The sequence below is a fragment of the Syngnathus scovelli genome, chromosome 2 (genome assembly GCF_024217435.2).
Source record: "Syngnathus scovelli strain Florida chromosome 2, RoL_Ssco_1.2, whole genome shotgun sequence".
NCBI lineage: Eukaryota > Metazoa > Chordata > Actinopteri > Syngnathiformes > Syngnathidae > Syngnathus > Syngnathus scovelli.
Genome location: NC_090848.1, coordinates 7,817,761 through 7,942,500, shown reverse-complemented (window position 1 = coordinate 7,942,500; position 124,740 = coordinate 7,817,761). Strand labels below are relative to the sequence as shown.

General features: G+C 40.7%; 1 protein-coding gene and 1 long non-coding RNA gene across 3 annotated transcripts; one reads left to right on the top strand and one right to left on the bottom strand.

Annotated features, from left to right (window-relative positions):
* Window positions 1–4,199: 4,199 nt before the first annotated feature.
* grm7 (glutamate metabotropic receptor 7) lies at window positions 4,200–101,288 on the bottom strand. Its single transcript, XM_049753105.2, has 10 exons — window positions 99,981–101,288; window positions 58,602–58,818; window positions 48,213–48,348; window positions 47,392–47,546; window positions 44,228–44,365; window positions 38,545–38,745; window positions 29,598–29,737; window positions 21,211–22,146; window positions 11,020–11,272; window positions 4,200–5,250 (listed from the first exon to the last, which is right to left on the bottom strand). The coding sequence occupies exons 1-10, from the start codon at window positions 100,482–100,484 to the stop codon at window positions 5,201–5,203; spliced, it is 2,730 nt and encodes a 909-aa protein (XP_049609062.1). The 5' UTR covers window positions 100,485–101,288; the 3' UTR covers window positions 4,200–5,200.
* On the top strand, window positions 72,200–73,993 carry LOC125988216 (uncharacterized). 2 transcript variants are annotated; one of them, XR_007488257.2, is made up of 2 exons: window positions 72,200–72,574; window positions 73,287–73,993. It is a non-coding gene; the product is annotated as an uncharacterized lncRNA (long non-coding RNA). The 2 variants fall into 2 exon arrangements; XR_011086202.1 differs by having other exon boundaries at window positions 72,200–72,758.
* Window positions 101,289–124,740: the final 23,452 nt, after the last annotated feature.

The window sequence follows — 124,740 nt, the reverse complement described above, 5'->3', positions numbered from 1 at the left end:
GGGTACATGCTTACACCGGGGATCGAACCAGGCTCTTCCCAATCCACAGCCCACGTCACTAACCAGTCAGCTATTACGACATGGTACACCATGGGTGTCTGCACTCTTTTGTACTAGTCTTGTGCATTCTAGTTCATTGCAGTGAACTGAATCTTTAGAATCGGTTCACTCAAAAGATTTAAAAGCACCTTTAGTTATATGCTCACACCTGAGATCGAACCAGGCTCTTACCAATCAATAGCCTGTGTCACTAACCAGTCGGCTATTTCTACCTGGCAACTCTTGGCCGTCTGCACTCCTTTGTACTAGTCATGTGCATTCCAGTTAAGAACTGATTCTTTAGAATCGGTTGACTCAAAAGATCTAAACGCACATTTAGGTATATGTTCACACCTGGGATCGAACCAGGTTCTTACTGATGAAGAGCTCGTGTCACTAACCAGGCGGCTATTTCGACCTTGCAGCCCTTGGCCGTCTGCACTCTTTTGTACTAGTCATGTGCATTCCAGTTCTTTCATTTGAACCAAATCTTTAGAATCGGTTTACTCAAAAGATCTAAAACCACATGTAGGTATATACTCACAACTGGGAGCGAACTAAGTTCTTACGGATACAGAGCCCATGTCACTAACCAGTCAGCTATTTCGACCTGGCATCACCTGGCCGTCTGTACTCTTTTGTACTAGTCATGTGCATTCCAGTTCTCTTAAGAACTGAATCTTTAGAATCGGTTCACTCAAAAAATCTAAAGGCACATTTAGGTATATGCTCACACCTGGGATCAAACCAAGTTCTTACCGATCAAGAGCCCGTGTCACTAACCAGTAGACTATTTTGACCTCGCAGTCCCTAGCCGTCTTCACTCTTTTGTAGAAACGCAAAAGTTTTGCGATAAAATTAGAGCACCCCCTTTGCTTCAAAAATGTTTAGTTAGGAACAAACCTTAGTAAATTGTTACATTTAATCCTTCCCACCACTCACAATACTCGTTTTGAGTCTACTGCCACCATACACTACCAGTGTTTGTATCTCAAGGCACCACTGTATCTTTAACAAATTGAAATTTGCCTCTCACATCAAGCTATCTGGACCAATCTTCTGATTGGTTTGTTAGCGCAAGCCTAGTTTGACCAACAAATCTCAATTCCAAGTCGATAAAAGATTCCTCACAATTTCAAGAGTTTCTTTGTAGTTGAAGAACATGAATAAATCGTTCTTTCCCCCCTATCTATATAGTGGAGTTTGAAGTTCACAAGGCCAGTGATGTCTTCATAAGGACTGTGGTTACACTTGCAGTTTGCTCCAGTGTTCACAGTTTAGCCTGGACGGGAAAGTGAAAGCGAGAATATAAGATACAGTGTGGCGGGGAAAAAAAAACTCACAGGAGCGTCTTTATCCACTCTGAGACATATCAGGCTTCAGCTGGTCACTGATGGAAAGCAGATAAGGTTTCACTCTGGCTGGAGATGGGTAATTGGACAGTTTTGGAGCGATAGGAGAGCGCAGAGCCCAAGAGCCATGAAACAGGGCTAATCAAGACTCGGCATCAGTAAATTGTCTGTGAAGGAGCACATCAGGAGTTCTGACAAGATAAGTGAGGCCTTGCTCAAAGGCGGAGCTCTAACAAAGACACCAACGAACTTAGATGTTATAAGAGCCTGAGCCAGTTGTCTTAACGTATGCAAGCTGAGCCATGAAGTGGTGCTAACTTCTTACCCTCTCCATTTTGATCAAACTACATTGTATCGTTTAGGTTCGACTATCTCTTGTTCAACAATCAATGCTAATTATTTGCATGGACCATTATTACAGAAAATTTGTTTTTTTTTTTTTGAAGTATTTAGATTCAAGAAATTCTTTGCAAGCATTTTAACACCACCACATAAATGCTTAATTAGACAGTCAATAGCATTGTGTTAGCATTAAGCTGGTGAATTTCAAGGCTTTCAAGGAAACTTTTATGGTTCTATGGTGTAATTCTCGGCAGCACTGTGGCGCACTGCTCAGCATGTCTGCCTCACAGTTCACGGGTGCAGGGTTCGATTCCAGCTATGGCCTTTCTGTGTGGAGTTTGCAAGATCTCCCTGTGCTCGCGTTGGTTTTCTCCAGGTACTCCGGTTTCCTCCCACATTCCACAATCATCCACCATAGGGCAATTAACCACTCCATATTGTTCGGTGTGTTGCTCCAGGGAGACATAAAACATGAAGGACACGGGACCTCGAGGACTGGCATTGGTGATCCCTGTCCTATATCATGTTTGACAACTTTATAAGTGTCTAGACAGCTTTCAGTCTGTGGCGATGCCATGTAGAAACTAAACTTCAAATAACTTCTGTGAGTAATCAGCTTCCACTAGCACTTCTGAAAGTTTGCACCATTTACCATGAATCTTGCTGCTGCTAAAAAGAGCTTTTCTTTTAGTCCACCATGATTAGGTTTCCAACTTTGTTGTCCCCCTGCAGCGATTTCCCTGGAAAACAGCATCCTGCGGAACAGGAGCAGGTGGGCTCTTACGTAGATGAGATGGAGTTTGGAGCAAGAATAAAAACACGGGTGTACTGCTATGTTCATAGAAACTACACTGGTGAAGCCTCGTTCAGAACATACTTTGCATTTCAAAAACGGTGTCTCCGTTGTCTTTTAAAAACATCCAAAACGCTGCGAGATAGTGAGCTTAGCTTAGTTCATCCCCCACTGACTACTTGCGAAGACACTGACACAGGCAATTAATTTTGTGTGGGAGACACTTGTTCTAATTGGGCATACAGTAAGTGGGACTTTTCTTGGCTGCGTAAGGCAAAGTGACAGAGAAGTAAAGACCATCTGGTCCCACAGGAGTGAAAAGACATGCTGTACAAATAGAAACAGAAGAATATTAGACAGCACCTCATTTCTTATTGGGGAAGGGGTGTTGTTTTATTAAAGCATGTGACACACTTGGCTGCTAGCTTAGGCAGTGTGGATACCAGGACACAGTCAACGTTATTTATTGAGCACGCTCCACACCAAACTGCAATCTGTCTGGAGTCCCACTTGCCATTCCTTTTTTGCAGTCTTTTTTATTGGTCTTGGCTGTGATTTTTATTCATGTCCAATTTTTGCTTATCAGAGATTGAGGTCTCGATTTTTGTAGACGGCACATTTGCAGTATATCCTAATTGATGTGCAAACATAAGGCTCACTGTGGAGAGTGGTCAGTTTGATTGGTGGCAGGAAGTTGGTCTAAAGCAGCGTTTATTTCATGGCTATTTTTTAATATTTGTGAATTTATTCTCAATGTGTCGTTTTTATTTGTTAATATTTTATCATCTTCTGTCTTATCTACACACTCTGCTTCAGTCATGCCTGTCAGGCTTTCGTGGCAACTTTTTCCCTTACAATGCTATGTCGGTTTCTGAGGGTAAGTCACGAATGAAGAAGCTGCCTCTTAGTTCCATTAATCCCTAAAGTGTTGAGACATTTTTGTTATTGGGTAAACATTATGATACGTTGTTGTGATTAAGGTATTTTGTGTTATTCTCGACAGAGGAAACCCACGCAGGCGAAATCCACACAGGAAGTAACCAGAATCGAACACACAACCTCCAGACAGTGAGGCACACGTGTTCGACTGAACACCGTGCTACCACGACTTGCCCTGGTCTGTGAAAAACATCTGCACCTCCACAGGTTCATGCCAGATTTACGTCAGCCACAAAAATATAGGCCTGAGCATCCATTTTAATTTTTATTGTTGGGTTCTTTTGGGTCGCTGGTTTTATCTTGGATACCTGGTACTTCATATTCTAATTCCAATTGCCCCAAAATAAAAAATAAAAAATCAGAGTGAGAGGAACTTGGCTGCTCAAGATTGAACTCGGCAGGGACAAACTGATCTGACACGGCTGCTGGAACTTGGAAGGAGTCTCAGCAGTGGGGATGAACGCGGGGTGAGACAGAAAAGAGCATAGGCGGGAGCCAAGGAGCACGAGAGTGGATTTTCCCTCCTCTCGCCGGGTCTCATCTCGTCCGCATGACAGCGCCGCTCGCTCGGCTTTCTAGTGTGACCTCTTTGGCGCGGGGACGAGACGGTGACATTTGCGACAGTTTACATAAACGCTACAGTGATTAATAGCACTTATTCATACGTCAGTCCGACAGAGCAGCTCACTGAAAACTCACACGTGCACCAAAAGAACTGGGATATGCTGTGGCACTTGGGTTGTATAAAAGATAACAAACTCATTTATTACATGTTCATAAATTGACAGACATCACAACATACTTGCACGGTCGCTGTGAGTGCTTGTCACACAGTTGCTAGGTACCACAAGGAAAGGCTACAAAAAACAAACATGCTTTCACATACAAGAGGGGTCAATGCAGCAACAGATTAAAGCCATATTCTGTCGTTTGAATGATTTCCAGGGAAGAGAAAACAAAGCGCAGGAGAGTGCCGAAGCTCATTATCATTATCTTTTATTTCTTTGATTTTTTTTTTCATTTTTTTGAATGTTTTGCTTACATCAAATAGAACAGACATACATTGGCACATGCAAAGTCAACACTTTGTGGTGCTTCTCATTACCATCCAAATGCCATTGAACACAGACCGCTTATCTATTTTAGTACTCCAAACATGAAAATAGTCTCAAATATTTACAAAAAATATAGTACAATGCCCATCACTCAAATATAATCATCATGTGGGTTAGACTTTTTTTTCTTTTTAAAATTTCATTTGTGTAAAACAAAATACTGTGTGTGGCAGAGCTCGCTGTTCAAGGTTCAATTTGATGTACTTGGAGCAAATAGAGGCACAGAAGAAAATCACTTAGAAACAATACAGAAGAAAAATCAGATAATGGCAACCCCAAGAGAATATGGCTTTAATGATATTGTAAAACAAAGTATCTCAAAAGCACATCCTCTGTTCTTTATGCCCTCGTCTGCGGCGACCCCTTTTAGCGGTCAGCTTCTTCTCTGCTCGAGGCCGCCGGGTTAAAACCTCCACAAGATGCAGTCGCAGCAGCCCGCAGCACTACTAGTCTCACTCAAGTCCGGATGGAGGTTGGATGCGCTCCGCCATCCTCTGTGTGAGCGCTCGGGTGCTGCAGGACGTGCTGGGATGCTCGCAAGCCTCTCCTGGTTCCTCTGGAGCTTCCCTTTTTCTTTTCAATCACAAATGACACACGAGCAGCATTCATTCTCCAGCACATCAGATCCTGAGGTTGTTATAATTCACGTACGTCTTCTTGGTGGCTTGACCTAAAGAAGGAGAGAAAGAAGCTGATTTTGGAAAAGTCGAAAATAAATTAGGGCTTCGTGATTTTGAAACATAATTTACTTGCATTTTTTTTCCCCACCTTTGAATTTGATAGCTCGTTCAGCCCTGGTTTAAAATATTTCTATGGCTGTCCATTAAATATGTCTACTTGATATTGGTCTCAAAAAAGTACTGCTCAGATGCGCTGGAAAAATATCAATGAAGTCTATTTTAATTGATTTTCACTTGACTTTCATGTTTAACTACAAAAAATCTTCAGTCTTTACCGGGGGGTTAACAAGGGGGAAAATCAGTTGTGCTATTCACTCGCCCGTTATGCCACCCAAAACAAAACCAGCCTTCAAATTTGCAAGAAAATATACTTCTGCTTTGGTAGCTAGCTATTCTTCTCACCAGCTGTGAGCAATGACAAGCAATGTGCTCTGGGCCCGCATATCATTTGCACTCACAATGCCACAGTGCAAGCTCACCTTCTATTTTCACGTTAACCAGCAATAAAGAAAAACAAACACTCCACAAGTGGGCACCGAGCAAACGCTATGTGCTTCGAGTGCAGATCGCCATGGAAACGAGCAGAGCGCTTGCCTCACCGTCGCAGCGTGCGCTCGTGTGTCCTTCTGTGATGCGGTTTCAGTCGTTCAAGGTGCGCGGCTTCCATTTGAGATCACGCCGACTCGTCACGACTTGTGTGAGGTTTTCGAGGAAAGGTTTTAAGTTTGGCGGGTCAAAGGTGGTGTGGGGGATTCTATTTTTCTTGCTGTGGAATACACTCAGTGAGCCAGTCAGTCAGTCAGTCAGTCAACAAGACTCACGTCTGTCATCCTCCTCGCACGATACAGAAGGTCGAAGTATTCTGCCCTAATTAGATAGATTCTCATTCTACTGCTTTAATGTTGCTATGGCAACAAACTCCCCTGGGCTATGCAATTAAAGTCGCACCATTTCTTTGCAGCGTTTTGTAGTCTCGCGCTGCAACTATGATGAATAAAACATCACATGTACTACAGAGTTTTGCTAGTTACTATAAGCAGCATTCAGAAACACCAGCCAGCCAATCTAAGAGCAAGTGTATGTCAATTTGTGTGTATTCTATGCTTTTAATATTTATAATCATACATATACTGGATGCATAACAACCCATGTTTTCTATCCCTCTGGTTTGTCAGTAATTGATGAGATGAACATGACCTGAAAATCATCAAGAATGTTTGTCTATGCTTGCCTGGCTCATTTACCTGCAGTAGTGCCTTGAGATATGAATCTAGTTTGTTCCATGACAACACTGTAGCTCAAAATAATATTTCCCAATTGGAATGAATGGAAATAACATTAACCAGTTCCCACCGCACAACCACCCCCAAAAAAGTTTTTCTTTTAACAAGAAAAACAAGCAATCTATGCATTCTATAATTTTGGACTTTGTACTAGAAAAACACAGGTTAAAAAGAATTAGATAGCATGCGAAGCATTTAAACAGCTTGTGCATGATGATTTAATGCAACAATCCAAATCAATGTGCTGCTCCCTCTGTAGTACCCACCTTGGCCACTGGTAGGCACTACTGAGAAATAGACTTTTACTACTGTCCACAGCACATTTTTGTCATACTAGTTGTTTTTCGGAGAAGAGAAAGAATGTATCTATGTGAGTATTGTTATATTATCTGTCGACAACTGTTATTTCACCATTCGTGTTCAAATATATTCATGTGTTCAAACAACTATCAAGGCTAACATGAGCATTGTTTTCATTTTATGTTACCGCTGATTTTGCAGGGGGCGTTCTTAAGGCAAGATACTTGTTTTAAAGAAAGAAAAAAAAAGGTAATTGTCTTTGTTTTAAATTTAGTTTGACAGTAAACATTTTGTACAGCGCTTTTCTGGACACTCAAAGACACTTTACAGTGTCACTCATGCACTCACACACACGCTGGTGGCGGTAAACTATGTATGTATGTAGCCACAGCTGCCCTGGGGTAGCCTGACAAAAGCGTGGCTGCCAGTGTGCGCCTAAGGGCCCTCGGACGACCCCCAAAGATTTGCACTCAGTGTGAGTGGCAAGGTGTGTGAAGTGTCTTGCCCAAGGACACAAGACTCAAAGCAGGATTGGAATAGCTGAACCTCTGGTCACTGAACAACCCGCTCTACTAGGCCATGGCTGCCACAAAACAGCCAGTAACAAACCCAAGGTCATTTTACTTTGAAAAATTGTTCAGAAATCAAATTGTTGAGCTTCCACTGTGTGTATGTGTGTGTGTGTGTGTGATATTGATTGTTCTCATTATAAATAACTTTTGGGGGGTGGACTGGGATGGAGAAATGACATTTCCATTCCTTTCAATGGGGAAAGATAATTTAAGAGTATGCATGATTTGCATTAAGAGCATGGTTTGGGAGCAAATCTCACTCGTATCTCAAAGCATAACTGTATGGCAATTGCAGTTTAAATTGAAGACATTGAAGGATGACCATTTCAAATGAGACCAATTGTGCATTTTTTTTTGCAAAGCCATTAGTCCCCATCAATACTAGTGCAAATGTGCAGAAGTTCTCATCATAATCCTATAAATCACTCCGAGTCGTCTCCTCCAGGGCTGACAGGCCCTGAAAGCGAGGTATTTGGCGCTCTGATGGTTACAGGCAGTGACGGACAGTCTCTGGGGACGGCGGAGCCACAGTTCAGGTTTCAGGGCGGTCATGCACATAAATTCGCCATTAATAAATGTCACTTCCACTGCTGCAAAAAAAAGGGGGCACAAGGGGGGAAAGGGTACGGGATGGAGAGATAAGGCGAGAAGACATTCGTGGAGGTGAAAGGCCCACAGAGCAGATGACATGATGCACTCATGGGATGGCATCCTGTAGACCAAATGACCCACTTTTGATGTTGTGCTGTGACAGATGCTGAGGTTTGGAACACCCCACCCCTGTGTAGCATGTATTGCCCCATCGGCCTCATGCGTAATTCCTACACTATCTCTTGATGCACCGACTCCCCGACTGACCGCGATCATGCGCAAATTCAGGAAAAGCACATGAGCTCATGACAGATGAGTATGACAACTGTTGGCTGTTTGGAGACGTTCCAGGGAATAGCTGTCATCCCATAGACATCATTCAGGGCTTGTGAGGGGCTGGTGCACCTGTGGGCGCCGTGATACTGCCGTGTGATTAGAAGCGTTGCGGGAGAGGAGGCGTTTGGCCCATGTGATGTATGATTTGCATGAGCCGTCAATCATCTCCATCTTCCTTCCCAACAAGGAGCGATGCATTTGGCGTGCCTCAAATTACTGTGTTTTTTTTCAAGGCGTAAATTTTGGGACACCTGCAGCTTGACTATGTGAGGGTAACGGGTTTGCTGAAGCCTTTGACCTGCTCGGTAATCAATAGCAGAGCAGATTTGGACAAACAAGCATTCAAATCAATGGGCAATTTAGAGCAGAGGTATCAATTTCATTGTCGTCGCCAGTCGTATCGTAGTTATGGTTTCCCCGGGCTGTGGTGGCTGAGAAAATTATATACAGTAAATGTATAATCACCTATATATTGTTGCTATCGGGTGGAATACCTGGTCTGTTATTTTGACCAGTGTGAAGTGTTGAAAATAGCCTGAGCGCAAATCTATGAGCACTCTTGGACACTTGAACTGTCTGAAAAGTGTAGAATGATTTAACCTCTTCTTGACTCCATGGAAACCTCGTGGCATTAGGGCACTTTAAAAAAAAAAAAATGAGTCAAAATAGTTGGCCGGATACGTTTATACATTTAGTTTTGGCTGGATACGTTTATATTTGAAAAGTGTCAAATACTCTTCTCTTGTTGTTGATTTGTCCATATTATTTTAATCAATGACAGCATTTTTTTTTTTGCAATTTAAATGAGTAATGCTCGTAATATCTGTAAAGGATTTACATTCAGGTACTAATATGCCAGAATTAAAATGACAAATTGATTAAGCAAAAAACATGAAGTGGAGACATTTTACTAGTAGGCAACAGAATGATGTGGCAGGTCAATTTGGAGTTTTAACACTTGCGATTTTGAGTCTTTGACAAAACCCCACACAACCACGCAGTAAGCCCAGAGCCAAGATTTAAACACAAACCTCAGAACTGCAAGGCAGAGGTACAGAATATTGAGTCACTAAGTTACCAGTGTGCTTTTATATATAAAAAAGAAAAAAAATAACAATAAATTCTTGGACCTCAAGACACCATATAGAAATTACAGTTCTCTCGCCTACTGCATGACTTGCTTTTGTGGATAGACAAAGCAGCAAGCACAGGTTCGCACACAAACATCTATACGTACAAAGAATGTCATTTATATAAGTAAAAAACCACAGAGTTTGTGGACGATGACTTTTTTCCCAACACTTAATTGAATATACAATATCAGAAAAAAAATGCCCTGGTACTGCAAAGTCAGAGCAACTGTAAATAAAACAGATGTCCCTCCTTCCCTTCCTCGTCAGCTCTGTCTATTTCCGCTTCCATTTTATTGGTGTCGGACAGAATCCTTACTATAGTAGTCTCAAAAATGACCAATTTCCCTCCAAAAATGTCATCCAGCCTTTGTTAAATTTTAGTTTATTGCCCAGCCTTACGATGAGCTCACTAAGCGCAGCAATAGGCAAATATTAATCTGTACTCAAATTTACCTTTGCGGCGGACCACCAACATCATGCCACAAGGCTTTCACGGAGAAAGGAATAGCCAGAGTTTTACAACACTTCTTAGGCACTTCAAGTGGCCAAGAGACTTAAAACATTTGCCCTTAAGGTATATTCAGATCTTTCCATTTGTTAATATTGTGTAATAACAGATGACGTGGGAATATACCAACTACGGCGATTTGTGAAAATGTTTGAAATTGATTTTATTCGGATATGGAGGGTTTTTACCTGACCTGGGAGATCAAAGAGCCTGGCTCACAATCCTGGTTTTAGTTCCGGTTATTAGTCCCAGAGGTTTGCTCATAAGTGTTCCACACAAAACACATCCAGGCACCCCTTTATGGACCTTACTTTGTGCACTGCGGCCCAATCATGCTGGAACAGCTTCCTCAAATTTCCCACAACGTTGGCTACAATACAGTCCAACTCATTGACCAATGTGTCTGAGACAGTTAGCAAATTAATAATTAACAAATCCATTCATTAAATATGTCCCTGTAGTGTATTTCAACCGCACACAAACCCACAAGCTGACAAGCCGACACCCGAACCTAACTAATCATTGTGATAATGTCGAGTCAGAGCATGGTGGTCTGAGTAATGCTTCTCTGCTCTATAGACGGATTACCCCCTTCCATTCCATTGATAGAACTCTCAATTCTTCTCCTTCTTCAGATCTCTCTGTCCCTCCACTTCTTCCAGCGCACTCGGGTTAAAGGTCTCGGAGATAACTGATACCATGCTCTATAGGCATTAGACGTGCTTTTTACCCCGCCACACAACCAATTAAATTGGCCAAATGGGATTTCTAAGTTCAAGAAAGGAAGTCTAAGAAAAAAAGGGGAAGTGGCAGAAAGACATATCACTTTAGCCTCTAGGAGAAGCCATTTAAAAAAAACTCAATAGCACAGATATAAACGTAGATCCTATGACATTTCCTAGAAGTTCAGCAAAATAAGCTTTGTCAATAAAAGGAAGATATATCTGTCAGGTGTATGGTAGTGCTTAGCTTATGTATGAACTGACACTTTCGCTGTGGTTTTGTGTGTCGTTGACATGACGTAAAGGTTACTCACTCATAGGGTCAGCAGCAGGGTTCTCACATAGCTCAGTCTTAGCTTCTCCGTTGGGTCTCTCACTGGGCTTCTGGGACAAGCGTGACGACATGGTCGCGGCTGTCACCACCGCCTTGAAGCTACGTTTCCTCTTCTGTACGTTGAGCTCGGGATGGAAGATAATGATGTACACCTTGGGCATGTAGAGCATGCCCAGTGCTACCGAGGCACTGAGATTCATGGAAATGGTCAGGGTCGTCGTCTGGATGTAGAGCTAGGAGGAAGCAAAAAAGAAAAAAAAAAGTTTAATTCAGGACAACGAGGAGGTAATGGGTCTGAATAGTTTTTTTTGTGTGAGATTCAGATCTTGGAATTGATGCAAATGAAGTTCAGTAATAGCTTAACATCACTGAATATCACTCCCATGGCAAAAACCTAACAAGAACCGCTTTAGCCGCTAAACGGTTTTGGAATATTATAATTGAGGGTTTTTTCTCAATATTGTGATAACAATTCGATGTTTGATTAATATTCCAAGGCCTCTTATCATGTATTTATTTATTTATTTATGTATTTATTTATTTAAACAAAATAAATAAATTAATATGTGCAGCATAAAATAAATAATATCCAAATTACTACATCTTTTCCCTGTTATATGTTTATTTCAAATAAGATAGATGCAATATCATGGGAAAGAATATTAAACATGCTATAAATTAAAACACAGCATTAACTTTGTCAAGTTAGACTTTTATGCTATTCTTGATGGTACCTAATGTTGCAGCCGTGTTTGTCAAACCTAAAATTATGTCCGTAATATCAGATGTGTTTAAAGAGCAATTAATCACGGCGGAACATCATCAAATCCAATCTGTGTGCAAGCCTGATACAAGCACACAAATTTCGACCGCTGGAGAGTCACAAGGCATCATCTGAAAACACTCGCACAGTCTCCTTCCCACCAGCGCGCCCACTCCTACTCTTGTCGAGATTGGCAGACCCGGGCCCAGTCCTTCCATCTCAAGTTTCCCTTCATGTCAGGCGTCTCATACGGCCTCTGCAGCGTGTCTGGGCAATAGCAAAACACTTGCATGTAGATGCGCCTGCAATAAATGACTGGCAATGGTCTCTGTATTTTTGACAGCGCCTTCATTTGTCTTCCTGCAGCGCCGCATGCAGTCGTCTGTGAAGGCTTTCAGTGCGCTTTTGTGTTAAGATCATTCAGGGGACGGCTATTGATGTGCGGCGCGCACTTACATTCCAACCGTGACGTGCCGCCACACTTACATAACACCTTTCACATTCTCCTCTCACAATTGTGATCTTATGTAACCCGCATCACGCAGTTGTTTAACTGTGGATTATTTATGTTCCTAAAGGGACGGATGGAGCCTTTGGTTTCATTTGAGGGTCGCTAGAGGAGGACACATAGCTGTTACAGGAGCACATCATTAATCCAGTGTTTCCCAACCTTTATCGAGCCAAGGCACCCATTTTACAGAAGTTAAAATCACCCAGCGCAACACCAAGCAGATATACTGGAATGGTAATCTCATTTTAAATTTCAAATGTAATTTATTCAGTGTGATGCATGGACTTGTTTGATTGAACACAAAGACGATATACTTGAAGGAAGTCATTCAAGTTATTATGATGAACTTGATAAATGGCAACAGATGGGAACACAAGTTTAGTGAACATAAGTCAAATCAGAGGTTTTGTAGATAGTGAGCAATTTTTCTAAAAAAAGAACCGTCAAGCTGGTTAATGCCACTCCTAGTTAAATTTACTGTCAAACTAGACATGACACAAAGACACTTACATATTGTGTGTTTTAAAAGAGTCACGCAATGTTGCCTTACACTTGCTTAATGCCATAGTCGCGGTGTTAAAATCCTTTCAATCAGGGTTGCCTAACCACCATTTCGCATCGAAAGAGACACAATAAAGATTTCTGTGTGCTGAGCTGTAAAGAAGAACGAAATCCCGATTGGCCTAAGCAAGTAAAAAAAAAAAAAAATGACAGCATTCCCCCACTAGCGACAAGGGAAATCTAACGATGGATGGAATACAGATAGAAATTATATTTCTGCGTCTCTTTTCAAATTGATTAATTAAAAAAAAATCCACAAAATCTAGGAAATGATTGTCGGGTGGATGCGTTTCAGTAGTTGTGAAAGTCTTCTTAATTTAATCATGATGCAAACTGTTCAATTCTTTACATTCTAATTGATTATACTATTATATTATTTTATAAAGTAATTATAGAGTGCTGTTTACCTTGCTATAAACAAATTACAACATTTATTATTTTTGGGTGAAAGACTGGAATGTATTCATGGCATTTCCATTTATTTCAGTGGGAAGGGTGATTTGAGAGACTGTTCATCACTAGCAAAGATTCCCAAAGATATATTCGTAATTACTAGATAATCATTTTCTGGCAAATCAAGCAAAATTGGATCATTCCCCACAGTGCTCCCTGATGATTTCTTCCAATACACTAGCTGGGAATCACGGCACTAATTTACCTCATTTAAAAGCATCACACGTCACTTGTACTGCCGTCTGTCTGTTGCTGGTAGGCGGACGACACTGTAATAAACACATTAGCTACCACACTGAATCTGCAGGGGAGGCGGCGGCGAGACGGAATCACTAAGGGAAGGAAATGAAGCGGTGCCATTATTTGCATACACTTTCTGTAAACAGCATGACTAATGCTAATTTCTTGAGCAGGACGTCGGCTCATATATATCCAGGATACTTTTGTCTTCTGATCTACATCAATGCAAGATCGTCATGCACACATAGTACGTGCACAGACTTTCCATCCCTTCCCGCTTCTCTGCGGGGGAAGGCATGGAGCCTGCACACCATGCATTAGTAACCACATGAGTATCGCCATGATCTCCAAGCATGCTGTTTCTACAGAGCTGTACCAATGTGTCATTTTTATGTGAACTTCTTTTGAGATATTAGGGCAACCAATAAAAGCAGTGTGCGCCCATGGCGTAGGATATAATCACCAGAGATTCCCCACCTTGTGTTTCTATGTTTAGTTGTAGCCGGTATCCATAGCAACACTACCCGGTTTGGAGTGCAGCACAATGTGACTGCAAGAATCTTTTTTAATGAGATTTTGATGCCTTCAACGCTGCAACAATGACCCTTTTACAGCTGATTTATTGACCGTACAGAGGTTTGCTGGCAAGCATTAGACGCTCTCTCACATTCATCACACCCGAGTGAAACACCAAAGTGTTGCAATGCGGGTTGTCATTCCCTCACATACAGCGCACACACGCACCAAAACGCATACAAACGCGGCCGAGCCATTCTCTAATCACCACCGTTTGAGCTTGACCCAATTTCCTCGCCCTCTCACCCACCCCTTAAATGTCACAAAACATCCATAATTAATTTGTGTTGCTTTAACATAAATAAATACATGAAGTCATTTGGAACAGCTGCTCGGGAACTCTCTATTTATAGGCTCCGTAATGATTTATTAACGCCCTCATCAGAAATCGAGCGCCCGCTTTTGAACGTTACATCTCATTGACAAGGCCCAACGCAACATCCAGCCACAACAAATGACACGTCTTCACTTTAGACAAAAAGCTGTTGAGCGTAATTCACATAATTATAGCCACCAGGGATACACTTAGTGCGAAGGCAATTTAGAAGGCTATGGTTGAGTAGCACGGATGCGCACGGTGATGAGGACTTGATTCAGTAAGTGACAATCAGGATGGCCGCACAATAATGGATCTGGGGAATTTGGGTTTCCTCTCAACTACCTGCATGTCTTTTGTTGTCGGGGCTGGCCTACTTTCTAGCCTGGCCTGTGCCATGAATAACTCTGTCTGGCTATGTGCTGCAAACCCCAAAACCACTCTGGCATTACTTCAGGAGATCTCGCCAATGAAGGTCTGAATGTGTTTTTTTTTTTTTTACCCGGAGAATAACACAAGGGAGAGGATGCATTTTTTCATGACTGGGTCAAGATATAGTGCTCATTTGTTGGAAATATGTATTTCAGGGAAGGCGATTACTACAAAGCTTTGAGGAACGTTTAATCAATTTCTTTCACATGTGAAATAATTCATATCTTGATCCTGAGCAATGGCTGCAGGTTGTGTCCTGACCTGTTAAGCAAGGTCCCGGAACAACTTATGGGAAACAGGAGGTATGATGCTTTGTTGAATTCAGAGTCGCGTTTTGAACATTGTAAAGAAAGAACATCCCCAGGATGACACTAAAGGGTTCAACTTTAATGTGAATACAAATATGGAACATCTTCCTTCTTTCAAGGTTTGAGTTAATAAAACCTTCCTGCAGGATGTGAGAAAACATTGAAAACTGCACTTCTGAAAAGTTTCACGATGCTGGGATGCATTTATTTCACTAACAATGTAGTTGTGGCTAGTTATGAAGCCAACAATAACCACATTGCACTTAAGCTTCTTTTTGTATGTGTGAAATGATCCCAGAATTGGCACATTCACTGTCTTTTACGTGCTCTTTCCTTCTGGTTCCACTTACAGCTTTGCTGTAATAGTTAGTGTGGAAAAATAATCACAGTAAATTCACCCGATAAAGTGACAAATCTGTGGTATATAAAATTAGGTGTGTATGATAAAAAAATCTGAATTACAGGGAAGGTGCAAAAAGTAAAGCGCAATACGGTGAATGAAAACTGTCCTCACAGAGGTATATTCTTTATCTTAAGCGAAGAACGACAAATATTACTGTGGCTTACGGATGTTTTTCAATTGAGGCCATGTTTATATCCGAACGTGTTCATTATGCTGGCCCAAATCGTCAAGTGGCATACACCAAAGTGAGCAGCACAATGTCCATTGAAGTGAAACATAGAATGTGGCAGATACTCTTCATTTTTTTCACATTCTATTTAATTGTCTTTTTTGTATGTTTTTTAAAAGTACATAAAAAAAAAAAATTGTCACCTGAAAAGTGATAATTTTTGAGACACGAGCATTCTGAGTGTTTTAAGCCATGAAGATGGTAATGGAACAAATCAAACACACCTCTCAAGGGACCATCTATTTAGTAATTATTTTATGGAGCGGGAAGATGAAGGGCAAAACTAAGTTGCTGAGGGAGAGACAAGCGCTTCAAGAAAAAGGTTAAAGAAGGGTCTCTCTATTTTATTTATGGGAGTTGAGTTCATATCATATGTCAGCAACAATATTAGACGAGATAGTCAATGTCATGATGTTTTCGTCTCGAGACTTGAGTGACGAAGACAAACAAGCAAAAGCGTCAATTTTTCCAACATGCGCACATCCCCAGTCCTGTCAAACAACTTGATTGGATGGCGCTATTATTTCCAAGCTCCATTCTGCTCTCATTTGTATAGAATTGCTTATTAGATGTGACACCACTGTCAGTGACTTGAGGGTGCAAACTTGCTTTTAAGCCAGATGAGTGTCTTGTCAGTGATTAGAGTGCCGCATGTTTCAACACTTGCATGGCAGCGCTTGACGATACAAAAGGATGCTTCGTGATTATCCGCTCAAATTTCACTTTGCTCGTATTAAAGCTGACTTGAGATTTTCACATCTGGGTTGAAGGCTGCAGGCTATTCTCACAGAACAATGGGCCACATTAATTTAAGAAGAAAACGGCCTGCGCTAATTAATATTTTACCCCAGAAACACTTGTAAGCGACATGAACAAATGGAACAAAACTAAACTCCACAATTGTTCTGCTGATTAGTGAGTGAGGAGTAAGAAGAGACCTAAATTTATAACAATTATATTGTCATTTATATTGTCAATCAATGACATCATTGATCCTCTACGCTACCCAGCAGGCTTTTGTCACGTTCACAGCAAACTTGGTTTTCCTTCTGTTGCCTTTAGTGTCAGTTTAGGCTTGGAGACACCGCTCCATGTTGTGCAAAGCGAACTCGCCATGAGTGTGGCAGGGCTCCCCCGGCGCTAAGAGCGTAACTCCGTTAACCCTGTTCATTAATTAACTGCTAAATATGACAAGAGGGAGCAGCACGACAGAGCACGCCTTGCGTTGTAAACAATAGTGCGGTAGGATGTTCCGTTTGGTGACATGAGGCACGTTGCCTTTGGCCACAATTAAACAGTTTTAAAGACTTGACTTCATCGTGCTGTCAATGCTCTCATGCCCAAGTCCCATGTACATCAATATATTGTACAATGTCTGCATCGCACTTCAATCTGCCATGAAGGAGATACAATTTTAAAAAGGATCAAACTAAAGTTTTTAGTCGCTTCATTGTTACTAAAAATCAGCTCATTTGTTAATGAGGAAATGTTTTATATTCAAGTCATATTTCTTGCTTATTTTTTCCCTCTACACTCCTTCCTTGGGGCATTGCAAAGAACGTTAAGCACTGGGAAAACTACTTGAATATTTCTGTTGATGCTCAGTAAACAGTACACAGGTGCACTTAAAATGTTACAAGCTGCCAAGGGAAAATGGATGGCAGGCGCAGCGCCAGGATTTTTCTCTAGAGACTAAAAGGGGGCTTGACTGATACATGGGGGACTGAGAAATAATTTAAAAATATGTTTTAGAATATCAAATAAAATGCTGGAGGGCCTTACCTGGGGCAACATAGATTTTTGGCAGGGCTTTAGCACCACCTAGCCTCAGAGTAGTGCCATCAGACACGAGACAATGGCTATAATTCTAGATAAGATAATATTGAGATATATCTAGATAATAAATAAATAATAAAACATCTATATTATATATAGTATATATGTACATATATTTGTGTACGCACGCACGCACGCACGCACGCACGCACACGCACACATACAGACAATAATTTACTGTACTAGGTGATCCATGGAAAAAAGTGCTCCAAATTAACGCACAACTGGCTTCAACAGACACTCCTTCCCCCTCATTAGTCTGTTAAATTGAGATTCCACTGCATACCTTAACTTGAAGCTTTTCATTAATTTTACATTCATAAATTCACTTGCTTAAAAAGAAGCATTCTATTCTAACCATATTCTATATCCTCATCTAAAAGCCAAATGAAAAATAGAGCCATCATCCTCATGAGTATTGCCATCTTGGGGGATGTTAACCTAATTTCTAAATAAAAGGCAGACACTTGAGTTCCATTTTGCTTGAAAGGTTTAACAGACTGCATGAAAATGACTGAACAACGAATGGGATTATTAGCTGGAACGTGACCACAATTGTGCCCCAGCGGGGAAAAATGTGTTTTTTTTCCCAACGACAGGAGTACTACTAACATTTCCTAATGATCCTCAGCCACCGTGACTGTCTTTGAGTCACGTGGGGTACATGAACATGTTACATGCACCTAAGAGGTTTTTCTAACATGTTTCCAAGAATGTTGTTTCATGACACGAGCCTCTCGCTCTCCCTTTTCTTTCGTGACCGACTCTAGTGGGAGTTACACTCGGAGGACCGGGGAGTGCCTGGGGGTGGGAACGTATCATCACGCTGCAGAGGAGTGCGGCTGTGTTCTGTGGTCAAAGATGAAGAGCACGACGAAGACGCTACAGCATTTTACGTCTATCTAAACAGGACTTTTTCCCACTCGGTATGCCATTTGAACATTTTTGTAGTGTTTCCCCCTCCATTTACCAGGATTCTAGATTTTTAGTTTGCCTATGTTTCTGACATTTAGGCCTGTAGTTTTATTTCTGCCGAAAGTCATGAGTCAGCTGATTTGGAATGCTGGTGATTCTCAGCATCATTACCTGAATGTGCTGAGTAGCAGGTGCACAACTGGGGGAAGAGAGACGTGTCCTGATCATTTGTTGCTGTATTCACATGACTTCCCTCGACATGAGTTTCAAATGAGCCAACCAGGCGGAGAGAAAAAAACGAAGGGGGACAAAAGGGGTCGCAGGTGTGGAAAATAAGGACGTCTGACCGTAACAGAAAAAGCACTGTGAATAATACCAATGTACACAGAACAGGGACATCATATTAAAGTGGTTCCTTTTGATCCAAGTGACTTGACATACAAGATTGTTAAAACTGATATCTTGCTTTAACTTGCGAATGCAGACTTGAGATACAAATGCCGCATGATGGCAGTGAACTACTATTAAATAATAAAGAATTCGACACCTGCCTGCGCAAAAAAAAAGCTCCAGTTTGTTTAATTCCACTTCTGGCTGCGTTACAATCAAACTAAACATATAACAAACAGAATTTTATTTTAGGTATTTCCAAAAAAGTCAGCCTAATACTAATGCTGAATAGTATTTATGTTGTAACAGTATTCACACTCACATATTTTTTATCCTCTGCGTACAACAACCCATTGTAGTGCCGGAAAGGAGTTGAGACATTGCAATGAAGTGTTATTATGAGCCGCACTAGAATATTTGGTAAGACACATCAAAATGATTGCCTGCTTCATCCAGTTAGGATGGGCTAGAACTACAGTGGGATTCATAATCAATGCCTTAAGGAAGGGTATATCCAGCTGTGTGTCTTATACTGCCCCTAGATGGCCAAGGCAGTTACAACAGACGAAGCAGCATTCAATTGATGCAGCGTGACAAATTATATTCAATTCTTCTTATCCATCCATCCGTCCGTTCTTAGCAGGCACGCATGGACAAACAACTATTCACACGTTTTAATTCTATGTAATTGTTACTGTATGTTTTTATAAGGTAAATGTTGCAGAGTGCTATTCGATCTCTTCAAAATACAAATTGCAAATTTTTTTGGGAAAAGGTGATTTGAGATATGCATGTTAAACTTATCTCACCAATGCACCACTGAATTATTTTTTGAATCAGCTCACATATTTGGCTTGAATTTATTTTTTCTAGACAATTTCATATCTTAGCTAGACAAAATAAAAAAAAGTTCACAAAATGTTTTGATTCCATGTCCGAAGCTTGGCACATGCATGATGTTTTCCCCTCCCAGTCTGGATTTTATTAATTTAAGATAAGACCTACAGTTTTTAAAAAGCAAATGCTTGCTCATGCTGAAAACATGGGCATGAGTTGAAATATGAATAAGATCTCCTTAACTACAGTGCTGCCGCTGCTGCTGCTACTGCGGCAGTGGCTTCTTACAGGACATGCAAAGGCACTTCTCACTATCTGCGGCAAGGGAGCAAGTAGACATGCAGCCACAGAGGCCATTAAACCAGGACTCTGTGGTGTGAACTGACAGGCAAAGGAGGAGTTAACTGCATAAGAGGAAAGGAAAACACATTAGTGCCTCGCTACTCTCTGTGAGTAACATAATGAACTCCTAATCGCTGCTGAGGGTGTAATTCGTCTATGAAATCAGCGCCAAATTGAGATGAGGAAAATCACTTTCTGATCCATCTCAAGCAGTTGCTTAGCAGGACGGATATCGAGTGCCGGAGTTCTCTAAAGGTTCGCCATAAGTAACGCTTTCCTGTCAGCATCGATATTCTGTCAAGGGAAAACTTCCCTTGCATTCTGTTTTCTGCACAAATGTCAGCGGGCAACACGCACGTCTCGTGAGTGGGCCTGATGAATGCATCTGTATTCCGGCGGCTGCCGGCCAGATAAGCAGTCACTCGTACAGAAGGTCAGAATGTCATATTCTCAATCAACTCCGGGAGCACCCGATGTCAAATGCTTTCTTTGGGGAGAGCAAAGCTGTCAAGAGATGGAATGTGTCGAATCCAGCATCATTCCCTCAGTTCCTCGCCGCCTTCCTCCTCCACTTGGCCCTCATCCTCCTCTTCCTGCACCTGTTTGTCTGCCTTCCCAGAATGCCGCATAATGGTGTAAACGCAGCCCTCGGCGTGAGAGCCCAGATAATGGCATCTGGAGCAGCCCACACCCCCGTTCGCATGGCTCCTCGGGCATTTCGGGATTCTGGTCGCTAACGGCGCACCCCTCCCCTCTCCTTTTCCGTGTGCTTATTTCTGTCTGTTTGGACAAGTGCGGGTTCCCATGCAAAACGGCGCGATGAGAGATCAAAACGCAAATGAGCCCATAAGTTATACAGTCGTGAAATGAGTGTGAGAGGAGGTGCTCTGCGTGTGCTGTTTATCATATTGTGTCTCACAAATATGTACGTGTGTGTGTGTGTGTGTTTGGACAAGATAAAAGGAGGGCTGAAGGGCTGACTGAGAATATATGATTTGAAGGAGACACCGAGACAAAGCAAAGGGCGGAGACACAGACGGCGGGGAGTCAATGACTCACCTTCTCAGCAGACTGGGCCGTGCCAAAGAAAATGGGGATGAAAGCCAGCCACACGATGCAGGTGGTGTACATGGTGAAGCCGATGGGCTTGGCTTCGTTGAAGTCTTCGGGGACATCTCTCGTCTTGATGGCGTAGATGGTGCACGTCACCATCAACAGGATGCTGTAACCCAGCGAGCAGATGATCTGCAAGTCTGTGATATCGCACTTGAGTACGCCACGAGCCAGCATGGGGTTAATTGTTTTTTGCTCATCATAGTCGATAATGGTGTTGGGGGGGTCCACGGCGAACCACACCAGCACGCCCAGCAGCTGCACGCAGATCAGACTGGACGTTATAGCGATCTGGGAGGTGGGGCTGATGAAGCGTGGGGCCGTGACAGTCTGCTTGCCTTGCTCGAAGATCCGGTAGATGCGGTTTGTCTTGGTGAGCAGCGCCGCGTAGCTGATGCACATGCCCAGACCCAGGAAGATCCTCCTGAAGGCGCACACGCCCACGTCGGGCTTGGCGATCATCAGGAAGGTGATGATGTAGCACAGAAAGATGCCAGTCAGCAGCACGTAGCTCAGCTCTCGGCCCGACGCGCGAACGATGGGCGTGTCGTTGTAGCGAACGAACGTGGCCATGACGAAAATGGTGGCGATGATGCCGAGCATGGCCAAGAAGACAGGGATGACTGCCCAAGGGGAGTGCCACTCCAGTTTGGTAATCGGGATGGGCTGGCAGGCGGTCCTGTTGGGGTTGGGCCTCATGTTGTACGCGCACAGGCGGCAAGAGGTTTCGTCAGACTGGTACTGGTATCCGTCGCAGAGCTCGCAGTGCCAGCAGCACGGTATCCCTTTGACCCTCTTCTTTCTCTCCCCGGTCTTACAAGGCAGACTGCACACAGAGATGGGCAGCTCCTGCTCCCCGTCGGGCCACTGAAGCTCCTCTAGCTGCAAGGGGGAACATGAACAGGATAAGACAGTTAGACACAAACAAACAACATATCGAGACCTGGCCAATACACCCGCTGAGAGTACAAATGTAAGAACCGGGAGTCACGCAAGCAGAGGGAGAGTGAGCACACTCGACCGTGAAAGGCCAGAGTGAAGACTCGAACCCACAACCTTTCTGTCAGGCGGCGGAACGGATTCATCATCACTTACATAATTCCTCAGCGGGACAGTGCAACGGTAGCATCTGTTTATATCTTGCCAAGAGACTTGTCTTATTCTCAAAGGTAAAAACGATTACCATGGCAACAGACTTATGTTCATTCGATTAAAAATAATGAGAAATGCCATAAACCTGTTCTAATGAAGGAGCAAGTGAGGTGTAAAATATGAACACGTAATGGATTTTAGGTTGCAAATGTCTACTTTAGTCTCTGCAGGGCTGTTTGTACTTATTAAACTAATCTTGTCCGTGTACAAATATGGTGCCGAGCTACCACCTTCAATTCCACCCCGAGAGGCTCCATGTTTGACTGTCCATTATCCAGACTCTAAATCTAAAAGATAATGAAAAAGGGTTATTATATTTGGTCAAAGCCCACGATGGTAAATTTACTTTGATGATGCCTTTGGATGAGTTTCTCATTTATTGTGAAATTCTACTTGTTTTCATGGTTGTTACATGGGTTAAAAATAAAGTAGAGCTGTAGTGTGGGAGTAAATCTAAACATCCATCCATCCATTAGCTGTACCGCTTATCCCCACGGGGGTCGCGGGCGTGCAGGAGCCTATCCCAGCAATCATGAGGCAATGGTTGGGGGACACCCTGAACTGGTTGCCAGCCAATCACAGTCTATGGACCTGAATTGTCGTATTGGATAATCTGTGTGTGTGTATGTTAAACGAATATGTTTTATTAAGGCGGCATTTGACAACCAGGGTAAGCTCTATGCCAGCAGGGGATACATGGAAACATTTAATCATTTATTTCCAAGGTGTTACAAAAATCTTCTCAGTCATTTCATAAGCCCATCAATAAAGTGGCACATGCACTACAAGCTTTTTCCTCTGCGAGACAACTCGTGTCACTGCCACACCAAAATAAAAAAAAACAGCCGCATATCAGTCAAGTGTCTCATTAAAGCTCAAACTAATGAAAGGAAAGTAAAACTGCTGAAGTGTGTCTGACTGCTGCGTAGATGTCTTGGTTTATGACGTTTTAAGTTTAAATGCCTCTTTAAGTCACACTCATTCAAAGTAGCTCCAGTTGTTTTTGTGGTAAATGTTAGAAGATGTATATGTAACACAGGTTTATTAGTTAAACTTACTACTTTTAAATGACAAATTACAAACATACCTGAGAATTAGTAAATGTTCACATTTAAGGGACACAGTAAAATGGTTTCTTTTAATAATCACTTGCATTATGTTCTACTTTTGACGAATCACCAACACATATGTATACGTGAAGGCGTACTCAAAGTATGTGAAAAGGTTTTGGGTGCACAAGACAAAAAAGGGAACCAATGAAATTGAAATTTGAAAAACAAACAGTTCAGCAACTCATGTAGACTGACAATATGACAATACGCACAGGGAAATATTATTTAATTTCTGTGAAAATAAATCAATATTACTCATAGTGACATTTTACGAGACGGTTGTGAAAGTATTCTTCGTGTGTTTGTCAATGTCTGAAATTATACTGCCCTTTGTTGACCAAGGCACACACACACCAGAAGCAGCACAAGGGCTAAAATATGCATTTATTGGCATTCCCATTTATTCCAAGGGGGAAAGACAGCTTGTTTTGAGTTTCAAGTCTGGTCACGGACGGAAATGAACAATAAGCCAAAGCACCACTCTACTGCAGTGCACTGTATCATATTGTAAATTTAGTCACCTGCTGGTAGCTGTTTGCTATATATGCATCTGAGATACAGAAAATTTGTCTCATGCAGTTTCATGTAGCCCATTCAAAGGTTGGATCGTAGATTATTTAAATGGTCAACAGAGGAGCAGATACCTTATCCTGCTGTGAAACATAGCTCTGTTGAAGATCAGATTCCAAAAATGTGCCAAAAGGCAATACATTGTTGACACGAGGTAGCACCCTTCCACGACACCCCACTGCAGTACACACATGTGCAGTGTTTGCTAGTGCACCTGCATGACAAATGTGTCACTTCTTTGGTGTCTGGCTAGATTATCATCTGCCATTTATCCGAGGGCACTGACGTGCCATTTGTTATTTGGACAATGAAGGGTGCTCGCTGGAAAACCTCCCGATTACACACTGTGTGGAAACAGTAATGAGCCCAACAGCTCAGTTGCTATGGGAACCACAAGCAAGAATGTTGACACCTTGGACTCTCGTGGCTGTTAGTGTTTTTGCTGTAGTGCTTAATTTGACAGTTCGTATGAGCTCTCGTCAGATGGAAAAGCGTGGAAAAGTGGATCAGTTTTTATCGCGCTGAAATATAATTGCACTGCGACATTTGGTTTGTAATCATTGCAGAACAACCACAAATATCCATCCACCGGAAGTTATTCCACCTGTGCTCTGAAATGCATCGCGTTAAGTTTAATTCTTGTGACCCAGACAGCAATTATGCAAATGCTATCTCATCTGGATGGAAATGCCGTGTTGTTTGTAATCTTAGTCACGTGGCGATACGACAACATTTTAGTGTCGATATTTTCAAACCATGTTTGCTATGAAAAAAAAAAAAATGAAAGAAAAACACGGATCAGGTTCCAGATGAATCACTGACGTCAATTCTCGTGCTCTGTCAGTGAGCAGCAATGAACAGTTTGCACGGCAGCTGTCTCTGCACCACTGCATTCAAATCTGACCACAGATGCCTTTTGGGTGAAGAGAAAATATTTGAAGTTACTATAAAATGATATTTTCTTCACAGTTACAAATCTTTCATATACAAAGAAAATAATCATATTATATAAAATCTCATATCACGATATCTTATAAAGCTGTGAAAGCTTACAAGTTATATTTGGTTGATTCGTTTGAGGAGTATATTCAATTCCATCTGATGCGTGATCATACATTTCGGGTGTCACCGTGTTCAGAAAAATCAGCATCAAAAAAACATTAGGGACTAACACAGAGAGTGCATATTTAGGACTCAGTTCTCAACATCGGAGACCCTCAAACGCCTAAATGATAAAAGACTGACACTTGACTTGAAAGCTCGCTTTTTCCAAAGCATCCGCCAATCTACGGCTGAAATACAGTCATGGCTGCCATGTAAAAGGAAGAGAAAAAATTATCGCAGCAGTAAGACATCTTGCAGTTGTCAGTCGACTTGTAAAAAAGATTTGCTTTAAATTTATAGTTATGGCGTAACATACAGGTAGACAGAAGGGGTTGAACGACTTCAGATTTGATGGAGTCAATACTAAGGTTGTTCACTCACTTTTCCTGCTGTCCTTAGTTGCGGTGGTCAGTCACTAGGCGCTGTCGAACATTGCACACTAGTGTTAATTTCCCCTTTCCATTAACGTTTTCATAGTGGTACTTTGTCAATTTTGCACATCCCTGTCATGCTGCCGCGACTGTATTTGTTGTCGGAGCTCCATCGTTCTGCATCATTTGCATAACTGTTTGATCAGTATTACGACTCTACTGAACACTTTATGTTACTTTGCGACTCTGCATCTTCTTTTGAGAAGATAAGTTATTCCTTTATGTGTCTCACATGAAAAAATTCCAATTTTATATTAATTTTACTGCACTGCACATTACATTGCCTAATGACTCTCTGTACGTTTGTGTTTATGTCCAAAACATGCATTTTGTTATTGTGGCTTCTTTTCTACGACAGATAAAAATGTTGGAGACAAATTCCCTGTGTGTTTTAAAGGACTAGGCCTATACAAACTGTAATGATTGTGATTCTTAAACACAGTTTATCAGCACACAAATGTGCCATGCACATCATCTGGAGCCGTTTAGAATCAATATTTATCGACTAACATGACCAAAAACCATAAGCGTAAAAAAAAAACAACCCAAACACATCAGCAAAAATACTGACATTATTGTGGAATCACCAAATTGGCCCTGTGAGGCAAATCTGACAATTGTTTGCTTAATGAAAATCTTGTTTCAACTACAACAGTGCATTGAGATACGAGTTAAGATTGTACTATGACTATGCTCGTACCTCAAAACATGTGACCAGCATCTTACATTATCTTTCTCCAAGAACACGAAGGAAAATAAAGGTCATATATAAAATTAGGAAATAAAGACTATATGGCAAGAGTATTGTTCGGTCTTGGCAGAGGTCTGTACTGTATTGACTGCTTCATACATGTATTTACTCATTTACTTCCGAAACCACATTACCACCTTATTTCCGGTATGTCAGTGAAAGTCGGCGTCAGTAGTGTCCTCATATGAGATAGAGAAACAGAAGTGTGTGTGTGTGTGTGTGTGTGTGTGTGTGTGTGTGTGTGTGTGTGTGTGCGCTCATGCGCGTGTGAGACATCTGTCTTATCTGCTGCCAGCTCGAGAAACTTCCCTTTTGTGTTTGTAATAGGAAAACACGGTATTTCTGCACATCGATTAGTAAAACATGTTTGCACCTGAGCTCACGCTGTATTTAAGATGCAAACAATGTCCTTCCATCTCACAAAAAAACATTCTTCACTTTCCCAAAAGATAAAACATTCGCACTCGAGCCTATCTCCAACATGCAGCAGTAAAGGAATAATATTCTTCAGAAATGTACAGTGGTGTATTGACTTGCCAGTTCAATTCTTTCTGTGACCATACTTCAATATACTCTTTTCCCAATTATGTTTAACGATGGCAAAGAATGGAAATTCATTTAATCTACCGTAATTTCCGGACTATAAGTCGCGGTTTTTTTCATAGTTTGGGTGGGGGGGCGACTTATACTCAGGAGCGACTTATATATGTTTTTTTTTTCACAAATTTTTACTTGATCATTAAGACATCACTTACAAGTATAGTTGACCACTTCCCATGTTATTTTTAGTATAGTTGATCACTTCACATGCTTTTATTTCTTTATCTTGAACATATTCAAAACATAAAAAATAGAGAAAACATCAAATAAAGCAATTAACACTTTAAAGCACCATATCCAAGTCCACTGTCTGCTGTATGTACACTTGCTCCATTTTTGCTCCTCTTATATTTATTATTATTATTTATTATTATTTGTTTATTTATCATTTATTCAATACTCTTATTTATTCATTGTTAGTGCCTTCTTGGTTTTTTTTGTGTTGCTTGTATGCATATGTGTACTATCTCACCGAGGGATAGTGGAAATGTAATTTCTATCTCTTTGTGTGTCTTAGTATATAAAAAAATATATCGACGATAAAGCAGACTTTGAATTTGATAAAACAACCAAAAAAAATTATATTTTCAGACGAAACTGGATGAGGGCGCTCTAAATTTTACCGTTGGCCGTGACTCATCAACTGGGTGGGCTTAAGAAAAATGGCACCAAAAAGAAACTCATATTTTGCAGGTTACAAACTTCAAGTTGTAAAATATGCAGCTGAAAACAGTAATCGAGCAGCAGAAAGAAAGTTTGGAGAACCGTGATGTACCAATGGATTACTATTTCAAGTGACGTCAGTAGCGCGGCGCGCCGGTTGTTTACATACAAACGTGCCCACACAAGGACTACCATCATTAGCGGTGATCATTTCTAAGTGACACGGAGGACAAAGAGTTTGAAGGAATTAAGGATTTGGAGTGACATAGAAGGTTTGAAAAACTATTATGGCTTTTACGCACGCCCGGTCTCTACTGAGTCGGGGGCCGACGCTCGGCCGAGTGGCTGTCCGCGAACGGTGCGCGGGGCTCGGACATGGCCATTACGCACGCCCGGTCTGTCTGGAAGTCCACGCCGCCACACGCTTGGAAGTTTGTTTTGTTTAATAAAGAGCCGTTTACCAAACCTACGTCTATCCTTGTACTTTGTTAACGCTACAATATAGTTATATAGTAGATCTGTGGAATAAAGACGAGGCTGACGTCAGGGCGCACGCGCGGCGATGTTGACAAAGGACGAGGAATTTGATCGATGGATTTAATGGAATTAAAGTGCACGGATGGTTTGATAATATTATTGGCTTGTATTATAGTTATTTAAAATATAGTTTATCTATCGTTATATGAGCCTGTGGAATATTTTGAAGCGCAAGCGCCCTCAGCCGTGCGCACCCATTGTTGACAAAGAACGATCGATGGATTTAATGAATTGGAGTGACACCGATGGTTTTATAAACATGTTATTCATGTAATAGTTGTCCTTAATTACTCTATATGTTACGTCAGGCCCGTTCTCAGCTCTTTGTTTGTGTTTGTCACGTTAGCATACCTATCGTTTAGCCTGTTGTTGCTATTTAATGAATTGGAGTGACACCGATGGTTTTATAAACATGTTATTCATGTAATAGTTGTCCTTAATCACTCTATATGTTATGTCAGGCCCGTTCTCAGCTCTTTGAGTTTGTCACGTTAGCATACCTATCGTTTAGCCTGTTGTTGCTATTTAATGAATTGGAGTGACACTGATGGTTTTATAAACATGTTATTCATGTAATAGGTGTCCTTAATCACTCTATATGTTACGTCAGGCCCGTTCTCAGCTCTTTGTTTGTGTTTGTCACGTTAGCATACCTATCGTTTAGCCTGTTGTTGCTATCGTTTAGTCTGTTGTTGCTCGTTCATGACTGTTTTTGGTGTGGGATTTTGTCGAATAAATTGCCCCCAAAATGCGACTTATACTCCGGAGCGACTTATATATGTTTTTTTTCACTTTTTGGGGCATTTTATGGCTGGTGCGACTTATACTCCGGAGCGACTTATAGTCCGGAAAATACGGGATTTCAGTCATTCTGGTGTGCGCGTCTTGACCACTTAGAGGCAGTAAAATAGAGACATAAACGAAGTTTCACAAATAACTCATGAAGCGTCAATGCTTTCCTTGCATTTTGCATTTTGTGCTAGCATTCAGCTTACAGACTTTAAGGAATAGTTATGTCACTGTTTTAAATATACGACATATACTTTTCTTTGTTTTATGTTTAGTTTGGCAGTAAACTACAACTGAAAGTGGCAATAAACAGCTTCAAGCTTCTTTTGGAAGAATTGTTCACTATCTGTCAAACTGGTGCTTATTGTGAAGTGAGCCGGGTTGACTGCCGCCATCTGCGACCTAAAATTTTTGCATGCAAGTCAAACCAAAATTCGTCTGAAGAATGAACAATAAATAATAGTCAAGTTATCTTAATTGAACATTTACGAATTCTGAAAATGTACACAGAAAAAAGAAAAACGCAATCTATAACGATAAGCAAGCAAATAGCTATGTGATGTTTTCTTGAGTAGTTACACTAAAAGCTTAAGCATTCGTAATGTTACCAGGAAATAGTCATACCCTGAGCTGGAGGCTCTCCGCCCATTGTCCGACCGCCTTATACTCCGGGATGGAGGAGTTGGTCATCTGGAACTGGAACAAATCATAACGTCCTGGAGCATCACCATTCTTATTAAAGACAACCGGGGTGGCAGCACTGCCTGTACACACAGAGAAAAGGTGGCCATTGGTGAGACAGGGTGTCGCATTTGATTCGGAAAAAACAAACAAAATTGTGAATCTGTAACCCCTTTTGTCTTGCTGTGTGGTAGTGTACAAGGACATACTACGGTGCCCGAGTTTCTTCAACCTCTAAAAACTGTCATGACCTACATCCTGCACTTGACCATAACTGGAAGCAAGAACGTCATCTCCCTACTGACTGCTACTGCAGCACCTCACCTGTTTCCTATTCATCATCGAGCCTGTGCGGTGGCCACAGGAGAAATAGAATTCCACCTGCAATTCGTGGTTACATTTGCTGGCTCTCAAGTGCTGTCAGTGAAAACTAACCATTGCTGACGGATAGTCAGGTCGATAAATATTTGGTTGTGCAGACTGCAGACTTTTGCATGCTCATCGATGTGACTGCTGACAAAAACAGCAGGATGACTTTTGAATTATTTCAAGCAATTTGATTATCTGCTCAAATTTAGCAAAACACTTCAGGACTCCTCGATCAGCACGTCACAGTGCAGATGGACTATGACCCCACGCATACTGAGAAAGCATTTTGTAGGCCAAAAAGGTGGAATGTCAAAATCAATCACCCGACCTGAAGCCGATTGAGCATGTATTTCACTCACTGAAGAGAAAACTGACAGGAAAGTGTGAAGACAGTTGTAGTAGCATCAGCAGGAATAAAATCCATCATCCGCTGATGTCTTTGACACATTCCACTTTAGGCTGCAATTGAGTGCAAATCATTTGCAACTACTATGTATTGAAAAGTTTGATTTATGATTGCTCATTCGGTCCATTACTTTTGGTACTTTAAAAAATGGAGGCAAAAAAAAAAAAACATGACTATTGCAATTCCTCCACTTTTCCCTTGCAAGTAACTTCAAAATAAAGCCAAAAAATCTGCAGTGAAACACATTTAATTTTTTTCAAATCATTGCGGTGGTGTTACAATGCAAAAAGATGCCAATTGTGTCCATGTCCAATATTTGGACCTGACTAAGTGTGCACCCCGGGTTAGAGGCGATGCATGGCATTCACACAGCAGACAACAACAGGATATGGAGGCAGAATAAGCAGGTCAGCCAAAGCGTCATATGGCCTCCATCTGCTCTCAGTGCGTAACAGCCTGTTTTAAGCAGAATCCTGAAGATTGCACTAATTAACGTCACGAGGACAACGCAACCTTGTTTTTTATTTTTTTTAATTGTATTTATTTTTTATATCGTGGAGAGTACTGTACATGTTTACGCATGTCCTCAAAGGACATCCTCGCTGCAGAAATGAATATAGAACAGCACTCAGATGAAAAGGCTCATGCTTCATTTGAAACATAAGGGCTAAATTGTTGACCGGGCATTTTAAGATCTCAGTCTAAGGCGGGAGGATAAAAAAAATAAAAAAGATTTACGTGTGGACAGGATCAGCCACCTTGCCACTGTGTTCAGTGGGCCATAAGCACAAATGGAGATAGTATTTTTTAACTAGGACAGCGGGAGCCTGATGACACTTGGCTTGGGAATTAAGAATCTTCATAGCTCTGGCTATAAAAAGTACAGCAAAAGGACCAAAAGCATATGTCCCAAAACTGGTTTTTTTTTTTGGTTTTGTTTAATCTACAATAGAGCTTGTGGCACTGAGAGGCCACAGCACCTTTTTCATCGTTTTAAGCAAGAGGGGAATTTCATCTTCCTCCAGTTTTCTTTCCAAGGGCATTTGTCATTGAACACTCTACAAAAGTTTCTGCCAAAAAGACTCTTGTAAAACAAAACCAGACAAGAGTAGTGAGGAAAAGTCAGTTTCCGGTGAAAGAACAAGCCAGTTATGTTCCTAAAAGGCTGGGAAGAAAAGAATTTTTTTTTTTTTTGGCTTGGCTTTTTAACAGTGTTGTGTGTTGCAAATGTCTTTCTAATTTGCATACAGGCAGACTTGCAATGTGACAATTGCTGTTTCAAAATGTGCCATTCTTACAATGATGATACAACAGGACCATAAACAGAGCTATCAACCTATTAAAATTCACTTCCAGAATAATTTGTCAGAATTTCTAATTTTCCACACTTTTAATCTTGTTATTTTTTTTTAAATCTTTTATCATGGACCATGTTACAGCAGAATATTTTGCAAATTTTATATATAACATTTTTTTTGTTTAAAGCAACCCAACATTTATTTTTTCCCAAAACCCAAATTGATCAAATAAATGAAATATTAATGAAAAATCCAGCCATCTCATCTTCCAATTTTTTTTTTTTTCAACAATGGGAATAGCTTGAAAAGGGCTTTTTTTTTTTTTTTTTAAATGTGCGCTATGGGACCTTTAAGAGTTGCTTTATAATGTTTTATGTAACATTAAGATCAGCGTTTTGTCTTTCTTTGTTGGAGTCTGAAATTCATTACAGAGTAAATATTTACACTCCTGTTTTGTAATTACCATCATTTTATCTGTATGGACGGACTTAATTTAGTTCAACATATCCACTCTGTCGTAGTGGGACATTAATTGACATAAAAAGCTTGGAAACATCTGAAATATTCAGAAATAAGTGAAGGTCCTTCGTGTGCTCATTAATTAAAATTATCCACAAATGTTCACCTTGTTCTTGTTCACCCTATGAGCACTCTCCAATCTTACTGTTTGCATATAAATTTTCTGATTGCAATTAATTTCCAACAGCACGGATGTTGGAGCTTGACCAATATCCATTTAAATCAGCATATCTCAATACATGTCTTTGGAGTTCAATGAAAAATGTCAACTTTTTGGGTTTAAAAAGAGACGATGGGGTTCAATCTCTTCACAGTCCAGTATGTAGAAACGGACATTTATTTGACCAAATACGGTGAAGTAAATGAGGGAAACGTGTCCAAGCCAACCAAAAAACAAACAACTACAATAAATTCCGTGGGAGCCAGACACTTTGATGTCTCCTCTCCTTCACCAAAATAGACCTGTTGAAAGAGCGTGTAAAGATGTAGGCAAGACACGGACTACTGTGAGCAAATGTGTGACAGGAGTTACATCGGTATTGCACGCACAAATGCACAAACACACAAACACACAAAGTCAGTCAAGAATGTGACACGAGGAACTTGGCACGCCACAGCTTTACAGCAAAAATAATTAAGTGGCATTTCTGTGCGCGCTGATAAAAGACGTATTAAAAATTCCTTACAATTGGCAGTTGCCTGATATTTCAGAGTAACCAAATGTTCTTATTCGACTCCTAAGCAAGGGTGTCGTCTAAGATGAAAGATTTATGCATTTGAATCAGGCTCTGAATGAACCTAGACTTAGAAAAAGTGCGCAGCTGCCGTGCTGTGCTGAGCGGTGTGGGTGGACTGGGGATCCACTGCTGTGTTTTTCTCACATCATTATTCTCGCCTTTTTTTTTTCTATTCCTGCCTCTCACTCCTTACCACTGTGACTCGGGATATAAACAGAAGGAGGTTTGCAGTCCTACACTCTAAAATATACATCAGCCCGAGCACGTACACAAGATAATGCGCCGGGTTATGGGCTAAATACACTAAACCGCAACATAACCACTTGCCTTTACTTGTGGAAAGGCTTGCAACTGCCGTAAGGCCACAGAGAACGTCGGAGCGGGAACAAGGAGGCAGATGGGAGAAACGGCCTCCTGTTTGCTGGGCTGAAATCAGCCTCCCGTCTTTGTCACTCCAAGTTGAATGATTTTGGCTGAGCTCAAATCCATAAAATGTGCCCAGATGGTTACTGAGATTGGACAACGGATTTTCAATCAATCTAACGTATCTTCGCTTTGATAATGCCCTCTGAAACGCTGCACACAGACAGTCGCTCCCTCATCCTGCACTGCTTCCATAGCGACAGTGTTGAAGCCTTTGTAGCCTTTATCTCCCTGACAGAAGTTTGTCTTCACACAATTGAAGAAAAAAAAAATTGCCCTGTTAAGACCGGTTGCCGTGTTGCTTGAATGATAATGAATGACGGAGTTCATTTCAAAATAACCTTTTAAATAAGATAAATGAATCTCACGGTGCACCACCAAATAAAAATGCAATCCATCTGTTTCAGCTTCCGAAAAAAGTACAATGTTTTTTAAAGGAAATAAAGTACTCTATATTTGGCAATAACAGAATAAAATGAATTGCATCAACCCAATATCCACAATCATGTGTTTTAACCTGGAAAATTAGCAACATGCATGACAATGGGTTGATTGATGACATGACGGTCAGATTATGAAAAAGAAAAAAAAAGAATTATGGCTGGTGTACTTAGACAAAAGTTAAATACATGCACATCATTTATTTCTACAATGGGAATATGTTACATGTAAACACAAAGACTTAACATCGGCTCTGTGACATCTCGTGTGAAATAAAAACCCTCTTGGCAATTCACTCGTGCGAAGAGGAAATGCTTGTGCATTTTCACATGTTTTATTGTCCCATTGGAACCCTGACGAATGTTCTGTATTGCAGTGAACCGACACCATTGCTAGCCCGTGGACAGGGAATCGAAAAGATGTGCAGCAACACTTTGGCCAATGTTACCCAACCATTTTTGGCCGCACACGGAATGTCTGAAAGCTAATGGCTACTACGTTCAGCACTTCCTAAAGTTGCAGTGGCCAACAGATTTTACCTTTTGCAGACTAGCTGTTTCATGTATTCTTTGTGTCAGTGTATCGTGCTTTTGTATATATTTATTTATTTTACAGCTTATAAATGGAAAAAGGGCAAATGTGCTTTTATCGACACCATGGTTTTCAAAGTGCTTTACAAATTCTCACACACAACCGAATGGCACCTTTGAAATACGTTCTTTTGGGGAATTCAGAATGTTATTCAAATGTGCCTTTGAGTCAATCATGATCTGGCTGAACTTCACCGCGGGATTCTAGTTATGCCATTTTTGGACAAAAATAAAAATTGAACATAACATTACGTACTACTGGTCTGCTGCTGAGGAAGAGGAGGCGGGGGGAGGTGAGCAAGCAGCCCACAGCTTGTATTTATTCTTCATTTTACATTTTAAAAGTAACATTTATTAAGTGTAACAATTATTTAGAAGGAATGTAACTGTTTGGGAGTCACAGGGGGGGCTCGTAACATTCCAATAGAGGCGTAAATCCACCGAAAAATAAATCAAGGCAACACTGTACACAATGCTTTCGCTGACTCCGTTTATGCGTTTCCCATTGTGTGGTAGCATTAGCATGAAGTTAGCAAACTAAAGACTATGGGAGACCTGGACAAAACACGGCATGGGGTCACATCTGTCTCTATCCACGGTTTCTGTGGGTAATACCAGTTTTCGGTTTTAATTCAGTTTGTGCTCATTGCTAATCATGTGGTCCAGCAATTGGCCCAGAATCAATTTAAACTTAATGCCCCCATTCACAATGTCTCTGTAATTGACAGGTGACCAGTCCAAGGTCATCTGGGTAATCTCTCTCTGATGCTCCTCACAAAATAAAGGGATTCTAATGGTTTGTCATTATGCCATTTATAGTGCATTTATTTAGTCAGTATTCATCTGGATAAACAGAAAGCACATCAGGAGTTTAGAACATCCTGTTTTGTATTTAGTTCATGCGGGGAACATTATTCTCACCACACATATTCCACATAACATTTGTCATAGGGGAGAGTTATTTTAATGCCAGCACCTCTGAAAGTAGGCCAGTTTGAGGAAAATAATTCACATACCTACTTCTTTTTCTTTCTTTTTTTTTATTTTTAAAGAGCTCAGTCTGATCTCAACCAATTTCTAAGGACACGGTGTTCCTCAGACGAGCTTCTAATGATCACCGGCTGACATGCCAGCACATCGGTAAAAACACTCGTTTCTCTGGTCTCAAAGTCGCCTTGCATTTGGTTCTCTTCTTCCGCTCACTGTTGCCCTGCAGTGCAGATGTCATTAATAGCCACTGACATTAATTGTTAAGTACAGCACTTGCTGTAGTAGCGGCCTAAATATTGCAGAAGATCAAGAGCGGAGAAACAGACAGAGAGACAGACAGACAGACCGACAGATATCGCACAGGGCTGGAGCTGTTGACATTCTTGTCTGAAACAAATTTCCCAAGACTGGCCTGCATTATTACATTTACTTTTTTTTAACCATTAGTGTTCATTCTAGGGATGCAGCAACAGCGACACAGTGCCAGTATTTTTGCTGTACGTCTGTAGTTACTATAAAAATGTCAGCTGTGTGGCAGTGTGTGAAAGACACGGATAACACTTTTAGGTGACTGCAAGTTATACTTTGCAAAACAGATGATGCACTCTACTTGGACAGCGAAGGAGGTGGCTGCCTATCACAGTTGTCCTATCACAGCTTTATTTCATAAGCTGTGGCATTCTCAAGAATCACTCTTGTACGTTCTTTTTACTCCATTTGGTAGTTGACATCAATATTCGTATTCATTTATTTATAAATTTGGTATGAGAAAAAGTGGTTATCGACCACCCCTATTTTATTGCAATTAAAACATACATGTTGAATCACACGTTGGATTTTGCCAATACGACTGATGAACTATTCATAAGAGTGAAAGGCATGAGGAATAGATAATTAGGAAGTGATTGTGAATGTTCAAAGACCATTTCTGAACCTCAAAAATAATACGCGTTACAATTAGTGCTGAAAATGGTTTTACAGAAAAAATTCCTCCCCCATGAAAATTAAAACGGATCTCCGCCTCCACTTTCGTTAAAAGTGTGAATCTATTATGATGCAAATGAGGTTCACTCCTTCCAAACAAGTTCAATTTTCTGTGTTTACGGACTGAAGACTTCAGCCAGCACGTTTAATTTGTGAACGAACCCAATTTGTTTATCCGTTAGTTTGTTTTTGGATTATTTGTGTTAATTCATTAGTTTTGCTGTTTATCAAAACCACACAATCCAAAACATTGAAACCAGCTAATATTACATAATATGCATATGGAAACAATACAATATATATTCATACGTATAATACAGTAGGGTATCGCAATCAAGGTACAAGATCAAGCGCAGTAAATGCATCCAGATATGAGGGACGCAAACGCAAGTCCAAAGAGACTGAGCCGACCGCAGAAGAAAAATCAAAAGCAAGATCGGAATGTTTGACAATGAATAAGTGGAGATGATTTAATGATATCCAAAGAGGTGATCTCTAGATGCGAGTGAAGCAGCTTATGTCAGTCTGATTGTTGGAGTAAAGAAAAATAACTGATCAGTGTGCCTTTAGCTAAATTGTAAACTGTTATTATTAAAAATCAATATACCGTATTTGCCGCACTATAAGGTGCACTTAAGAGCCTTTCATTTTCTCAAAAACCGAAGGCACGCCTTTTAATAAGGTGCGCCTTTTATGTGGACCAAATTCCAAAATTTGTGAATGCTGTTGTGTGGCTGCCGTGTTTAGTGTGTAGTGTGAGTGCGAGTCCAATATGTAGACGTAATATGTAGACCCAATGAACCAATCAGAGGACATTACGTTGTACGTAAAATACGTCGACCAGGGCGGTAAACCAATCAGAGAACTGCACGTAATACTTTTTTTTAATATTGGAATAGGTATAATATAAAAAATATATATGTTCAATTAGATATTCAACAGAAAAAACAAATGGAAGAAAACCACAGCACAAGACAGTCAAGCCGACAGAGACTTTGGGGCGCATCCCATTTCTTTTTCAGCAGGGTGGCTGTCAGTCTTGATGGAAAAAAAACAAGGTAGGAAAAGAACAGAGTTCCATCCTCTGTCTCACGGCTCAGCTTCCGTCATCAAACCAGTCGGCTACTTTTAATGAATGGCTGAGCTTTGACCACTGTTTCTGCGGCGATCCAAACATTTTGTTAAAGGCCAAGAATTTGATCCAGTGCAAAACATCATGAAAGTGTTGTCATGATAATACAAGTCATTTACACCTTGAATTGGGAGATGAACTCAGCTAAATCCCGCTACGGCGGGTGAATGTGAACAACTACACAAACATTATTTGGTATGCTGATGCCTCATGTTTGAACATGGAGTGGAGGCACACTTAAAGTGGAGGGGGATCTTAACGTGATTAGCAATTAATGAGTCGTTACCAATTTTGAGCAGCTCGGTGTCTTTGCTGAGGAGTAATCAGGAACAAGTCAAGAAGAAAGTGGTCAAAGTTGGTTCATGAATAACCATGAGCTGATCACTCAGTATGGATCCATTAATTAGCTATGCTCTTGTCTTTTTATACAAGATGCAATAACATATACGTATATATTTATATATATATATATAATGATTATATTAAATTATTTCTCCTTTTAGTTCTTTGGCCCGTACTTTATATTATTATTTTTATTTTTTTACATATTGTCATGACACAATGACAGTTTGAAGTTGTTGTTTCTCAAAAAGTCTTGGTGGCTATCTTGGTAACGCCTCCAAGCTCCTTAATGAAGAGACTCTTTACAAGGACACATTTCTTTTTAATTAACAAAATAGCGTGATGACCCCTTTTACTGTGCTGCTAATATCCAGGCTGATGGGTGTTTTTCCCCCATTAACCCATCCATATTAACCCATTCATTAACCCGTGTATTTTCTAATGCATATAATGGGGCATACTTAGTGTTTAGTACATAATTATAGAGTGAAAGTCAAGATCATGTATTTTTCACGGCAGTTTGTCATCAAATATTCAGCAGCTTAATAAAGGTCAAAGCAGTGGGATCTTTGTATATTAATCAACAAATGCTTGCTTGACTTGAACCTGTTTGCGGCGCTTACGCCTCCATCAATAATGTCCTTGAAAGTCTTACTCACCGTTGAAGCTGGAATTGCGGATGTACTTGAGCAAAGTTTTTCCTTCGGCGGACTCCATCTGAGGACAGACGCCAGGATGGTCGGGACATAAGTCCCTCTGCATGTTGTGCAGCGCGTGGGCCATGGCGTACACCGCATCGATCACAAACTGCACCTTCCCTTCCTGCTCATACTTGGAGTCAATCCCGATGCGTTCTTGGCCTGTGGGAAGAGCACTCAGAGCTAGTAAATACACCACAAACCATTAGATGTTAGGTCAGCTCCCACTATCGTCTCCACTCCCAAGCCCTTCCTCGATTTATAATTTGCTGACAGTACATTAAAGTCTGATTTGGAGGGAATTACACTGAAAAGAGACAATGTGGCGTGGTGCATGAAAAAGACGGGTTTAGTTTCCAAAAGCAGAAGTTGCCAAATATCAGGCTGTGATGTTTGTGAGCAAGCCAGCAGATTGCATTAATGTGCTGTCCTACATTGTAATGGCTTGCTAACAATGGGTCTCATCGGTGCCATCTACAAGGTGATAAAAATCCCAATGAACTTTAGAGACTGCTCTGGCTTCATGCTCTTTTACGTTCGCCTCACAGTGCATTGCCCTTTCACTATGGCTTGCTGTAAAGGTTTTGCCACCTGCCGTGCATACATGACATGAATATTTAAATGCACAAGCTGCTTCAGGATTTTTCTTGTTTCCAAAGATGCCATTTTTGACCCTCAGTGTTGAAGAGCTGATGACGCCATTGGCGGACAAGCATCAACACAAAGCTCCTGGTTTACTAAGATCCCAAATAGCGGGCGCTCGATGAATCTAATAGTGTGTGATGTTGGTGATTGTTGGTGTGATTAAGGTTACGTTCACACCTCAGGATATGAGGCCCAATTTGGATATATTGTCACCGTATTTTCCGCACTATAAGGCGCAACGGATTATAAGGCGCACCTTCAATGAATGGCCCATTTTAAAACTTTGTCCATATATAAGATTTATACATTTGGCCCGCGGGCCGGACTTCGGACACGCCTGCTGTAGTGGCTCAATATTGGTCCATATATAAGGCGCACCTAATTATAAGGCGCACTGTCGGCTTTTGAGAAAATTGGAGGTTATTAGGTGCGCCTTATAGTGCGGAAAATACGATAAATATGATCTTTTCATGGAGTAGTTCACATTCCAAAATTCAAATACTACATCTAAAGTATGCAGAACACCTTGCGACTGGCTCCACAGACCATTGATTCTCAAAGTGCCATTAGTGGCATGTGGACTTCCTTTTGTGGTATGTGAAAGAATCAGTGCCTAGGTACATTTCCGTTATACCAAGTTTACTACATCATGTTTACCTTTAATATTTTAGAATTTGTTTTTAAACCTTTATTTTTTATAACGTGCGAGTGACATTCATTGAATTTCGAAAGCATGCACGGTGAACTGTGCAGCAATATTGCCATTCCCGGGTGCGCCAGATTAGTAGATCATCTTCTACATCAGTTTAGGTGCCCTGTTTTTGAATACACAGACCTTTCCTAAATCAGGCACAATGACTATTAGTGCCACAACTCGTTACACAATTTAATTTGACTGCAGATGCTAACAGGGCACAGCAGACTTGCTTGAGAAAAGGAGGTCAAAAACAATCAATGTTGACATTTCAGTCCATTACACCGAACTTAACATATTACCGCCAACAAGAATCAAAGAAATAAGCATAGAGTGACCTATATGCATGCACTTGAGCCACACAAGCTTCCCGTTTTGGTTTTGACGTTCGCAAATAAGACTTGAGATATAAAGAAAGAAGCTATCAAAACAGTTACACGGCCTTCACGGTTACACTATGCATTCCTAGCTAGATCGAGAGAAGAATAAAAGTCATTTACAATCATTTCACGGGTGGTGCATAGCGTGGACGTGCATCTTTTATCTTTGACACATGATGAAATACGCCGCACAATACAAAAAAAGAAAAGCAAATTCTTGGGCAAACAGTCATTTTTGAAACACTAACATAAGCGTCGACGTGCATGGGGGTAAGATTAATACAGCGTCCCACATTACCAGCATCACCCACGTAGATAATGAATGCACCATGGACCGTGCTTGTCAAACTGTTGGCACCCTGAGTTTAAGTAATATGAGCATGCATCACAACACTACCATTATAGCTACCACAAAGATGATAATACAACAAATACGGGGGCATAATAAGTACTCATTCCGCTTGCTGTCATTTCCACTGTAATTTCAAACCCAAATAAAAAGGACTCCCACAGAACAGAGCTGACTCCATCATGAAGGGATGTGGGGAATATAATGCGCTGCTAAAAAACTTCAAGACGGATGTTTAGGAAGCAGGTCCTCGGGCTTGAACCAAAATATTAATGAAAGTGAGGACAGCCACACACTGGGAATTTCAACAGGAATATCTGAAAATGAAGAAACAGAATGCTGCTGCCGGCTGGCCTGCATACAGAACACAGCTTGGAGGGGGCATTCCGTATGTTTTCATTGAAGCAACTATAAGAAGTCATTTTATTTCATCACTAACTAGCAACTTCAAAATAATTTATGAATAATAAATGGTGGATTGCCTAACAGTGAGGGGATCCGCATCTCTGTCACTGCCATGGCAACACTAAATCGACATTAGTGCTGTGGGCCATTCAGGACACCTCCTACGTTGTGCATGTTTTTGATGCATTCATTGGCCCGTCTTTTGGAATCCTCTGTCTTTGTTCTTGGCTTCTCATCACCAACTTTTTAATAGAGCGACTTCAAAGGAAATTACTCCTCAGCCACAAGGCGTTCCTTGCTTCTCCTTCATTAGGATATACATACAGTAATGTGCAAAAGTCACTAGGGTCATTCTTTTTCTCCACATTTTTTTTTACACAATATAAGGGACATAATTTAGGATCCAATTAAATTCAGGTTTTAGTGAGGGAAGTCCGTGCAAGTTTACATTTTGTCCTTTTTTTGCCTTAATTATACCGTATTTAATAGAGCTGTCTCAATCATGGCTGATGGTGTCATTTTCAGTTGAGGGGCATTTCCTCCACAAGTTTTTGCTGCAGCTCATTAAAGAAAAACAGGCACGGAGAGAGATGTGGAAACATTTTGCTTGCACAAATGACAGTCAGAGCAAGCTGGAAGACATTACAAAGTATATTGAGGCCGTACTAGTTAACAAATGATCTGACATAGTACCTTTAAATAGATGACTGAATTATATTTGGACATGCAAACCAGGGACCCACTGGTTGCAATGGATCAGGCAATTAATCAATAGTGTAGATGATAGGAATCAACCAACTATCCCAACTATACTATACTAATATACTAATGTCCAAAATAAGGATGGGACGAGATCTGATATGACGAGATCTCGCAAGACTAGAACTATTTTGGCTTGCAGACTAGCCCACTTTAAGAGAATATGTAGCAGACGTACCTAAAGGGAGCTGTCACAGATTTGAAACTTTCTAGACCAAATCAAGGTGTCGCTATTGTGACCGACAACGCCTCTTTGGGACATGTCGAGAGTAGCAGGCTGTTGTATTTGCAGCCCAGAACTAGGACAAAATCTTGACGCTTTGGATTGCAGTGACATTGCTGTTGTTGAAGATTGAGTCAGAATCAAAACTGCTATCACAAGAAAAATGACCCACTTTATCACCTAAAGCACAGGTGTCAACCTCAAGGCCTGGGGGTCAGATCGGGCCCACCACATTGTTTTATGCCGCCTGCAAAGGCAAATCATGTGTATCAATTCAATGTTTCTTATTAAAAATATCAAAACTGTAAATTGCCTTCCTTTTAAATACAGTGAGGTATTGCAATAATTTTTGTCACAATCCTACTTTCAAAATAAATTAGAAAATTGTTGAATTTTTTTATCACTGGATTCTGTTGTGTGTATGTGATAGTATGAGGGGCCATCCATTTCTATTTAGGTCATTAATGGCCCAATGAGGGAACCCATAAATACGCTGTGGCCCACAACAACATTTATTTTGACACCCCTGACCTACAGAGTAGGAAGATGCCCATAGATGGCTTAATATGGGTTCCAGAAGGAAGGTCTGTATCTTAATTATTATTTGCAGCAATGTTTAATTTATTTGTTTGATGTTTGGCACTTTAAAAAGAAAGTATTTTTACTTTTGTCAAATTATTTCAGTAAGAGGGAAGATCTCAGCTAAAAACTGCTATTAAAAGAAGCATTTGAAAATTAGCACTTTAAAAATAGTATTTTTCGTTCAACTGTTCAATAAGAGGAATGATCTCAGCTGCTTTAAAAAGAAAGTCTTCTTTTGTGTTGGAGTATTCAGTAAGAGGGCAGATCTCAGCTGTTATTGAAGCAGCATTTGAAAAATGAGCCTGTAACAAAAGTGACCCTCTTGTTTATGTTTACATTTTCACTTTAGAGCTCAATCGTTCATGTTCTTGGAATCCTGTCAAGAAAAAGAAAACATTTTGAAAACTGGAAAATGTATTTTATGCATTATTTTATCTTCGAGATTTTGCAAAAAGCTCATCTTTGTTATTAACTCATACTCAATATCAAGTGATTGGATTGACTTGAGTGGCAAGAAAATGTCAAGACAAATCTCTACTATTTAATATAATAATAATAATTATTATTATTATTATTATTAACGTTGTCTTAAACAGCCTAAAAAATGGTTCCAAGGTACATTTCACTGGATGTTAAACATTTACAACTAGTATCTACAAACCTCACATTCTTCAAACCCCGGCCAAATCCCGAGTTAAAAAGAAATTGTGTGATAAATATAAATTTAAAATATCTTTGCTGTCTTGATGACATTAAAGTCAATGTTCTAGATTATTGAAGAAATGCTCAGTATCACTTCAAATAATGTTTTCCCCAAGATCTGGCATATGAATCAGTAAAAAAAAAAAAAACTGTTGAGTAGATTTTGGAAACTTTGAAATAATGGTCCATTATAATAACAAATACAAAGATGGATACATGCATAGTGGCACACTGACTAAATTTAAATGAATATGTATGCCATCTACAATGAGAGCGCCCGATATGATGTACATCTTCCTGTCCTCTGTGACACACACGCACACGCAGAAAAGACACACTGCGCAATAACTTCTTAAACAAATCAACCCTGCAATTCCAAGTGAAATATTGAAATGAACCTGACAGATATCAATTATTCAAGGCACCAAATGATGATAATGTGGATAAACAGCCTGGTGCTGTCACAGGGGAACATAAAGAAAATGGCTAAAAGAGTTGCAGGATATTTGTCACTGGGGCAGACAGTGTAACTATAGAATGACCTAGACACGTGATGTGATGCGTTGTTATTATTCCAATAATAACTCTGCGTCAACCCGCTGGGCACAAACACCCGCTGCTGGAGTTTTTGGCTGCAATGAGAGGGAGCGAACACAATGTTTATCTGCAGCTTCTGATGCAAAGCAGGGCTGCACCATTACGGTGCAAATGATAATCACGATTAATTCTTATCAGTTGTGTGATCACAGTCATGATTCACAGTTATTTGTCACGCCAGGGAAAACATCTGTCTTTTTAACCGCACTACTTTTTGACAAACAATAGTTTTCAGTGCAACATGAGACTTGTAAAGAATTTAAAATTGACCAAGGCTGATTGCATGTTACAGAAACAAAAGTAGGTACCTGTGCATTTCCGACTAGTGTCTTCTTTCTTGGATGCACTGAGAAGCCTGCAGTCAAAGTTCTCCTCCCAGAATTCAGCAAACCAAACGTTCCTACGATTGTTCTCCAGGGTGAGTGCGGTAAAGTATTCATCAAACCCTGGGAAGAAGGAAGGAAAGAACAGCAAGCCTCAGTTCCGGCCCAATTATGCTCCAATTCAAACCTGCAGGAAATGAAGCGGAGCACTGTGGTGGTGGTGATGGTGCAGTTCAAGCCACCAGGTGCTGGAAGCTAACCAGCAAGCGCTGCCTCATCAAACTTTGACCATGGCTTGTCTATTTTTCTTTGTACGTGCTAAGAAACTCAAATTACTTTCCTCTCCTTGGAAATGGCACTAATCAAAAAAGTACACGATGCATAATGAATAGCACAGAAATATGCCATACACTTTCTCTTGAAGCTGTAAATTCCCACCGTTCCGAACTGTTTTCTCCACATCGTTGAAGCCACCGGGCATTGTTTGAAAGCGTGCAGCGGATTAAAAGGTCATTTTAATGTGCCTTTGTATGAAGCAATTGTATGACAGGAGCACTGCTAAATCCAATGAATTTTACTAAAATGACAGAATCCACAATTGATTGATGAAAACATATTTCTGTATTCAATTTCAAATATTAAAGTCTCTGTTGACCTCCTTGTTATTGTGTCATATATCATCTGAGTCGTGCGTGGGTGGGAACGATTAATGGCACCCGGGTGATCCATATCAATTTCTTGTCAGAAGACCTCTGACTGATGATGTCAAGTGGATTGATCATAACCTTATGGCATTCCATAGAGCCCATTTGTTTAGGCCAGGCTCACCTAATTAACGGAACGAAAATCAAAAGGACACTCAATTCCGATTATTAGTGGCTCATAGGATGCAATACATAATGCCAATATCTGAGAATGTTCCCTTTCAGTGGCAGGTGGCAGGAAAATGTCATTTTTCCTTATTTGGAAATGATATTCATTACAGGCAGAGGCGAGTAATGTGACACAACTGACAAAATTAAAATTTCTTGAAATAATTACCAACAGAATCCCAACATAGCCACACTGAGTGTCAAAGAAAGAATTATAAATTGTGAATATGCAAAAAGGGATTATTTAAGTTAAGAATTCAATATGAGTAAATGTATCCACCTCTGACTACAAGAAACAATGAAAGGTCATTTGACAACATTTAAGATACAAATATCAACTGAAAATGGTGTGAAAGAAAATTAGTCAAACCTCAAGCTCAGCCTTGATATTCATTTTAACTTGATATTCCTTTTATTTTAGGTTTGGGGGGAAAAAATGACTCAGATGAGTTTCCATGCATCATAAAATCTACAGAGAAGCCCCAGTGAGCAATGTGACCTTGGTCCCTTCCACCTTGCCAAACATACAGTGCATATGCATCAAGGACATCTTTATTCTCTGAAGACTGTGAAACGTCATTGGACAAAATTGCCAACCGAAGCAGAAATAGACGGGACCTGTTTGGCAATCAGGGTGTCGAGGAGGAAAATCAACATATTGTATTTTACGACAAAGTCTGCCTTAAAATGCATGAAATGTCTGGCAATCAATTCTAGCAGTGTAGAGTAATCATATGCTAATGTTTGAGTTTGTGGCGCATGAGGGAGATGATGATCCAGATATGCGAAGTGAAGTTGTGCTTTTAAAGCTGCACTAGACATGCGATCATATTTTCTGAGGAAACAGAACATCTTATATAAAGCTGACACCACCAGTAAAATTCTCACCATCTTTCAATGGCTTTCACTGTTTTTACAAGCATGCAATAAAAAAAAGCCTGCATGTGCAGTACCAAACATACACACCTATTGTCGTTACCAACTGGCGAGTGGGGTTGCAACATTAGTAACGGCCACCAGTCGCCACAGGATTAAGTGCAAATGCCAAATCAAGTAAGATCTAATAAAATGGCTGTGACTGATATTCGGTCTTTACAAAGATCTCCAGGATTGGGGCGCCAATTGAGCTATATTACTGAGGTACGTAGTACGGTCAGTGGTGAATTCACGAGTTCTTGCAAGCCGGCTTGTTTATCAACGCAAGAACCGCTAAGGAAACTTTGGCTGTGTCAGGTTGATGGTGACATAATCGCTGGCTCAGTCCAGGACCGGCACTAAGCGTCCCTCTTGTCAATCCCAACTTTATCATAGCATTATTTCCCAAGTCATAGTTTAGTATTTTTGGAAAACAAGAAAAAACACTATTAACTTCAACCAGATGGGTGAACAAGAAAGCAAAAGGAAAAAGACCCGGTTAAAAAATACTAATGTGTTCTACAAAGTTGTGTTGTTTTTTTCACAACACTACCATTATTATTCCACAGCTGGAATAGGCTCCAGATTACACTTGTTAATACTTACTGAAGCTAAGTTAATAAGTGACGGCTGACTATTTCCACACTTACGTTTGAATGAGCCAGGAAATACGTTGCATCAATAAGTAAAAGGGGCAAAGCGGCAAAGTTAATCTTAGCCTCACTATTTGGCAAACAGTAGGTCATGACTTCTCACGCTTTTAATAGGTCTTGATATATGGTGTACACAAACTAATTATGGCCAATTTATAAATCCTTCATAAAGGTACTCAGGCTGCAAAGTAGTACCTCTACAACTATAATTACACCCCAATAATAAACCTGACGTTAAATGAATACTTAATTTCTGATATAGCACATTGAATATTGTTAGTCTTAATATGGTATTTTGCCAATAAAAAAAATACTTTACAATAAATTAGAAGCCAGGTTAGGATGTATGAATGCAGAAAGTTCAAAAGAAAACTATCTGTGCAATACTTTACATAGATTTCAGGTGAGAGTAGGCTCCAGGGCTTATTTGTCAAAGGATAAGAAACAGACATAAGGACTTTAATTCTTGCGATCGTTCAAACCTCATCACATATGATCATGTGAATTGGAGTATCAACAAACTCATCGTTCTAAACTTTATTTGACGATTTCAAATCTCTTGTAATCCCTCAACATGGCACAAATGTTAAGAAATTAAATAGAAAACAAATAGCGGCAGCTGAAGCGCTGGTCCTGTCGAGAAAGCTGACTTGAAAGCTTGTGACAATAACGACACGTGTGATGCATGTAGGGCGGCACGTGTGAATACCTTTAATAGAGGAGCGTTTAGGCAGTATGGTGATGGCGCCCACTGCTACATCCTCCAGGTGGTGGATGGGACTGCTTTTGGCCCCCCAGCTGTCAGATCCAATCCATAGAAAATGACCCACATGATTGGCCCTCTTAGTGGCATTGAGGACTCCCCTGCAAGGACATTTTGCTTAGAATGTGTGCGTGTGTGTGTAATCCATCCATCCATCCATCCATCCATCCATCCATCCATCCATCCATCCATCCATCCATCCATCCATCCATCCATCCATCCATCCATCCATCCATCCATCCATCCATCCATCCATCCATCCATCCATCCATCCATCCATCCATCCATCCCTTCCTCCCTTCCTCCCTCCCTCCCTCCCTCCCTCCCTCCCTCCCTCCCTCCCTCCATCCATCCATCCATCCATCCATCTTTTCATACGCGGAGCGCATGCAAACTCAGCGCGGGAAGGCTCGAGCCCGGACTGGTGGCTGTAGTCAATTGTCGAGACCCTTGTCACTTAATCAAGAATTTCTGTGTTCTTCACTTTCAAGAAAAAACAAGCACTGTAGTAAATATTTGACTGTGTGTTTCTTTGTGCTGACATTTCCCTGCGGGGAAGTGTATTTGACACAAGTTATGATCTGTATTCCCTGTGTAGGTCTTTTTGTGTTTGTAAAAGCATCTTTGTGTAACAGACATGCCGTGCCGCATGCATGGGAAATCTTGTCTTCGGGATCTGCCATTCAGAGATTAAAGAAGTGGAACACGGCAAGTCATCAGCACGCCCGAGCAGCACGGAGGACACCATCAAGCTCAGCGCCGCTCACCGTATGTCTTCTTCATTGGCGAAGATGACGACTGCCCTGGAGTGCTGAGTTTCCAGCAGTTGTTGGATGGCTTTGTCATAATCCTCCATCTTGGGGTTGTGCGGGATTTTCCAAGACTGGGCCACGCAGATCCCACCTAATAAATGGAGAGAGTTTAAAAAACGATAAGGCATCTGGTAGAATCTCTGCTATTCTGTCCTACAAATATATATGAACACGCAGAAAAGCCCTTGGCTACAATAGCTTCTGATGCAGAAATTCTACCCAGATAAAAGGAAAGGAAAGCACAAAACAATAATGTCGCAAGCGATTGAAGATGTTATCAGACTTCATGATGATTAAACAACACAGGCACAAACACACACGCACACACACACACTCGATAGTCACATTAGGTACACCGTCACCATCTCGTGCAAAGGATTCGCTGAAAGGCCACTTTTGATTTTTAACACAAGCCTGGTCATTTGGAGGTGAGATTAAAAAGAAAAACGTGGTAAAATACGTAAAATGTCACTGATGTCAGGTAGAATCCTCGTCTCTTCAAAGTCAGCACTTTTCAGGAGACCCAAAAACATGTCAGACTTGTTCACACAATGAAGATCGCATCGTCAATTTGATGTATTAAAATAATAAATGATGGACTCAATTCAGCTTTACATATGTAGCACTTTCACAATAGCCGCATGTGTAAAATGGGAAATGTTAATCAGACCTAATCCAATAAATCAAAATAGCCTTTATTCCTGTTAAAATACATGAGGAAGACGTGAAATGGTGCAGTAAGCAGCCGAGCTAATCTCTGATTCCGCAATCCCTCACAGACTGGATAGTGGAGGCTCGCAAGTTCCTGTTTCAATGTCTCCAAACTAGGTTAATTTATTTAGCCTTGCTGAGGTGAGGCAAGCACTAATCTGCCTCTACCTCACAAACAAGAGCACACAGGTTCTTCTAGTGGAACTAAAATCTAATCAGCGATAAAGGACGACCAACAGCAGATCTTAAAGAACGTCTTTAGACGTCAGAAGCAATTTGTGCTTTTCCAAATGAGTGGTACACATGTAAGGATCAGCGACTTCAAATACATTCCTTTTTTTCCCACCAGTTTGTAATGTCAGCCTACCCCCCCGACTCTGATTTGTAAAGCTGACGCTTATGTCAGCACCTCACAGCACGAGGCACTGCTTTGGCCCGCCTTGATCTTGTGACATCCAAGAGCTGCTGCGCAAATGCTTCCATTTGATAATTTTCATTGATGAAACCGCGTACACACAAACTGTCAACACGGTATTTCTTCGAACAACATGTTTCTGTGTTCAGTGTCACACACACAAGTGCACTTCATCATACTGGAATCCGCTTGTTGTGAGTTGTCCCTGAAAAGCTTATAAATCAGGCACACACCTCACAATCTGATGCGAAGCAGGATAATACCATTGCAAATCACAACAATAATACTGTAATAAACATCACTAAACTAATTAACATTGATGAGACATAATTGTTCTTATAGCTCGTGTCTTGTTTGTGCAGGTGTGTGCAGTAAATTGTCATATGATTTTTCTTTCTTTCGTTCCTTTAATCACAGTTTGGCACTGACCGACAAAACGGAGCGACAAGCAGTAAATCACACGCTAGATCTGAGTCAATGCCAGGATTTTTTTGTTTTTGCAGGAGTGAGAGGGATAAACAATATCGGTGACAACAAATCCAATAATCCTCACCAACAGAGACATAAAGTCACAGATTTTATGTTATGGATTTGGCATTGCCTTTTTATTGAAAGACATTATCTGAATTCGGGGGCCTTCATCAGATCACGCGCAGCAATCACAAAGAGAATATTAATACTGACAATAAATCATTTTTTGACAGGTCGCTGCTAATGCGTTTGCACGTGATCAAGGGTATCGGTCACGTACAGTATGTGCTTTGCAAGCGGGCAGCCACACTTGTGCGAGCACACATTGTCACAAACTCCCATTTGTTCCTCACTAAAGAACAATAACGACTTTATAAAGACTTTTAAAGAAATAACACAACCGCCTGCGGGATTGTAAGACCATGGCTGCTTTTGGTCAGCAGCTCTCCTTCCGAATCAACAGTGAGCATTACCGAAACCAATTAAAATTTCTCTCACTCAAATAACTTAATAGCCTAGCCGACATCTCCGTTTGCATTTCTCTGAGTAGACAGATAAATGGAAGTAAACTCCTAATTGCCAGTCTCCTCTGGCTCATTACTTTGATACAAACAGATTTTGGCTGGCAAAGCGTGCATCTCCAGTCCTGGTGGCTTTTTTTTTTTTTTCCGCAGCGCAATAACAAAATGACAATTTCTGAACTCTTTTCCAATTGCCTCTTTCAAGAATCAGCAGGCATGTTTTATTTTTCCCCCCCCCTTTAAAGAACAGATTCTGTAACTGCCTGGAGACCTGTGGGATGACTGCTGTTATCCCCCTAAGTGGACTAAACCTAAACATAGGGAGCCCGCCAATGGGTTTGGCTCTTGCTTAAGGGCTCGCAGCATCCTGTTAAATGGAAACAAGCTCGGTGTCATTTGCGCAGTGAAGTCGGTGCTGTAGGTCTCCCAGGGATAACGCGAAAGCTCGGCTCCCGCAAAGAGATTACAGCCGGAAAGCTTATATTATGACACCAAACGCACTCTACATCTGATCCCGGCCAATTTGCTGCACCTTTCTTGCACAGGCCAATTTCTCTGCAGGTTGTTATCGCACCAATTCACTCCAAAGGGTAAAAAAACAAAACAAAAAAAAAGTCATATTACACTGAGAGCTCAGTTCTCATGAAAAAGCATTACGTCCATAATGACAAGCCCCGACTAGCCCGCAGTGCAGAGTTATGGTGCTATAACAGCCGTGAACCAAAATATATTACAGCTCGCATTGGTCAATAATGCAAAATGAGAGAGAGCGCTGGAAGGACTGATGAAGTTAAGAAGCAGATCTCGTCTTTTGAGTCGACTTTGTGGACCAGCTGTTGCGAGAAGGTGTCTAAATTATTGAATGACTCCAGAACACCTCATCCGTCTGTCCGTCAGTCAAGTAGTCAGAGAGGCTGGCCTGATGAAAATTCAAGTGCCGTATCTGTACTTGCAGAGTACTGGGGCGTGTGTCGGACTGCCTTTGTCTGTCACTGCAAGGCGAAAGAGGAAAAGAGAGTCCTGGGCCCCGACAGACAGCTGGAAAAAAGACCTTTGTCTTCACTGAGCAGGCTGATGTAAGAAATGTCAGCCTCAGCAGACTCTCGCCATCGTCCATGTTTTCCACAACATGATACTATTTCCACTCAGTGGCATATGGCAAAGCTCAGTTACAAATAAACAATTTGCAAATTTTATAATAAGTATCCCATGTAGGCTCCAGAGTAACATTTTTTTTCTTTTTTTACTAGGACACAGTTGCCCCTAACTTAAATTTTCTAGTACTCACATTGTAAATCAAATTGCAAATTAAATATTCACAATCCCTCGAACTAATTTGCTGTATTACTGTTAATATGCAGAACCTCATTTCTAAAGAGAATTTCATGCCTTTTTTTTTTTCCCCATCATGATCATTTCCTCAAAAAACTATTTGGACTCATTATGAGGATTTGTCTCATCTGGCACACTGCTATTAAGTTTATTGTGAAGAAATAAAGCCCTCTTAGCCGCTGGTCTTTGTTTACTGGCGTTACGTGAAATCTATAGATTGGTACGATAACCCCAAGTGGTCCCCTCTTTGCACACATCAGCCAAGCATTGGGTGATATGGCCTTAAAATAAAATCCCTCGAAAATCCAATTTATGATTTCTGCAACCACCATCAAAGCAGGTCAGCGTTATCTACTTATCTTTTTCAATATTTAGTTGATTACTGATAAGTATATATGAAATAATTCTGTTCACGTTTCTTAGGTGGAGTTTTTCACTGCCATGTCTCAACATTTGCTGTTGCGTGTCTATTTTACAGGCTGAAATAATTTTGTCGTGCGGCTCGCTTTGGTTTCAACAACCTCTAAATGTACTTGACAGAAGATTGTTGCTCATTGTCTCGTCAAATCTGAACAGTTACCAAATGATTTTCAAAACACTGCCTCTTTAGTGAACTAGCTCATCTCTCTCCGCCGCCATGTCATCAGTGCCTACAGTGGCTCGTAACCATCGCTGTCGCTTAGCTCCAGGTCCATCGATTGGCTTTTCTTTTGGGTAGGCGTCAAATTGCTTTTTTTGTAAAAATACTCAGGAGTCAAAAGAACCTTTTTCCGCTCCTTCCCCTGACAAGCAGCAGGAATACAATGATGCTTATGTAGGGATATTGTATGAGCAGGTAAGCACAGAAGGCACAAACGCTAAAACAAAGGTGTCAAACTCAAGGCAGATAGAGATTTTGAAAAAAAAGATTCACAATAACGTGAAAAATAATTGAAGAAACTGCTATAGTTGACATCTGATTTCAAACTTCGGAACCTATTAATTTTTGGAGTAATATGTGATAAATTGATGGGACGATGAATCATTTATTTGGTTTCACCATCATATCAGGCCTCCATGGGAAGCCGCGTTTACAAAGTGGCTCTCGACAAAACTGATTGTGACACCCCGGTGCTAAAAAGATATGACGGGAAAACACAAAAGTCTTTTGAGGCAATGAAAACATTTGAAATATCGCTTTCTGAGTTGATTTCCAACTGAGCTCTGCCATTGCTTTTCTTTAGATAACGTCACACTTTCGGGTTTGTCACTTGCCAGATCCCCCTTTGGAAAAATGACTATTTTACAAAATATCATTTATTTATTTTTTATTGTATAATATGAAATAACTTGACTTGTGACCTAACTCGATTCCATTTCACACATGGTCTTTAAAGAATCTCAAAGGGCTTCAAAAGCAGAATTTTCCCTTTTGTCCAAACTCTCCGTGCCATCAAGGGAAAAAAAAAAACCTTTGGGGAAGTTGCTCTTCTCAGGACCTGTCCCAGTTAATAGATGCCGAATCCTCTGCAGCAAAGCACTTTGTGCTTGTTGTTGTCAGTACACAAAAGAGTACGGTGCCACGTTTCACTTTTTTGTTGACGTCTGATGTCTGATGACACACACCATAAACACAAGCCCGGCTCAGATTTACCTCTCTAAAACTCTACCATGGAGAGATGATTTGAACTGGGCTCTTTGGTAGAAAGGATATTTTTAGCAGCATCTTAATCTTGTACCTATGATCATCCAACACCCTGACATCAGCACTCCGTGTATTGGTGTTCCCAAACCCCTGCTCCCCATTAGATGACTATAGATGCAGAAGTTTAATGATCATGATGGCTAAACTCTTGGAAGTTCTCAGTTGATCTTTCGGCTCTCTAGTGCATTATACTCCATTATTCATTCTCATCCTCTGTGCTCACGGATATGAAAATGCTTACCCGGGCCAAATAATCAACTTTGACCATTTTCTGAAATACAAATCCCTTAAAATTGAAGGCTCTCAATGGATTTAACCTCCCACTTGCCTATTCAAGTCCCTGCAAAGCAAAACCTCTGTGGGTGCTGAAATTATATTTATCACCTTGACATTGGAGAAAAGGCCAGCTTTTTCCTCACAGTCTCACATCCTGAATAAATGGGAGCATATCAAATGAGGTGTCATGCAGATGGCATCCATGTTGCTCTGCCAGCGTGAGACTTGGCTCTGCCACGGAGTCATGCAAAAAATATTGTGCTCTAAATTTTAAACTATTTTCAGATACATCTGGCTTGCTCCCCAGATTACTGCTAATGCTAGCTAACATCCTGCCTCTTTCTCCTCCAGCAAATAGGCCTGTGTGTTGGGAACTTGCAACAATCAATTCAAGCCCAATGCTCTGAGGGAGGTTTTCTTCACTTGTAGCCCAGGCAGACGGTAGAAAATACAAAATAAAGAGAAAACATGCACACAAACAAGATCCATCCCTGCAAGATTCACTTGAAGCCAGGGTGGGTGTCCACAATAAAACAGTGCCCGAACCAGGCACAGAATAGAAAAAAGGAGAATCAGATAAAAACAGAGATCAATACACTCTGACCATCACTCTCAACTTGGCTGGGGGAAATGGCCAGCCGTATTGCATTAGTCCGCAAGATGGTTCCCCTTGAAGTGGTGAAGCGAGAATCCTACTAATGCCTTTGACATTTACGAACAGGGTGGCCACAGAAAACATTTCAAGGTCTCATACCTTAACGTGCACAGACACTACAATAATATCACTACTTTCTAAGAACTCTCCCGTCATTGGCAACGATTTGTACTTATTGTATACTGCAAAATCCATAAAGTCACTCTTTATAAGCTGTGAGAATCATACTGTATTATTCTGAATCTATTGCCACTGATCGTATGACAAGAGCAAAGATACGTGCTGGAGGAAATGAAACCGACAATGCTACGTGGCAGAAAATACAAAAAGTTTTGCATAAGGCATACAATTCTAATAATGAATTTATAGTCTGGTGATAAGCTAATATGGTTAATTAATTGTTTGCAATTATTTGCTTGTCATACCCATTGTGATGCCCAAAAAAATATAGTGAGAAAGAGTTTTTGATGGCATTATAATCATGGAGATAGATAGATAGATAGATAGATAGATAGATAGATAGACAGATAGATAGATAGATAGATAGATAGATAGATAGATAGATAGATAGATAGATAGATAGATAGATAGATAGATAGATAGATAGATAGATAGATAGATAGATAGATAGATAGATAGATAGATAGATAGATAGATAGATAGATAGATAGATAGATAGATAGATAGATAGATAGATAGATAGATAGATAGATAGATAGATAGATAGATAGATATTTTATTGATCCCCCGGGGGGCAAATTCAGGAGCCAACAGTTAGATACAGAAACACACAGAGATTGTGTTTGTTAGTTTAGAAAAGCAGAACATGGAGGAACAATACAAGATTCATATCACATTCAAAGGTCAGCAACATCAAAAAGCATGCAACAGCATGTACAGGGTTCCCATCGGATAGTACTCCCACATTGATCACATTTTAGACCACCCCCACAGTACTGTAGACTAAATCTGCACAGCAACAAAGTATTTACACTATTGTTTATACACACAAATAGCTGTAGATTTTGAGAATTTAACTTTTAAATTTAACATGGGCAAGCTGAAGAGCTAAGGCGTGTTGCCATTCCGGACATTTTTGTGTACCAAAGGTTCAAAATCTTGTGGTCAAAGGTAATCATAAAACCATTTGTAGATTCGCTGCCGTTGTCGGTCCCCAGCCGAGATAAAAAGGGTCACCAGTGTCACCACAGCTACACTGGTCCCTCATGCCTTGGTATGGATAATATATGGATGGCATTGTGTGTAGTTTTGACCCTTTGTTGGATCTTGACCTGCATCCACTGCGTATAAAAAAGCCAGCATTGAATTGCTCCCTTTTGAACCCAGTGCTGGGTTAGCTATTTCACCTGATGTGAATTACTTTTGACCCAGATGTATATTTTAAAGTTTCAAACATACACCTCAACAATCAATAGAGTATATCCATGTGAAAAGCAGGTTATTATTTTTGCCCACTTGAGTTCAGCGGCCACAAATTTGACACCATAGTGACTCTGGATGTGTCTATGCATTTAAAACGCGGGTTTGCTCTGTTGAATGAGCATATGATGACATACTACTGGCTGACTATACAATATTGATAAGCAAGGAATGTATCGCTACTGTGACATGAGTCAACAATATGATGTGTGACAAGTTTTGATGAGCGCTGCTACTTTTAATATACAGCGTTAGTGTTAAATTTTAACACTTCAATGTTTACTTCTGTTATGACTGATTTTAAGGAGCTTTGGTGCAAAAGTGTGTGAATGAATCATGAGAAATGCTTTTGCATAATTAATGTGTTTATTAAAGATAAGATGCGAGGGGGACTCTAAAGGGTTTCTTTAAAGCAAATAATTCCCATTTGTGTTTGAATACAAAGTACGTTAAAATGACTGCTGCTTAGCGGCAAAAGGATGAGTCAACAACGTCTTTCCATGGCTGTTAAAAGTTAAAAGAAATAATTGTTTACTCCTCTGTGCAATGTATTTAAACAAAATCCATAAGAAATGTCTTTGAGAAAGCACGCTGGGTGAAGCTATGTTTATCAGGATCTAGGGGGAGGGGATCTTTCAAAATAAGTCTTAAATCAGGAGATTTTCTCCAGATCGAATCGCTCTCTTACTCTGTTCGGCTCTAAGACTGTCGACGTATATTACACATCCGCAAACAGCTTCTTCAAGTTTTAATGAGTGATCACACGAGATGTGAATGCACACAACTAAAATATTTATGCATGGTGGACTTCTGATCAGTGCCTGCAAGGTTTTATTACTCCTTTTTTTTCATGTTTGAGGTTTGTGCGCATTAGTGTGCAGTAGAAGATGTGATCCCTCCCTATAGGGTTACAAAATGGATTGGGATGCGCAGAGGTGGAGGTGGGGAGCAATGCAGAGCAAGCGCTTGTTGCTGTGCCTGCAAAGCAGCTCTTTCACTAGATGGACAATGGTAGATTATTCAAACCATCCACCCATTAATGTTCTGCGCCACTTATCCACAGCATCATCAAGGGAGGGTTCAGCAGACTTTGGGCGAGAGGTGCAGTACACGCAGACAATCATCCAATAGCAATGGAGAAAAATGGTCCAGTAAGTTACGCATCCCTAGTGCAGACTCGACTGCCAAAGCTTCTGTCTAATCACAGCCATCTATCCTTCCATTTTTACACTACAGTATATACTTGGCGGGGTCGGAGGGAGTGACCATCAATCAATCAATCGCAGCAGTGAAGCATACAGTCGGCAGATACCGACTTAACTCTAAACTCGGATCCCCTTCCATCACATCGTCATGTGGATGAATCTTTATAATGAAAATAATATATGCAAAGCCATGCATGTCAGTGTTCAGACACCCGATCTGCTATCGTTGTCAAAAAAAAAAATCCATTACTGGTGCCTTGAGTTATGAGTTTAATTCATTCTGTGACCATGCACGTGACTCACATTACACATATCTCATCTTCCCTCAGTGAACATTATGAAAAATATTTTTTTAATGAAAAATATGGATGGATGCAAAAAATAATTAGCACTTTATAATCCATCCATCCATTTTTAACACTGCTTATCCTGTTCAGGGGTGCTGGTGCCTATCCCAGCTGACATCAGGCAAAAGGCAGACTACACCCTGAACTGGTTGCCAGAAATAAAATGAAATGCAGCATTATATGTACAATATTATCGATACATGGATGAAACTTTAATTTAAATTAGTTTTTTATTGTCACACTTTGCAAATTGAAAAACCATTGTGTCCTTTGCCACCCGCGGAAAGTTTAAGCTAGACCGATATATTACACAGCTAAAATCAGGCCAGGGGGCCAAGTGCAGCCTGTGTTCAAATTGACATCGGCCCGCAGCCTCTGCCGTAAAATTAATCATGCGTGGCCCGTCAGCACTGTTGACCACAGTAGAAAAGAAAAGCTACCATGAATGTTTTGGGGGGTCGGAGGGAAACTAAGATACTCATAAGAAACCCATAATAATATTAATTCTTATTGTTATTATTAATGTTGTTCTCTATTTGTCAAAGTGCTGTTTACTGTGACATGGGTTGAGTTGAGTTCACTGCCTCCATAAAACAAAACAGTTGTTTCCTCCTAAAGAATGTATAGCTTCCAGATTATGGGGGAAATGCACAATCAATGTGGGCTTGGACTAATTTGATTCCGATGGCGTCGTCAAGAAATGAGACTCTCACTAAAGGGGAAAAGGACAAATCGAAAAGCCTGCTGCTTCATACAAGCTACTGGAGTGGTTTGTGCTGGCTGAGCGCCAAGATCACTGACCAACATTACCATTCTCGGAGCTGAGCACGCTCAGTAGCTGGGATACACACAAGACCCGAAACAAAAAGAGGATGAGAGTGATCAGAACAAAAAGCAGACAGTGTAACCCCAAAAGTCGTTCTCTCTTGTCCAAAGAAAAATAAATCTGACATTTTCACACAATTCCTCATGTGCTTTGCAGCTAAACAGCAACACTGATTACATAAAGAAATTAAATGAAACAAAAAAAGCAATGCTGACTATTGTAATGTGATATTTCTCTACAAGTCTCTTCTCTGTCTACATCTGCAGTAACACTTTGCAACTCATTGGGGAGCTGAGGCACACGTTGCCAAACATCAATAATTCATCTTCACAAAAACAAGGAACGTTAAGATAAATTGCATATGCAAAAGAGCATTTTCAGATGAGTGGAAAGGGCATGAGTACGTTTTAAATCACACAAATGGGTATAAGGAAGAAAATTAACGTGACAGAAACGCTAACCTGCTTCTTTGGAGAGTTGTGTGAAGGCCTCCACTCCTTTTTCTCCATAGCTGCCCTCGGAGGCGACTGTGGAGACGTAACTCCATCCCATTGCTCGAATTATGTCCACCATGGCCTGGGCCTGGAAGGAATCAGGAGGAACCACCCTTGAGAAGAAGTCGTAGCGCCTGTCATCACTCAACTCCGGAGCGGTTGATGCATAGCTGATCTGCGGGATCTTAAAGAGGAGAAAAGGAGAACGTTGACTCGAGCAAGGGTCATTTCAGGTTTGAGCTTGACATGCTGAGAAAAAATTAACTTAGCTATGCATTGAAATGTTTCCAAGAGGGCACTTTGAGTCTTTCCTGGTTGCCTGGCAACTGCACCCAGGGTGGTAATAGTGGGTGGACCTATATTAGGCAACATTCTTAAGATAATGGTATCATTCCTTACAGCCATGCTGTATCATTTACTGCAATTTAAAGGGTTGACTGCTGCCGTTTTTTGGAGTCAACGCTAATGTAATGAGCCGATGACGTGAATGCCTTTTATTTATTCATTTTTTTTTATTACAGCTGTCCTAACACAAGCTGGCCCACTCATTGTAAGATATTTAATACAAATTTACATCACACAACTGCAAGGTTGCTACTCGTTCCCGTACTTAATAGTATATCACTTTAAAAATTATAAGATGAAGGAATGTTTTGCAATTATGTATTCTACCAACCCAGCAGTTGTGCTAAGTGGATTGTTTCAAGCGTTGTATTGGATCAAGCTGCCTGTGAGAATATAAAAGTGTTGCTGATTTGTATGGATGTAATGAGTCCCTAAGTAATTTGGGCGCCTTGATTAAAAAAAAAAAAAAAAAATGTGCAAGGTATTTTTCCTGCCTCAAGTACCCACTTACTCACATGTCCATTACTAAAAAGTCAAGCTAAGCACAGGAACGATTCTTAATGCTATAGGAAAACATTGCCATCGTAGTCAGAACGCCATCTTCAAAAAGAACACTTAATAATTAACATCATTAACATGATTTAATAAATCACTTTTATTCTGAAGTTGTTCTCAGCAGTCTGCTAATTTGACTCATGTTCCAGACTAATTAAAACTCGTAGGTCTCACGGACCAACATTTATGGAGGAACGTTTTTAGAAGAGAAAAATGCAATGTGGAGTTTAAAGTATAAAATGTTGGTTATCTAAAAATGAAAACCTGTTGGCCAACTTACTTATAGCCAAGAAAAAAAAAATCAGCACAACCAATTATTACATAATGGAAGTTAAGTGAGGAATAAACATCATCTTTAGGAGCACTGACACTTTAAGCTTGTCACCATTAGAAACGGCAAGAGTATTGGGTGTGCTCTGCCAAAGTATTCCTTGGCCAAGAGTTGCAATACTTCACTCTGACATCTCATCTCTGAATGTAAAAAGAATGTCCCCTCGGCGATCAGTGAAGTATAATAAATTATTACGAGTTTAAATGCCGAACAGGCAGAAGGCAGTTGATCATCGCGTTTGACAACTTAAGTGTGGGTCTTACACATGTATATCATTTGAACATCAATTAATTGCATGTTTTGCTGTTCCCACTGGCACAACCAGAGGACGTGTTGACAAACCGGCCTGTCAATCACATGTTCAATTCATCTTTTGCTCAATCAATCATACGAGTTTGTCGAGAATATTCCTGATGTACAGTAAGGACTCTGTTCCTGAGGCACATGTGATGATTGTCAAATGTTTGTCAGGAACTGAGGCAGCACAGTTGCATAAGGACTCATCGAAAGCAAGGTCGTACTTTATGTCTTCAGCATCACATACAGCATCACATTAAGAAGTCAAAGGACTAATGTAACGGCTAGAGCAATTTTCAGAATTGAATTTTCATGCATTATTATGCTTTGAAAGGCATTTCTTTCTCACTTGTCCATAGAAGCCTTACAGCGGGATAGCAATGTCAATGAAAAGCTATAATTTTCAATTTGAATCCAACAGAATGTCTTCTTCTATGGACAAAGGCTCATTATAAAACATATCAGCAGGATATGCAGACATTTTTGTTTGCTGACTCAGTAGGATCTCCAAGGTTAAAAAAAAAAAAATCTTTAAAATTTGACACTCCACCTAACCTACCTAAGCCTCAATTATTCCACTCAATTCCTTCATGTTAAAGGGGCGCTCGCCATAAATAGCTCACGAGCTAACCACAGCAAATAGCTCACGAGCTAACCACAGCACCTATCGATAACCGATAAATATTTTTGATCATCAATTTATGTCAATTTAAAACTCAACAGTTATATTGGGCGATTTCTGTCATCTTTCACAAAAGCAGATTGATTATCGTAGTGTTGAATTTAAAATAAAACATTTGCTTTTACTTTGTAAAACAATAATCAAAATGTACAATAAGTCTGAAATAAAAACGTGGTGAAGTCTAAATGTGAAAGATTTTGATGTTGATCATTTCAGAATTGCAATTTCTGGAAAAATACAAAAGAAAACCACACTTGGCAACTTTAAACGTTTCACCGCCAAGTTGCACAACATCACGCTCAGAGTGTGTTTTGCTTCAATCATGTGGTTTTTCCTTTTTCTAAGGGGATGAGTGACACTTGAACAAAAAAAAATTAAGGGTTTTATGATGGCAAAAAATGAATGCAGCTGTACTTAACTGTACTAAGAGAACTTTTAGTCAAGATGTATTCCTAACAAGGACTTTGATGTTCACTTCTGAGGCCAAGAAAGGACGTTTCCTCTCACCTGCTTATGTGAGCATTTTGTGAAAGGATGTGTTAACAGTAGCTGTCCTCCTTAACAACAGCTTTTTAATCACTCTCATTTATCATGCTCAACCAACTGCTCATACTGTCAATTCAGCAGTGTGCATGTAAATCGAACAAATGATCTCATTGCGCAAACAGCTAGATCAATCAAGTTGCGAGAAATATGCAATATAATATAAACGTTGAAAATGTATTTTTTTGTGGCTTTATTTTTTGTTTTTATTTCTGTACATGCTGGCCTGTTGTGGTTTTCAGTTAGGTTTCCCAATGCCTTAAAATGTAATATTTGAGATTTTACAATGAAAGCTCGTTTTCTTCCCCGTACTGTGAATCATCGCTGAGTCAAAACACAGCCAAGCGTAGGCGAAAGGACTGATGTCGGCTTTCTCCCGCAGAGACGGCATCTGGCCACATTTCTGATTAGAATCAATCAGGAGTTCACATTTGATTAGGATGAAGACCACCTCCAACCGTCTAGTTTAAGACTGTTGCAAGTCAAGATGATTGTAAACGGTAACATTTAAAGAATGCTAATGAGAATTTAATGCAGATGCTACGCAATCTGTGTTGATATGTAGGGACTCCTGTTTTGAATCAGTGAATATATTTCCTCAACAGGTGAGAGAAGAAACCAGTTTTACAAAGAAGATGAAGCAGGTTGGGTTGTTAAGACATTAAATTAAAAAAAAAATTAAAAATAAAAAGGAGGAAAATAGCATCAACCTTGAGGAACATACTATACATTTTGGAAAACCGCAGATAGCATGTTTTCATATTTCCAGAAGTTGCTATTGAATTCTGCAGGATATTTCATCACATGCTGACAATTTTTCAATCAAGGCTGCCAGCCAAAGACTTTCATCCATCTCTCTTACGTCTACTAGCAGTGACGGCTAAATATGGCGGTGGACGCACAAACCGTGATTTATGAGAGAGGACCGTAGCACATCTGGGATCAAAATGCCCACCTCCCCGAAGACGTGCGGATGCGCAAACATCAATTTCTCTTCAAGCACGTGTAGTAACTCATCATGCGCTCTCATCAAAGCACTGTATGAAAGCCATCCATTTGTGTTAGTGTGATCAAAAGCAGCCGGACACTGCAGAAACGCAGGAATGAGGACACAGCAACTAGCTAATGGGATCACTTCAACTTGCAGAGTGTGAGTTATAGCTTTGACCCACAACGCAAAGCGGGTCAAGCGCACAAAGCTGACAAATTGAGAAGCAGACGATCTCAAGCTCAAGATTACTCAATGTCTTTCAAGCAACGCACCCCTCGAAAGGTCACATGCATATGTGCAGGGGTTTTTGGTGCGTGTAGGGTGGACTGATTCAAAAAGGGAGCACTGTAGCAACAAGGGTAATTTGCATTTAAAAGGACTCACCTTTTTGAACTGGGAAACATTTATTTTATCCTTTTGGTAGGAATACTATGGAGGATTCAGTATCGTAGAATCTACTATGGCCCAGGTTTAAATTGTGTGAATATTTGTCTTTCTGGAATCACTTGAGATGTCTGTTCGCTTTGTTCCGGCAATGTACCCCCATTGATAAAATTCTCATCTTCTCCCTCCTTATCCCCTGGGAATCGACACCTCCACTCAGCACAAACATTCATGCTATCAGTGCGTTCTTTGAAATTACTGCTTTGACCTCAGGCTAATAAAATTTGGTGCTTTGATTGTGGAAGGACTGATATGTGAGAATTAAAACTCTTCAGGTGGACTCATAAGTGATGTGATTAGAATCAAACACTTTTGTACGTGTCTGGCACCTAATGTGCAACAGGTACAAGCACTAATCCTTTTAAGCCGAATGGGATTGAAAGCAAATTTCTTACATATATTTTTCTCATTACTATGATTATCTCTTGAGATAATTAACTCCCAAGTTATCAACAGAACACCTGTTAAAATGAACCAATGGTGATTGAAAAGCCTGTAGAAAGAGAATAAAATACTGGCAAGACTCAATATCAGTTTAGTGTGTATGCAGTCGGGGTTATAAATATTGGGACATGGAAATGACTGTCGTTTGTCAATTATTATTATTATCCATCCATTATCTGTACCGCTTGTTCCCAAGGGGGTCGCGGGCGCTTGAGCCTATCCCAGCCATCATCGGGCAGTAAGTGGGGGACACCCTGAACTGGTTGCTAGCCAATCACAGGGCACACAGAGACAACCATCCGCACTCGCACTCACGCCTAGGGGCAATTTGGAGTGCTCAATCGGCCTACCAATCATGTTTTTGAAATGTGGGAGGAAACTGGAGTGTCCAGAGAAAACCAACGCAGGCACGGGGAGAACATGCAAACTCCACACAGGGAGGGTCAGAGGTGGAATAGAACCCGCACCCTCCGAACTGTGAGACGGACATGCTAACCAATGCCCCACCGTGCCCCCCAATTATTACTATTATTATTATTATTATTATTATTATTAGCAGCTGTCTTCAGTAACTACTTGTTTTTGAGGCGTTTTAAACGTGTTGTATTTTAAACAAGTCAAATCATGCTCAATTAGATTCATGTCATGCAATTGACTTGGCCATTGCATAACATTGAACTTCCCTGCCTTCAAAAAGTTTTTTGCTTTGGCATAATGCCTGGCGTCAATGTCCATCTGCACTGTGAAGTGCTGTCTCATCGGGTCTGAATACTATTAGATAATGTTGCCCTAAACCATTTCAGAGTTCATCCTGCTATTTTTGTCAGCATTGACATCAATTTGTAAGAACAAATTGCCAGCCTTTCATGCTCACCTGGCCATGGAGAACCTGAGCAGTCAATTGCCCCATTGCTTTAGGTTGAGCTTAAAAAGTGAGATACAAAGTCTGCATTTAAGGCATATCTTGTTGGTTTCCCTTCATATCAATTGCAGTGGTACTTACAGCCAAAAAGATAAGAATTATGCCATAGGACCTGACTCTAATACCGGAAGTTCTGCATTCATGGTCAGAAAGTGTAATGTCAGAGAGAAGCAAGCTTTTTGACAAAGAAAAACAAGATTATGGTATTTTATTTAAAATGTTCAACTACACACCAGGTAGTTGTTGCACTCTTTGGGTTTTGGAACAAAAGGAATTACCTTTACTTTCTTTTTGCGATTAAGATCCAGAATTATAACCCTATACTCATTGACTTCACTGGTGACAAATGTTTAAGCCTTAGGGGAGGTCTGCGTCTGTTGTTTTTCATTAATGGAATAGAAAATGTTGCAAAAACAAACCTAAATGCTAACAGAACATACCAGAATAAACAATCTGCATTGTAAAGTGTTCTGTAATGTTACTGCAGGGCTTTTGCTGTGCACAGGTAGCTTGCATGATGATCATGTTAACAGCCCATTAAAATGTAATAAGGAGAAGCAGACATGACGTGGGGAGTTGGGGGAGGAGGGGAAGGGGGGGGGGGGCAAACTATTACTGCAAACTAGATAGAACGTGTGGAAGTGTTCTTCTCCAATGACCGGCACCAAGGTGAAAGGGTGACCGCGGTGCCTGAAGACAGCCCACACGCACGGACACTTCACTTTCCACAACCCAATCACGGGCATACGAGCGGACGTCAAGACAGAAAGATTAACAATTCCCCCTTTTAGCATCGCAATTACCCACAGCTGATGTCTGGAACCTGTCATCGGCTGTATAGATCAAAGTTTGGATTGCTGAGGGTAATCGGCTGCCTTGCTCTTCTATGTATCTGCCCTGACAGGATCGATGGAAGAAAAACACAAAGGTCTCTTATAGGGGACACTGTTTCATTGATTTACCAGCGCAAAGGGCTGCAGCTGCCCAGAATAAAAATTTGTTAGTAAAGCCTATAGTGGGGGGGGGGGAACAGAAGATTGAGGTGAGCTGAGCGGCGTAGTTTGTAATATGCTTGGTGACATTAAATGACAATTTTAACCTGGGCATTTGCAGAGAGGTGATGAAGCGAGGTTGTGTAAAGGTTACGCATTTCAATGAGTATGAATGCTGAGTGAAGTTAATTAGTACGCCTTGGCCTTTCTGTTGCATTTCAACATAAGGGCTCCCGCAAGCACCACAGGCTGTTTGCTCCAAAGGAAGGTGAGACACAGTAAATGCTTGCGTTGTAACTTCTCTACACTGCTAATATGGTGGTGATGATTGTACACAGCCCACATGTACATTTGGAGATGCATCTGGCGGCACCTCTTTTTCGCTCAGATGCCTCATACAGAAAAAAAAAACAATGTTATTTGAAGAGAAATAGGGAACATATGGGATAACATGAAGTCTTGTTGGTGGTGGTGGTGGTGGGTGGAGGGAGAACGGAAAATCCACTCGCCATCTGAGAGCCGGGAAATGTGCAGATATGACAGGACAGGCTGTCTCCATGGGAAAAAAAGAGCACTATAACAATGCAGACACGAAAAACAGCATCTTTCAAAGAGTGTTCTTGCCAACAATAAGGGCGTCGTTGGATTCTGATTATTGCCTGTAGTATTTTCCTCTCCTTTCCTACCTGCGTGAATGTGCCTCAACGCAACCTTTAACCTGTCTTTAGCATTGATTAGTCCATCCTGACCAACCTTACAAAAGGAAGAGCGATCTAGATCAGTAACCCATAAGCAGCGATTTTTAAAACAGGCCACCGATGAAGTCAGAAGCAAAAAACAATAGTTACTTTGATGTCACAAAACATTAACTTGTGTTAGAGAACATCATAACGGCTATTTTCGTATCCCGTGATAAACGCAACAAGAACATTAAATGCCAACTTCACATTTGAGAAAGATGACTGGGGGCAGCAAACTTCCACATTGACATTTAGCCTCTTATTGGAATAGATTCTCACGCGGTATATTCCATTTTCAGGAAAGAGTTTCTCGCTGGAGATGTATGTCAGCAATACTCGCCCTCGCATTGTTCCAGAAAAATAAAGTCCAATTCATTTGATACAGTGTTGATTTGGTTGAGGAGCTAGAATATTTAAGGTTAGGACATCTGAGTTTCTGAAAAGGCCCCATGTCAAGAATTCAGTCCAGAAAAGCAGACTCTCATTCAGCATGGATCCGCAGAAACATTGAAAAACACAGTTCCAACAGAACTGTCGGGGGCGGAACTGAGACGTTTCCCATGAGCGCCTCGAGCTGGAGCAGCTCCACGATGCAGCCAGCGGTGCGGGGCTCTTTTTGCCTTTATTTGCTGCATGATTAGCCTCTGAGTGTATCGTGTCCCCAGTCAGCTTTTCTTCTCGGATTCTTTTCGCAGTTGGGCAAAATGACAGCATGGGGTTCTCTCAGAACCCCGTGCTGCCTGTGCACAAATACATCCTCATGACACTCACACAATGACACATACACGCTGTAAGTAGGATCCTTACAATGTTGCCAACCAGCCATCTTGTGAACGCATTTTATAAGCGTTCACATCCTGCCCATCATGGAATATATTGCATCTTTGCGGGGGAAGATTTATTTGTGTCGGTGTTGTAAAGTCGTACAAGTCAATATTGTGTACTATAAAAGCGTTCGATAATAAATATACCGGACAGTAAGCAGCATGTTCGAGCTTCACTGAAGAATCAAAACGGCATCCATGAGGGAGTTGGAGTCAGTCTCCGGTTATTTGTCAGATGGTCAGAGGGAATGGCTGTGTCCATACAGGCAACCTCCGGCTGAGTTTTGGTAATCTCTTTGCACTGGAGCACGGCGCTGCCAACACACTGGAAGGAGGGAGGGTGTTGGAACCTGACAGCTTTCCCTCCTCCATCTCCGTCACTCTCGCCCCCTCCTTTCTTGCCCATCTGTGTCTCTCGATACAAATATACCTTTTTCTAGATTTCATCACCCTCACCCAACCTGTGACTTCCGCAGTCACTCCTGCCTTCCTTACTGCCTCCCTCAGTAGTGTTTGCAACTGAACAGTGTTACAATAACTGTGCTTGTTTAATGCTGACTTTTACACGCATGACACCTATTTGATTTTTATTGTTTGTGCATCAAAGTCGCCCAAATGCGATGTCATTTTGTTTTAAAAATGTACCCATACCTTGAAATAAGGCTGGTATCAGTACCAATACCAATACAAACATGAAGCTGTTCTAGTAGGCTTTCCCTGAAATTTTGTAATCACATCCTACCATGTTCCACAGAGAGCTCAGAAGGATCTCAGAGGTATCCATTGGGAGAAGAGTACAAAAGAATTCCCAAGGCATTAAATATATCTAACACAGTGAAAACAGGCATCGTCAAGTGGGGAAAATATTGCACAACAGTGACATGACCAAGAACTGGGCATCCTTGTAAAACTGATGAAAAGATGGGGGTCGGGTGATGGCAACATCCAAGAAGCTGCCGGAATTACTGGCACACAGCTTAGTACATGTGACAACTTCATAAGTAGGCTATGGGCTATAGGGTTGGGAGGCAAGACATATGCCTCATCTTACAAAGAAAAACATCTGGGCAACTTAACTGGCTTTAAAAGGTGGCAGGTGGGTTACCTCCTTTAAAGAAGATTTCAAATGTGCTTGTTTATTCTGAGCACAGCCACATCCGTGATTAGAAGGTGCATTACGTCTTTTTTTTTTCATTTTTACTTCCCTCTCAAAATGATTACATTTTGTTCTTCAATCGACTTGTAAAGGTTAGTGAAATGATTCAGCTTGGTGTTTTGTTTTGTTTTTACATAAAACTCAGCATTTGAACAGGTTTAAAGAGAAAAGAAGGCTTCGAGCTGTTCAATTCCACCCCCAGTTGAAGTTTACTGTCAAACTAAACAAAAAGACTGACACATATTGTATTTAAAACAGCCACGTAATCTCGGTTATCTTAACACGAACACAAAATGGGAAACGTCACAGCCACCAGGGGGAAAAAAATAGCATCAATGTGGTGGTGATGATGGTGGTGATGGGGATCCGCTTTAAGTAACAAATAATGTAATACAAACGTTGCAGCGACAAGAAAATATAATACACACAGGCTTATTCTATTTTCCCTCTACAAACCACAACTAAAATGATCTGCAGTGGCCGCCATCTTTGTGGAATTTTGTACAAAAAAAAAATAAAAAAATGGAATGAGCTCCTTAGATGCTTCTACAATTCACAGTAATACAAATACATTTGTTGACTAAAGTACTTGACCACACTGCTCTTCTCATCTCAAAGTTCCATTTTCAACATTTACGTCGGCTTTGTAGGGATAGTGACACCGATTGAAACGTTATGGTAATTTTTACGCATAGACTTTCACAGAATTTACAAGCTTATCGGTGGATATTTTTTAACTAAAACATGCCAGTCAACCAGAGAATGTGTTTCCTGAGCAGCAGACAATAGTTAACGAGATTTGTTGAGAAATGATCAACTCTGATTTGAAGGTGCTTTTTGACCCGATTTTCCATAGGCGATGTCACATGAAAACATTCCCAATTTTTCCGACACGATATACGTAATGTCTTATACTGCTCCCGGGTGGCAAAGGTGTGCAAGGCCAAATCAGCAGCACAATATGTGTTGAAGGACAGTGTGTGATGAAAAACAGTTTAATTAATTTTTTTTTATGTCATTATTTGTATGTTTTGTATCAAATATAGTAACATTATAAAACTGCTATTTTTTCAAAATAAAACCGTTTTTTTGTTTTGCATGGACTGGAATGGATGAATGTCATTTCTGCATTTTAATGGTAAAACTTGATTTGAGGTAAGCGTTTAGCGATATTGGTATGGTCAAAGAACAAATTTTATCTTTTTTCTCAAGGTACCACTCCACTGTAAAATAGTTAATGAGCCTTTGATCTTAGCTGGAGCTAGACAAATTGTCCTCCTTCCCTCACCGCTTCCCTCCCCACACCATCAGTCTACATACAGACACACACACATGAATGATCAGCATGCACTTCCTGCCCAGCATGGTTTTTAGGCTGCCAGTTTCCCCCCAAGTCGACACAATCTGCCCTCAGTCGTTTGCTTTGCATAGCAGCCAACTTCTCCTGTCTACTGTCATTGGTCTTTTTTCTCCTTCTGATCGTATCATCTTTTCAATCTGTCATATGCATATAATCGGGTTGATTGCATTTGGGGGTGGGTGCAAAGCCTCACACGGCGTCTGAGGACTGGTATACAGGACACTATCAAACAATTTCCCATCGAGTAACCACTCGTTGTAACTACTGCATAATGGCTTTGGTTATTTACACAAGTAGCAGATGTGAATCAGCAGTGGCGTGTATTTAGAGTTTCTCCCAGCAGCTGCCACAAGTATGCAAATCCTTTGTGGTTGGATGTAGTCACAAACTGCTTCTAGTAAGAAATCATCACGTTTCATTCCAACAGTGACCAGCACCCGCAAAGACGTGACGGCCATACCGAATTCAGTTGATATTTAACCACTGCGGGAAGTGGAAAAATCGTTGTTTTCACTGTGGTAAATTCCAATCTTGGCAAACACCTTGCTGTGACGGGAATCAACAAAGAGGTAGTGATGAGTGCCTTGGCTTGTATTTGTTGAAGGGCTTTATCACAGAGGCTGGGTCACATTCACAAAAGATGCTGTAACAGGACGTCACTCGGCGACGACAGCCCTGACATAAATGGCCCTTTTAGGGCTTAAAACAGCAGTGTTGTTTTCAATGGATCGATGTGGGATTTCATTTTGAAGGGAATGCTTTAAGACCACTTTGCTCTATTATTCAGCCAAGACATCTATTGTACATGAAGAACATTTCCACCAAAATAAAAAGTTACAAAAAGTACGACTTCTAAAATATTGATGAAGCTGTCTCAATCTGCTCACAAATTGAATGAGAGTGAAATGCGCGCCTGTTAAATTGAAAACAAACATTGAATTGTTCTGACAGTCACAATTTGTCGCTTGCTTAGATATAGTTCAAATTCCCTCAATACGGCACGATTAAGGAGTTACGCCATTTTGTCTGTGGGAGCATAAATCTAGGGCACTCAAAATTACCCAAAAGGTTCACTCAATATATATAGTATAAAATATCGCAGGTATACAATATATCAAACAATATCAAAGCAGTACAGTTCCGGAAATGATTCATTCATTTTATCCGTCAGACAATATGTACAACAAAGGAAATTGTCACGACCCGTCTCTGTTCATTTCCTTGTGTCTATGTTGTCATGGTTTCTGTTCCCGTCTCTGTGTACTCGCCCCTCCCCTCCTGTGTCTACTCACAATTAGTTACCCGCCTCTCGTTACCTGTCGTGTATTTAAGTCCTGTCTGCGTGTCACACCCCTGTCGGATTGTTCTCGTCTCTCGTCTAGTCTCTTTACCTTTGTCTTAGTCTGTCGGTTTCTGTTGGTCTGTCGGTTCCCCCTGTCACTATGCCCCCACAGTTTATGTTAGTTTGCCGGTTCCTGTTGGTTTGTTCCCATCATCCTCCCTTCCAACTCCCTCTTTCCTCAATAAACCCTGGTCCAAGCTGCATTTGGTCGCACTGCTCCACTCAATCCTGACAGAAATGAATATAGTTTAAAATTTAATTAATTAATTTAATAAATATTCTTTTTATTCTCAATAAGTAGTCAGAGATCTTAATAAGCCGGTTTGTCATTTCATTTGCTGTAGTCACGTGATAGGCGATGAGAAGAAAAGTAGTGAGCTCGCTCCACAAATCACCACACAGAACGAGATAATTAATTTTTAGTGCCGTATATACTGTAGTGTGGGACTATATCTTAAAAGAGAGGTTCGGGGACAAGGGTCGACATTCAAACACAGCCATAGTCACATTAAAGCAGCATTTGTCGGTAAATATATACATCAATAGCCATTGCGCTATTTATTCTGGTGGGTGCACCTTGGCCTCCAGTGGACAAAAAACGATTTGAAACAGAAAATTGTTTTCGCATAGAATCGGGTGCATCAAATCAAACTGAATCGAACCGTTCCAAGATACAGATCAAATTGTCTTCTACTGGAGGGATATAGCTTAGAAGGAGATGGCACATTTATTGTACTGAATTCATTCATACTACATAAGATGACAACAAAAAATTGACTGCACCTCCCCAACTGAATTGTATACCATATCGAATGGAATCGTAATACGAATTGAACTGAAAACGAATCGTCCACTTTCAAATCAAACTGTCTTTGAATTGTGTTGCACTCCACATATTGAAAACCGTATTGAATTGACTTGTGTGAAGAGATTTAGCTTTTTGCAACTTTTGTTAGTATTAAGCTAACAAAGAAACCTATGATAGTAAACATCTATTAGGAATGTTTACTTACCTGTTAAGCAGTATCTTATTGTCAAGTCAGTTATGTCGCCTTCGCTGCCAGCTATTATCAATTTTTTTTCATTACAAATCCAAACGACAGGTCGTCTCTCATTAGGTTAACTCAACTCAAGGTACCACGGATATTGATTGACTAGTAGCAGTCGCAACGACTTTGAGGTGAATAATGGATTGCGTGCAATTTGATAGTGTACAAGACCAAGTTGCTCGAGTAGCACTCTTGTGATGATAAGTGACTCCTCAATGGTTCCAATGTCAACAATTGCCTGCCATTGCGGCTGTTGTGGGCCAATCACAGCTCGGCCTCTGGGAGTTGTTTTCAAGCCTCAATTCTAGTAAGGTTTGGAATCTGACAACAGAGGTTTGCAGCTTGCTAAGGCTTATTTTTCCGAATCACAAAACAATCACCCTTTAAAGTTGCCTACACTCGTGACAAAAAGTTAGGCTTGCATAATCTTTTATCGAACGCGACTTTCTATGTCTCCAACTTTCGGCCCACTTGTCTTTTTCCCCTGCCAGTTCCCTCGCATTTCGTGTCTCTGGCTCATTCCGAGCCGCTCCCTCGGGCCGCTTCGATGCTCGCTGCCGGGCTGAGCTCCTGCAAGGTTGCCGTGCTAGTGTGTATTTTAGGCCTGCCAGCATGTTTCTCCATGAAGCAAGGTATGACTCACAAATCAGATATTTGACCAGGAGATCCACTGAGTAGAGTAGAGCCGAAGCGTGGGAGGAAAGTGTGGATAGCTCACAAAGGGAGTATGGCTGACCTCGATCTTTCCATCTGGTAAACAGACTGCTATTTCAACTCTATTGGTATTTCAAAGAAAGAATTGTTTTTCCCAACACCAAACGGCTCGCAAAGCTTCACTAGAGGACCGCTTGTACCGAGGAGAGGCTGGCGGCGTGAGGGTGGAACGTCGTTTCTACAAATGGGACTGTGACTTCAGGTTTCAGGTGGGCATGATAGCCGAGCTTTTATTTTGTCGCTCTTGAGAGTGATTATGTCGCAAGGAGGCAATTTTACCTGGTGCTTTGGAACGCGTCTTTTCTCACACGCACAAAGCGAGTCCCTGCAGAGAACAAGGCAGCGCTACAAAAGAGCCTTGAACATCCTAAGTGCGTTGGGTGCTCACACCAGGTATGACAGTAGCTCAACCCAGGCGAGGAAGAAAGCATAGCCCACAGCTTTATGACTAAGTGTTACCAAATGTTTTCCTTTAGATGCACAAGCTCTCACATTACAAATGGCTGCATTGATTTTTTCATGCTGCAAAGTGCACTAGGACTTCTCACTAGCGTTTTTAGTAGTCTGCAAGATGACTATTTCTATTCCCGATGAAATATCACTACAGTATATGGAATTCTAAGGATAAGAAGCAAAAATAATAATAAAAATGTTTGTGACGTCATTTCAGTCGTGCGCTTGTGTGTGTATGTGCACCCCAAATCTTTATCTATCATCTTTCCCACACATTGCGCTGTCTTCTTGTAATCTGACGATGATACATTGTTCACCAAAGAGGGAGCATGGATGCATGTTTTTTCCCCCCACCTACACCTGGAGCATGGAAGGTCTGACACATTCATTATCAGACGTGCACCTGCAACACTCTGACCTGCATCCTAATGATTCTCTCTCCTCGATCGCCCATCTCTCTCTATGCAGGTCTCCCCTCACACTGGACAGAGACTCATGGCCAGGCCCATTTGTCCGCTAATGGTGCAAGGAACGCAGGTGCGCCTCCTCAATCCGGGTTTACCTCTCTGTCTGCTCCTGACAACCAATGTACAGAGGTGGCACGAGATTCGAGTGACCCCACTCATGCATTTTTCAAGATATGAGCCATCATTTATTGCAAACGTGAGATGCAAACACTGTAGGATGGCAGTCAACTCAATTTAGCGCATTTCACAAGCAACATTTTGGCAAATCATGACCAATTCATCAAAAATGATTCATTGAGCTGTTTAAGGCCACCTCCTTTCAAAATACAAAATGGAGAGAATTCCACCATGTGTATTAATAACAAATCAAACAACCTTCAAAAGAAAGGCCTCATTAGTTTAATGCTACCATGAAATAAAAAATGTTCACATGCTAATGAGTACCATCGATAGTTGCTGCTATAGAAGGCTGAAGGAATCGAAGACGTTTTAACAAACGGTGAACAACAAACAGAACAATGCGGCAGGCATATATTCTTTGTCATCTTCAAAGAATGACTGATATTATAGCATCTTTCTAAGTCACTGAGTGAAACTATTCTTCATTGTTTGTGTCCGCATGATGGTATTATACTGTCCCCAGATAGTGGCCAAGACAGAGCAGACACCAGAAGGATCAGCACAATAAAATGAATCGCACAATTGTCATTCAATGTGTTGCATGTTATTCTGTGTTTTTGTAAAGTACAATATGATAGTGTTATTATTGTTTTTTTTAGGGGGTTGGAATGGATTCATGGCATTTCCATTCCTCTCAATGAGGAACAATGATTTTAAATTCAAGTGCTTTGATTAACTGGCCTGGTAATTTCGTATCGCAAGGCAGCGCTGTACTTAAAGACTGATGACTATTTCTTATGCCCCATTTCTTCTACTGCTTGATGCCATGCCCTTCAGCTTATATAAGCTGATTCAGGAAAGAATAGGATTGCTTTTCTTTACCATTATAGCTGCATTTTCATTTGCACCTGCATTGAAAATTTACTGGGCTTCTGTGTATCAAGAAGCAAGAAAATGAAAATGATTCATTTTATGAAGTGGTGCCTAGTGGACAGTTTGAATGTGATCATCTTCATAAAATGTGTGAGGAAGAATGTGCAGAATAGAAGCAACGGCTTCAATTCGAAGTATCACGCACATTAGCATGTTGAATAGCTGACATTACATCAATGAGATGAAAAGCCATGCACAGTCCACTGTCTCAAGTATTTACACTGCTACAGGTTTAATACAAATCATTCTGTACTTAGCGCCGCAATATGATGTCGCCTTCGAGCAAATTCATCCTCCCTCATTGTGGTTGAACTTGTGCTCCACAGACAGACCTTTTGTAACCCAAAACATTCCAACGGTAGATTGTGGAGGCTTTTGGTACTGCACACTACCCTTGATGTGTTGAAAGATTTGAGACGACAATGCCGTTCAGCTAAGCATAAGCCAAGCAGAGAAGCAAGGGGATTTCAGGCTGCTGCAGGTGACTCATGAGGATGTAAAAGTTCTACCGGGAAAAAGGTCGCAATCACTAAAGGAAATTTATTGTCAATTATTTGTAGCTAATGAGCTGACGCTCAAATTAATGGTGCGCAATGCCAATAAACCTCCGGTTCCACAAGCAACCTAGGTGTGTCTTCAATAAATTCTGGCATCTGATTTACTCTCCCAGGACACTTAACTCTGTTAACAACTGCAACGACTACGTGTTTTTGTACTATTAGCTCTCTGACAGTGACAATCAAAATGATTCATTAGCTTGTCAAATAACACAGCTCAAGTATTGGATCAACTGTTTTTTTAACAATGCACTATTTGTATGTATGTCAAAATATTCTCTTGCAAATCATCTCAAATCTGTTGCAGATGTACAACCACGGGCAAGGATCACAAGCTGCTATTCCATTTTCAGAAAGTAATATTCATGCAAACGCGCTGGATGATATGTCGAAAATGTTAAAGCAAATACAAACCGACAACGCAATTTCAATAGTGAAAACTGAAAAGCTTAAGATGAAACCGAAATGCTGCGGAGTTAAAAGTAGAATTTTGGGACTGTTGGAATGTGGAAAATAGTCAAATTGATACGAGTTCAGTAATGTTGAAGTAAGTGGGAATCATGTACAATGTCTAAATTTGGAATCTTAGTGTGGAAAATATGGAATTTTACAGCAAAAAGTGGGAATTTGGGCAGTTGAATGTTGAAAGAATTAATGTAGAAAATATCTAAATGTAAACATTTGGATATTGGGGGATGTAATGTTTTTTGGAATGTGTATAACATATGTTGTAGTTGTAATGGTTAGGTGATGTGGAAAATGTGGATTTTAGAATAAAAGTGGAATTTTTGGAATGTGCATAATTTGAGAATATTTGATTGATCTGAATTGTTGATGAAATGTGATAGGTCTAAATTTCATCATTTTAATGTGGAGGGAAAAAAATGTGGAGTTTGGGGAATGCAAAAATTGTAAGAATATAAAAGGATTTTATTTTTAGGTGATTCGAATCACGGTAAAATTGGTGCGGCAAATGAAAATTCTGCGAATCTTGGAATGGATCAATTGAAAAACATGAAAGTAGTTACGTGTCCAAAAATGAAAGGCTTGTTAAAAAATGTGGTAGAATAACAAGTCAGAGAACTATGCAATCAATTGTTTGCACTAGTGGTTTAACATGGCCGATGAAATGGTTATTTAAAACATATGGTGTGTTGGGAATATGTGGGTGGAGCGCAGTGGTTTGCAATTGGAGAGTGGGAAGGTTTCTGGCACAAAGTTGCTTGTGATGTAGAAGATAACTCATCAGTGACTAACTGTAAAGGACAAATGCTATTGATAGAAAGTGTCCCTAATTGGCAATTAAGAACAAAGGCTCACACAATTTCTCCTGGAGAACTTACAAAGAAATCAAAGAGGAATGAAAACATAATTCCTATGATTACATATCTGACTACGATTAAGTGTTTTGCGTGTGACACTCATATTCAAACATAACTACTTTAATTATAGCTAAAAATTGAATCTATTGTCAAGCGGTGTCTTTTAGCGCTCACAGATCACTAAAAGCAAAGTTTTGTTTAAAAACCTGTGAATAAGATTTTTGCTGTGAAAAAAAATATATCTTTGTTGAATTTTGCAGGTGGCTCAGGCTGGATACACCGAGTTGAGTCAACTGCAATTGCGAGGCATCCTTCGGCCTTTTATCTTGTTCAGGGTCACAAGGAGGTTGAGGTCAAGACCACTTCCTCAGTACATGTGCACATTTTTGACTGTGGGATGATGCCGGAGGGTCCAATGTGAACACCACACAAGCTGAATTTCCTTGGTGTGAGACAACTGTTGCGTCATGCCCATGTATAAGAAATCCAGTGGGTTTTACGCAGTAAGTTTGCAATGCAGCTGGACTGAGAAGAATACTCAAAGAATAGCTCAAAACTGATAGAGTTGTGTCAGGCACTGAATCACCTGACCCGTATAAAATTGATAGCAGTACTAAACCAGTATCAGGGTAAAAACTCAAAACATCAGCAAAATGCTGTGAAATAATAATACAGCTAAACACATATTTGTTGTGTTATTTTATCAAAAAAATTGCGACATTTTTGTTCAAATAAAAAAAAGATTTATAACATTTCACACACTACAGAACAACTGAACACAAAACATTTTACAATTTCTACACCATTGATCTCTTTATATACAGTATACCCAGTGCTGCAGTATTGTATTGTTTATTATTTAAGCCTGCGTTTCCCGAGGAGGGGTACATGTACCCCCAGGGGTACTTCAGGATATTGCAGGGGGTACGTGGAAACATTTAATAATTTATTTCCAAGATCAATAACCTGTGGCACAGCTGCAGCAAAAACACAACAGCTCATATGACTGATGAAAAGAAAGTAAAATTGCTATTGTGGGTCGGAATATCATTCTTGTTCAGTGTTTTGTTCCAGAAATTTTAAGTGTAAAAGCATGTTTAAAGGAAATTGGTTAAAATCTCTCATGTGAGCCTCACCCCCATCATTTTCTTGTATGCCATCTGTTATATGGATTACTAGAAAGCCCACATTTTGTAGCTATTAACATTTTATGCATGGATGGTGTTTTTTTTTCTGTACGAGTTTGAAATTGTCTACTTTGCAAGCGTTCTCTGAATGCACCCCATTTTTCATGCATAACGCAAGTGACATCAGTGTTTACTCCCGTTATATTCCTCTCAGTTTTATAGATGAAGCGCAAAGGTTGAATATATTACAAAGAATGAGACAAATATTCAATTACAAGCCTCTGCCTATTTCATGGCACAAATAATCCAGGAGTGATTCACCCTCTGACGGACGCACGCACCCACGCCTCATGCAAGAACACAACACACACAACACACTTACACACACGCACACACGCAATAAATACTTTTTTTTTAGGTTTAAACTTGGGATTGCTTAACAGGCTGTGTAGATATTGTGTTTTACAAGTGATTCATGGTATTTGTAATCCCACATGTTCTTGTTAAGGGTGTTTCAATCGGGGTTCTATTCGATTCCAATTTCGATTGTCCGTGAATGAGATCAGCAGGTAACAATTCCAATACTGATACACGTGGATTAGCTGAACGTTTTTAAATATTAGAGCTATCAAAGCTACTTTAATAATCAGCTATTTTATGAGATTATTCCCCCTCACCCATCTCGCCACCCAGTGCTTGTGCCTCCACATCATCATCAGCATGACAAACAGCACAAATGGATCTTCTTAATAAAAAGAATGATTATAAAATGAAAACCAGCTTTCAAATTCCCAATGAATGCTTGCAGTTTGCTCATTGATTTAGGTGCCTGTCCTTTAAAACATTTAAATAAATAAATAAATAAATAAATAAATAAATAAATAAATAAATAAATAAATAAATATGGGACGCTGAAAAGGTACATGATATTTTCTTTTTCTGACAATAACGTTTCGGCAGGCAACTATTACCTCACAATTTATTCCTGCGTGGTTCTGAAATCTAGTCCCATGTGCAAAAACTCAACACAGATGTAAGTGCTGGGATCGTGTCACCCAAGCCCAGCGCAGACTACCAGAGCCGTCGTTTGATGAATAGCTCAGCCAAGCAACCTTGTATGGAGCTTTAATAGTGAAAAAGGAGGTTCAGCATTTCAGCTGCTACATTGACTTTAAACATTAGGAAAAGGTAAGATGGTATTGCTCTCTCTTGAATGAGGACGCCTGCAGCAATGCTTTGTAAAATTGAAAAACCTGTCAAGGCAAGCTCATTAGAGTCCCTGTATAGCTCTCCTCAAAGCCTATGGCTCACTCTGATGAGTGATCCCGTGCCCCTCCGTGACCCGACCACCTGTGGGCTCCGCGCTCTGCCATCGTGCATCATTGAGGCATCTGACCTGTTGGTTTCCTCGGCAACACGTCGGCTCCTCTGTAGAGCCAGAACAAAGGCATATTGTCTTCCCGGTTGACACAAGAAGCTTTTGTCCAACGCCATATTGAATAGCCTGAAGTGGACACTCTATATGAGGCCGCTCTGCGAAAATGCATTCTCATTCCCTCCGAGATCATGATTTATCAGAGTGTCTTGACTAATGGGCCGGGGAGATTAATGTGCAGTGTGTTTTCCCAGCACACTCATTTCACATCTTTTCCACTTGCGCAACTTTCAGGAGGCTGCACACTGACGACTATTTAAGAGCCATAGGCAGAGATGTGCAACAGATGCCAAAATAGACAATTAACCTCATGAAACAGGAATGGGCCGGGTCGAGAACAACGCAAGTGCAATACAGGCATGCGGCTCTCGTGACGACATTCCAGGACAAATAAAAACTATTGTTTATAGAGCAGATCTTTATCTGAAATTACGAATCTTAACTTGTGACACAATATTTGAGTAAAATGCACACGCAGCAGATACTAATCGCAAACCAAGATAGAACTGATGCTGACGAATGTTATTCTGCAGCAGTAAGACTAATATAGCCTAAAATAAAACACACAAAGTGCATCTTTTAGCTGTCTCGCACCATCTGTGCTGTGATCAATGCGTTTAAGTGCATTTGGCTTCGTATTTCTGTCTTTACGTACTTCGCACTGTCGCACTTGGTAAATTCGAACAGCTCGATTCTCTGAATAAAAAAGTGGTGTTGTGTTTCCAATTCTGCACAATTACCGGGAAATGGCTAGTGCAATGCAAGTGTGACGTTCAGATGCCTTAGGAACACACACACTCACACTCACTCACCACCAATGCGTCTTGACACTTAAGATGACATTGCATTGACTCATAGAGTCTCCCTCGGGGTCTCGTCAAACCTGAGCTGCGGCCGCGTCGTGCTTCACCTCATACCTCATCCTTTTGGTCACATTCTACTGCTTAGGTGAACAAAGTTGAGCTTTTTGTTGTCTCTCAGGGGACAGTGTTTAAAGTACCATGGGCACTTATCCAGCTATTGATTTGTCTTGAACTAGCAAGCAAACAACCAACCTTCAATTTGAAGTTAACCTCGTGAGATAGAGGTGCAGTCCCCATATTATTAACATATAAGCTACAACACACAGAACACTAATACATTAAGCCCACATTTAGGGGCATATTCTCCCGGTTAATTCCTTGGCTCACCCACATTCCTTACTCACTTTCAAGACACAGCGATTGTCCCGTCTTGGATTCTGGCACACCCACGCACCGGCGTAACCGGTGAAATAGCACGCAGCCACTGAAATATGAGGATGCCAGCAAGTCCAGGATTGTGGAGTTTTCCTAAGAGATCCATTAGGATTATATTTCACGGATCTGAAAGTTAAATTCTGATTGTCCCCAGTGATGGCTCATCTAACAGGCTATTTTGAAGGAGCATGTGTTTTTGCATTCTGTATTCAATAAATGAAATGAAAGTAACATAATCAGAGGACTGCACTCATTACTAAATACATATTTGGAGCCATTGGTTGAAAAAGCAAGTAAGCCGGCAGTTGTTAAAGCGTTGCCTGAGCGTGGCATTTCTAAAGATTTGTCAACTAAAAATAAATAATTCAAAATCCTAATTCACCATTTCCACCATTAGACTAACCGCAATTTTTGTTTGCTGCACTTTCAGACAATTACTCCAAGCCACCTGCACATCAGCAGCCGCTCGGTCACACGGCTGTCACCGGCCGAGCATGAAAGCAGTTCATTAAATCAAAACGTGCAATAAGATGTTTCATCTTTGAGAGATGATGCAGAGAGTCTTCATGATGCACAAGAAAAAATGAATCTGAGAGAATACACGCACTGCGCTTTCATTTAAATGTCAGGGAATCTGGGCAGCCCCAATAAGTGGGTCGCAACGCATCTTTTCTGACTTAAGCGCCCGGGAGAATATGCCCCTTACCACAGGCTTTAGGTTTCAGACCACAATAAGATGGCTTAAAGAGTCTAAAACCGCCACTACGGATGCTAGTTGTTAGCATTTGAATGGCATCTTCCTTTGTATGGTAGCATTAAGCTAGCAGGGCCTTTTTCGTTGGGCATTTGTAACTTGCTTTGAGTTTAGCTTAACAGTAATCCTCAACTAGGCGTTGCAATAAAGAGCTTGAAGTCTCTTTTTGGGAGAATTATTCACTACCTGCCAAACCATTGCTTGTTCTGAGCTGAGTTGAATGGCCACCATACAAGGCTCATATTTGAAAGTTTTGCTCATAAGACAAAGCAAAAAAAAAAAAAAAAAAAGGCTGAACAAAGGCTCATATCTGGAAAAACTCAAAAGTGTCACTTGTATATCAAGGCACCACCGTAAATTTTCTCCGAGCATCAGACTCAGTTAGCAAGGAATATGACATGTGATTGGCCTTCAACCTTCAGGGTCTGGATGCTTGACAGTTAATCTGTTGAAAAATGACGTGGTTATTAAACCTTCTGGCCACATTCCAGGCAACATGAGAGTCTTCCAAAACAGATAAGGCACTTAAAAAGCACTATATTCAGTCATCAATAACCCCTGTCCTGTCGCCGATTGTGGTTGAAGCAACTCAATTTGAATGGAAAGCTTTCCTAATTTGAAAGCTGTCAATGGTGATTGAGGTCTTCCCCCCCAAATCAATGTAACTGTCAAATGCGGGTTTTCTGAGGGCTCTTGAAATCCTCCAGGATTTGCATCTGAAAACACTAATCCTGCCAGATGATTTTTTTTCTCATGTATGCACTAGCACTGCATGCACAAAAGAATAGAGACACACACAAGCACACTCGAATGACACTTTCATCACAGCATCAGCACCGTGAGAGAGAGAGAGAGAGAGAGAGAGAGAGAGAGAGAGAGAGAGAGAGAGAGAGAGAGAGAGAGAGAGAGAGAGAGAGAGAGAGAGAGAGAGAGAGAGAGAGAGAGAGAGAGAGAGAGAGAGAGAGACGGAGGCCCAGCCGCCAAAATTCATCTCAAGAGAGAACCGGAGCAAATGAAATTAAAGCTAATGAAACGCCACAGTTGTTCACAAATGTTTACATATAAAATCAACACATACTTTGGAATAACAGCCTAAGGTCCATTCTAATTTATTCTCCAATAAAGGTCCATGCTGTGCTGGCAACTAAAATGTGCACATATTACAGTCTGCTGATGGAAAGCATTCTGATTCCCCCTTGGGCACTTTTAGATTGGCCAAAACCAAATGACAGTTTATATACTGCAAAACATAGTCAACCAAACCAATGTTGACTCTATGGTTATTCCACTTTACTGTTGATGCATTTATATTTCAAAATATTTTTGTTAAGGTAGACCTATAACGTAGTTTGCATTAAAGTTGACACACTGCATGAATTTGGCTGCTGTCTAGTTCCTCCTCCAATTATTACTAAAACCTATTCATGTGAAAAATTATTCTGACCGTTTTAAAAAGTAAAACCCATCAAATTTTGGTGAATGAGTCCGGCAAAAAAGTCAGATATTATGGAGATTTCATAAAAGACACATGAGAAAATATAAAGCAGTTGGGCCTCTCTGTTCACACGCAACATTTTCTGGCGTGCGATAGGGCTAAGAGCTTTCTATTTCTTGCTACAGTTAGTGACAAGCCCATCTACATTTCGAGCCCTCACATGGGCATCCAGTCTTAACAATGCCGAGCTACAGCAACAGAGAGAACCTCCTGTCACTTTTAACTTTAATAATCTATTGTGTGCTCAGTGCATTTGTTTTCTTGTTCGCACGGAAGTTTGATTTAACGTCCCTTTTCCTCATACACACATCTTAGATGTGCATCATAGCCAAAACAGCAAGCACATCCTGTATAGCCTTTTACAAATTAGCTGAAACCTAAAGCAAAATGTTTGCAAGCCAAATTAATGAGCCCCTGTTGAAATAGATGGAATTGCTTCCCCAGCCATGAACCAAAATAAATCTATCTTTTATCACTGAGAAACATCTTTGCCTTTTGCATAAAGTAATGTTTATGTTCACCATGTAAAGTGCTTGCCCAAAATGGTCACCACATCCCATGTATAATTTAGTTTTTACCCCAAAAATGCGACTTATACTCCAGCGCGACTTATATATGTCTTTCTTCTTTATTATGCATTTCATGGCTGGTGCGACTTGTACTCCGGAGCGACTTGTAGTCTGGAAAATACGTTACATAACACCATAGCATGCAAACATCTAATTCTAAACAGTGTAAACGCACTGCACTTGTGTACTATTAAACATGAATGCTTTTTAAGAGGCATTTTTGCTAAAGAAAGAATGTGATGCAATGGAGCCTCAAAGAGCCGTTGCTTGTACCACACTGTTTTACTCCTGCCCTCTAAAATGCACCATCTTTCATGTATTGCGAGGGAATTCTCCCTGACAGGTAGATCCATGGGATTAGTCTTAAGTGCAGTATAATTTCCACGGTGCCATGTGATTTCAAGAGCTGGCCAGGGAAGAGGCGCAAGCAAGAGATAAAACAGAAAACAAAGCCAAGAACAGAACCTAGATCTGAAAGGAGCCTTGATGCATGCCCGTTTTTTAAGGAGCGGACACTCACAGACGACACTAAAAGCCTGCATTTAACAAATTTGTTGAAGCCATTTAGCAGGATTTCAAGAGTGAGAAAAGCGTTGTGAAATTGGAGCTGCAAATGTTGAAAAGTGGGCACAAGGCTTCCAACTTGGTTTGGACAAGCAGATAGATTCCTCAACTTGTTTGCGCGCCATCCTTAGTGATGCACACGTCGCAGATTAGTGCGACTACAATGAGCGCCGCGATAATGCCTTTCAGCACACACTGAACAATTTTTTGGAGCAAAAGGCCTGCTAGCATTCAGCAGAGCCCTCCTCACCCATCCCTATAAGAGGATCGGACGTAATGGGGTTTCATCTCTTTCTCTCTTCAGCTAAACTTCGGAAAACTTCCTCCGAAATCCTAGCGTGTCCTCGTGGTCACATTTTACAGTCATAGCGACAATGTGTTTTATAGGAACACCGGCGTGACCTCAGTAGGAGCTGAGTTAAGCTTTTAAGTAGCTGCTTATGCCCCTCCCTCGAGTACGATGGGGAGAAAAATGGGAGTAATAACCCAGCCTAGAAAGTCAAACAGCCGCATTTCTCCAGCAAAAGCCCCAATATCCATGTGTTAATAAGGGATAGCACCTCGTTAAATTTTGCGATTCGGTGCTTAGCTAGAAGTTGAAACGCAACTGCCAAAAATTGTTTCAACGCATAAGGCACAGCCCATTTGTCAGTAGTTTCCAAGGCAATTATTTTGTTAAATAAGCAAAGAACCCCGGCCGGGACCGGCGGTCTCGAGGGACCAGCCGCCGAAACCGGGGTTTGAGTATGCTTTTCTCCCAGTGGTGCGCTGCCGACCTGGTGACCTCATATCAGCGGCAATGACAATGCGTCTGACACAGAGGAGATCTTTTATTTATTTGATTAATATTGCATCAGTTGCACACACTGCAACATGTTTGTGTGTGTGCGCGCACGAGTGTGTGTCGACACAATGGAATATTCTTGCACCAGTGACCATGAGCACAGCAACGCTGCTTATTTCCCCGGAAGGCTCCCAGGCTTTTTCTTCCTTGTGGTTTAATTACAACCTTTGCGGGTCCGAATCCAATATTTCCTCCAACTATTTAAAACATTCTTCTGGCGTGTACTTCGGAAAAGGTTTGGCAGTCTCAGCCTCATTTTGTAAACATCTCACAATTCAGTACAAAAATAATGACTTTTTTTGAAATCCTACACGCATTTCTTCCCCCTTCCAAGCATTGATGTGAAATCTACCGCCCGAAAAGATGAGCCGTCTTCTTCCCTCGACTCAGCCTCGGAGCGCTTCTTGCTTCTCCGTCCAACCGCATATCTCAAGGTACACGCATTCACTTGGATCTCAGGTCCGATGCATCGGCCGCTCCAGGTGGAGTGAGAAGCATTCTTGACATGGATTGATCTTGCCTTGTTCACTTCAGTTCAATCTTATTGAACTCCAACCCACCAACCGGTAACACTCAAGTCCAGGCAATTTGACAGAGCGGGCGGGATTGACCTGCCCTTAAGTAAGTATTGATTGTTTGCATCCTCGTTTGTATAGATGTATGCTTAAAGAGCGCTTAAAGAGAAAAGGTGCCCTATTCTTTGTCTCGGAGAAAGAGTGCAAGGACAAGACGATAAGGGGCTCAATAAAAAGGGTGTAATTCTCACTTTATGGAATGCTACAGTGAGCCCGTTGGCCGTGTTACAAAACAGCAGCGGCAGTTTATTTTTGTAGCTCTGCCTGCACTACGTTCTGTCCCGTCTGCTTTTTGCCACAGCCTGTGAATGAGTTTCACCTTGTCAGCTGTGGTCTGGACCATAAGTCACCATCTGATTAAATGACAACAACAAAACAGGCAGGGCTCTTCCAAGGACCGTGGATGAACTCACTGGTTCCGCAACAATAGACAGCGCAACTCGTCAGAAGATGATGCAGCCGTTTTCTGCTTAATGTTTAATTGAGTTTATTTTACAGTTTCATAATTTCATCGTTTAATTGTGCGGCAAAGCTTTAAAAGTAGGGTGGCCCCTGTAGTGCTAGTGCTAAACCCCAAAGCATGGGCTGCCTTTGCCTAGTTTTTGGAGGCTGACAGGGGACCTGTGTAGCATCTGTTCCCACTGTCAACTTTCCAGCGAATTAAGGGCACATTGCAACAGCCTTTCACTAAATCGCTTCAATTCCCTGCCGTTTGTTTGCATGAAAAGCCAGATTCTCCCGAGGGAAATCTTAAATAATCGTTTAAAACTCACTTATATGCTGAATATGTGTTGAGCCAATAAGTGGAATTCAATGAACATAAATTCCATTAGTGATATGCCAAGATTAAATATTTGACCACTTTGCGCTGAAAGGTTATGCTCACAATGCAAGTCCTTATGTGCAGTTCAGATTTTTTTTGTATGGATGATCTTTTCATGTTGTTCACGTTGGAAAAAAAAAAATATGACTGATAATGGCTAAATGGGGTTGAGGCCTTCCCGTGTAGGGTTTGCATGTTTTCCCCGTGCCAGTGTGGGTTTCCTCCAGGTGCTCCGGTTTCTTCCCACATTCCAAAAACATGCATGGGAGGTGAACTGAGCACTCTGAGTGTACTGATTTTGTGCTTGACTTGAGACCCCCCCCCCCCCCGTATATTTATCAGTTGCAAGGCATCTTCTTTTTGCCACTGGCTGTTTCCTGCTCTTTTGACCACTGTTGCTTTTTGCACCTGTCTGTTTTGTTGACCAGTAATCTCAACTGACCTGCAGTATGAACCTGCATTATGAAAGCCTAAGTCAGGCCTGGGAGGGGAAAAACTATTTCTACTATGTCGACCACAAATATTGATTTAAAAAAATAGTCTGCCTATGTTGATACTATAATTCATCATTTTATAATCATATTTAGAAATTTAGAACCATGTTTGTGTGCATATATATATATATATATATATATATATATATATATATATATATATATATATATATATATATATATATATATATATATATATATATATATATAGTGGTGTCAGTAGAGTTATTAAAATGATTAATCCAGCCCCTTTTAATGCCAATAATTTTATTTATCACGCAATTATGGCTAATTTTTGCCTAATAAAATGTGTATTCTTTTCACGTACTGTTACCGTAGAAAAACTACAAAGCTAAGTTTTTTTTGTAGAGGTGTGTGAGACAGTGTCCACCCCCCTCCCCATCTTCAAAAAAAAGTTGATTGGAGGATGATGGTGGGGTGGGGTAGTCAATGGAATCATCAATGGAATAATCAATAGGATAATTGATTCTTAAAAGATATGTTAGTGACAGTGACCTGAGTCAGAACTACTGACTTTTACAAAAATATTTTACTATATATTTTTGGCTGAACATGTTCTTCCTGAAATAAAGTGAGCACTTTACACATTGCATTCAAAACTGTATTTAACTTAATTCTGTGCCACTTGTACACCTTCCCATCCTTTAAATGCATGTATTTTTTATTTGTTGAGGTAAACAACATAAATCCCTCTTCGCAAAGAAGTGTCAATAATGTGATGGGTTTATCATTGGCAGAAGGTCACACAGTCTCAAGCACCAATCCCCTCAAGTGCCATCCCCACCATCATCCTTTCTCTGCACCTTGGCTTTCTGAATAAGACACTGAAGAAACATCTCCTGAGGACGTGGTAATTAGCTACACGAGGACAGGTCATTCATTACACAGCATGGAAATGTATGTCCAAATGTCACACCAGACCACTGATGCTGATGTGCAGTCACTTATAAAAATACTAAATTTTAGGAATCAAACTGTATATACATAAACTGCATATACTTGTGCATATAAGACACTGAATTTTATTGTTGATCATGATTTTTTTTAGGTGTAAAATCCTTAAGAACCACTGCCAAAGACTATCCAGGCATGTCTAATGTTGTGACTAGACTGTGTGAAATCACATTCAAGCACTGCATGTCTTAAAAAACACTTGCATGATATGACAAAACAACATATAGACACAGCATGATATCTGACAGGTAGATGTTTTGCACGATAATATAAGAAGAATATAATTCCCTTCACGGTTGAACGCAAAGTGATATATATGCTGAGCCTGACTTGAAGGCCCGTGTTGACTAGATGTTGTTTAGAGTGAAGCGTCAAATTAGTTGAGAGAGTGCACTTTATTCCCATGCTTGTCTATATTTCGCTACGTGTATGCTGCTGAGAATAGATGCTAATTAGCAATTTAGAGAGAAACTACACGAGTCAAACCCACTGGTGTGGATAAAAAAAAAAAAAAAATGGAGGTATTGTTTTGTCTCTCCGTTCTTTAATCTAGAGTGAAAGAGCTCTTTGTCTGCAAGCATTTGAATGCATCGTGTTGTGGAGAATGAAATTAAAGACCCCCATAAAGGGAATTCGGAGAGTTGTTTCTGAGTACATTACACATGTTGCTCAAAAACGACATAGTGGGGGTCACCAATGTTGAGCCCGCAATATTAAGTCAAGTCCAATTTATCAAAATAGCCCTTAATCACAAACGAGTCTCAAAGGGCTTCGCAATTAAGACCACTGTTGACAAATATTAACAACAACCGCTGATCTTAACCCCAGAAGAGATGAAAGGTATTTTGAGCAAATTTGTGAGTACAGAAAAAGGTATCCAATCAGTACCACATTAATCAGTAGCCAAGAAGTAGCTCTCACTTTGAAAAAGGTGAGCAACCCCTGTTATATGCTGTATAAATAAGTGATTGAAAAAAATAAATTGTCTGCTGGTATGGCCACTTTAGAACCCCTTGTTTCATGAGAGTGCACACACGTTAGACAGAGAAAGATGAAAGTGCCATGAGGGTAGGAATTTTATCCATCCATCCATCCATCCATCCATCCATCCATCCATCCATCCATCCATCCATCCATCCATCCATCCATCCATCCATCCACCCATCCGACCCACTCCATCCATCCATCCATCCATCCATCCATCCATCCATCCATCCATCCATCCATCCATCCATCCATCCATCCATCCATCCAGACCAGATTTTCGATACATACAGTATAAGCTATTTGAACGTTATTTTGCACCTTTTACTTCTGTGATCTTGTTTCTTACTAGCAAAAAAATCCATATATTCATCTAAGAAGCATTTTACAATCGGAGGCGAGCCATGTAGCCCCACTCCTGTGTTATGCACTACACGAGAACATGACCTTCCAGGTCGTGGTGTGTGATCACATTACAATATGATTCGTGGCTATATAAAAACATCCATCGTGCCGTATAACCCTATACATTCAATCTTGTTATTTTGATGTGTGTGTTTGGAATTGGTGTAACGGTGGGGCTGAGCGTCTGAGCCCCATTGCCTTGGGCTACCAAGCCATTGCCGCCACCGTGTCACCGGTTTGGGTTCTGAACGCCAACTCTGCTGCCAGCACTTACTTTCAAGGAAACAAGAAGTGAGATTTTACTTATTTGCACTCATATAACTCAAGCTGGCATCCATCAGGTTGGGTTGCTAGATTGAGCATCTCAGCGTTTCAGTCGTTCGTATTGATTTACACTCAATTCAACTGTTGTTGGTTTTTTTTGCCAATTAGCATAAGATACGTTTCGCCGTGTCGTGATTGCGGGACTTGACAGATGACAGAAATAAGTAGCCCACCCATGAATGATTTAAATCCCCACTGCTGACCGCAACGTGATTGGCAATCATGTGGCGAGAGTGAAACGGTCAAAAGTGTAGCTGCATTTCTCAAAGGCTGATGCGTTGCTGCACGCTGCCACAAGTGTTATCAATAATTCAAATGTGGGGGGTGAAAGCAGGCTTAGCAAATATTTAGAAAATGTGCATCTCACCTTACAGAAGCGTAAAAATAACGGCATCATTGCTCTACACCACTTTGCTTTTACAATAAATAATTATTTACTCTATAACACTATCAAAATGATTTTTTAAACTACATATTTTTCTGAAAACAATTTTTTTGTATTATTCATTTCACATTATCGTGATTGCATTTGCTATACAAGTTCATTTTTAGAAATAAAAAAATGAATCAATTTTTTGTTTTGGTGTTTTTCAAAGTACAGACAAACCAATAAAGTACCAGATCAATAAGCAGTATTAGTAGTCGTAGTGTCATTAAAATCTTAGTGATACTTTGTAGCAGAGCAGAAAAGCCCCACAATGTCCCAGCCGCTCTAGGCTTCAAGCAGATTTCTTAAGCTATTTTTTTTTATCTTGTGGCGCAAAAAATGTATGTGTAGGGATAAAGAAAATGGTGGCTGCATTTAGCATTCCAACCACGGTTGTCACACTAGAATTGACAATCACTTTTGACCTGTTACTTATTGAACAGCTAGATGCATAGGCAAAAATCAATTCTGATTACAAAAACAGAAATTTTAAGAACCCTTTCCAAAGGCAGAGCACAGGTAGACACGAACGGCTTTCATGTACTTTTTGGTATTCTCTTTGGTGTCTGTCTTTACCACTGTCCTCTGAATAGATCAGGCTATGCGGTTTCAGTCCCCTTCATCAATCACAGTGATGATTCTGAGAGAAAGGAGAGATAAAAAGCCAACTGCAGCCTGTCAGGGCCATGTGAGCAGAGGACGCCAATGCCTCATTTAGACAGCAGGTCTGAAGTGGCTCTTTCCCCAGACAGGAGGACAAGAAAGAGTTCACCTGCATTAAATAAAAAAAAAAAGTTTTGCTACTGTAGTCGCAGAAAGAGATGCGAGAGGACAGCAAGCATCACTCTGATCTCGTCGAGATGGATACAAGTGAGATTAAGACTGACAAAAGGACAAAGTTACACACTCCTCTCAACTGGAGTGCATTCAGAGGACATTCCTCTCCGAAAATGGCTGCAATTTCAGGATATGTTTGATTTTTTTTTTGTTTTTCATCAGGTGTACTACTTCTTAAAAACAATTTAATAGTTTGATTGATTTTTTTTTCTTCTCTCTCCTTGTGGTTTTGTTGTCTTCATTCCTAACGCAGCGTGGAAGAGGGTGAAATAAAAACATCTTTGCAGCAAATCGGCTTCACCATAGCAACACTATTGATCAACCCTCCTGGGTCTTCAGAAAAATCCATCGCTCAAGTCAATTCTGCCACTATTAAGAGTTCAACAGATACTCATAGACACCAATAATATTTAGGGTCAGGCCATCAAATCTACAATCACTATTTTGCTTCCTTGATGGTGCACTTATTACAAGGGGGAGTCACTGAATGACCTTATCATAGTAACTGAAACAAAAGCTGGAAGTGGGCTAGAAGAAGACAGCTTAGGGAGTTGTCATCGCCTGCATGCTCCATTAGTAAAGCGAGAGATTTACACTGAAAGTTCATTCAGAGTTTATTAGTGTTGGGCCGATACAGTAAAGCCTAAAATGATTCATACCCTGGACACAGAATCAAAGTGAGCCCAAGCGGGCTTTCGATTTCTGTTTGTTGAATGCCGTCTGTCTGGGCGGGGGGAAAATGGAAATGGGATATGAAAGTTATGTTAGAAAATTATTCACCGTGTATGATTTTTTTGCACTTTTTTTTAAATGTATTCATAAATCTTCTGTATTGGCCAGTTTTGGGGGAAACACATTTTGCATCATTCCAAGGCCAATATAATATCTGCACAAGAGTAGTACAGTAAGTAAATTGAAAAATGAAACAAATGAATTGTTTCATTTCATCCACATTTCTGTGTCATTTCAATAGTAAAGGCGTCCATTCAACACGAACAATTTCACTTGAACTGGCCAAGGTTAGGAATTCTTTTATGTTTAACTACTCATTGAAACAGTCACAAACACTGACTTTCACGTTTTGCTTCATTTTCAATATTTAAAAAAAAAAAAGAAGCTACTGATACTGCTTGGAAATTTGCACTTAAAGGCTTAGCCTGAAGATCATTTCATTTGTGACTGTATTGCACTTGAGAACACGCCAAGAAACATAACATGACATGACACGAGCATGAACAACCCCTACGAGAGCAGGGCAAAAGTAAAGGAGAATAAATTAAAAGCATGTATGGCTCTCCCCTTTCAAGTCTCATGTTAATCTTTCATAGAGGCATCAAAGTGTAACTTGAGGGTTTTACTGACTTCAGACTGTTTAGGAAAAAAACATTCTCAGTGAGTAGCTGATAAGCAATCCAGGTTGACAGCTGCGGTTTGAATCCTTTGCCTAATTGTCCAGCCAATGGAGCCACAAAAACCAAGAGGATGAATGATGCCGTGGACTTGCCAATGGGACTAAAAGCACGTTAAATATTATGATGGTCACTTTCCACTAAACAGCTATTTGCAGCCGAGCCCATCATCATGTTTCTAATTCAACCGAAAGAGCTACAGCGTGCAACGGCAAATCACGAGTAGTAACACGACAGGCTCTATTTTCATGACTGGCGCAAATCCTGCACGGCACACAGCATGCTGTAAATCTGCGGTGGAGGCAGATTAGACAAGATGTTGGTAATTTCATTCTCGACAGGTCATTTGAAAAAGGGCAGTTTGCATCCTGGTGGGTGTGAACACAGAGTGGATTATGAAAATCAAATTGGCTCGACTAATGTGGTGCATTGTCAGCTCACACGGAAAAATCTCTATGCAGAAAAGGACATGACCGCTTGACATTCAATAAGATGGTGACAACCGTCTCCGAACCTCATGTCTTTCTTTGCCCAATTCAAATTCACCTGAATTGCACTAAGGCCAGCTGCACCACTTAATTGCGGTCCAAGCAGACGTAACTTTACACTGACTTCCTGACATCAAATTATCAATTAACTTAAAGGACACGTCCTCGCTGTGCTAGATATCCCAGCATGGCAGAATGGTTTGCCAAATTGACAAACAGGTGCAGAGATCCCTGAGTCTGCACAAAAATTGGACATGCGATGTCTACCAGCCATCTTACTCTGGTGTTCCTTGCAGTCAAATGCGTGCACGCAAGTTTGCACACTTGCAACAGCATCCGTGTGATATTTCAGGCCATTAGATATTTTGTTATATGGAGATGTGTTTTAAATAATTAATCCGCTGTACTGGAGCCCTGCTGCGGTTCTCATTCCACTGCAGCAACGCACTCTCAGCCAACAGGCATAAGAGATATGTTCACAAAAACAAACGCTAACGCTCTTTGAAATCACTGGTGCAAACTCATTTCATTTGCTTGCAATGATAGCGCCCAGATAGGGTGCCAGCATTTTGACTGAAAATTCACATGGGTGCGCCTCCATTTCTAAATTGATGAAAGCAAGGTGGATTACACATAAATCAAAGTAACAGGGGTAAAAATATGTCATTAAAGAAAAAAACAAATCTAGAGGCCTTTGTAATCACGTATAATTGCACAAAGTGGCGCTGCATCTGATTTAGCAACCCGTAAATCTTGTTCAGATATGAACATTACAAATGGTCCGACTGAAAGTTAAGAAATGAAGGGAGGAGGCCGGTAGTTGCTTCAAGCGATTCCGGCAGCGATTCCGTTGTCATTTCCTAACAAAGGCAACATGCTGGGCACAATTAATCATCACTCTGCTTTGATTGAAGGGGGGAATAGAGTTAACGTGGCCGATCCCAAATATTCCCCAGTATCCAATGTCTAAAATATTTCCTCAAACTATCCACAAGTCACACTGCAGACAAATAATAAGGGCCTATTTTAGTGCGCTCATAAAAAAAAACAACATAAAGCCAACCAATTCTCCCTTCTGCAAGGCAGTGACTCTACATTTTACCCTTTTACCACATTTCTAAATTAAAGCAGGAAGAAAGTAACTTCTGCCATTCATCTTAGAAATACCGTTACTGGATGTCAGTGCCATTAGCTACGTTATGCTAATGTTGTTCTTTCTCTCATTTATCTGACTGGTAAACATCACGTTTTGTTGATTTGACCCTCAGCACATTTCCTGTTGATGAAGCGAGCACAGTGGTGCCCTGAGATACGAGTTAAATGACTTGGGGATTTTCAGAGATACAAGCTGTCCTTCACCTTTAACTTAACAGCAAATGGGTGGCAGTGAACACAACTCAACCCGTTTTACAAGAAGCAAGAAGTTTGGCAAACAAGAAGCTTTGAGCTGTTGAAGGGCAATCCCAGATGGTTTACAGGTAAAGAGGGCTGCAGCTAACTATCATTTTAATAATCAATGAATCTGTCAATTCTTTTCAATTATGACATTATAAATTTTAAATTTCCATCCCTTTAATCAAATGCAGGACATTATGTCAGAATAAAGTGCACAAGCGATTATGATTCAGTCACTGGTTTGGTTTGTAAGATTCCTCAGAAAATAAGCAAACATGATGATTTTTTGTTTCCTATGTTTGCAAATGTCTAACTCTGCTTTCATAGAGGACGGCAGGAATCTGAAAATATTTACTGTTACCTTCTGCACATAAACAACCACACATCTTTGTTGTCTGCTACCTTGATGCCAACACATGCAATCAACAAGCAAACGAATATGTGGTGTTTTAAAGCGGAAGTCAACTCCAACATTTTCTTTCCAATAATATGTTCCATGTACCCGCACTGCTCTAAATATGGCATTCTGATTAATATTGCATTCATGGAAGGTGAGTAAAGCAACAAAATGTACCCATTTTTATCTATCTCAGGGACAGACATTTTGTTACTTGATGTCGACTGAAAATGACATCGCAGGTGTCAGGTGACAACCAATGACAGCTCAGCTTGAGAAAACTGGTGAGACAATACACCAGAGGGATGGATCTATGAGCTGAATTTGAGTGTCTGGATTGTGAATTAAAGTCCAACTCAAACTTGCACCAAATTGAGCTTCTGACTTTTCACCCCCTCTGCTCAGTACAACCAAAGTAGGGGCCTGGGGCGCTGTCCATGGTACTGAAAGCGAGCGCAGACGAGTGCTGAAAAACAAAGCATCATCACGCCTTCCATCCATGATTGGTTGTAACCTGAGACCTGAGATGTCATTTTCTGTCGACAGCAAGTGTCAAAATGGCCGTCATTTGAGAGAGACAAAAACAAGTTGATTTTGCCTGTTTAATTCATATTCTACAAACGAACCAATACAATGACTGTGTTTTGACTAGTTGTGATGCACAGAATATATTTTTAAAAAGAATTGTTTAACATTTGAAAACAAACAATGCATCAACACATGCAGAGTAAGTAACAATAATGATCGGTAAATATTCTTTAGGCTCTGAAAAACTGATAACTTCAAATTGTGTCATCATAACTGTACTACTCGTGCACAATAGGAGTAGCAATGACTCAATTATGATGCACAAATTGTTTCATTCTTTAGATATCATTTAATTATGAAAATACTGTCAAAATTAAAGCACTAAGGTTTGGGGATAATTTAAATTTATAGCGTATTTTAACTCAATTAACAGTTTGATTTACTTCCTGTGGCGGTGCAGCAAAACTTAGGAATGACTGGCACGTCATTTTACTTTCAGTTTTGCCTGCTTGACGCCCATTGGAAAAATCAAAAAGAAGTCAAACACCACATTAATTGTACAACTTTGGTTTGTCATCTCAGAGAAAATTACCATGCCACCTAACAAATAAATGCTGCTGTAGGTGAATTAAACCTGTGAGCAAGAACTTTTGAGAACTGTTTCTATGAGAAGAAAGAAAGGAGCCCAAAATTGTAAAACTGAATCAGCTTTGATTCTTTATTATTATTACTATTATTATTAATATTATTATTTTCAATAGTTGCGCATTACTAAAGAAAAACTGTACTCAATGATAAATAAAAGCTATTAGAACAGTCCTGAATGAAAATATACTTTTGACTTGATGATTTTACATTGATTCCAAGATTTTAGTGAAATAAATATCTGTTACAAGCTTTGCTTGCATAAAAAAAGTAGAAGTAGAAAAATGTGGAATATTGGGGAAAATGGTGTAATTAATTTGACAGTGGACAGTGTTACTTTGTTTTACATATCGAGTAAAATATAACACTGCAAATCTTTTGATTGTTAGTTCATTCATTCACAGAGCAAATTTACTAAATGTAACTCCTGTATTTGTTGTAGAATCTCGTGTTGGAGAACATTTGCACAACGTTTACTGGCAACTTGTGTCCCAGTGATTAATAATGATGACCAGTGAGGCAAAAATAATAATAGTAAAAACAACATTTTATGTATATCATAAAGAATAGAGAAGCATATGTTTATGCAAATGGATTTTTATAGATGTTTTGGACTACGTTGTTCTCATGACGAGACATCTTGATAATTAGTCATCAAGTCATAATTTTTTATGTTAATATAGACAGTTCTTGTGTATATTCTTTAACATGTGAACTTATCTGATCTCACAGTCTATTATACTGGGTATTATTGTTGTAGCTCTGTGCCCAAATAGGTTTTAGGACTTTATGATGATAAATGTATTTTCTATTTATGAAACGTATACTGCATAATAAAATAGAATGAAATCTGTATAAGATTCGCTTAAAAACATTTCTTCTCAAATTGTCTGTTTCCAAAAACATTTTCCAAATGTGTTGCAAGGCTGACGAAAAATTTCACATCAGAGAAATTTGCAAGCATATCGAAGTGGGTTTCCACATCCAAATAATCCATCACTGTGCGTGTTGCTGCTTTTGATCATCTTTATGTATGAATGTGATAAATATCTGCCATGTTAACTGCTCTTTTTTTTTTCCTGCTTTCTTCTCTTTCTCGCTTTCTCTCGCTCTCTATTTTTTTCTTCATATATATATATATATATATATATATATATATATATATATATATATATATATATATATATATATATATATACAGGAAGGAAAAAGAATATCGTGTTTGCTTAGACATCAGCTTAGATAACAGCTGAAATCAACTCAGCAGTGTTCGACCCTACTGAGAAAAAACAGAACGGAAAATGGATTGATGGATGGATGGATGCCTGGACGGACGGACGGACGGACAGGCAGGCGGACGGCTGGAGTTTTGATTATTATCAAGCTGCTACCTTCTCTTGCAATCTCCCAAAGGGAAAGTGCACCTAATGTTTGCCGTTTCTCATTCTCTCACTTGCCCTTTACAACGTAGCACGCGGTGACTGAAAAGTAACTCCCCAATTATAAATGACTTATTTATTCATGTGTTGTAACTTGGCGTTCTTGATGTTTGTAAAGTAGATTTTTTTTGCAGGAAATAAGAAAATCATTCTTTCAGCATGAGGTTATACCTAAATTGCGAATTCTCGAACAGTTTCTTAAGCCACCCGGGATTTGTGGTTTGTAAAGTGGTGTCTTGTGACCACGTCAAGTCATCTTTCCCCTTTGAAATTAAAGAAAATGATATGAAAAAGTTTTTGTCAGACTATCTCACTCACTGAATATATTCACTTACATTGCTATTTTGTTGGACACGCGAGAGCAGTCTAAGACAAACATCCAGTCGACCGCCGCTATTCGGGGTCAACGACCGTCAATGGCAAAAATCCAATGACGGCCATTGAAATGCATTGGGGAGAGAAACTTTCAATCCACAAAGAGGGAAATAGTGTGTGGGGGGGGATGTAAACCCAATAGATATTAAGAAATATGAAGATATTTTGAAAATGTTGGGGTTGGGGTGCAAATATGATAATCTATGGGTGCCGGAGTGCCTAACGGCAGCAATGGAGGGGTGGACTGTAGACATACTTGGCTTCTCTTAACCTTCTCAGTATGGCTAGTTCCTCTAGAGGACAAAGAATAACTGTATGCATGTGAGTATTACATTATCTTCTGTTGCTCCACCATTTGTCCTCCGATATCTGTTGCTTATAGAGTAACAGCACCTCCACAAACTGTAGATGCAAATTGCTCGACCATCTGTGGTGTTTTGCATTGTCTCTTAGCATTAGGCTAGCTGAGGCTTCACGGTTGTCTTTGTTTTATGAGTGGAAACAGTAAACTTCAGCTGAGCATGGCAACAAATGGCCCGAAGCATCTTTTTGAGGGGTTGTAAATGATCTGCTGTTGCTTGTTATGAAGTGAGTTGTGTTGGGTCACCTGCCACCATACTGTACAAGTCGCATATGTCAAATTTGCACTCACAAATCAAAGCAGAAAAATTGTCCGTTAGGCGTATCTTGAAAATGTCATAAGTGAATCACTCGTCAGACAATCGTATCTGTAGGCACCACCACCACAGGTGTTTTTTAGAAAATAGGGAATTACTTTTCCCTCACCCTCATATTAGCTTTCTGTTGTTATCGACGTTTTTTCAACCAATACTGATTTCCCTGAATATGTAAAAAGGGGGGGGGGGGGGGGGTGGGGGGAGAAAAGGGGGGGCAGTCATAGTAAAAAAAAAAAAAAATTGTTGCAAACTTCCCATCCTTGTTTCTAGTCGGACGAGTTTAAATCTTAATGCAAAATTTTGGCATCTGCAGAAAGTGATTATCTCGCAGGGAATAGATTTTGGTGCCGATCCAAACTACAGCATCATCTGGCATTGGTGGAGGTCAGTGATCTGCTGAGTGTCATTATTCTATAATAAGCATCTCCTGTATGTGTCTACTCTCTTGCCACTCCAATTCCCTTCTGAATTTGGCCGTGCTCGGGACGAGTCCGCCTGTCAGGGCCCATTCATCAGCACTTGGAGAGGGACTGCAAGCAACAGGAGCTGTTCTTTCAGCACCACCCGGCAATGCTCCTATTGTGTAAACCAGGGGTGCCCAAGTATCCTAAGTCCAACTCAGATTTAAACCATCAGCTCATCAGCAGGTTTTGCAGAAGCCTGATGACAATTATGGCAATCTCCACTCAACTCACTAAAATGTAGACGTTTCTTGGTCCCTCAAAATAAATTTGTTTCACCAGCACTCCCAGAATATTCGAACATGCTTAGCCTTCTTCAACTCAACAATGTTAGGGAAAACTACTCTCAATGAGGCTCCCACTTCAGGGTGCGTTGAATTCTTATTTAGACAATTTCAAAAAGCCTTTAGCATGTTTTTGCCCCCAGGTGGTTGGGTGACTGCTTGTTGAGAAAGTCCTTGATTAAATATGCAGCAGCGCCTGCATTTGAAATGTAAATATCGCAGACAATCAGGTTAATTTAATCGTGGCAGTCAAAATCTTGATCATGATTCTAAATCGTTTAATTGTGGAGCCCTGGAAGCCAATTTTTTTTTCCCAATCGAAATCACCAGAAATGAGTAAACAAAACAAACTGAAGATCAAGACTGATGAATCCTTTTTAAGTGCGTCTCTCCTACACTTTGATGTTTCCAACCAGTGATTCCCAATTGCTGAGCTGCGGCACCTCAGTGAGTCATGAGAGAAATGATCCATCCATCAATTTTCTATACTGCTTGTCCTTATTAGATTTGTGGGTGACTTTGCGTCATTGTCATTGTGATGTGCAAAGACACAAAAACAAGGTAGGCAATCCAGACATTCGACCCCAAATTAAAGGGGATCTGAGAGACGGCCCCACATTGGCTCACTTCAACATCACCGTTTTAGACACTGCAACGACAACACACACACGGGGCACCTTACTTGCTGTTACTGGCTGGTAGGAAGTAGGGGACCCTGAGATATTACCTCTACAGACGACACCACTGGAAAACCCCATAAAAACTTCAACATCATGTCGGGATTCGGAATATCCCGAATGGAGATCCCTAATAGCAAACTTGGTTGTAATTTTGATTTTATCATTCTGCAAATTTTGTGGGTTAGGGTTTGTTGTAGTTTTTACAATGTGCGTGAACTTTACTCTCTGGGTTTGTAGTTAATGTTATTCATTTAATATGTTATTTAACTTAAGATAGGAGTTGAATTCATTCCATGACCAAGCTCATAGCAAACAACTTGTATTGAAAATTATCTCAATTGAATGGAAATGCCATTTTCTCAGTACAGCCTCCAGCATTCAACAAATCCAACAAAATGTTTGTAATGTACAAAATGACACTCAATTATAGTATATTCCACATTATGAAAAATGCAGTAAATAAATGGCAGGAATATTAAACCATTTTAGGCATTTTCTGCTTCAATTCAACAAACATTGTGCTGCTCCACCTACACCTTGGCTACGTGGGGGCAGTATTATGCACACATCCAGAGCTACATGAAACAGCTCAGTTCCTCTATGAATGCCGCACTGATCCTGTTCATTAGTACATCAATACAGTTTGCCCATTATATTAGTGTTACACTATTAAACATTTTTTGTTGTCGTTTTAAATGTACAAACGGGAGTGACGATGAATAGCTTGAAGCCTCTTTTGGAAGAATATCTGCACTAGTAGTACTTGTTCTAATTTGAGTTTTTTGCTACCATACAGCCCTGGTATCTCAAAATTTTGCAAATCAAATGGAAAAAAAAGATGGGTTCTTTCTTAAAAAACTCGTACCGTTGGTCCTTGTATCTAAAGTACCCACTATAGTGTTTGGAGGAGAAAATAATTTTAGATTTTCCTTTTTTTTTCTTCTCTTTTTTTCCTTTTTTTTTTTGGGGGGGGGGGGGGGATCTAGAAAAGCCCCTGAGTAGGCAATACTTTTGTGACATTTTGGGTATATTTTTCAAAAGTATAATGAGTATATCGATCGCCACAAAAAAATTGCGAAATGTCGTTTCCATGCAAAAGTGTACTTTCCACTTGCCTGGAAGAGGCGTAGGATGTTGGCAACCATGATCGATACCGAGCTCGCGGAGGCTCCGACGACTCCCACCACTTTTTCAGGCTTGACAAAGACCGGCGGCTCCCCGTTGGTGCACCTAACATCTGAGGTGTCCTTAGTGATGAGGGCCTGCACGAAAGTTAGCGACTGCTCCAGCGCGTAGGTATCCCTCGAACAAGTGTCCAGCACCCGGGCGCCCAGGGTGATGTTGGGCAAGAGTTGCTCGTCCTGGTTGATTTGGTCCAGAGCGTACATCATGGCTTCGAGCCGCTGGATGCCGTTCTCCTTCTTCAGGTCCCCGCACGGCGCACCGTCTACCCCCCTGGCGTGCACCGGGAAAAGTCCGCCGAGGGTCAAGTGGCCCTCGGTCCGAATCGAATGCGGCGCGTACGTCTCCTGAGCCACAGCCAAATCCAGCGCAGTCCGCATGAGGCAGAACAATCTCCACACGGAGCCCAGCTCGGCGAATAGAACGGGACGAGCCATATTTTAATATTAAATAAAAATCGAGAGATGAATGGTGCAATCACGAGAAGTTGTTAACGCGAGGGCATCGTGGCTCGCTCGTCACCGCGGAGATTCAACAAGCTGGGCAAGAATACAAGCAAGACGCGGTCCGTGAAGGAGGCTCGATGCGCCCATTGCCTCCTCGCTGCCAGCTTGTTGAATGGCGAAGCCTCTCGTGGAAATTTTATTTTAACTCGACTCCGGCCGCGTCTAACTGGGGTTCCAATCCCAAATAACACACGAAAAAGAAATCAGCGCGCGCAGTGAACGGCAGATGCGGTCAGTACTTGAATCTGAGCTCCTGCAGAAGTCGGTGACATTCTTGTTGTGGAGCAACTCTTGCGCGGAGGTGCAACATCTCTTTCCCACTGGCTTCAGACAGAGCCGAGGGAGGGGAGGGAAGGAAAATAGAAAGAAAAGACGAGTGCGCGCTCGCTTCGTCCACTGAGCGGCGTGAAAAGGAAAATGCAGCTAATTAAAGCTTTCCTCTGTCGCTGCAAACGCTCGCGAATGAGTCACGGGCAGGCTTGCATGGTGTACAGCCCCCTTTGTTGTTTCCCCCCCCCCTCTTTTATTTCCCACGGAGGATGTTACTTGGCTTGACTGCGAGCAAGTTAAATGGTGAGCGTATAGCCTGGCACTTCATGGTTTTTAGAAAGTAAGCAAACTAGACGACGAGCTGAATAATTGCTCTCCGGAGATGCAGCACATCTCGACATGCAATCTCTCCGCGCTTCCCCGCCCTCTTTTATTGCCACGCGAAAGTCGATTTGACGGTGACACGCAGTTTAAAATCGTGACGACGACTGCCGAGCAGCGACGACAACGAGAGCTTGTCTCGAGCTCCTCAAGTACTTTTCTATTCATTACCGTGGACCTTTAAAGGGGGAGGGGGGGGGTTGGATAGGGTCCAGCCTGCATGGTCTCCAAGGCAACGCGTTTTTCACCAGACATCCCTGATTCATCCTCCACAGTTCACACACACAAGCACACATCGAAAGGAATTAACCACATCTATAGGAGCAAGAAGCCCCTCACAAAACACCATCCTCACCAAAAAGTGCACAGATGGTGCTTTTACAAACCTGACCGACTTCCCAGCAATTTCATGTGCAAGCGTTAGTCAGGGAGTTTGTTGGCAGAGCCGTTACATTCTAAAAAGTTACAGTATTATTCAAAGCAGAGAGCAAATCCAATATCGTTATAGGTAGGTTCTATTTGTGCAGTGTTTCCCAAACTTTACTAGGCCAAGAACCATTTGGAAATTCTAACGGCACACAACCAAGCAAAAACATTAGAATAAATATATAGATGTATGGAATATAAATATTATAAATTGGATTTTAAAGTGAATTTCCTTCCTTTTAAAACCAGACATCATCTCAAACTGACGGCAGAAAATGCATCAACATTTACGATATCTTCCGTTTCTAGTTTGGACTGTACAATACAACACAAAATCGGCAGAAGTGATCTTTAGTTTTTCCATTAAAGCAGGTGTGTGTAAATGTCTTATATACTCAGTGTGCTTTTGCAGAGGACAACAAAAATCTTAGAATATTTACTCTCGAGAGAATTTGGACAATTTTAAGTTGAACATCGACTCTAACCAATTAATGTTTTGACAAAATAGTTGATTCATTTTACAGCTGAGTGTTTGTTGATTAATTGACTGATACATTGCTGCTCCTCTAATTAAACAAATAATTAGAATCTAGTGAAGTCATGTTATTGTCTTCCAAAATAGGATTGAGAAGCGTTGGAGCCTGTCATGTCGTTGTCTTGATATATTTTGGGCCAATGTCAGAAGCTGGTGCTACTATTTCCCAAAACAAAACAAAAACCCCGCTGCCAAGCCTTCCACGTCAAACAAGTGATGCAAAACAGGACAAACAGGATGTTGCATTAAACGGCTTTCGAGTAAAGACATATCTTGTTGTCCTTGCCAGCGATGCACTGTTGAATAGTAGATTTCATTCTTGCAAAAGTTTTTTTTTTTTTTTTTTTTTTTTAAGGGAATGATGTAACATTGGAACCTTTCCCATGGAAAGTAATGAAAAATGTATGACGCATGGACGTGGGTGTAAGGAGGTATCCAAGTGCTCACATCACATGCATGGCTGCATGGCCTCCATCGTCCACGAGCGGAAATCTTGCAGTTTACTTGTGTACATGCAACTTGCATGCACCAATGGACCAGTAAGTTTATTTCTTCTTCAACAACGTCAAGCTTGGTGCACTCTATTTTAATTCTAATGCAAATGATGGATTCCACGACGTTTGGCCGGGACTCGGCTACTTTCATTCCTACAAACACAAATTCTACCTGTGCAAAGTCTAAGAAAATACCAAAAGAAAGAAAACCACCCACGCGCACAGCTAGACTGCACTTTGCGAGAGACCTGTGCTGGGTGTGAAAATAGGGCCTTTTAACTTTGCACTTCAACTTCAAGGTACGTACATATTTTACAAGGCACACCACAAAACAAAGAAGTTAAACACAAGTACCATAGAGACGACCTATTTTGTGACACAAATTTGGTTGGGAATCTTTGATCTAAAGCAGTGGTGTCAAACTGTGTTTTGTCGAGGGCCACTTTGTAAGCGCAGTTTCCCATGGAGGGCTGCTATGACGGTGAAACCAAATAAATATTTCATCGTCGCATCAATTGATCACATACTACTCAAAAGATTAGTAGGTTCCGAGATTTGACATCAGATGTCAATTATAGCAGTTTCTTTGATTATTGTTCAGCTGATTCTGAAAAAAAAATTGTTCAAAATCTCAGTTATATATTGCACATGGCAAAAATTGACAGACATGATTTGTTTTTGCGGGCTACATAAAATGATGCGGCGGCCCCGGGCCTTGACTTTGAAATCTGTGATCTAAAGCAAGGATGAGAAACTGGTGGCCCTCGACAACACAAACAATAAAATCTTGTTTTACATATATTCAATGTATTTAAATGTGACGGTTATCAAGCTGGCAAACCTGCCCGACTTCATTGACAGATGGTGGCTTCAAATTGTGTATTCAAAACAATTTGTATTTGTCTGTTTTTGTGCCAAAAGGTTAGAGTTCTAATCACATATTTTGTTGGTTACACTATTGGCTGCATGATAAGGCACTGATGTAATTTTCGGAGCGAGTGAGAATCCAGTATTCACCCAGATATCATAAAACTGTGCACTCTCACGTAAGCTGTTGTCTTGGAAACATGCATATTTTTCCATACCTTTCCAGACCTGGAATTCTTATTCCATACTTTCCAGGTTGGTTACACAGTGTGTGATTATTTTGTTGTTTGCTGCAAACACTTTTGTTGTTGAGTTGGGGTCGTGGATATTTCATACATGGATTGAAAAATGCGTTATCACAAGTGAAATATATTCAGAACTTATATTTTACATGTATCAACATATTTTGTCATCAGCACTGACGAGTAATTGTGGCTTCCTGTGGATTTAAGTGGCCCATCCTGATTTAAAGTGTCAATAGGCGTAAATATCTACATCACTACCTATGTCAAAGTTGCCTAAACCACATTTGAAAGGGAAAGAAAAAATAATAAATTCCTCAAAAAGTGCTTTCATCTTCATGCAATCTATACCAATCACCGCCAAAAACTATTTAGTATCGAGAGAGAGTGAGAGTAGTGCCTTGAGATATGAGTTTAACGCTCATCAATCAAAACACTTGTCTCTCAAATCCCATTAAGGGCCATTAATCTGTTCCAACACCCCCTCACCCAATTTGTTCTAATGCATATTTTTATGAGGGTAAAAAAAAAGTCAGTTAAATTGTATTTTACAAAAACACGCAGAAATTATATCATCAAAGAAAAAAAATGTTTAAAAAAAATTGTCTTTTTGACTAAATGGTACTCGTTCAGGTGTGCCTGCCTTGATCGCCTGATGTCAGTAAAAGACAGACGGATGAATGTACTTTGATTGATATGTTATTATGAATCCCACTTCTTGCTGCACTATGATTGGCTGCAGTTCTTCCTGGATGCAGCAGCCAAGCAAAATGTAGTGGGGGTATTTACTGTCTACAAGTGTGACTCATAAAGGCCTCCACTCCTCTCTGATCATTGATACGGCACTAATATCAGTTGTAACAATATTGTACTGAGCAGCCAGAGAGGTCTAAAGCTTTCTTGTGTTCTAACAAGCTACATTTCTGCTTCCTTACCACCATCATACCCCTCCTCCATAAAAATGTAAGAGGATGATTAGTTCACAGAATGTTGCAGGTCTTTATATTTTAAAGCTTTATTACAGGAGTTTTTTTAAAGATTAGTTTTTAGCAATAAAACGATATTAAGTGACGATACCGTATTCATGCAGCAATCTGCAAGGCTGCAGTTGCTAAATAAACACACAGCAAAGGATTACGGGATAAGTCAATTTGCTTATTCAATTTGTTTGAGTTTCTGTATGGTGTTTAAAAAAAATAAAAAATGACATCGGACCCCGCTTTAAAAACATGCTGGTCCCATTCATTTCTGTTCAATTAAAAGATTAGAAAAGGCAATGTAGCACTAATTGAAACACGCATGTCCTATTGACATTACAAGCTTGGATGGACACATTTCTAATTAATTAAGTTGAATAGTGACTAATTCAATCTTAATCCTGTCATGCAGTGTATTTATCTCCATTAGCTTTTTGAATATTTTACAACAGGCAATACATGCAAGTATGCTAACGCCGAGCATGCTAATATGGGTTCGAGTGCACATCGTGTGCACTGAGTCAGGGATTCATGACACACACGGGGAGAAAGTGTGGGAAGAAGAGTCGTGAGAGGCGAAGGAGGCAGATGGCCTCCTCTAATGCGAGCACGCCGAGACAGGCAGGCGAGCGCGAGAGGGAAGCAGCAAGCTTTTCCACAAGTGACAGCCAGAGAAACTGGTGTCGCCACGCACAGCATTAATTTCACCGCTCGGACTCTCTGCTTTAAGAGCCCGACTCCCACTTCCACTGTCAGCTGAAAGGTTACTTTTGAGAAATGGGGCCTGTGCCATGATTTAATTCACTGACTAACCTCAGGAAGAGGGGTCTTTCCCCAGGGGAGGTGCTGTGATTTAGAGTGAGATTATACCTTGGATTGGATCTTCTGTCGTTCTCTTTCCTCACACTGTGGCGAAGCCGCCAGACACGCAGCCACTCAAAAGAATTCTATTTCAGTTTCGTCATGTAATGAATTATCAAGCAAACACAGGCCACTGGAGACCGCGTGTCGTCTTATAATCCATTATAGACATGAAAGCAAAAGAAAAGATGCGGTTTCCATATGCCACAGGTGCAAAACAATTCAATATATCCGGCACTAGATAGATGATGGTTTCCTATGAGAGGGCGGGGCCTTTGTTTCGAGCATTCAATAACATGTCTGCTCAATACAGCCTTCTTCAAGTCAATTACAGCGCTGGCACGGAGTGAACAGGCAAAGGAACAATAAAAAGTCAACCTTTAGGACAAGAAGCAATACGCTCTCCTTTCAGGCTGACGTTGGCCACAATGGGGTCTGTCTGTCAAACTAATTAACCTGGAAACAGGTTTAATTCCCAGACTCAAATGAAAAGGCCGTCGAATCCACAGGAACAAAATAACTCCACAGCAGAAGGTAATTGCATGTCGAGTTGATTTGTTTGAAAGCATACAGAGCACCGACTTGTTTGGAGTTCCGCATATTCTGTGTGCGGAGAGGTGAGGTGTTAATGTTAGATCAATGCAGGGCCAATGTTACATTAGCAACATGAAGGTCAGCTCGTTTCAGAACCCCTGCGTCTTCAATGCGCGCCATCTGCTCTGGAACAATAAAATAAATTGGGCTGTGTTTTTATTCATCTCTGTCAGCAGATTTGGCGCCAAAGTGAGGGGTGGGGAAAGGAAAAGTGGAAAACAAGAGCGTCATTTTACAGCCCCGTGGAATGTTTACCTCCCCGTGTTGCTCATTGCAAAGACAAAGCGGGTCCACACTCTCTATGCTCTTAATTATGACCCTAATCCATCTGTCACACCTGCACCAATGTAATTATGATTCAGTACAGAAAATTCCGTGAGCTCAATATCCACCGACACGCTGAAATATACGAAAGATGGGTTCATAATGCACAAATGACCATTGGCATACAAAAATACAACGGGGACCTTCTTTTCATCAGTGACATTTAGTCCGACATGCTAGTCGTGAACACGATTGCACATAGCGACATTTTATTGTTCTTGTAAAAACTCGGAAGTTGGGTCACTGGCATCTCAAGGTACCAAAGAGAAAGCGAACCGATCACTTATCACAACTACATTAAGCTTCATGGGGTAATGGTGTGTTGTAAAAAGGGAACTGTCCCCCCATTTTGAAAGAAAGAATACGTGTATCTGGCAGCTCTAGTAAGAACACGGGGCTCTGTTGATTGCTTTCATGAAATGAGAGTTCAATGGGAGAATTCATCAACGTAAGGGTAGTGTGCCATGGTGACCGAAATTGTTTTCAGTTGCAATCTGGAAGTGACATCGAAGGCACAAGTAGCACCAGTGGGCGCAACGTCTTGACATGAAAGAGAACCGCTCAAACAAATCCAGATTAACTCACAAATTCAATTAATAAGTAGGCTACGCGTTGCTCGTGTATGTAGCATTTTGCTGATGAATATTTATCAACCGTCATCGTTGATAAAGTGTGCAGAAATTGGTGAACATATGTCACAATTTCTCAAAAAGATCTAAAAGCGGTATAGCTGCAATATTTCAAAATGATTTTTTTTTTTTAAGAAAAAAAATACTTCTCAGATTTAAGAAAATAAGCCGATGAAGGAGATATGGACAAGCTTTGACATCTTGGGTGTAGATTCCCTTTAATCATTCATCTTTCTTTCTATGGCGAGTTGTCAAAATCTGTCTTTGCGTGAAACTGTTTCAAAGAATGGCAACCACTGGGTTACACAACAACAAATCTTACCAGTTACACAGGGATGTCATCTTCAAGACTTGGTTATTAAAAGTGTCTTGTTATTTTCCCCACTGGCGAGACATCTCTCTGATTAGGAGCCTGCCAGGTAATGATCAGCAGTATTACATGTGGCAGATTAGGACAGAAGGGTGCCGACCTTCCACCCGCAGAGTCGTGGATTCTTGCAGAGGGCCTATTAGTGGGTGACTTAGCCTCTGTTCTGATGACCAAATTCACGCTCCAATAGCCTCACACGATAAATGGACGCAGCTGTGTTTGTTAACCGAGAAGACTTTGCAGCCACAAATTTGATAGTGATCGCAAATGTGTCTCACCTTGTGGCTGTTAATTTGTTGGCTCTCAGAGCAGTGTCTTCACCTACATTGTGTTGGCTGAGGTGTGTGTAAGGGGAAGCGATAATTGAAAAATTAGAAAGTCCAAATCTGAGACCATGGTGCTCAGTCGGAAAAGGGGTAGAATGCCCTCTCCGGATGGGGGATGAGATTGATGAGAAGTATCTTGGGGTCTTGTTCAGATATGAGGGAAGGATGGAGCAGGTGGATCAATGCAGTAATGCGGAATCAGTATCGGGCCATCTTGGAAAAGAAGGAGCCAAGTCGGAAGGTGAAGTTCTTGATTTTACCGGTCAAGCTGCGTTCCTACCCTCACCTAAAAGATCCTGGATACTATCGGTAGAAAATGAGTTTCTTCCACAGGGTGCCTGGGCTCTCCCTTAGAGATACGGTGAGAAGCTCAATCATTCAGGAGGGGCTTCAGATTCGAGTATTGGGATGAGCCAGCATCTTGAGAATGAGATGAGATGAGAAAATTCTAATCGCGTATCAATCCTCGGGTCAGAAATCACAATACAAATCAAAGTTTCACTTCCATGCCTTGTTCCAATCCAAGTTCCATATATTTTGACTGATGATCTTATACAGAAGGGCCCACAACATGTGAAAGTAAGCTTCCAGCAACTCAACGTTGACTTTCTGAAGTTTCTGAAAGAGACTAATGTGCACAATGGGCTTATAGCAATTCTGAAGAAAGATTGCAGACAAACAAATGGATCTCCTCAAAAGTGGAGTGCTGCGGCCAAAGTTGCACAAAACAATTTAATTTACTGAGTCAAGGCTGAGCAAAAACACTGGCTATTTTTCAGCATGTGCAAAATGGACAACAACGATGAAGCATTGAGAGCAAGTCACTGCAATGTATCCTGTTCAGAATGGAAGCGTGCTGGAGCATCTCCCAGTTGACTTTGGGCCAAGGGGACAACCTAAATTGTTTGCCAGTCAGTCGCAGGGTACACAATCACAAATGAAAATTCACACTCACATTCACACTATTATTGAGTGAACCCAGACAGCCTGCATACTTGAACTGATTTCCCGTTTTCCAAATTGCCGATTTTATTGCAATTGCACTGCGGTATTTTGGTTCATTCAACGCTTCTGCAGGAGAAAGTGCTCTTGTTGAAAATGTCATTTTCAACTGTATCAACTGAAACTCATTTCAACATACTAGTAAATGCTGCAGTGGAGAGCAGGTCTTTTTTTTTATGCGAGATAAGTGCCCTGGACTTGGGAAAGGTTATATTGAGGTGCGCTCACACACAAATGTACTCAGATGCAAACATTTGGAATAAGAATTTATTCAGCTCTCTGCTTTGCTGCCGCTCAATTCATCATGGGAATGAATCTCTCAGACTCATTAGGAGGAAATTAACAAATCTTCACACATAGCTATTGCACACAACAGAACGATAAATCACTTCATCGTGAACAGATGCCATTTACGGTCGCCGCTCCTGCACTCTAGCACCTTCTCTGACTTGAGGCCGTATGAAATTTCTCGAGACCCGAGTGAAATCTTGCCCCATTTTGACCGAGCCCGAGGACTGTGCAGCGTGACAGTAATCCCACGAGTTTATCTGTCCGCGGAGTTCAATGCTTCATGGTCCCCCGTGATCCGCCCTGTCTCTCTGCTTCCCTCTGGACTCCTAATGGCCCAGTGGAGCCCTGTGGAAACCACGGGTCACTGAAACAGCATTTTCCCCGGGGCACATCCATTGCAGGCACACTGGGTGCTTTTTGGGCCAGCACAGCTGATCTCTCGAATGCAGAAAGAGTCGCAAAGTGGGGCGATTCATAAATTCATATCAGGCCGTTTCAAAGGGAACAAGGAGATGATCGTGGTCGTCACGGTCGGGTCAGTGAGCCTGCCGCTCGAGCGGCATCTGGTGCTGAGGAACTGTGGCTCGGAGTAACAGTGACGACCCTGTTTACACGGTTTGGAAGGAGCAATGATTGTGTATTGTGGTATTTAATAGCAGGCTGACAGTGCTGAGTGAAAGCGAGCGATGTCAACACAAAGCACAGCACAATGCGCAGAGCAAAGAGACGTCTTATGGTTACTCAGGGATTGAATAAAGCCCAGCTCATTTTGCTGCATGGTTTCAGAAGCTTTCTCATATTTCAAATACAGAGACGGTAATGGGCATTTCATATCCTCTTCACACCTTTCAGCTCGTTTTAAGCTCTCCTCTGTCATGATGCCATTTTCTCAACCAGCTGGAATTTCTTGCTTTCCAGGTGATGATCAAATCTAAGACTCAAAGGCCATTGGAAAAGGCAACAGCATGGAACGGGGGGGGGGGGGGGGGGGGGGGGGGGTGGTTGGGGTGGTGGTGGGGGGGAATCTTTAAGTTTACACCGTGAATAAATTGGAAACTAAAATGGTGCTGGAAATGGTGGCCAGCCCATTCTCCAAGAAACTGGGTCTGAAGAGATCTCCATTTTTTGGGGGGGGTATTTCTTCTGATCTTTCTCACTGAGGAAGACATCAAGACCAACACTGAAACTATTTAGCAATTTCCACATCTGGAATAAGAAAACATGCCCATCCCTCATTCCTTATAACTGCCAAACAAAAGCAGAGCGAAGACGCCTCAGGAAGCTATGATGCAAAAGTTACGTGGAATGATTTCTGCCCAACAGGTCCGAGTAAATCAATTTTCTATTAAATCGTGATAAACTGCACACCCCCACCCCTTCAGTAAGCAAATATGCAATTTTCAAAGTGCAAATGCTTCCTTTGGCAGTAGCTCTTAATGGGCTCCCACCCGACTGTGTTTTGCCATCCAAGTGAACACAGCCTCCAGCTATATAGGCTCACCTGGCACCTTCCCTTGAAACATTGCCCCATGAATTAAGTTGTTGGCCTAACCTGTGTTGAACTGAATTTGCATAAAAGATGATGAATAGCTAAGGTGCATGAATCACTAATGAGTCAAGAGATGTCGTGACTGAGAGACTTCAAAACCTGACAAAACTAAAATCTGTCACAACAAAAGCAGTGCATTTGGAGGGTTGCTCGGCATCTTACTCAAAATGCTAATGTTTAGCATTTCTCCTCTAAGGTCCTAATTACGTCTACCTAGTGCCTGAAGCTCTTCAATTTCTGCAAAGTATTTGCAAAGCAATATCTGCACTACAACAAAAACAGAATAATGATTTTGTAACAAAATTGGTCAACACGCAATGCTTAGGACCATCGACAACATTATGCTGCCTCTTCAAAGGCAGCGATGGCATTTGAATATCCAATAATAAAAAGAGCCTGCAGCTGTATAAGCTCATCTTATTTTTATGTATTGTTGGCTTCACCTTAAAGTTGAACTTAATTTGCATGAAAGTCTGTGATTAGACTGCAGGTCTGTAACCCCTAGGAAAATTAATCAACGCAAACCAATGTGCAGGACTATCGTATAAGTGAGTGAATTTACCACTAATAACGAAAAACTGAAGATAAGTGCAGTTTATAGCCAGAAGAACAGATAAAATAGGCCTGAATCTTTTTATGCTGGAACAGGAAGATAGAGCAGTAAAGCATCAAACAGACCATGCAGACAGCCTCTCAAGGTCATCATTGACTGAATAATAGAACATTCCATTCTTTCTAAATACCCTTGTTGCTGCTAAGGCAGACTCAAATTTGACAATTTATTCAGGTGTTCAGAAAGTCACTGTGCGCTTATTAATTTTATTAATAGACACTTTTGCAAAATGGAATCGAAAAGGTACATTGAACCGTATAAAGAATGAGACGCTGTGGCCGGCATTTGTTGCATACTAACCGGCCACAACTTTACACATTTGCACAATATGATTCGTTAAGTATTAAATTGGATCTATTCTGCCCTTACAAAGGGAATATAAATCAATTCTGATTCTAAACAATTCAAAAACCATCCGCCCCACCCACACCAAAATGAAAAATAATGACTACTTTAACAGGCTTAGCTGTGTGGGGGGTGGGTGGGTGGGTGGGTAGATGACTCGGGGTGAGCTGTTCCGACTCAGGTGCTTTACTTCACTATAAATTTCAAACTTGGAAACAACTTTCTGATACACAACCGCAGACAGATGACAGAGAGGCTACATTTTAGATATCAGAGCAGCACAGTTGGTGGTTCCACTGGAGGAAAAGGCTGCACTTTGTGAAACATACCTTGTTGCTCATAACAGAATGGAAAAAGGCAGCCTTTTTCTTGCATTTGGTAGTTTGATGTCTCATTAACTTGTGCTTTTATTGATTTTGTAGTCATGTCAGTACCTTGTCTTGCCTTCTTGTTTCCTTTGTTTTTTCCAAAAATCCCCTTTGACTACACTCCTGGCTCACTTCCCTGGATTTTAGGTCCCCCGGTCCTGCCATAATCCTGACACTTGCAAATATTGTTTAATTTAGTGTTGTAAATCGTTCCTGTGAAAATGACAAATTTCTATTCAGTTATAGTTAGTTTTAATTGGTCCGCATTGCCACTCAATCACCCTGAGAACAGTTGGTAAAATTTTGGTGATTTCAAAATGATTTTTTAGTTTATAAATGAATATTTTCTATTTTACACATTTTTGTAATAAAATAATCACTTTGTCCTATTTGTTAATACTATCGGTAAGGCCAGACAAAGTGTGTGTGTGTGTGTGTGGGGGGGGGGGGGGGATCAGCCGCCCCTAGCCTCATCTCGTGCCTCTAATTTGATTTTTAAGAAACCACCGTTCCTGAGGGGGAACAACCTACCCGAGAGAGAAAGCATGACTGATGAGGTGTCAGTCATTTGCCGTGCACTAACGGGCACACCACTGTCAACGTTGCGTTGATTTATTTCCTTGGGCTTCGGGAGCTTAGTCCAACCCATGTGGTAATATCCACATTAAATCGTTAAATTAAAAAAATAATAACTAATAACCGAGCTTAAGGTGTAAGAACTGCTGAGGGCCCTCAGGTACCTGAGAGGATTTAGCGACGATGAACATTTTGTGTCAATTATGCTTCAAAGGTGTGGATCTCGCCTCTTTTCAAAGCCGAATTAAACCCAAGCTGTCAAAAATGCATTATATTTAAATGTGCATACATATTGCTGCTTAAAAAGCAAAAACATCTTTAATCCTTCTAATGTGGCATGGTAGACAGATGAAAAGAAAAAGTGGCCAGCGACAAGCTACGGTTTGTTGTTCAGCTACTTTCTGAACTCCACCGCTTCAGATGGTAAGGCAATGAGCAATCTGAAAATCTCTGAGGCGTATCATTACCATCACAGTAATAACCTTGGTTGTGTTTTGTTAAAAGTGGGTAGAAACAGTCTTATTTACCTTTAGGCAACCATAGGAACCTAGTACACAATAACAGCAATAATATTTAGGAAGATTAAAATACAGAAATTTTGACAAATATGTCCGAACAGCTTTGTGATCTTTTCCCTGAAACATTTTAATTCTGATGTCTCGAAAGTTGCACCCATGATTATTGCAACATCAGAGCCCTCAGGGATATAGTGGATAGGCTGCTGTATTAGCAGGCAACATGCTATTGTAGTTTCAAAGTCACTTCGAGTCTGCAACTGACAGCAGCCATTTCTCAAGTGCCGTTCTTGTCAAATCCCACATCCTCGCGATCTCGTGAAACGTCGCCCAAGTCCTGTTCCACCTGACAGCTTGCATAAAACAGAAATGCAAGGGGTACCCGGATTTTGTCTGCTACCTTAAACCAAGGATGCAAGCGTGGGTGAATTGTTAAGACTTGGCTGGTAATATATCCTAAAATGCATTTCATGCTGCTATCACAAAGGCTTTATCATTTTACAGAAATATGTCAGAGCCGAGGGCAGGGTGTTGTGGTGGTTCACATGCTCCCAAAGAGACAAGCGTTCTGAGGAAGACCGTCCTTGCAGAGTTCATAACCATCACACTCTACATTTTTGATAGTGAGAAATGGCTCATGATTTCGCCTGGTGCTCGCCTTTCTCCCTTTCTGTTTGATTCTTATTCCACAAATGGAATATTGTAATTTCACTGCGGCTGGGTCATGCGAAGTATTGTTGCTTTAACATATTTTGCATTAAGTTCTTTTTTTTTATGGTTTGTATGATCTAAAAAAATGAAACTTCAAACCGATAGCATTTGGTGTTGTAGTAACCCTTTCTTTGAAAGAAGTGACGCTATCATTGTAGCAGCCTTGACTAATGTTTGATTATAGAAAGCGTTAATGCCCTTCTAATTTGCGTTCTCTAGGACTATTCATCACAACAATGCACTCGGTGGGCTGCCATAGAAACAACCTCACTGTGGCAGTACTACTTTTGCCGGCACACAATCTGGCGACCTTGAAAATCTCAGCTGCCGAGCCGACTGGCACCGCGCTGCTTTCGACACTCACCCCTGACCATTTACCGATGCCCACAACAAGAATGAGTAGGCTGGAGTTACTGTATTTTATTTTTATATTCTCTTTGAGCATTTGAAGAGATTTAGACTGCAGCCTGAGGCTTAGACACACTACTATTGCTAACTGGTCACTCCCCCGAACAGCTCCCTGTGTCAGATATTGTGAAATAATGTTTCGACTTGGACATTTTGGCAACTGGAAGATTGGCTGACAAAATACGATTTGTAGGAATAAGTATCACACACACACAAGGTGTTTACTTTTGAAGGTTGAGTACGGTAAAAAATAAAAATGGACGTATTTTTTGACATATACTTTGGCCTCAAAAGTCCCTGTTAATTGTCTCGGCGTGTAATCTCACTGGAATACAACTCAGTTATTTCACATTTGAAAAAGTTTCCTTTTCTCCATGCTGTTTTTACAGCATTTGCCCAAACTAACCATCACAGACATACTGTAAATCTTCCTCCATTGCACCGAGCAGCAATTTAGAGAAGGGCGTTAAGATGTATATGTCTCTTCTTCCATCCATTAAAGCGTAAATCAATATTCTTCTTAGCGTTGAGGTTACGCTAGATATAGGTTATCAATATGCTAATTAATAGTTAGCAATGGTATGCGAGCAGGGCTTTCAAATCCTTCTCTGGAGGCGCAAACACTATCAGTAGAACAGACTGATATTTACTACTTACATGAAATGATTACATATTTCCAACAGTATTTTGTCTTCATTTTATAGTGTGTCATCTCGAACGGCTGTGTGTGATGCGTCAACAGTATGATCACACTCATCTGTACACAGCCAACTTAAATGCCATCAAAATCTATGGTGCCATCATCGTCACTTCCCCATCTGGCTGAATTTATTTTACTACAGTATATTTCAAAAAGAAAAAACAAATCTAATCGGCTCAAGCTTTGCCTACTAAATAGCCTCGATCACGCCCGCCAGGAAGACCACCCTTGGTTGCTTGTAGCATTATACTTGAATCAAAGATTAGACCATGTAAGTTCATACGCCCATACCCAAAATTTGTAACCTTCCAGGCCTTTGTAGTATTGATCGCCATCATTCTCCTGTGGATTGAGAGAATCTATGCATTGCTGTTCAGGATGGGGCACTCTCACTATCTGCCATGGCGATAGTTGAAAAAAGCACCCCTGGCACTTGATAGATCAATAATATCTAATATCCTGTCCAGCTTGTGCATGTATCTCCTTATGACCTTTTCATCAATGTGACATGTGAATTCACCGGGATCTGAGGTTTTATCTGTTGAACATTAGTCACGTGGCGTTCGGGGCTCTACAGCATTTTTATTTAGTTTCAGGATAAAAACTCACCGCCTGACAATGATAGTTGAAAACATATGTGGTAGAGCATTACAAGAGGAACTTTTTGAGCTTTAACGCGTGTCAAAAGGATCATTTATCACCAAAACACCCCTAAAGTGGTGTTTTCCCCAACTCTGTGCATTCCTGCTCCCGAAGCAACAACGCCGCCCAATTCAAGAAATTGATTTCTTCTCAATCCTAGCCATATGAAATTGGGGAGCCACCCCCGTACCGCCTCTGCAGACTAAACACACATCGACTTTCTTGAGCAGCCAGCGGGATGCCCGACAAGCGTATCGCGGGAAAGAGGCACATTGAGTGACCTCCCCAGCCATGGTGCTGGCGTTGTGCCAATGTGGGAAAAAATAAATAAAACCTTGTTTTGTTTTTTAGTGAGTATGGTATTGTTAGTGTAAAAAAGTCGAAGAACCAGATCCATTAAGCAGGACAAACACTTGTAGCATAAATGAAGGGCTGCTTAACATTATGGGTAGCTCGTGTCGAGAATCACCAGTTTACAGATTCTCACATTACCAAATTCTAGCCAGACTTCAATGTCATCATTATGATATGATGCAAACAAATTGGCAACTGATTCCACACATGCAAAGATTTGGAACTCAAGCCAAGAACTGATAAGGGAAGCTGCCTTAAAAGGAAAGAAACTTGGATTATTTCCATTTTACTTATCCGAGTCTGAACAATCTTGGAAAATGGACCGGATTCTCTCCTACACCTCTGTGACGTGAACATAAAAACATTACTCATGTTATGTTGTTGATGCAATGATATGAGGATGTTGATAGTATCATAGTATCACAGGAGTACACAGTGGATTCATGTTTATGATTATATTATACTCTGGTGTTCGCATAAAGTATTCCCCCATGGAACATGGAAGAGTTGAAGGGAGTGTTGCAAATGTGGTGTTTATGTGGTCACGCACTTCTGTTGTTGTTCTTCCTATTCTTCATTTTAAGAGTATGTTCAGTTAAGCTTTGTGCGACACACCTAATTTGGATTTCATTTCACCGTAACTTTGACATTTTTACTCCTGTAATGACCATGAATTGGGGAATTGAACCCTTCTCATCAGCTTGAGAACACAGCACTAAACCTTGAACTAGAAGTCAGGGCGGCTCTTACACTTTACAACCTTATTAGAAGGACCGTAAAGCGATCCTTATCTTCATATTCGGTGTGGTGGACGGTCTTTCTTGAAGTACATGCCCCCTATATCCGAACAGAATGACTTATTGATCCCCCGATCAACGTACGCCCAATACTTGTGGTGTGGGGACGCTGTGGATGCCAGGTACAACCATTTGAGTTGACCCTCGACATCTATACACCCCTGCTCTTGGGGCTTCATGTGATGTTTTTCATCTCAAATAAATATAATTAGCTGTGACGTGTAGTTGAAAGCCGTCAGGAGAAGCAGAGGCTATCACAGTCAGACATTATGAGTCATGTAAGTCTTGACAGGCTCCGTGCAGATTTTTAATTATAGCCGTGCCAAATGCCTACACATATATTACACCCTCTATGACCACCTAAGTAATAGTATTGATTGACGCCCTGGAGATCTTTTCATATAATGTCAAAAGTGATGTTGGTATTGAATGTTAATTTCAAGCAACGTTTCTTAATCAAAATAGAGCCTAGCGCTCAGTGCAGCACAAATAGATTTTTCTGCTCCACTTACATGGATCGATACTTTTCCTGCTTCGTCTTGAGATCTGGTAACGTGAGTAACGCACATAATCTAATCACATCAAAATGACTGTTGCATGAAAAATGATACGTGTGCGTCTTTTCTTCAGTAGGGCCCCATACAATAACTAGCACCTGTCGGACTACGGTTATAAATCACAGTGCCGTTCTAGCATAAAGACAGGAATGAAAGTCACGCATTCCTTTTAAGTGAGGGTTCACAGTTTGAACCTCAGGCACGCCAGTCCATAAATCGCAGCATCAATTATTTACCCAAATCTGTTTTAATGTGCCAAAAGAACCCCCTGCGGGGAAGCTAATGCAAGTAGCAGGAAACAAGGAGAACAGATAGAATGAACCCGAGCCTTTTTACATTGCGGCGCCAGTGAAGAGTGCAGGAAAGCATCAAAGATAACACCATGCTGACAGTCGCTCAGAGTCATCAGGAGCCATATTAGTGGTTGAATCATAGACATTTCCATTCATTGGAAAGCGGAAACGCCTCTCGATTGAGACATGTCGAGTTATAGGGGAGACACCGGGACGAGCGAGTCAATGGCATGTTTACTTTTGGCATGCTTTCAAAAACGGTGTCACTCAGCGATGCAAGTAATTTGACAATGCAATCGACAAACTCGGAGAAAATAACAATGCAATCTCAGTTTAGCTGTTAGGAATCGTGAGTCCATCATGATCACACACTGAGACCAAGTAAACACAAAGACATTCCCCTTGGTGTCAGTCATCTCTATGCGGAATGTGTTTCGCTATTGTATCACCTTGTTCTGTGAATGCAAATGTGTAAAGACCCGGAGAAAGAATACTAAACATGCTATTGGGAAGAAGAATCCAGGCAAAGTCCAACGACAAAACAAAATCTTGACATACGAGGCACGAATCCAAAGGCAGATATTCCATCTATATGTATTTTACATCAAAATGGAAAATATCCCTTCGCTTCAGGACAACTCCATGACTCAGAATGAAACAGAAATAATTGTTAAATTGTCTCTGTTCACTCTCCATCCACTAATTGCTTTACATTTCCATAGAGCAAAACCTTGCCCAGAGCAAAATACACCGCTGCACACTATCATTGTCGTAAGTCTTGTGTGCGTTATCAGTGATCCAAGATGAGCGCCGATCTCTGTCGTAATCTATGCATGCTAAATGAACACGCAAGAAACTGAACTCCCCTGTTTAGGCCCCCAGATTGACAGAGGGTGTGTAAGGAGCCCTTGCAAGGCCGTAAACAGTGGCGATGATAAATATCTGCTGTCACTTCTAACATGACTCACTTGTCGCTGCACACAAAGGAGGCTGGAGCTACTGCATGCGCACAATCTTGCAAATTCTTGATCTGATTACACAAACCAGAGGCACTCCAAAATAGTTTCTATTACAGGGAAGTGGGCTGAAGCAGGAAAGAGCGCTCCATCGAATAGTGAATAATGAGTCGAAAAAGCACACACCAGCAACACAATCACTCTCGCAATGAATGTCTTATGTGCTTTTCAGTTCCGCTTACTCTGGTCCTTGCCCTCAATTGTAGCAGCATCAAATAAGCGCTAGTTAATATGGGGAAGCGATTGAGCTCTGAGATCACACAAAGACACACAATTGGCTGCAAACTCACCATCTATGGGTCCATTTTGGCGGGTGCCCAAGCAACTCTTAATTGAATCCCAATTCCCCTCAAATTTGTGAGATTACCGAGATTGACTCCCTCGGTTTAAAACGAGCTAGAAAATTGCATAACCATACAATACATGGTTGGAATGGAATATTTAAGAAAATGCGACGAGCCTCAATAATAAAAATGATAGAATCAAAAATAAATCTTACTAAGAGTTGTTTGTTTTCATTTTGTACTACATGATGACAGTCTACAATACATGTACAGTATTGACTGAGGTCAATCACTGTCAAATTTAAGCACCGAAACCACTTAATTTTTTTTAATGATGCTACGTTGGCATGGTTACAGTAGTAGGATGGAAGAAACATGAGCGGGTGTCACACATTTCTGTTTTTGGTCTTGGATACGTGATTTGTGACTCAATTGATAAACAAGCTTGCAAACGTTACGACACAGATTGTGCTTTATCTAAAAATCACATTACAAATGTGGAATTTGAAGGAAAAAACAAAACAGTTGTTATCATATAATTACGTCTTCTGAATATTTGCACCTGTTCCCCTTGGCCCAAACACATGCAAATGAACAGGATTAATAGCTGTGAATTACCAATAGGTGTTAGTGTGACTTATTACTTGTGTCTGCGATCACTGTGATAAAGTAGCATCCTAGGCAACATATTTGTCAGCCTTTAAACGAGACTGAACAACCAATGATCATGAATCTGAATGAGAAAAGAGACAATCCATTAATTTGAAGTATCGCTTTTGCATTGAAGTGATGGAGGAATGCCCGCCTCACTATTGCCATTAGTATCACCAAATAAAGAAATATAACGCTGGTTAAAAATCATTTGGAGGCACCACTGTTTAGCAAATGAGTCACTATTGCAGGAATGCTCAACTGGTACCCTGTAGGCCGTAAATGACCCGTGCCCACATGCCAAGTGTCCTCCAAATTAATTGAAATAATAATAATGACTAACAATAATCATTCTATTCAATCAGAAATTAATTCAGTGCAGTTCTTAAATAGTTAGTGGCCTGGATGTCTTGTTGACCATTTATTGAACACATTTAACATTTAAAGAAGGTCCATTGTCAATTATACTCTTCAATGATTCATTTAAATCAATCAAATAACAATCAAATCATTAAGTAACACAAAAGAAATGTAAGGAGTCTCGTGGTCACATAACTGGTTTGTTTTTAGCCATAGTTGTAAAGCTGATCAGTGTAGGGCTCTCCTGTATATTCAGAGGAAGATTGTTCCAGATGTTAATGGCCCTCACAGAGAGTGTTCTGTCCAAAAGTTGATCTCCTGTGGGTGACATCACAGTCCCCTCTGGGGGAGGCCCTGGTCCCCAGGCAACTTGAAGTCTTATGTTTGAACAAGGTAGACAACCGAGTAGGGACTATTATTTTTCTAGGATATGGAATCAAGTAGCCATTCACAATGAGTGAAAACTATAGACTCTTTTCATATAAAAATAATCTTTCACAGTGTGTTAAGACATAATGGTTGTCTTCATTTAAAAGAAAAAGAAAATTTTTTAAACATTACTGTTGCTTCCAATTAAGTATTGGCAAAAGTTTTATGTTAAGTGGAGTCATCTTCATCTGTAAAACGAAATAATCAGCAGTTAATTAACGAAAATACTTTTCCAAGGTAACCGTGGCAACACTGTTAGTGAGCATAATGTGTTTATTTTGACTCATTGACCCTGAGCTGCGAGATACCTGAATTCTACAGTATAATTGCATTGTCGGCCTCAAAAACGTTCTGAACAGATCAAGTCGAGGGGTGGAAAAAAAAAAAAAAAAAAAATCACTTTTAACACACGTCACACCAGAAGACAATCTATCAGGATTTTTGTTTAGAGTCATCAAAAAATTGTCAGGCCTTTGCTAATTTCTGTTGGAAGGAAAGCTCAAAATTACTTTGGTTACCTTTACAAGTGTGTAGCAACCTTTATATACACATCCTCAATTTGCCCTTGACCGAGATCAACTATGTAAGCATCAGACACATGCTGGTCTTGCAAAACTGCAGAAACTCTGCAAGTAATAAAACATCCTTATTGAAAAATTTCCACATCGAAAGCAGAATAATAGCCCTATAATCCCCGTCCTTTAAAAAAAACGAAAGTAAGCAAGCGCTCCAGTATGCAACAATTCACTTTGTTTATTTGAAACTCACCAAGTGGCAAAAAAGCAGCTGCTACAGTATCTCGGCAGTCTCAAGGGCCCAGTTAATTTTAGAAAGATAATCTCCTGCAATATGCTGGGGGATTAAGACGTTAAAAGTCCCGTCATAGGAAGACGATAAGGCCACGCATTGCATGGAGCATTGAGTGCATTTGAGGAATGCTAATCAGCGTGCCAATCAGTGAAAACAAACACCAGTTGTTCAATGACATTTCATTGCAATTTGCCACCAGCTCTTTCTATGAGCCACAAATGATGATTGTGGTGCTGAGCAGTTAATCCTCAACTATGTTAGTATTATCTGCTAAAACCCTCCTGCAGTACCTTCTCAAATTACCTGCAGGAGCGGGTATGCCACCATGAAGAAGGAAAAGCACAGAGTATGTCTTAATCAATAGCATTTGCATATGAGGCATAAAACTAATCCTAATCAGAGGGCGGCTCTCCACCTGAAGCCTTTTCTCGTCCTCGCTAAGCAATCCCGCTTTGACTAAATGATCCCTTGACAATATTCACCTTGCCAGTATGAACAAAAGCGAGCTATTTTTTTTTTTCTGTGCAGAGGGAGGGAATTCTTTTGGGTGTTTGGTCTAAGCATGAAAGCAGCGTGCGGTGCAAAGAATAAAGACACCGGCGGGCGGATTGTTGGAGGGTTTGCAGAGCAGAATCAGTACGTCGCTGCTTGAGGTCTGGAAGGTAACCAAAGGCGTAAATTTGAGGAGCGAAACAAAGCGCTGATTTGGAGCCATCAGGTTCTTTGTGTGCATAAGCACAGTTGGCTATGCCTGGCGATCCACGCTTACTTCCGAGGCTAAAGCCAAGGTTTTCATGCACTCACCCTGGGGAAATAGTTGGGGCTCCCCTATTTATTTATAGCTAGACGGCTGAGCAAAATGTAACAAAAGATAACAATGTACCGAAAACAAATCTAGTGATTGTGACGTAGAGCAGGAAAGAACTAGGTCTCAAAACAGCCCTTAACGCCTCATATTGTGGAGACCGAGTGTCATGACTAATTTCAGTATTGGATAAGATACAGTTCCTTAAAAAAAAAAAAAAAAGAGTGACATTTATTTTTCCCTGAGCGGCAGTTGCAGAAAAGGAGGCATCGTATGTGGGAAGACTAATAGGACGACAGCCGAGGTTGGATGGTGGAGAAACTCAGTGTGAAATGAAGATGACAGAAATCAGCAAGCAAGGGATTTCATCTCCTACCCGTTTCTTTTCAAACATCCGCAAACAGGATGAGATTTGAACAGCAGTGACCCGCCTGCATTACACTGCTGTTCTTCTTCATGCAGCTTTCTTTATGGTAATTTCCACCCCTGGGTGCTGTTTGGCAGCATTTCCTGGCTGGGCTTCAGAAGAATCTCACCCTGTTTATAAACTATCAAATGCATTACAGACTCATTATCAACAGTGCCGTGTGGCCATGTCGCTTTCACCACATTTTCACTGTGTTATCCACATGTGCCCAGGTGTTTGCTTTTTTTTTTTTCTTTCTGATTATGCCGTGTGGGTGGGTATGCATGTACGCGTGTGCAATGCAGAGAAAAAGCTACCGTGACGAAAGCATGGCTGATCCCGTTTCACACGGTGTCTCATTTCTGAATATGAAGCCAAGTGATTGGTCACTGAGTTTAGCAGCAGACTAAAAGTTGGAATTACCTTGAAATCCGTTGTACATTTGCCAGCATCTAATTCTTTCTCTGCTTTATTGTAGCCAGGCGCTGTGCAGTCGTGCAGCGCCTCGATGTTGTTGTGATGTAACGCGACGTGAAACTCTCTGAAGGTCTCGGCTCAGCGACTGCAAATGGGAGACAGTTTAACGTCAGCAGCCATTATGAATCTACCTGCGGACGGTGACGGCAGAAGAAAGTAGTGTTACTCGGCTCGGAAATGACAGCATTGACCAGAGCCTGCCTAAATCAGATTGATGATCCATTTTTTCCCTCGCCTGCGGGCCACAGTAATGTAAGGGTCTGGGATCCACCCGAGCTGCGGAGACAGATGGGACCTTGTCTGCTATGACCTTGCTGAGCTAATATTTCTCCCAGGCCTTGTCTGTTACTTCATCATTAAAGGTGCCGTGGCTATTAACGGCGAGGGGAATACTTCAAAGACAGTTTAATCGGACAGGACACGTTCCAGGCAAAGATAAATCACAGAAGTACGGCAATACCACGACATCATTAGTCATATGACTAATACTTTATTAATTGTTAATCACTTTGTTAAATAACTAGTCCATTCATTCATTGTTAAACCACTTTGGATAGTCACTACACTACCTAATAACATAAAGTTACACTAACAAGGTTATTACAGAATGCATGCCTGCCTTGCCCACCTGGGGACAGTAAAAGTGACAGAGCGGCATACTGTTTATGTCAACTATAATCAGCTCCTCAGTACTATTTGGCAACATTTTCTGGCTGGGCTTCAGAAGAATCTCAGTGTTTATAGACCAGTTGTTTGTAGTGGGTCTTCACAGTCAATATACAATATATGACTCTTATTTTGTCTGTCTACATGTGTTGTTACATCGTTTGTGTTCAAGCCATTGTCTAAAGAGTTGCAGAACAGATGTGCTATTTTAGCACTAACATTTAAGATGTCAGACTCAGAAGCAGCTATAAATCTACAAAGTGAAATTGTAATTTAAGTAAAGTCAGGAAAATGGGCTGGATAACAATGGTGGTGCCCTAACAATATTTTATTGCACAACCTTTGGAGGGAAACTCTGCGACCAAAGTATTTCTGTGACACTGAGACTTTTAATATATCTCGACAGATATTCTGCAATGCTGTTCACGTGTAGTGTGAAAACACTCGAGCACAGGTTTTTATCATCATCGTTTCTGAAACATAAATTATATTGCATGGAAAATCACCGTGAATGTGTGTCCTTAATGTCGGAATAACTAAAGGCCCATGCAGATCGCTCCAAGTATCGATACAATCAGTATTAAAGTGAGTATCGGTATCAAACCAATACCAAGCAGCTAGTATCATTCATTTACATTTTTTTCTATGTTTTTTGTTATTTTCAAATAATTATTGTGTACGTCACAAGTCATTATGCTTTGCTGGAACTTTTCTATCCACCAGCATGCTGCTCATTGTTGTGGCACAACACAACAATACTGTCTGAGTGAGAGTGTCCATGAAGTTAATTGCAGGTAAACTACCTGAAAGCAGAGTGCGCAATTTTTTCTCGTGTCCTCTGATTGGCAGTACAAGCCCATCGGAACGGAAACCAAAACAATGGTAAACAAAGATACACTGGTTAGCTTATTTAAAGAATCAAATGAAAAAAAGCTAGCATAAGGTGTCTGGACTAAAGGAATGTAAGAGTGGCAAGGACTAAGACTACTTTGTACATTGCGACTTCCATTACAACAATGCAGGTAAGTTTCCGTTAAAGATATTATGGCACGGTTAAGAATTCAACAAGTTTTATTGAATTGTTACTTAATAGGAAAAACAATTGAATATAATCTTTTTTTTAACCTAAAAGTAATCTGTATTGGTGATACTGGCACCAGTATTTACTTGGTATCGATCCAAAATCTCAGGTATCCCACAACTCTAGCCGGAACACGAGGACGAGGGTTCATAGGGTACAAGAAGTTGAGAGTTTCCGTAAGACAT

Coding starts and splice junctions, on each gene's coding strand:
- grm7 (XM_049753105.2), bottom strand. CDS start 100,484: ATGGCTCGTCCCGTTCTATTCGCCGAGCTGGGCTCCGTGTGGAGATTG. Junction 58,819..99,980: donor ACATCCTACGCCTCTTCCAG/GCAAGTGGAAAG, acceptor CTCCTCTTTAAG/ATCCCGCAGATCAGCTATGC. Junction 38,746..44,227: donor CACTAGTCGGAAATGCACAG/GTACCTACTTTT, acceptor CTCTTCCCACAG/GCCAAGAACGCATCGGGATT.